This window comes from Nyctereutes procyonoides, unplaced genomic scaffold, assembly GCF_905146905.1.
Source record: "Nyctereutes procyonoides isolate TBG_1078 unplaced genomic scaffold, NYPRO_anot_genome, whole genome shotgun sequence".
Lineage (NCBI taxonomy): Eukaryota > Metazoa > Chordata > Mammalia > Carnivora > Canidae > Nyctereutes > Nyctereutes procyonoides.
This window is the reverse complement of record NW_026575041.1, coordinates 16,789,666-16,933,844: the sequence shown is the minus strand read 5'-3', so window position 1 is coordinate 16,933,844 and position 144,179 is coordinate 16,789,666. Positions and strand designations below refer to the sequence as shown.

Below are 144,179 nucleotides of genomic sequence, written 5' to 3'. Positions count from 1 at the left end.
AGTCTCCGTGTTAATCTCTGAAAAGGATTCTTTCTCAGAAAGCAAACGCAGCACAGCTGGGAAGGGAAGCTGCTTTGCCCTCTCCCACTCAAATCCTCCCCTTCCTGAACCTAGACAGTGTAGGCAGAGATCCAGAGCATCAGCTCCGGGTGGTGGGGGCAGACAGGGACAAACAAGGGCAGTTCCTGGAGGAGAAGCAGCAGCTGGAAGGTGAGCAGAGGGAGGTGCGTAAAACAAGATTGCCTTGCTTCTGGTTCCTGTTTGTTGTTCTTTCCCTGTCATTTTCCTGAAGGCTTTAGTCAAAGTTCCGGCCTCGTCTCTGCCCCCGCTTTGGAGGTGGGACCAGCTTCACCAAGCATATCCATTGGAACACGCACACGCTGCCCCGTGGTCACCTCGGTGGGGACAGTGGTCATCCAGAAAGCCTTCAAAGAAGTGGAACTGGAGAACCACCTTCTGCCCCTGGAGACGTGCCTCCAGAGCCCCCTGGCAGGTTCTGACTTTCATCTCTGTTACTGAAAGAGGCTTCCTGCTGCTCATGCAGAGGTCTGTGAATCCGGGCTGCACAGCAGTGTACCTCTGCTCTCCTAACACAGCTGCACACGTGTGTGTCCGTTACTTGTAAGATGCAACATAATGAAAGAAGTACATGAAATCATCGTAGCCCTTAATACAGACATAGTTTTTCTTAGTGATCTTGTCTATATCTGGTAATATTTTTGGTTACTTTTTTTCACTTTTGTGATCCATGGAAAGGAAATGTTCTTCACGAAATTAGCCAAAATATTGGGTTTGACTAGTAAGGTCGTTTTTATACATATAGGGAGAGGGATTGAGGTGAACAGAGGGGGTTGAGAGGAAGGTCCCCATGCTGTGAAATGAGTTGCACTTTGATATCCTTCTTGGCCAAATGCAGGATTAGCAAAACTTCTAGAGAATAGCTAATATTTTGAAATCTATTTCTCTAATACCTAATCACGGCAATGTCTGTATCCTTTCAAGTCTGAGAGTGTGTGATTGTACATGCACACATGAGCAGGGGAGAGAAGAAAGGCAGATATTTCCATCCCTCCCTCCCAAAAGCTTTGTAATTTTGAGGAGCTCTGTGTGTGGAGAGAAATATCAAGAAGAAAAGATCTGCTTTTTCCATCCTGAATGAGATCTAGGATTGATCCTTCCTTCCTTCCTTCCTTCCTTCCTTCCTTCCTTCCTTCCTTCCTTCCTTTTCTGTCCTTCGTTATTATGAAAAGCTAATTTAAAGTAAGGCCTGGGCTAAACAGAGGTGAATGTTGAAGAAAGGTTTCACTTAGTGGTTTTGGGATGAAAAGTATAGGTGGTTATTTCAACTGTTATCTCTCATGGTTTTGATTTATATCAATCAGTTGCTATGAAGGAGGCACTTCATCCCATTTTTTTTTCTGTTCCTTCTGCATTCTGAGAGGCTATTATTTCTTTCTGAGGAATAGTGGAGAAACACGCCCTACCTAGAACCTCTGACCCCAAAAGGTACTTAAAAGCCTATTTTCAGGAAAACTAGGGTGGTGCCTGGGGGTATGTGATTAGTGCCCCACCTCCCCACAAAATTAGGAATATTGTACTCATACTGCAGAAGCCCCATCTCCCAGAGAATGAAGAATGTTGGAAAGCTATGAGGAGCTCTCTGTCCTCTGTGTCAGTTGGGGTGCTTGCTCTCAATCCTAGAATCGAGACTAGTCTGGATTTATACCTCCCTCATCTAAGGGAGCTGTATTTGGGGACACCTGATAGGCTTTGGCACCATTAAATACATGGAAAGTTGATTTCTAGGTGTGTGCTTTGCTGGGTGTATGGTGAAAAAGAGGTCTCCAGGACTCATGAACTTATTTCTCATGCTTTACCATGCCTATAGAGTCCTCGGACAGCATCATTTATTCTCCCATTCTTTTGTGACTCCACTATGATTCTGAAGGGTTTCCTGATCTTTTGACTAAAGGCAGCTGAGACCCTCTGTGGCTCTGAGAAACTGTTACTAAAAGTTATAGAAAGGCTCAAGAGCATGAGGGACCAATCTATGGATTCATTCTGGGGATTGTGGAAGCCCACAGGTAGCATCATGCTCCACCCTACAAATTGAGAGCTAAAGGAAAGAAGATCAAACTGTGTAAAGCTCAACTTTCGATAGTGAATTCCTTAGTTGAGAACTTTGACCGTTCTCTGCTGTGACTTTTAGCTGGGTTGGGGAGCTACAGGGAGTGATACTTGAGATCTGTTCTGTTTGAGACATGACCATGGGGAGGGCGGTGGTGTCTTTGTGAGAAACAGATGAAATCTCGATCCTGAGTTATATCTAATGTGTCTATTTTCCTACATAATTTATTTCTTACCAATTTTAAGGGGTTTTTAATTTTTTTAAGATTATATTTATTTATTCATGACAGAGAGAGAGAGAGGCAGAGACACAGGCAGAGGGAGAAGCAGGCTCCATGCAGGGAGTCTGACATGGGACTCGATTCTGGGTCTCCAAGATCCCACCCCGGGCTGAAGGTGGCACTAAACCGCTGAGCCACTGGGACTGCCCAATTTTAAAGCTTTAAAAACCTTTTGATGCTTTCCTTGTCTCTTTCACTTATTACTATTGGTTTTTTCTTTGTTGTCATTTTGTTCACATACTTAACAACAGTAATAGTGAACACTTGTGCAGGGCCCCCTATCCAGTTTCCCTGGTGAGGTGTGTAGTACCTACATATATTATTGAAATATTCTTTAAGGAAGATTTGGCCTCTTCTCTCATATATATTTGCATATGTGCATGTATTCAATGACTTAATTTCTATCAGTATGAACTCATGTGTATTTATCTCATACTTTGGATTATAATCCTGTATTACATTATATATTTTCTTGCCAAAATTATTCCAGCCTTGGCCACTGGGGACTTTGCAGGTTGTTGGCTCCTTTATGCTTTTGGAATGCTTTCCACTTTTGTTTTTTCTTTGAGACATACCTTACCTGCTGACACTATGAGGAGTTGAAGCTTCCTTACGTATTTTCCTTCATCAAGCCTTAGAATCAGCCATTTCTCCAAATTGCTCTGGTCTCTTTTATTGGAGAATGATATTTAACCCAACCAAGATCTGGTCATATGTGTGTGTTGTTATTGGTATGTTACTGCTTCAAGCCTCTCAGCAAATAGAACTAGGAAGTATATGTCTATATATGAATCCATTTATATCTAGATGTATGTATAATATAATTTATCCATTTGCATATTTATTAAACTAAACATGAAATCATAGTATATTACAGAGTCTCACTGAAAAACCATGGTGGCTACTCCAGCCTTCTACCATCCTTTATTTGTTATTTATTCCCTGATGTGGAAGCTGGGCTTTTATTATCTAACTTTTGTTTATTTATGTGTTTAATCCTGACAAGTTTATAAAGTTCCTTTAAACATGGGCTAAATGGGTGATGGGTTTTAAGGAGGACACGTTTTGTAATCAACACTGGATGTTATAAGTGATGAATCACTAAATTCTATTCCTGAAACTAATATTACATGGTATATTAACTAACTAGAATTTTAAATAAAAACATCAACAACAAAAAGAAATGTTAATATATAGCCTTACGAGAAACAAATTTACAAACTAGAGTCAAGTGTTTATGTACAATTATTTTTTGTCTTCAGTTTACAATTCCCAATCAAAATATTGTTTTCCAAAACTACTTAGATTTACTTTCCCCCACTCCCTCAAAGAGGTTATGCCATTCATTTGTAATACAGTGATATCATTTTTTGACACTTGGCACTACATCCTGGGTTCCTCATATATCCTATTTGGTTTTGTTAACTTGTATATAACAGAGATCACTCTTGGTGATGTAGCATTCTATGACCTTGGAGAAATGCAGAAAAGCATGAATCCATTGCCCAGTCTTATCCAAAAGAGCAGAACAGTTCCATTGTTTTAAGATTTCCCCTGTGTGTTCCCCGTGCTGTCAACCAGTCCCTGCTTCTGTAACCCCAAGACACCAATATTCTATTTCTCATCCCTACAGTTTAGCTTTTTTGAGAATTTCATCTGAGTGGCATCATAAAATATGAATCCCTTTGGTTCTGGTTCCTTTCACTCAGCAAAATGCATTTGATATTTAGACATGATGTTATGTACATGAGTAGCTCATTCCTTGTTATGACTTAATAGCATTTTGTTTTATGATATACCACATATTGTTTATCCATTTACCTGCTGAAGGACATTTTATTTCCTTCCAGGCTTTTTGACTGTGAGTAAATCTTTGTAAACATCCACAAACTGGTTTTGTGTGTAAACATAAGTTTTTCGTTCCTTTGGGCAAATACCTATGAGTGAAATTAGCTATATGGTAAGTCTATGTTTAAGTTTATTTTAAAAAAGGAAAAGGAAAAGAAAAAAAATGCCAAATTGTCTTCCCAGATAAGTTGGGTACTGTTCATTCCCAGCAACACTAAATGAGAATTTCTGCTGTTCTGCGTCCTCAGCTCTTTAAAGAATTTCAAATACAAATTTTGAGGTTTTAAAGGTGAGATTTTTTATAAATTTCAAATACAAGTTTTTCATTGCAAATATGTAGGAATCAATATGACTTTTTAAAAAATATTTTATTTAAATTCCATTTGCCAACATATAGTATAACACCCAGTGCTGATCCCCATCAAGTACCCTCCTTAGTGACCATTACCCAGTTACCCCATCCCCCCACCTACCTCCCCATCAGCGACCCTTTGCTTGTTAATCAGAGTTAGGAGTCTCTCATGGTTTGTCTTCCTTTCTAATTTTTCCCCACTCAATTTCCCTGCTTTCCCATACAGTCCCTTTCACTATTTCAAGATGACTTTAATATATATATATATTATATATATATATAAAATATATATATTGACCTTTTAATATTGACCTTTTCCACTGGGACCTTGCTAAACTCACTTAATAGTTCCAGGATATTTTTAGTAAAGTCTTTGGAATTTTCTACACTCACAATCATGTCACCTGTGGAAACATACATTTTAACCTCTTCCCTCCCAATGTTTGTCTCTTTTTCCCCCCTCCCACAAGGTTTATTGAACATAACAAAACTCTATACAAAGTTATCTGGACCTGCTATTTCAAAACATGATCCTTTTCTATTTCTTTTTAGTGAGAGGAATGGGGAAGGGAAAAGGGAGAGGATAATCTTAAGCAGGGTCCATACCCAGCATGAGCCCAACATGGGCTGAGATCATGATCTGATCCGAAATTAAGAATTTTGAATGACCAACTCAGGCACCTCGTTTTCTCTTTCTATTCTGCTTATAATTATTCTGAGGGCTGAAAGAGGTAATTTAATTCTTGTCAGTTATTGCCTACACTTGGCATGCTTTCTATGATTTTAGCTGTTTTTATGATGTAATGTCATTAATTTTTTCATGAGTTATTGCTAAATATTAAGAATTACTGTCCATTCTTTTTCGAGGTGCTGTCATAAAGTAATTTATACTTGAGAATACATGCTAAGTAAGATCTTGATTATTCTCCCAGTGAAAGGAAATGAAACACAAATGATTTAAACATCAATTTAGCTGGTTATTTATCCTTCTCTAATATATTTGTATTGTATTTGTTCATCTTAATCTTTTTATTGTAATATACAATTAAGCAAAATAAAAAAAGGTGATGAACAGGATGATGCTAATAAAAAATAGTATTGCAGAATTGTAAGTTCATGTTACTTTTGCCAAAATACCTATCATACAACTCATCTGTCATAAGACCCCTGGGTGAGAATTATCCCACAGGGGCAGGTTCAGTCATTCTCAGACTTTTCCTAGATATCTGTCACTAACAAAGACATTGCCAGACTTTTAAATAAATGCTGATTCAAAGATATGAAACTCTGGTTGTATTTATAGTATGCCATACCTTCCAGTAGGTGAATTAAATACGACAATATTCAGCATTATGTATATGATTCTGGATAAAAAAATAAATGTAATAAACGTGCTTTTGTTGTAACAGTTTAATATACCATTCCATTCAAACTTTTAAGATTTGATTGACTTTAGAACCAATTTAAATGCAGACTGTCTTTTTTCTATAGCAAAAACTTTCACTGTCCAGGCCGGTAGATGCAAATTTAAGCTGTTTCTATAGGTTATATGCATTAAAATTACTGAAAATTCCCAGACACAGTATGGTTATCTATACTGATGTCGTTCTGTTTAGATAAGTATCTCCTTTGTGTCTCTGTTATAATTTTCTGAGCTTATAAATTTTAAAGGCAGGCTAATTCACATATTCATTAAACAATACTCCTCCTGAGTATTCCCATTTAATTTTGGTTACATATAGCACACTTTTTGACAGTGGTAGAGCATGTCCTTATTTGTTATCTTGTAACACCTATGCATTTACTCAAACAATCAAATGCTATTATATCCTAACCTGGAAGCTACCTACTTGAATAAATCTATACATAAGGCTGACATATACCTTCCTCTCCTGTAATAGATAAACCTGAGGAAAAGGACAATATTAGCTTGTGGACTTCACAAACACTATAAGGCCTTCTGAGTCCACACAATCAGGAGACCTCAACTTATCCAAAAGCTTTAAAAATCGTTCAACAAAGAAGAGAAATTTTAAAACTGAACCCTGGGGGAGAAACATTCCTGAGCAGATGGAGAGCAGAGGGAAGAGAATTCCACGTCTGTCAGTGAGAAGAAAACTGTCCTCTTGCTTTAGCTCATGCAGTTGAGTAAACTCACTCAGATATTCTTCACTTCCACCATCTTAGAAATCAAGTGAAAGGACAAGACACAGAATACAGATCATTGTTTCTAAGAGATTGTTTTTATTTAAAGAAAATGGAAACAAATGTAGACACAATTATCAAGTTTTTGAAAGAAGTCAATGTATTTGATAAAGGAAGAAGGGAAAGAAAATCAATAGGCATTTCCCCAAGCTACCTTGGGTAAGACGTTCCTGACATTTGCATTCAGGTTCAAACATATCCCTCATTATGAGGAAGCAGAGCATAGAAAAGGTCGGAGAGGACAAGAGAAGGAACAGGAGAGGAAACTGCAAATGAGAGAGCTACTAGCCACATGCACAAAGCTCACTACACCACGCTCATAATCCAGGAACACCCCTACTTGACCCAGAGGCCTTTGCACATACTGAGGGGACAGTGGGGAGGAGGTAAAGAGACTGCACTGATTGTCCTCTTTGATACAAAAGAGTAGAAAAATTCCTTCTGAGTCAAGCACCATGTCATTCGTCATTGTCCAAGAATCATCACAAAATCCAAGGACCCAGTTTTGACAGTTCCCCACATCCACTTCCCAGTAATGTTGACCACAAGTAAATGTCTGGGCTCCCCATGCCAGAAAATAGTTAGATCTTTTTGTATTAGTGACAGCATCAGGATGATTGGGACTGACGTGCAAATGTCTCAGATCTTCAAAGAGTGGGACGTGACGGGTGGTTACTTCATTTTCAAAAAAAATGGGCACTGCAGGAGGAAAGAAACACTCACGTTAGCATATGATGTGGATTCGTGATGGACATGGCCTTTATATAGTGTCTGGGTTTCTAGCTTATCCCTGGAAATGAGGGCCAGGGCAGTGAGGAAGCTCTAGAAATCTACTGTAGGTCAATGTCTACTGGACTGTCTTTAAAACCAGCAAATCTCTAAGCAGAAAAAAATGGAAGAAATATATGAAATTTCTTAATATATATCAAAAAGACAGATATGCTAAGCTCTGTTTTTTTTTCTCTGAAATATTTGCAGTTGAGAATACAATGTAGCCAGGCCATCTTCTCATAAAATAATAATAGCTCCTAATAACAATAACTCCTACGGAGTGATCACTTTGTCTCCTTTTTAACTATTCTTCACCAAAATACGACAAGGCAAAGTAAACTGAAAGAAAAATTCCTATTTTTCATAAATAGAAGGTTTGTCAGCTAGTGTAACTTTTGAAAGAAAAGAGATAAACCTAGTGAAATAAGTGATCAGCTGACTGTGGTGTTGTAAGTATTCACTTTATGTGTTTAATACTATTGACTCTATACGAAATACTCTTGGATTATGTGAATAAAGATTGTGCCATGTAAAGTGATTTGTCATGAAACATTGTAGAAAACAAAAGTTACAACTCATCATCTAACTACCAGCATAAACCACAAACCTAAACTTGGAATATACTGAGGGTGCATGAAGATTGTGCATGTTTCATACGACAGTTAACATGCTGTCCCGGCACCCTGCAGCCTCTCTAGTATCTTTCCTATTGCCTACTTCCAGGTAGCTTATTACAATCTATTCTATTGGGCTTTTCTTCAGATACTAATTGTTTTTCCACATGCATTATCTTTGTATCAAGGCAAAATAGGCTATTACCTTCCCAGATATGAAATCATAAACCCTGCTTTGGGGAAACATTACCCGCTAGGACACTACCTGAGTATAGAACCCTATACCACCAAAGGATGGTCTATTACCCAGAAATTGGCTGAGCCTCTCTATCAGCCCAGTGATGGGCCATGAGCTGAGCTGTGCGTCCACGGGTTGAGGCAGGCGCTGCTGTACTGCTTCGCTCCTGCAAACAAGAGCAGTTCATTATTGTTTCTGAGCTCAACGTTTTCAAGATAGGGATGGCATGTAATCGACATCCTAGGGAAGATGCTTCATTAAAATCCTCATGTTTGGGATCAGAGGTGACGAATGTAACTGCACAAATGAAGGAATGTAGCAAATATCCATTCATTTTCTAAAGAGCAAATGAAACCCAATTCTACTTCCTGACACTTCAACCCTAGCATACAATTTCAGGATCTGGTTCCATCAGCCAAGCATGGGATGATGCAAAATGTCCTGAAACTGAGGACATGGAGAGGACACTTTGATTTTTCATCCACACAAGTCACCTCTGAGATGCTCCGTGTTCACATATCGCAGCAAGGGGGTCAGGAGCTCAGCTTGGGCAGAGATTCTGCTTCGGAGGACCCAGCTTCAGGAAGTGCCACATCCAGCCTTTCCTGGTGAAGTTGGGAGTCTGCCGCCTGCTAACTGTGGGAGCCCCAAGCCCTAGATGGTCCTCCCCCATGCCTCTTCTCTTTCTCCCCCACTTTAGGCTTCTTGAAAATACTTATTTCTCCCACAGAAGACTAGCATGGCTTCGGGCCATATCTTTAATGTATTCTTACACTTACTTGCAAGAATTAAAATCAGGACTACCAGTTGTCTTCATGCCACTGGTGCACAGAACCCTGGCAACTGCATGGGTTTCCACAGACCCCTGTCCAACCCCACCTTACACAAAACAGCAAACCCTTTTCTTCTTTGTGAGATTGAGAAAAATAAATGTATTATGAAATAGGTTTTGTTATCATAATAAATTATGCTCCTATTTCAGCATCAACAGTCTGATCACTAATAAATCATTCTTAAATCTTTTATGTAGAGGCAAACTCACCTTTTTAATGCACTTTCAAAATGCTGTAAAGAGAAGAGGGAGAAAAGAAAGAGTCTTAGTATTCATGACAAGATTCAAGGTAGAGACTTCATTAACTTATTCCAAGGGTGAATAAGCCCGAATTCATGGAAACAGAAAGGGTAAATGAACTGTACAGATGCCCAAATTTCTCAGTTTGGCCAAGTCTTCAGACAAATCCATATGTCTTCAGCTAGCTTCTTGGTTGCTGTTGGTCAGTAATTGAATGTATATTACAACCTGAGGAGTGTTTTTAGCATGCTTTTGCACAGAATTTCACAGACTTTAGCCTGGTTAACAGCATCACTGTAACAGGGAAAACCCTTAGCACAGATTCAGAAAGCACCATTGCACAGTTGTGAGAGAGGGCAAAGAGATTATGGATATTATCTAGGCAGCATGGTGACTCTTCTTTCCTCAGTCCTTACCTGGAGCAGCTCCGTGTCTGGTTTTTGGCACATTTTCTTGAGGTCCTCATACATTCCTCTTAGCAGTTTCCCCTTGAGGTCCATGTTTTCCTCACTTTCTTTGAGTTGTTGAAAAATCTCTTTGCTTTCCTGTTCTATTCCCTCTAAATAACGTCTCTCTTCCTCATAAAGCAAGTGGCACACCTTCTGATACTCAGCACGGATCATGTCCCTCCGCAGACTCACATAACCCTGAAGGGAGAGGCTTAGTTAGATCACAGAGTGGGGCTGATTCTATCTCTGTCATATCATCTACTATTTGTCTCTGGCATTTAGCCAACTTGGTACATCCCTTGAAAACAGAAACTGGGACATCTTTCTGCCCCCACCCTTTTTCTACTCATTTGTACTTTTATTGCACAAGAGGTCAAAACCTTGACTTTGAACTCCTTCCCCAAACTCCTACATTTTCCTAATAATCGGCACTTGTGATATAATAATTGGCTTGAATAATATACTAAGAACCTTCATTACTAAATCCATTTAGTCTCTTCTATACCCAGATGCTTTAGATGTAGACTCACTCTTTGCTTTAAGAAAATAATAGCAAATATTGCTTCCTAGAACAAGAGAAGACCTTCCTAGATGTTTCCTTCCACATCCACAAACTGCATGCATGCAGACCAGAACCTGGTGTGTATGAGTGCAGCTCAACTCTTCCTGGCCAAGACGGTACACTCCCTTTCTTAGCTGACTCTCACACTATCCTCAGAGACAATAGTCAACATACAACTACCTTTTCCCATTAATTCCCCCTTCTCACTTTTTTAAACTTTATCTTTCCCTATTTTCCTCCCAACTGGTTAACATGCTTTATTCACCCACATGGTTTTGGCATTAAAACGAAACATACTCGGTTGACCTGATATCTTGGCTTTTGTGCTGTCATTTTTACCACCAACAAAATATATCTCTTGATCATAGGTAAACATTCACTAGACTCGTTTATGCAATTCTCAGGCTTTCATCAAGTGAGCGAATTTTAACCAAGGAGCTTCTTTACTGAATCCACATGACTTATTATACCTTTGTTTCTAAGTTTTCTCAGGATAATTCCTAGGAACTTAAAGGGCCACATTTCTCAGACTAACATTACCTTACCCCAAACCGTCTATACCACCACCATTTCTAACCTAGATGATGTTCCAATGCCAATCAACACCTGTCTCTTTCTTTTTAATCCCTTTAACATGCCACACTCACACAAATCACATTTTCTGACATTTCAGAAATGGAATCTTTCCACTTATCATTACTTATTGTCAGTTTGTTCCGGACCTTTCCTCTTAGGGCTCCTCAACTCTCTCCTACTTGCTTCCTTGAATTTCATTTTGAAGCCTTCCAATCAGTATTCTCTCTAGACTGCAATCTGAATGAACTTACCAAAAGAGAAATATGATAATATCTCTTCCTTGCTTAAACAACTTCAGAAGATTTTAATTATATCCAATTTGGTTCAACTTAGTATATATCAGATGAAGCTTCAGTAAAAGGACACCTAATTATCTTTGAGTCTTTGTGCTCCACTTAAATCCTTCTTATTACACTGGTCATATTAAATGTCAGTATTTTCAACGAGTTTTTGGTTCACCTTACATGATGTCCACCACTTAGCATGCTTACTTCAACTGTACTTCTAATATATAGTTCACACTTGATTTTTAGATCTGACTTCAAATGTCTGTACTTTCATTCATTTACCTTTATTGACTTCACAATGGAAAAACAAAGGCAGGTGTGGGAGAAATAATCAGTTTAGTTTGAGATGTGCTTAACTATTCTTCCTAAAATGCTATTTTCCCAAACAGCCTTGTGCCTTAATTTCTGACCTCCTACAGGTGTCTGTCCAAAATGTGCTCTTCCATAGAGTAAGTTTTTCTGATCACCATACTGAATGCTCAATTTTGTCAAATTACTTTCCTTATTTGCTTTCATATTGTATTTTTCTCAACAGCACTTATCATGATGATTGATACTCTAAATTTTATATTTTGACTGGTTAAGTACCCTTCCGAGTACCCCTTGTGCTCCTTGAGTCGGAGGTAATCTATTGCCTTTGTCTATTTTATATTGGCTTAGAAGAGTTACTGAGACAAAATAGGTACTGGATATTTCAAGGAAAATATATTGTAAGTTATCTGCTTCAGGATATTACCTTCAAATAATAAAAACAATTTTGTTATATCACCTTGTCATTCCCACAGCCCCATTTGGATTCCTTTATTAGTGGTGACAAGATACTTTGATACTGTTTGTTTGTATGTGTCCATCAGGAAATCTTGACTTCTTCTAAAATATTACTAAATTTTTGTTTCACCTCTCATTAGTGGTGTTCAATCCATATTTTTGAATCCACCAATGATAGATCCACATTTTCAGTCATTCTATTTAGGTCACATTTTAAGCCAGTGCTACATTACTAGTCATGTCTCTCAACATTTCATCTCTTATAATACACATGTGAACCAATATGAACTTTATAGGATCTCTACTTCAGGATTGCCCTACTTACTAGGCTTCAACTCTCACGTATTTGCCTGGTTGAAATCCTCATGAGTTTGCAATTTCAAATTGTCTAATCACTAAAATAATCAGATAGTATCCTCTGCACATTTAAAGATTTCTTCATTCTAAGAAACTCTATGTTTATCTAATCTATTAGCTATTGTTTACCTTGATTATAGTGAATTTTCTATACCTGTTGGATTGGTATGATCTTATCCAGGAATAACTTCCATGAGCTTGTTGTTTTGATTTTAGGAAGAAATCCTAACAAATGTACATACTTCCCTGATATACTTACCTAATTAGAACTGATTTGCTATTGGTTACTCATAGAAGACTATGAACATTATGAATTAGCTGAAGTATAATCAGTGAGTATTGGAAGCTGGTGCTGAAGAAAACAGAATCCTTTGCTTACCTCCCATGCTTTGACTTTGCTGGTCTCTCTTTTTTGATTTCTCTGATTTTCTTGTGTCTGTTCCCACAGAGATCTCATTTGTTTCAGGAGATTTTGCTACAAAAGAATCACGAATATGAACATTAGAAAAAATGTTATTGAAAATGTCATAACTTTACAGATGAAGAGGGCAGGGAATGCAAGATAAATGCATTTGCCATCTCTAGTAATCTAGATACTAGACAGGGCAAAGTGCCAGGGCATGTCATTGTTAAGCCCAGTGTCAAATTGGAGGACTTTTAAAACCACAAAGTAAACCTACAGTTGGAAAAGGGTGTCTCACCAGTAGGCAACTGGCCCTCAAACTTTATGTCACCAAACCAATTTTCATTAAATGGAAGCTAACTTTTTGTTGTCTTGTGGTCAGTTTTTGTCTCCTAGTAACCTATTATTTTAACCAAGAGCCAGCGTTTCTAAGTAGACTCCATTAGATTAGGTTTTTTGCAACTGTGGGTATAATGGACAACAACCATGCCTGAAACTAACAGATTAGTCCACCTTGGTCTTGCAAGGAATTGTCGCAGTTCCTACTGTAATCAACATCACCACCATCAACTTGAATTGTAAGACTTTAACCATGAAAATGTACGTGCTGTAGGGTGAAGAATATCCTTTTTGCAATAGCTTGACCAAGTGGCTGGCACTTAATCTTGGTTAATATCTCCTCTTTATGATGCACAATGAATACAAATTATCTTCACTTTCTTTTCTAATCTTTCACATAACAGATCTCCGAGGTTGAAACTTCTCTCAACCATTGCTTACCCGGTATCCCTCAGCAGTCCAACCGATGGAACAATGTTTATGGGCCACATGCTCCTTAGACTTACAACAGAGCAAACAGAGCAGGTCCTTTATAACCTCACAGAAGAAGTTCTTTGTTTTCATGTGTGTCTCACACATCTGTTCTGCAGAGCTCGGTAAGCAGTAAGGTCTTGCCCATCTGGCAAGGAACACTCGTGTCTTCAAAACAATGTTGGTTTTAAACTTCATTTGATGAGATGTTTCCCTGCACAAAGGGCAGTAAGGAGGATAAGGGGCTTCCTCCCAGAAGATACAAAGACAAGGCCTACAAAAGCTGTGCCCACAGCCTATTGTGACTGGGTCTATGAAATAATTCACACATATGGAGCAAAATAAGTCATCCTGGTTGATGTTGGAATCCATGACTCTGAGGAAAGAAAAATAGAGAAAATTAGTTTGTCAATGGTCTTGAAAAAAGTACATATTCAAAATCATTAAAAATACTGAGAGGTGTGAGCATCATTTTCTTCCTGTGTGTATGAATATCCTAGTATATACAGCAAGACATGCTATGTGTTTTCATATAACAGAAAGACATTGCTGAAGAACAGAGCCCTCAAGTTCCGCAGCAAGCATAGTGATTTGTTGAACATGGCCTTTCTATTACAGTTCCAGCTCCTTTTTTACAATTCCAATTTTGTTTACATTGTCTCTTATAAATGGACCTGAGAATGTAGTACAGATCCAATTGCCAGCCATGGAGTGTGGGTCATATTTCACCAAATGCAATCATCCTTATCCCTTTGCCAGTAATTGATTATAGGCTACTTGACCTTATCTAGCCAATGGGATTTGAAAGAAATACTATTAAAATTATTTTGTGAAATGTTTAGTGGGTCCTGAAAAGAAACATTGGGAAGAGTCAGCTGCTTAATACTCCTCTGGAATATTTGAAGAACATGTGTTGAATGTGATACATGGGACTTTCATTTTGTTACCACAATGTGCACTTGTCTAGAGACCAAAAAATAGACCCTGAGGATGACAGAGAAATGGAAGAGCTGGGTGTTTAACAATGTCACCATGGCATTAAATTAAGCAACTCTGGTACTGACCATCAATACACATAAGAGAAATTGAGAAAATATACAAATCCTTTTACAATTATAATTAAATATATTTTCTGGCAAGAATCATCAATGAATATGAAAGTCATTGCTAAAACAGACTCTTTGTTAATAAGCTCCTCACTTTATTTCCAATTAATATATTAAATTATACTTAAATTTTTAAAGAATACATTATTTTAGTTACTATGAGTTGTGACTACATGTTTTATTTAATTAGATGGTTGCTGTTATCTCTCCCATCTTTGAGAACTTGAATGGGAGAGGCTGCTTATTTGAAATGCATAGTTTATCTTGGATCCAAAGCAGACATGAAGTAAACAATTGCCTTCTGAACAGTTATAAAATCAGCATTAAGATAACTCTTTGAAAATTGGGTAACAATGAGGTGATGATGCCTACAGATATTTTATGAATAACAGTTTGTGAGAGGGGATTTATGTAGGTCTGTTTGATGAACACACCATTTTCAGTGACATGGACCATAAGGTCTTCTACTCAAACTTTCCCATCATGAGGAGATCCTTTAAGGGACAGGGGTAAAGATTAGATTATCCCTGTGTAGGGATGCCTGGGTGGCTCAGTGGTTGAGCATCTTCTTTCAGCTCAGGGTGTGATCCCAGAGTCTCGGGATCAAGTCCTGCATTAGGCTCCCTGTATGGAGCCTGCTTCTCCTCCCTCTGCGTATCTCTCTGCCTCTTTCTCCCTCTCTGTCTCTCGTGAATAAATAAATAAATAAATCTCTAAAAATATATGTAGAATGGGCTAGAACCTGGCCAAGAACTTACTTTGAATATAATAAGTTTTAGATTGAAAACATTAATGAAAATCATAATATGTAAATGATAATAGTAGGGACGCCTGGGTGGCTCAGTCACTTAAGCAACTGCCTTTAGCTCAGGTCATGATCTCAGGGTCCTGGGACGGAGCCCTACATCGAGACCCTAGGGGCTCAGTGGGGAGTCTGATTCTCCCTCTCCCTCTGCTGCCCCCCCTCCACTTGGGCTCTCTCACTCTCTCTCTCTGTCAAAAAAATAAATAAAATATCTTTTTAAAAACGATAATAGTAGAAGCTATACTATTTTCTAATTCTAAGTATGAACAGACTCCTCTTATCTATATTTCCTGTTTTAGTCTCATCAACAATGGTAGTGATATATGTTCTATTTTTACCAACACTTTATAATGAGGAAACTTAACATAGCGTGAATGAAATAAGTTACTTGTCTAAAAGTCACACGTTGAAAAAATGATTGATCCTGTGTACAAATACAGATCTTACTGACAAAAAAAAATGAAAGGAAAGAAAACAAAACAAAACCGCAAAACTAAAATTACTGTCCATGATTAACATTAAATCAAGCAACATGTACTGATCTCTGAACTGCACTGACACTAATCTATTATAAGATATCATGGTATAAAAAAGACCATATTCTGGTACTCAGTAGATCAGAGTTTGAAGGATGATATAAAATGAGGTGTTTTTCAAAGGTAATTGTTGTCATGAGAAATATATAAAATGCCACGAAAATGGCAAGTGAGAATAATCTGAAAATTAGTATATCATTTTAAAATTTCAAGGCAATTCAATTTATCTCCTCTGAACACTGAAACATTCAAAATTTAATGATTTAAAAGAGACTAGTAATATACTCATCATTCAAACAGACTCATTTCTAAAATTCCAGTTCTCTATGAAATGATATATACTTCAAGTCAAAACGGTTGTCAACAATAAACGACAACTGTGTTTTAATATATGTATTTTTCTTGGCTTATGATGGGGTTACATCTGAATAAATCCATTGTAGTTTGAAAATATCATAGGTTGAAATCACATTCAATACTACCCACCTACTGAACATCATAGCTTAGCCTAGCCTATCTTAAAAGTGCTCAGAACACTTAACTCCTACAATATGGCGAACTCCTCTAACCCAAAGTTCATTGTATAACAAAGTGTTGAATATCTCATGTAATGTATTGGGAATACTGTAATGAAGGTAAGAAACAAAAAGGTTGCATGGGTAGAGATGGTTGTAAGTGCATCAGTGGTAGACTGTCATGGTCAGTGACTGACTGGGAAGTGAGGCTGCTTCTCCTGCTGCCCAGCATCACCAGAGTGTCTTAGGACATATTGCTGGCCCAGGAAAAACCAAAACACACAATTTGAAGTTCAGTTCCTACTGAATGTGAATCCTTTCCTCATCACTGTAAAGTCAAAAATCACTACATCCCACCATCTTAAAGTGAGGACTATCCACAAATTGATTTCACTGCACTAAAAAGGGCCCTTATGTTCATGTTCCCTGGATGCAGAGAGCCTTCTCCTATCTAAACTTCCTCATATGGAAAAGTATCAGTTTTCCATATCTTTCCAGCTCCTAAACACTTGACACTCTACCTCTGAAAACTGAAATCCAGGTCTGAAATGGAAATCTGAAGAGACATTTTAAATATTCAACCTAACAAAGAGAGTTTCTAGAATAGTTGAGCATATTGAACAGAACTAGCATTCTATACAGACCCGTTATACAAACATGTACTTAAATATGTACATACAGTTGGCACAACACGAATAGCGTGGTAGGCACGGATAGATGAATTACTAACTATGGAAAACTAATACAATTAGCACATCTTTGCTGCATTGCCCACAGCACTGCATGCTATCTCGTGGCAAATGTTTTCTGCACCTCACGATTCTATATGAACATCAAAGTACACAAAAATGACAAAGGAAAAAGAAACAATCCTAGTAACTCATTTAATAAATACAAAGAGAAGAGATTGCATCTACCTACGGAGGTAAAATTTAAATTTAGAACTAATGAAATAATTCCCACTCAAATTCTTTGGGAGCAACCTAAACAGACAGACATATGGATTACATTTCCTATTTTCAAAAGAAAATAGCAGGAGTTGCTTTCATGAGTATGGAGTACTCATCTGTGGAAACTGTTAATGGAGTTTCCCGTTCTTTATCAGTAAGTGATTCTGTTGAAGTCAGTTCAAGGAGTAGGTACTCACCTTTCAACAGCAGCAAATTTCTAAAGTCTCCCCAGCCCAGCCAACTCCAAACACAAGGATTCTGGAGAGGAATGAACTTGGCTCTTTGCCTGATGCTTTATAGTCCCTGAAGACCACACCCATTTTCCCAAAGTGATTAAGTTATCAATCCTTGGGAAAGGTGTTGGGCACATGATTAGATTTTTGCAGAGTGGAAGACACACCCTGTTGTGGATGACTCATTGGAAGCCATCTTAAACCTACTTAACCAACCTGCCACATCCGGGCACTACTGAGATGCCATGCCTTGAGTTAACCTATGTGACCCATGGATCTGTTGTTTTTGAAATAAATGTAAAATGTAAACTTCTTATATGCTTTTTAAAAATCATATTATAATCCTAATTGCATCAACCGATTACTATGCACCAGGCTGAAAGCTCTCCACAGTTCATTTATCAGCCCAGTGTAGCCAAGCCCCTGCCTGATAATACCGCCTCGTGCTCTGGCAGAAGTATCCTACTGTTTCTATGGATCTTGTCCACCTCAACTGAACTAAAATTCTCTGAAATTTTATTACTTTTCAGTGAGCCCTCCACACAATTCTTCCCCTTTAGTTTTTCTGTTCTTTTCTTTTTGAACACATACAACACTTTTCTCCTTTGGTCTAAAGCTTAACACACAATAGCTTTTGCTGGTCTTTCTTTAAGACCCTGCTCCTTTTCTCATTACCCCGTATCCCCTCTCATACCCTCTCCTTTTATTCTTCAATACATACACATAATCGAAAGATTTGTGATATTTTGTGGATTTAGTGATCACATGGTTGATGTATACTGCATGGATAACTCCTAGAAAGCATTATAAACATTTTTTGTAAAATAAATATCATATTTTCTGTTAAGTTTAGGGCAACTATCTCTTAAAGTATTCCTCATTGTGGTGAGGCTAGCATCCTGCTCCATCTCTTCAAAAACATTTTCAAATTTAGTCAGCAATGGATCACGGTGCTTCACCCAAGGAAGTATCCTAGAGAGGAAAACTTAAAACACTGTTTCCAGTACGTCAAATGATTGCTCACCATAACTCTGCTATTCCAATGTAAAACCATGACTAAAAAACTGAACTACATTCCTCATATTCCAAAATTTTAATCTTTAATATTATCTTCTCTTGGAAATTTTAGATGGGAAAAAAACCCCAACTAGTTTACCCACGACACTGCTCCTTTCTCTTGTCTATTGCACATATAGCAATATAGTGAATGGTTTTTACTTAGATGTAAGTTATTTGAGGAAAATACATTAACTGTACAATCTTAGCAGCAGTATTAGCCAACATATCTCCAGGTCCACAGGGAGACGTCAAACTCTTTTTATTGCCACAGTTCTATGGCCTGTGAATGTGGAGGGAGGTTAACTTGGGAGAAATCTTGCTTTCAAGGTTTGCTTTTAAACAACATAATGTAGGGGACACTGGGATTCACAGAGGGTTAAGCTTCTGACACTTGGTTTCAACTCAGGTCATGATCTCAGGGTGTGAGATGCAGCCTCGCATCAGGCCCTGGGCTGAGCAGCATATGTCTCTCTCCATCTCCCTCTTCCCCTCCCCCCTGCACTCTGGTTCTCTCTCTCTCTCTCTCTCTCTCTTTATTTTTTTTAATATTTTTTTTATTCTCTCTTAAATAAGTAAATCTTTAAAATTAAAAAAACAAAAAATAGTGTAAAGAGGTACCAGAGAAGTTTTAAATCTGGCCAGGATTCCCTCTCTACTCCCCATCAGAACAATACCCTTCTGACTACTCTATCCCATAGTTTGTTTATTGTAAGGATCTTCCACAGGCTGAGCAGATCATCAACTACTCCCAGCCCTGTGTGAGTTGCACAGATTGTTTCATGGATTTTGTACACCTTTTCTTGATCAGGCATTTTCCTCATATGCCTTCGTGCTCTCTCCTCAACTACAGCCTCTAGCTGTGACACCCTCTACAGATGTGTCTCTCTCTCTCTCCCTCTCGCTCTCTCTTTCTCTCTGTTTGTGTAGCTCTACCCTCAACCAATACTCAGTCCTGGAACTCCAACACCCTTGAACTCCCTGACTCACAACTCTACTCAGGATTTCCTGACCCAGTGTTGTAGCCTAGCAATCTTCAGGCAGTAGCTGGTGCTACATTTGTTTCTTTTCTCCCAGCATTTACTATCTGGTGCTGCCTATTGTCTAAGGTCTGAAAGCTATAGCTTTCTATATCTATACCATTCTAATATCTTTTATTGGTTCTTAATTGGTATAGAATAAGTAGGCAAGGCCCCCACTACTTTCATTTGCTCAAAAAGAAGTCTGTAGGAAGGCTTATATACTAAAATTTCAATTTCATTAATGGATATTAAAGATTTATTTTTATGAAAAATTATGAAAATGTATCAAATTTTATTTAGTAATCTCTGCATTATGTCTCTTTCAATAGATTGATCCATTTCACCTAATCTCTTGAATTAGCACATATGTGCTTCTAAAATTATCTTCTTTTTATTAAAATATCTGTTGCTGTCTTCCTCTTTTGATATAGCTATTTAGTGTCCTCCCTCTCTCCTTTCTCTCTCCCTCCATGTATGCATTACTGTGTGTGTGTGTGCTCAGAGCAGTGAGTTTGAGAAAAATAACTCCCTTTGATTTTTATTGTGTATTTATTTTCCTGAGTGAATTATGTAAGCCAGACTTTGACAGTGGTGGTGGAGTGGGGCTACGGTTTTGGCTGTGTTACTGGAGACCAGCTTCTAGGCACATGTAGTGTTGTGAGCAGTGGGTCCCACTACAAAGTGTGTGTGTGTGTGTGTGTGTGTGCGTGTGTGTGTGTGTGTGTGTGTGTGATCAGTACCTTCAATATATCCTTTCATTAGGAAGTACTTGGTGGGAAGAGAAGCCCCTTATGGGTCATCACTGAACACCAGATCTACACAGGGGAGGAAGAAGCATAGAGTTGTGGCCTTTTTAGAGTAAAAGGGTCAAATGTCAGGCCTTTCAAGAAGAGACCAGGAAGCTCCAAGATCATCACACAAAGGTCCATCACTACCTTGTCTCATCTAGTGTCCTCACGTGTGAGATCCTCCCACGCAGGGACTGCTGAACCCTTGTGCAAAGTCAGCCTCCCTTTCCCTTGTCCAGAGCATGAGGAGCTTTCAAATCAGACCCGTCAGGAGGTACTGCCCAGTACCTTTGGGTAAGAGGTCTCTGATTCCTTTGAGTGCTTTCCAATCCTAAGGATTCCTGGGTGCTGTCCAATATGGGAGAATCCTGCTCTGTACCCCAAGTGCCTGGACCAGATCCCCTAATGTGAGTTCATTTTGGAAACAAGTGCAACCTATGCTTTCAAAACTGTCAAAGGGCCAGCCATCTTGTGTCTCCACTGTCACTGCCAGACACGTGGCAGGGTAGGGACACTGGATTTGACACAGAACCAAGCACAGCGCTTGGCTAAAATGGATGTCCTGGGCTTCAGAAAGAGAGCTTACATGGTCCTGTGTGATTAGAGGATGCAGAATTTAGAGCTGTTGAGGACAGAACAGGAGGAGAAATGCACTTTTAAAATATGTAATAGCAAGATATGGTGGAAACTGCAAGAGACTCCTTCTAGTCTTCCTGCTGTAGCTTCCAGAATTGTCTGAGAGCCACAGTTGAGTTGCCAAGAGCTCTGCACCTGTCCTGCACATCTACAGTGCCTTTGATGTCCTGGGGGCGGGGGTGGCTCCCTATAATGCAAGCACTGGCACAACAGGCATCCCTGGTCTACAGGCTCTGGCACTGTCACCCTCTGGTCTCCTACTCACACTGTTACCTTCAGGTGACCTTGGGGGAAGATTGGACCCAGCGTACCCAAACCTGCCTAGATACACCTCCATACCCCCCTCCTGCCCCAACAGTCTCCCATAACATTCCCCCCTCCTCCTGCCAGTTTCTCTTTGCACAGCCAGGAGAGTTGCCCTGTCTCATTACTGTAATTTAATATATTAGTATTTTCAATGCTCATCCGATGCCAGTGATTGTCATTTTAATTTTCTGTCTCTATGAGTGAGGTTGAGAATATCTTCCCATTTATTGCTTTCTTCCCTTTCTCTGAAGTAACAGTTTCAGATGATTTTCATAGTGGGAAGACCGTCTCTAGTTTTCTTCCAGGTGGAAGCCTTCTTTCACATCTTAGATACTCATCCTTTACTAGTTTTATCCCTCACTTCCATTAGGGTGTCTTTGAGAACAATATCCTTAAATTTTTTGCAGTTCAATTGATCAGTAGTTAACCTTATTTAAAATGTGTTTTTTCTTTCTTCACTAGGAAATCCATCTCTAACATAGAATCAAAGAGGTATTTTCCTATATTCACTTCTTTTAAAATGATGAATTTGCTTTTTCATCTTGAACATACCTGGAATTAATTTTTGTGAACTCTCACAGCATATTCACTGGCAAGTTTCTCTTTGGTAATCCAATGGCAATGCCTGCCCATTCAGTCAACAATCAGGTAATCCATATATCAAGTGAGTCTTAGGCCGTCTGGTTTCTGTGGATATTTTGTCCTTCCCTGTACCAATGCCCACCTCTTATTTGTTTGGGTCATGAGACCATAACCTCTGACACTGATACCTTAGAATGTCTATTGATGCCTTGATCCGAAAAAGAACACTGCTCTAATATTGCCAACATCCAAATTTGATATAAAATTCATATGTATGTAAAATTTATATGCATAAATATCCACTACATATTTGCATGTAAAACATTGCAATCTTCTCATCACCTACTTCCAGAATTTGAAGTACACCTAAAAACATCATACCTGGGACACCTGGGTGGCTCAGCAGTTGAGCATCTGCTTTTGACTCAGGGCGTGATCCCGGAGTCCTGGGATTGAGTCCTGCATAAGGCTTCCTGCATGGAGCCTGCTTCTCCTTCTGCCTATTTCTCTGCCTCTCTCTCTCTCTCTCTCTCTCTCTCTCTCTCTCTCTCTGTGTGTGTGTGTGTGTGTCTCTAATGAACAAATAAATAAAATATTTAAAAAATACCTAAAAATTTGATTGCAATATCTTTTCTGAAATATCTTCAAAAAAGTAAATTAAATTCGCTACTTTTTCAACTACCTACATTAGGGGGTTTTTTGTTTGTTTTTTACTATTACAAGGTCTGAATTTTCTGAGAAAAAGGAGGTTTTTTTTTCTCTCTAAGTAATCAAGAATTCAAGAAAAATGACTATCCAAATTTTATTTTTGAAGTTCTCAACACTGTTTCTAAGATATCAATTCCCACTCTTACACTTTTTTTCATTAAAGACTAATAAATACTACTGAATCAAATTGTGCCTATGACACTCTATCTCTCAGGTGAAGGAGAGTTATGTAGACTTTGTATCTGTAAACCAACTTAATTCAGCATTTCTCAAAGCTGAACATTCATCTGAATGACATGGGATAATTGATAAACCATGGATTTCAACCCCAACCCCCATGCAATATTTTTGTTTCTATAGGTCATGGGTTTGGGCCAAGAACTGGATTTGAAATAAGGCTCAGGTGATTATGATACTGGAGGAGCTGAATGAACTTTGAGAACCATGTGCATATTCTTCATTCCGTATGATCCTCAACATTTTCTCTCCCCATTGCTTTATCTGTGCCATTTTCAATAGCTGATAGAATTTCTGCTACTTGCTATTCTCAATTATTAATGAGGAATGTGTGGAACCATATATACTTCAAAACTATCATCCTTTCAGAAATGGAATTTGGGAAAGAGCGTAGATAATTTATTAAACTATAGCAAAGATTCTTGGGTGGCATACTGTAATCAAACCCTATTGCCAATAAGACAATCATCTCACCCTTCTATTAATTGATTCATGCATCAATTATTTGTTAAGGGCACATTCTCTCCTAGACACTCTGTTATCTGCTGGTGATATATCAGTGAACATTTTATCTCTTGCAATTTACACTATTGTAAAAGAAATGACCATATATTTGGAGTTCATGTAACGATAGGCCTAGCTTGGTCCTGAGGTCAGGGGAGATTTCCCTGGAAAACAGGATATGTAGGATACCCTAAATGAAAAGGTGGGAGAAGAAGGTTTCAGATTGACATGGGCATTGTAGATAACGAAGTCTGTCTGTGATGGGCAAACTCTGTGTTCCTACACTAGACCATTAAGTTTAAATCACACACTTGTGTATTTCTGTAACTCCAGCATACTCCAACCAGGCGAGCAACCATAGCACGTATTCTAGATAAATGGGCCACAAGAGATCATTTAATTTTAGAAGATGGAACAAAAGAAGATGGAACATACTGACTGACCCAGAGATTTCTTTACTGACAAACACTGAGAAAGTGGATAAGGGATTGTAACAATTACCCTCCTCGACACTCAGAAGAAACATATCCTTAGATTCCATCAGTGGGCCATTCTTCCTTATTTAAGAATCTTTACGGACTCCTAAAGATCACTCCCAAGAGTTACCCACATTGACTCCCAATACTGTTTTCTAGAGGTGGAGTCATCTTCACCTTGAGATCAACCAGTAACGTGTTTTGATCTTCTTCACACAGCAAAATAATCTTTCTGAATTCAAAGATGCATCTAGACAGTCATGTCTACATCTCAAAGTTATTACACTGTCAGTTTGATACTGTGATTGGTTATTTCTTTATTGAAGGAATTCTCCACTGTGGAAAGAAAAAGAATATTCCAGTCAAAATCAGTTTTAAAATTCCTGGCCAATTTCTGAGTTGACCTAATATATGAAATGATACAAACTATCTGTGACTTCAAAATTGAAAAAAGAAAGGATGCCTGGGTAGCTCGGCGGTTGAGCATCTGCCTTTGGCTCAGGGCATGATCCCAAGTCCGGAGATAGAGTCCTGTATCAGGCTTTCTGTGGGGAGCCTGCTTCTCCCTCTATCTCTCTGTATACCTCTCTCTCTCTGTGTGTCTCTCATGAATAAATAAATAAATAAAGATATTTTTTTAAAAAAGGACAAAATTGCAAAAAGGAAAATTCAAGGCTTTGTTCTTCTGAAATATTTCTTCTCTTAGCACAAAATATTAGTTTCTAAGTGCTTTTGCTTCCAAGAATGCCCAGACTCAAAGACTCCACTTTATAGCTAGAAGACAAATTATAAGAGCAATTCTTGAAGGAGCCAGAGGAAAATACTAAGCAATTTCCTGTGTTTGTCAAAGGTATAAATATGTGTCTATTACTAAAATGCACCCCCATGAATTTAAACAAAGACATTTTTCCCTTTGCATGTTCTTCTACAAATAAATCTAAATGATTGACAACAGAAGATTATTAATCTTGCTTGATGGTGAAGTTATAGGTTATTTTGATATATAAAAGTGCATCATGTTTTGGAATCGAGTAAACTGGGTCTGTTACTACTGAGATAGGTCTCAATTATTTTAAGATTTAATTATTTATCTTAGGGAGAGTGCTGGGGGAGTAGAGGTAGAAGGGGAGAGGGAGTCTCAAGCAGAATCTGAACTGAGCACAGAGCCCCACACAGGGATGGGTCTCATAACCCTGTGATCACTATCTGAGCAGAAGGCAAGAGTCAGATACTTTTTTTTATTTTTGTTTTTTATTTTTTTTAAAGAGTCAGATACTTAACCAACTTCACCACTCATGTGCCCCAAGAGAGGTCTTGATTTTGATTACCTGTATCCTTAACTTTAACATCCCCAAATTTTACTTGTAAATTTACATTTTTTACGTTGTAAAGGTGCTAATAAGTGCATCAACTCTAATGAAGTTGGTGTCAGTTTTGTTTAAAACCAGTTGATAGTTGGGAGAAATGGGTGGCTCAATCCATTAAGAGTCTGCCTTTGGCTCAGGTCATGATCCTAGATCCTGTGGTCAAGTCCCACTTGGGGTTCCCTGCTCAGTGGAGAGCCTGCTTCTCCCTCTCCTCTCTGCTCATGCTCTTCTCACTATCTCTGGTGCTATCTCTGTCTCTTTCCCTCAAATAGTAAAAATCATTGAAAAATAAAAAATAAATAAAATAAGTTGATATTAAAAAGAATAAAATGGATAATGAAGACTAAGTTATAGGACCAAAAATATAAGCTGCTATAGATGGCAGGCATGAATGTATATTTATATACACATTTAAGTTTTTTGTGCATGTTTTTGTCTTAATGTTTGGAGACTATGTCCCTTCATAAACAGTAGATCTTTGACATAAGGCAAGAATATTTTAAAAGAATGTATTCATTTCCCAAAAAGGAGTGAGTTTTTGCCATGTAGTTCAGCAGTTCATTCCAAAATCCTGTTCAAGAAAGATTTCTGCCATGTGCAAACTAGACATCTACATAAAAAGAGACTATCTCCTCTACTTTGAAAGTTAGTCCAGTAACTAGATGCCTCAGCCACAGAGGCAGAGAGTATAAGAATTCCATAATCTTAAGCATGTTGATAAAAATACTTTATTTTAATATGATTAAAGTTTTTGCAGGCAAGTTTGAAAGCAATTCTCATAACCAAATATATATCAGGCAACTAAAACCTAACCACCACAGTGGCTGGTCATACATATGATCCAATAGTGATCACCACATTAATTACCTTACTAGTTAAATCCATGCTCGCTTGTGATATGCATAGGTTCCAGTTGCTAAATATATTTCATTTTTTCTTTTTTGCATTTTACTTACAAAAGTAAGTAAAAATTTCTATAAGATAATTTTGTTGGTTGCCTAGCCAACAGGCATATGCCTTTCTGACCCACTTCTTGTACAAAACAACCTTAATTTTGTTGGGGTGTTAATTTCCTCCAAAAAGCTTGGACTTCAGGAGTTTGATTCAGTATGTGGCTGCATAGGTAAGTCATGATTGGTCTGAAGAATCAATTAGTAATGTGACTAGCCAGTGATTGCTTTAACAAAGGGCAGTTCACTAAGCATCTCTACTTTTATTATTTAAGTGCTAAAACCATCCCATTATGATTTCTTGTCCAAAATCACTCTGGTACTAAATGCTGGAGCCAGAACTCCCACCTTTCACTCAATTAAAATCAGCAAGCTCTCCAAGATACTACAAGAGGGAAAAAAATAACCTTTTGACTTCTAGGCAACTATCATAATTCAATCAACAAGCATTTTCTGGTAAGTTCACAGTTGCAGGAAGAATTTGTCCCCTTGGGGATATAATGGTTATAAAACAACATTCTGGGCAGCCTGGGTGGCTCAGTGGTTTAGCGCTGCCTTCAGCCCAAGGTATGATCCTGCTGACATGGGATCAAGTCCCATGTCAGGCTCCCTGCATGGAGCCTACTGCTCCCTCTGCCTGTGTCTCTGCCTCTCTCTCTCTCTTTCTCTCAAATAAATAAATAAATTCTTTTTTAAAAAAGATAATTTTTTATAAAAATTGTTAAAATGAAGACATTAATACCATGCTACAGATCTGTGCCTGTCCCTCATCCATGAAAATGGATGCCTTTATTGTAATATGTTGATTAAAATGCACAAAAACGTGCACACATAAGCCATAGTCATGAAACTAAATTACTCCTTTGATGTTCTGTATTTCAAACAGAATTCATCACTGAAATTAATTTCTGAATATATGAGAGTTAATGGGATTAAACTTATGTAAAATTGGACCAGATTTCAACAAGAATCCTCTCACATGACTATACTAAGCTTTTTAATTTACCCATCTATCTTTATTACAGACACACCTACATTTAAAAATAATCATTAAGGAAAGGAGAGTAGCAGTATGTTCTCAGCCCTTGGGAACTATTATCATCATTCTTCTCCGTGGTGAAAAGATTTAACGATCATGGAATAACAATCAGCACCAGAAAACATATGTTTTTGGAATTTTGTTTTATGAGAAACAACTCACTTCTAGACTAATGAAAGCACTGTCCATCTAATTTCCGCCTTTTCTGCATGGTTAACAGTGTCATTTTCTGCAAGCCCATTTACTATTGTTATCTCTAACTTTTTGTCAGGAAACTGAGGTTTCTGACATCATTCACCAATAATCAAATACAAGGACTTTTCCAAATCATTCAATGCATAACCTACTTAGAAAAAGCGAAATATTTCTTTTTGCATACTCACATCATGCCACTTGTAGAATAGAATGTAGTATATTCATACAAAAAAATAAGATATTCCTAACCAATTTTTACACAAAGTAAAAATTGTGACACACCTGGAAACTACTTTCTGAGTTCCTTTAGTCTATAGAAACAACCAAGAATGTGAAAAAAAAAAAACAGACAAAACCTCATCATCAAATTATTCCAAAAATATAGAGTAAACTAGATAACAAAGTAGCTTAAATCATGAAAAGGTGGAAGTAGGGGAGTTATCTTTAAGTTTGCCAAATGAAATGATTTCATAGAAATAACCTTGGTTTGCTGATACATAAATTTATGCCACTCTGTTTCCATTTGGAAAAGTAGCAGGAATTTCTCTAATGTAAACTGTGTGTTCACCAAAGATTTCAGAGCTATGATATCACTAGTGCTTGCTGTAGAAGTAATAAGAAAGAAGTCATAAGTACAATCTTGGCTGTGTCAATGTATACACATAAGTTAAACGATCCAAAACTAATCATATTTTGCATATTGTATTATAGATCTAAATGCTGAAGTAATTCATTAATTTAGGGTTTGTTAATAGTAGCCCATTGTTGGATATATCAGATAGTAAATTACTCATTGGAAAATTACTTACAAATAAGAGTTTTAAGTAGAAGTGGAGAGCAGATTTAAAAAAAAAATTGAGAAGCCTGATATTGTCAAAAATGTAGTCATCATTGCAATCATGCTATCCTGGTAGCCAATTTGATTTTGATCCAATTGCTTTCACCAAATCATCTGGGTTGTTTGCTTGTTTGTTTTATAGATGCCATCTCCCTTACAGAATTGTATAGAATCATTCACGGTTTCTTAAAGATTTTATTTGCTTGACAGGGAGAGAGAGAGAGCAGGGAAGAGGAGAGGGAGAGGAAGAAGCAGACTCCTAATGAGCAGGGAGCCCATCTTGGGCTAGATCCCAGAACCCTGAGATCATGACCTGAGCCTAAGGCAGAAGCTTAGTGACTGGGACACCCAGGCACCCCAATCATTCACATTTTGATCTCAAATGTCACCCTAAACTCTGAAGACTAAGGAGAAATTGAGCGGGATTGAATGGATATAGATGGCCATGCTGAAGATGAGAAAATATCAGATGGTACAGCACAGAAAAGCACTGAAATTAACACCAAAGGGAAGGACCTACATTCAAACGCCATATTGAAATATAGTCAGATGTGCAAGTGGGAATGGGAAAAGAATGTGGGGACCCAGAAACCCAGACAAAAATTTTCCATATGCATGTTGTTTATAAATAATGCCAAGGATGAATGAAAAGGTGATTTCATTAGATTGTCTCTGGAGAATGAGAAAGGGGTTATTCTAATCAAAGACAGAAAGGTACATCCTCCCCTGGTCCTGCCTACTCCATTAAACTAATCAGGGCAGAGCTTCAGGATCCCAGTATAAAGGCTTTGCAAGGCAAAATAGGTTGGTTTTGTCCAGAGAAAGCCTTTGAATTGGGTGGACTGTGGGAACTCAGAAAGCCTCAGCTGCCTTCTAGTACAGAGAGTCCAGAGCACACAGAACTGACCCAACTGGTTGGGTTTTCCTATAGGCATTGAGGAGACCAATTACACATTCACCAGGTGAGCATACACTTTTAAGTAAATAATTCTGACTTTTTTCTTAGCAAAATTAATTGTCAGCAGGCTTAAGACTTTCCCAAGCAGATGTATTATACTGAGGTACCAAAAATCGTGTAAGTTCCTCCAGTTTACTCTATTGAATTTTCATCTGTCCTTGTTTTGACATTTATAAACTTATATATTTATATCCTTTATATTATGTTCCTTGTGTATGAAAATTGGGATATCTAGAGGGAATGTAGTTTCATGTAGTTTTATATTTGGTTTGGCTCTAAAACTGAAGGAAAGCCTCGTGTGGTTTTGGCCAAAGGCACTGAGGCTTCAAGATGAGGATCAGTTACCCAGAGGGAATCATAAATGTCCTCATATTCTCACTTGATCTTTGACATTTGAAGAGAGAAGTAGTTTAGTTCATCAGAAGGCATTCGTCCCATTGCACTGGGTCCCAGTGACTCCAAACGAATCAGGAACTTACCACAGGCTCGGGTCTCACTCCTAAACAGACCACAGTGTGGCATAGACCTGGAGAAGCTCCCAGGCTTGTCTCACTATTTCCACCCTCAGCCGTGGACCTCTGACCTGCACTTGGAAGGTAGCCACAAGCAAGGCACTAGAGAGCAATGGGCCTTTCCCTTCCATTCATTTTGCGTTTATTTTCTTTTTTCATTCTCCTGCCCTAGAACTTCTTTTTTTTAAAAGATTTTATTTTATTGTTTGACAGAGACAGAGAGAGAGAGCACAAGCAGGGCAGTGGTGGGCAAAGGGGGAGGGAGAAACAGGCTTCCCACTGAGCCAGGACCCTGACTCAAGGCTGGATCCCAGGAACCAGGGATCATGACCTGAAGCAAAGGCACACGTGCACTCGACTGAGCCAAACATGCCCCCCACCTAGGACTTATATCTTAACTTGAGCCTCTTGAAACAGTGGCCACTTGTTGGTCTTGCTCAGTGCCAGGCTCTGGTGAGAAGGCAGGCTCGGGTTAGGAAGACAATTTTGAAAAACGCGAAGGGAGTATATGAAACGTAGACATGGGGGCATGCCTGGGTGGCTCAGTCAGTTCAGCGTCTCCCACTCTTCGTTTTAGCCCAGGTCATGATCTCAAGATCCTGAGCCCTACTCAGTGTCCGCACTCAGCAGGGAGTCGGCTTGAAAGAGTCTCTGCCTCTGCCCCTCCCCCACAGTCTCTCTCTCTCTCTCTCTCTCTCTCTCCTCTCAAGTAAATAAATAAGTCTTTAAAAATGTAAACATAAATTTCAACTCAGAAGTAGCCAATTATCTATTTGCATTGTTAAGGGTGGTTAAATTGTTCATGTGGGTTGTGATTTTCTCATTCATTTCTTTTCTTTCTCCTCAGAAACGTAGAGCTCCACACAACTTCCCGAAACAACTCATGTGCTGAGTCTGAAGAGTGAAGAAGTTTGAACTCCTGCTGAGGTGTCTCAACTGCTAGAACTGTAAGTGGCCAAAGGCCTAGAAATCCTAGAAATGCCACTGCCTGGAGGCCAAGATCACTGGTCCAACGCAGATACTGTGAAGTTGCTGGAACGCCTGGAGACTAACCTTCCGTCCAATGACAGCCACACATTCAAAACAACAACCCGGTCACAGATGGACTGGGGAAAAGTGGCTTTTAAAGATTATTCTGGAGAAATCGTGCAAACTCAAATGGTCACACATTTCTTACCACATGAGAAAATTTCGCACATTGACCCAGTTAGTCCTGGAAGCTAAGGAAGGTGTTGAAAGACCTGCAGAAGCACAAGCCCCAGGAAACACCCGGATTTGCCCAGGAAGCCCCTGAGCCTCACCTTGGCTTCCTCAAAGAGGCGCGGCCCCAGTAGCCCCAACAATACCCCAAGCTGAGGAGCCAGGAGCTGACCAAGCTCCTGTCTGAGAAATACAGGGAGCTCCCAGAGCAGATAAGGCTCAAATACGTTCAAGATTTTCAGAAGGAGAAAGGGGAGTTTGAGGACAAACTGGCTGGGTTCCGGGCAGACCACCCCGACCTATTCGAACTCTAAGGCATTGGCTGTAACCAAGAGGGGCCCAAACAGCGCGGGGAGGAAGTTTCCGAGGCATGTGCGGGACGTGAAGTCTCCGCCTGAAAACTCCTTTGCCCGGAGGGTGAAATTCCACGGGGAGCCAAGAAGCCCCCGTGAAGGGGTATGAGGAGCTCCACCGGGACTCCGGGACTCCGCCCGTGGTGGAGCAGGGAGCGCAAGATGTGCCCCCGCGGGAGCGCTCGGAGGACCCTGGCCCGCCCGCAGCGCGCCCCCGCCCAGAAGGAGCTTTAGGAGCAGCCGCGGAGGAGCTGCAGAACCAGTACAGGCTGATCCGGGTCGCTGGCTCCCGAGGCTGGCTGTCTCCTGAAGAACACGCTGCCGACAGAGACCGGCCCTGTGCTAGGCTGAAAACACGAGCACGAAGGGGGGCCCAGACCCCAAGATCCGAAGGACAGACCTGCAGCCCCTGTCAGCAGGGAGTCTGCAAGGGGGGCTTGGACGGGGCTCCAGGCTCCAGAGACAGAATCATCAGAGGCTACTGGGGGCAATTCTCATGGCTCACGGGCATCAGGGGAAAATGAAGAAGGAAGGAAGGAAGGCAGGAGGTCCTCGGACCCCAGCAGTGGGGATGCTGATGACTATGGTGAGTCTGAGCACAGCGGCCCCAGCTCATCTTCCCCAGGCCACTCCTCTGATTCAGACTCAGACTCCAGCTGACTTTGGTGGGACAGACACATTCCCGGCAAGAGTCCAGGGCATCCACGCCAAAGGCAGGGGCTCTTCTCCCTCACCCTATCCATTTCCTTCCCTTTTGTGCATATCGAACTCTTAGATCTCCGTGAGTCTTACTCATATCAAAAAGTGAAAAGAGTGAAGTGAAGATAGGAATATTCCTTAAAATAATTGTTTTTATTAAGGGGAGCATGTTGCTGGCTGTGATGGATATGGACACTCTATGTCCAGAGTATGGCAAAGAGCCCAAAACCCTTAATATCATCAATGCTTGTGACTTTTTTTTTTATTTTAGCGACCAATATAACTTCGTGATTTTGCTGCTCTAATTTTGCTCTTAAAACTTGGTTGACTAAGTGGAAAAATGTATTTTCTAAGAGTAGCCATGAGTTGATCATTGTCATTATATGACCAGTTTTCATTTTTCTGTTTTTTCTACTTTTGTAAATGGTTCATTTTTTCTGTGAATAAAATATTGAAAACAGAAAAGAACAATTTTTGTTTAATTTTTGAAAAACCTCATGATCATTTGAATGAATGCCGCCATAGAATCAAGAAATGATGATTTGGAGCGCTGCTGCTCCTGGTGGTGTCTGCATTTATTCCTGGCAGAAGCCTGAACTCCTTTCTGCTGCTCCAGGTACAAGTGAGTCTCGGCTTTAACTTCCAGTATAGATGGATAAATGGTTGAATGGATGGATACGTAGACAGCTAGAAGGATGATAGATGATAGATTAGACAGATAGATAGATAGATGATACATATATGTATGTACATATACACATAGATACATAGAAAGATACAAGCATAGAGGCGTACACCATTCTTCAGTTGGCCTTTCTGTGAATCCTTGTTTTGGCATCACATTGTTTTCATTATTTATTTTATTGGATGTTTGAAAATGTATTTAAGGCTAGTGTCTTCTGATTATACTCTTTTTTTCCTTGTGGATTCTTGGCTATTTCTATACTGTATTCTCATGAATATTTGTATCAAGTAGTTATATTGTTTTTATATGAAAACAAAGTCTTAGATAACTATATCTACCTTAGTGAATTATTATGAAGAGTTTTTTAGGTACATAAAATAGGTTTAGGTTTCGAAAATAAAGGCAATATTTTTCATTTTTACACCTTTAAATCCTTTCTCTTTCTGAATGTGTTGGGAATATCCAGAACAATGTTAAGCCATAGAGATATGTGCCTGTCTTGCTTCTATCTTTCAAGCTAATAGGATTTGCAATGATTACAATTATGCTGACTATATACATTTGAAATAAACTATAACCTAATCAGATAACGCCTATTTACTTTTATTATTGTTCTTTTTAATCCATAATGTCTGGCGCTGTTTAAAAAAGAATCACTTTTCTTCTGTATCAGGGTAATTTTTCTTTGGCTATATTAACACTGGTAACTGGGTTACTGAGTTAACGAATATTAAGCCCACATCATATTCTGGAAAGAAACCCACTTTTTAAAAAATACTTTATTTAAATTCAATTTAGTTAACATATACTGTATTATTAGTTAGCAGGGTTGAATTTAGTGATTCATCTGTTGCATATAACACCCAGTGCTCATCACTCAAGCGCCCTCCTTAATGCCCATTATTTCAATACCCTACCCCCACACACACACCTCCCTCCTAGCAACCCTGGGTTTGTTTCCTAGAGTTCAGTGTCTCTTACAGTTTGCTCCCTCTCTATTTTCATTTTATTTTAAAGAAACCCACTTTTTTGTTTTTAAGATTTTGTTTTATTTATTCATGAGAGACATAGAGAGAGAGAGAGAGAGGCAGAGACATAGCAGAGGGAGAAGCAGGCTCCATGTGGGGAGCCTGACATGGGACTCGACCTCGGGGCTCCAGGATCACGCCGTGGGCTGCAGGCGGCGCTAAACCGCTGCGCCACCGGGGCTGCCCAACCCACTTCATGATACTCTATAAAAGATGACCCCCCCCCAAAAAAAAAAAAAAACTAATAAAAAAGGTGTCTAAAGTTTAGGCATACTTTCAGCCTTTTTTTTTTTAAGATTTTATTTATTCACGAGAGACACTGAGAGAGAGAGAGAGAGAGAGAGACACGCAGAGACCAGCAGAGGGAGAAGCAGGCTCCATGCGGGGAGCCTGACATGGGACTCGATCCCGTTCTCCAGGATTATGCCCAGGGCTGGAGGCGGCGCTAAACCACTGAGCCACCTGGGCTGCCCTCTTTCAGCCTTTCTTATGAGATCTACACAAGTTTCTGGATATTTATTAACCTCGTTAACTTTTTTTCATGATTTAGAATGAATTCACTGTTTTTCCAGAGTAGTAATATCTGAGTGATGCCAGCAGGGTGAAGAAACAGGACTATTTTTTTAAATTTGAATTCAATTAATTAGCATATAATGTATTATTAGTTTCAGAAGTAGAGGTCAGTGCTCAATACATCATGTGCCCTCCTTAATGCCCATCATCCAGGTACCCCATCCCCTCATCACCCTCCCCTCCAGCAACCTTCAGTTTGTTTCCTATTATTAAGAGTCTCTTATGGTTTGTCTCCCTTTCTGATTTCATCTTGTTTTATTTTTCCGTTCCTTCCTCTATGCTTCTCTGTTTTGTTTCTTAAATTCCACATATGAGTAAATCATATGAAATTGTCTTTCTCTGACTTATTTTGCTTAGTATGATAACTTGTAGTCCCATCCATGTCATTGCAAATTTTAAGATTTCATTTTTTGATAGCTGAGTAATATTCCAGAAAATTGAGTAAGCAGGAAGTGCTACAGTAGGTGATATTTTGTGTTTAAGAAGAGGATATATTTCATAGGTTATTAAAAAATAACACATATTTTGATGCATCTATTCTCCAAGATCTTACAACCTAACAGAGTAAATAGAACATATGGCAAGCAGTAAATGAACAATATGAACATCAATGCTAAGAATTAGTAAAACACACAAGAAGTAGAGTTTAAAATGTGATTTTTTAAAAAAAAGATTTTGTTTATTTATTAGAGAGAGAGCAGGAGCAGGGGAGGAGGGAAGGACAGGAGTAGAGGGAGAGATGGAGCATGGGGGAGAGGGAGAAGCAGACCCCTGATGAGCAGGGAGCCTGATGTGGGGCTCAGTCCCAGGACCCTGGAACCATGACCTGAGCCAAAAGCAGACATTTCACTAACTGAGCCACCCAGGTGCCCCTAAAATACAATCTTAATAAAACTAGGGATATACAGTCAAACTAATACCTTTAAGAATTGCAGCAGATATTGATGCTCACTGACAGAAATGTTTAAAGTAGCGGCATGTAGTGATCTTTTGAATTGAAATTTGGTACTCCTCAGATGAGTTCTGAAAACAAGACTTGCTTTAGAAGACCACTGTTAACTCTGGGAAATGAACTAGGGGTGGTGGAGGGGGAGGAGGGCGGGGGGTGGGGGTGAATGGGTGATGGGCACTGAGGGGGACACTTGACGGGATGAGCACTGGGTGTCATTCTGTATGTTGGTAAACTGAACACCAATAAAAATTAATTTATTAAAAAAAAAAAGAAGACCACTGTTGACGCTAAGGCCATGTCTCTCAGAACTTGGCCAGTTCTTTCTGAAGTATAATAGCTTACTGTGCTTCACACTGATCTCCTGAAAAAAATCTTCAAAGGATAATAAAAAAAGAAAAAAAATGTAGTCTAAGAATGATCTATTTATATACTTTCCAATGACTAAAGTCTTTTTTTTTCCTAAAGTTACTACTCACCTTTCTTCAGAAAGCATTAAAACTATTCATTGGTTTTGATTCCATGAGAAGTCTGCTCCCATTGATTAGATTGAAGAAGCATCAAGCAATTCTTGAAAATATCACTAAACACCTTCTGAATTAATACCACTTTTGAATGTTTGTACAATGCATGCTTAAAGCAGTGTCGTTCAAATTGTGGTTCCTAGCCTAGCAACATCAGCACCAAACAGGGATATAATAGAAAGGCTAAATTCTGGAGCTTCATTTCAAAATTCCTGAATCAGAACCTTTGGAATGAGACCCAGGAATATCTGTTTAACAATTCCTTTAGAACAGATATTCCGACACTTGCTACAGTTTGAGGATCATTAACCTAAAGCTTGGCTTCTCCTTAGATTACACACACACACACACACACACACACACACACGCTCTTAATATACACACATACATTTATATAATGTCGCATCCAAAGGCCTCTGCTTTTCTCTGTTAATAATACTGAGAAAATAATCTCCTCTCAAACATGAGGATTTTATCATCTTGGAAATACTTTCTGACTGAGTCATTTTGATGGTAATTCTTTGGTGGAAAGTCTGTCTTATATTTCTTAGAAATATATTTTCCTTCTGTCACTACCTCTACTTCTTGGGGAAAAAATATATCTTCCTTTGTGCATTGGTCTTTTCCTTGTAGACTAAAGGTCCATTGTTAGCTAGGAAGACCACAGAGGCAAAATGCCTGACTCATCACATCAAGCCAAGTATTTATGCGGCATCAGTAGTGATACTGAACTTGATCGCTTAGTTAAGGTGCTCTTTGCCAGATTTCTTCCTGTTGTTACTAATTCTCCCCTTCCCTACTTTGTTCTTTACAATTAAGTTACTAAATCCAGACCAGACTTTCATAGGATTTCCAATAACTGAAATTATAAAAAATGCTTTAGTGAATATCACGTATTTCCTTGTGTTATTTAGTGTTTAATAAAAGTAGTTGAAAAGGAATTGAGAGTTACTTCACAGGATAGATACTAAATTGTCTACTAAAATAGCATACCAGTTTGTGGAAATTCTCTTTATTTTATACTGTAGTTAACCCTAAATATTATCAGCATTTTAATTACTTAAATTTAATACCTAAACATTTTATTTACCAAACTAATGGGAAAATGGAAATACCATAAGTGCCTAATAACGCATTCTCCTCCCATTACTTGTGTGGTATAGATTTACTTGGGATTCTTCATTTATGAATTCTCTCATCATATTTGCCTATTTTTTCTAATAGGTAATTAGTCTTTATCTATTGATTTGCATTATATTATTTTCTATGTACTTTTATTTGCCCGCTGTTTTACAAATATTTTTTCTTTGACTATGAAGGCTTGTATATTACAAAACATACAGAAAATTGAAAATTGTCGACATACTCATAAAAATAATTCCTGACAAGGAAGGAATTTTGGTAAAAGGGTTATGAGATCGAGCCCCGTGTCGAACTCTGCACTCAGAGGGGAGTCTGCTTGAAGATTCTTTCTCTCTGCCCCTCCTCCTCTCTCTTTTCTCTTTCAAATAAATAAATCTTTTTTATAAAAAAAATTTTCTTAGAGTCTGCTTGTAATTGTTTCTCTCTTTTCTAGAATTATAGGAATAAGACAACAAGCTCTGCCTGATATAGCAGGTCTGGGCATGAGTAGCAGCACCAACTCATCTGTTAATCGTAGAAGATGCAATTATAGTTGTAAAGAAAAAAGGCTAACTTCCAGTTATGGAATGAATAAGTCATGGAGATAAAAAGTACAGCACAGGGAATACAGCCAGTGATACCGTACAAAGGTCATATAGGTACTGATGGTAGCTACCCTTGTGGTAAGCACAGCCTAATGCAGGGAGTTTTTGAATCACTATGCTGCACATCTGAAACTAATATAACTTATGTGTTAACTACATTAAAAAAAGAGAGAGAGAAAAGGCTGCATCTCACTTTTTTTTTTAAAGATTTTATTTATTTATTCATGAGAGGCACAGGGAGCGAGAGAGGCAGAGACACAAGCAGAGGGAGAAGCAGGCTCCATGCAGGGAGCCTGACGTGAGACTCGATCCCAGGTCCCCAGGATCACTCTCTGGGCTAAAGGCGGCGCTAAACTGCTGGGCCACTGGGGCTGCTCTACATCTCACTTTTTAAGAAATCCTCCCAAATAAGATGTTTTGTTAGGATTCTCTTAAATCAGCAAAAACAATCTGATCTCCGTCCCAATCCTCTCTGGTGTTTGTCTAGAATGCAAGAACAAAATTACCTTTCTACAGGTCTCCTAAATCCAGCACAGAAATAAAGAAAATGGTAGTCAAGGCTATGTGTCTCAGCTTCATAAGATCATTTTCTTTCCACATTCTCTCTTCCATGTCAATTTTTACTTTTTGTTTTATGAAATAATAAAAATTCTAGCTATATAAAAATGTGGCCATGTAAAGAAATAAATATCTTATTTTTGCAGGTGAGAAACCAAGGAAGTCCCAGATTTTAAGTATAATAATTGTGATGTTTTGTAGTGGCTTCACCTTGATTTCATTTCAATTATAAGTTCTAGGTTATATTGATTCTAATATAAGTATTCAAACCTGAAAGGTGGAGGGAGTGAATGTGATAAATATCTCAGGAGTACCAAGTATAAGATACTTGTGATGTGGTGGCTGAGAAAATTTCCAAATAGAAACACAAACTCTCCCTGTCTTCAAAAATGATACGCAAATGCTGAATGTCTTTAAAGTAGCCAATTCTCAGCCCGGGTGGCTCAGCGGTTTAGCGCCGCCTTCAGCGCAGGGCCCGATCCTGGAGATCGGGGATCGAGTCTCACATCAGGCTCCCTGCTTCTCCCTCTGCCTCTGCCTCGCTCTCTCTCTCTCTCATGATAAATAAATAAAATATTTTTTAAAAATAAAAATAAAGTAGCCAATTCTGCCTGTATGTGCAAGGAAATCTAAGGTAAGTAAGAAGAATGCTAGCTATTAAAGTTTCTTTGAAAAGGAAGAAAACTTAAGATTACCAAACAGGATACATTTGCTGTTACTCAGTAAAACTAGCATTGATTAAAAAAAAAAAAAAAAAAAAAAAACTCAGGAACCACAGGGAAGAATAGAAGAGGAGGCTAGACTGAAACTCCAGCAGGTAACATTATACAATTTGAGATCACTTGGAAAGAGGCATCGAGTCAGAAAGCAGCTAGCAATAACGATTCTCTCTACTCATCAATGCAGTGCTACATGAAATACAGAAGAGAGAAAGCTAACTTAGAGAATCAGTGTGCTAGACTGAAAGAACAATGGAACATTTCTGATAACTATTTTCAAAATTTGGAGAATCACTTCTGTCTTAGTCATCCATTTAGGGGTGTAAAGATAAATAAGATGCTCCGGCCACATAGCTCTCAGTTAGCCAGGCTTAGAATAGATAAACGCTTGGCACTTTGACAATGGTGAAAAGCAGAGTATTCCTCTTGAACACTGAGACCTGGTCTAACCTTGAACAACACCCTCTTTTGTTGAGGCTCCCTGTTTTTCACTGATCACAACCTCTTGGGATTTCTTCTACTGTGCCAGTCATTTCATTTTTCTCTTTTGAAACAATGAAAATAAATCTCCTTTTTGCTCTGTATTCAGAATTCTCAGATATTTTTTGTAGCTTAATGTGCTGTATGGCTAATTGTGAATCAATAGGAAGGGAACAGAAATGCTGTAGAAAACACCAGCTCATTTCCTTAAAGTCAGATCACTTTGCCCCAGATATTTTTTGCAGCTTTCCTGCTGGATGGGACATGGCAACAAATTGGAATTTTACAGACACATAGATAATAGATAGTTGTTGAATGAGTATGTCAGTTTTCCTCTTGACCACCTCTCATATTTGGGCAGCCATGCAAGAGGAACACATCTGTGAACTCATTGAAATTTGAAGGTTCTTGTTAGATCAGATTACCCCATCCCCTAACTGGTCCTAAGTGAGGCTTTCACTTGCACTCCTGGTCTGTGGAGTCAGAAGAACTTCCTTAAAAAGCTCTTGTTTCAGCCCAGATGTGATGAGTGACTAGGGGTTAGAGAAATGATAATTTCAGATACTTGAATCTATTCAACTAGGTCAGACTTAAAGAGAAAACTAATAAGCACCACTTCTTTTGCTTACTAAACTGAGATGCATACCACTGCATTCCTTCTACTCCAATCTGGTTCAAATATGCAAATAAAACACATTGCTCACAATGCAGAGGAGCCTTGGAAACACTATGCTAAGTGAGAGAAACCAAATACAAAGAGTCACACATTCTGTGATTCAATTTGCATGAAGTATATATAATAGACAAAAATCCATAAAAACTCTAAAGAGAGTTGAGGGTTGAGGAAGAATGAGGGGGTGTGATCAGGGAGTAAATATTAATGGGTTCTTGTTTCTTTTGGAAGTGATGGAAATGTCCTGGGAGTAAATAGTTATGATAGTTGCACAATTCTTTAGACATTACCAAAAACCACTAAATTATGTACTTTAAAGGAATGACTTTAATGGTATGCAGATTTCATCTCACTAAAACTGTTAATAAAGAAGAAAAGGCATTGACTCTATTCCAGAAAATGCTCCAAAAAATATAAACAATTTTATTAAAAGGAAATTTAATACACAAATGTATACATTCAACATGGTTATGCCATTTTACAAACACGTAACAGTTCTGTCTCTTAAGTCACAGTGTGCTCCAAGATGGTATTCTCTTGTTACCTCCTGTGAAAAAGTTTCAGGACAGGAAGCCCCTCAGACATGGGAATTCATCAAATAAATGCTCATGGAACTTGATTTTTCAGGGGGCACCAAAGCAAAGGAAAGGCTTCAAAGGGAAAGAGAAGGGGGAAGGAGGGAAACTATATATGAGGGAACCTTTGGAAACATCATAGAAGCTCACAGTTCCATTGTCGTAATCCAGAAACACTCCAATCCGACCCAGAGGCCTTTTCACAAACTGGATTAGGGTTGGGGAGCTGGTGGAAAGACTATAATGATTGTCTGTCTTCAGAGAAAACAGAAGAAATGCTTCTTCAGGGTGAAAACCAGTATCAGCATCGCTGGTAGAGGAATCTTTACAGACTCCCAAGATCCAGCTTGGCGAGTATGTGAGGTCCACCTCCCAGTAATGCCTACCGCAGGTGAAGACCTGAGGTCCTGGGGCTGCACAGCTCTCAGTACCCTGGGGCTCTCCAGATATGTCTCGTTGGGCGACTCCAAGCAATGTACTTCCAGGATCCTTAGAAAAGCGCATGTACTGATTGGTGGCTTCCTGAATCAGAACGTTATCCACTGCGGAGGCAAAATTGAGGTCAGCAAATGGGATTTCCATGTCCTGAGGGCCAGGGGCTCCCTACCCGCCAACTACACCCTTCATTACCCCTCCTCCAGGGAAACACAAAACAGAATAAAGAGAGTTCAGACTCTGAACTGTCTATGAAGAACAAGAGTTGTTACTACCTATCTCCAGCACACAGAAACCCTTCAATCATACAGAAAAAGGAAAGCATCCGGACATATTGTGAACTGGGAAGCAGTCATTGAATGTCAATCTGGATAATTTATTTCAGGACACACCTAGGTTTTTTTCTTTTACTTTACTTTTTTCTTTATTTTAGAAAAACTCTTCTTGTGTTTTTTGTCTTTAATACTATTTAATAAATAGCACTTAGCTATTATGTGGGTCTTCCCTGGGATATAACTAGTACCTGTTACATTTTTCAAATGTCAAAAATTTGATAGAAATCCACATATGCAAAATTTAGAACTTCTGAAAAGAATGTTCTGGTTTTACATTATCTGTTCACACCCCGGATTCAGTGGAATCCCAGTATCAGTTCTCTGCTGTCTAGACTTGCTCTCTACTGTAGGCCTACTATGGTTGAGCCCTGTTCACATATCCCATGCCTTTTCAGTGGTTTTGAGATTGATCTAATAACATTAAAATTATTCTGCCAATGGCAATTTTGGTCTTTCTCCATCAAAACTTTCCGAGTTTATAAGTAATAACTGTTCTTTGAACAATGCATGATAAATGCACTCAAATATGAATCAATTTAACAACCACCAATGCCACACCCAAAACTTTCAAGAATAGAATAAACCAAATAAATATACAAATATTGTTTGCTACTCTGAGAACTAAATATTCTATCTCTTCCTAACCACATGACCAACCTGATTGCTTTTCTCTTGCCCTATTTATGTCAGGTGTAACTAAAAATATGTGTCATGCTTTGCATTTTTGGCAAAGTATAAGTTGGAAAATTTAGTCTTGGTCATTGTTTTTTTTTAAGATTTTATTTATTTATTTATTTATGACAGACACAGAAAGAGAGAGAGGCAGAGACAAAGGCAGAGGGAGAAGCAGGCTCCATGCAGGGAGCCTGACGTGGGACTCGATCCTGGGACTCCAGGATCACACCCTGGGCTGAAGGTGGCGCTAAACTGCTGGGCCACTGGGGCTGCCCTAGTCTTGGTCATTGTAATATGACTATTAAGAGAAAAGAGATAATAATTTTGGAAAGTTAATATTACCTTCATATCAGGAAAAAATATATATTTTTTTTTAGGAAAAAATAAAATTAAAAGGCAAGTAGGCTCATTTCCAAGAACCAAGGATATGGAGGCCTGATTGCCAAAGCACTGTCTCTTACCTCTGAAGTTGTTCAGTACATCTAGGATTCCCGTGATGCTCTGTGGAGTGAGCTCTGGGTTCACTGGCTGAGGCTTTTGTACCTCCACCAATTCAGTCCTGTATAGAATGACATCAGTTATATTTCCGAGCCAAAGGTCAATCACACAACCATTAAAAAATTTCAGTTTTTAATCAAGGAGTTTTCATCAGAATTCTCTCATTTTAGTTAATTGGGTATACATTATATTCTACACCCTTGGGGATATAAGAAATGTGACTGTTTTTCTAAATTTCAATTCTATTGAATTCCAACTTCCCCATTCTTCTCAGATATTATTCCATTTCTAAAATCACTGAGAATCATCCCTTCCCTTTGCTCCAACCTCAGGTAAAGCAAAGATCCTTGGGGTCTTACAGAGAGCAGCATGTTCAGCTCAAGCCTTTGGAATTGCAGTGTGCAAGTAGTCGCCAATGATATATTCAGGAAAGCCCACTGAATCATGCAGATTTACTCTTTTCTATCCAGCAAGAGATTCTAATTCCAGCCTGGCAGCCTGGTCCTGAGGGCCTGAACCCCCAGTGAGCACCAGGAAGCCATCCCCTCTGAGGCCTTGCCTATAATGAGATGTGCTGTTTCTACTGCTGGGAACAAAATCATGACCCTTTCCCCATTCTTAGGGAATCTCCCTCTTTCCTGTCTTTTTCACATCCAAGTCTCTAGGGTAGGGACCTCTTCTGTGACATCTTAGAAAGATTCCTTCAGCAAGATTTCTTGTGATGAGGCTGGAGAGGATGGGGGAGAGGGGAGTGGATGGAACAAACCCCAGAATATCATGTGGTTTTTAAGTATATTTGAATCCAGCCACCTAAGAAGAAAACTTCTGAGACCAAGGTCTTCGGGCTTCTTTTAAAACACATAGAAAGTAGGAGTGCCTGGGGTAGCATAGTTGGTTAAGTGTCTGACTCCTGATTTCCACTCAGGTCATGATCTCAGGGTCCCAGTTTCCAGCCCCAAGGCAGGCTCCATGCTCAGCAGGAAGTCTACTTAAGATTCTCTCTCCCTCTGCCCCATCCCCTGCTCGCTCTCTCTCTCTAAAATAAATAAATCTTTCTAAAAAACTACAACAACAAACAGAAAGTAGCCACAAAGAATGATGTTAAGAGGTCAAAACATGTACATCCACTTTATCAACAAAAGATTTCATCAGCAATCAGAATTTATTAGGGCAAACTCACCTTTGCAATACATTTCCCAAGTCCTGCAAGGAAAAAAAAAAAGTAACATTAATCATGAGGGTTTTGTTCTTTTGTATCTTCTCTAGTATTCTTGTTCGTTTAAATAATGTATTTTTCCCTTATTCTCCTCTAAAGAACAATCAGAAACTACCTTCATAATAGAACCTACACTAGAGCATGACAGGCTTCCTCAGGATGTATTAAGGAAGGAGGGAGGTTAGGGATGTGTAGTGATGCATTATGATTTAGGTTTTCACTTCACTCATTGCCCATCGTATTCCTAAGAAGAAATCTGACATTTATGATAACAATGAAAGCAAAACAGAGAACTTAGATATTTAAAAAAAAATTGTAGAGTACATTGAAATTGATTACCAAATTCTACAATTCTTGCTTAAGCAAAAGATAAAATCTCAGTATCTTCGGCAAGATACTTCTGGGGCGGAGGGCGGGGGTAGAACAGAGAGTGACAATGGATTAGGAAACATAAATGGAGGATCACTGCAACAAAGCTGACCTTCCTTTGCTTACAGGTTTTTTTCTGATTTTGGATAGTTTATCTGCGTGGTTAGTACTCCTGATTATACAGCGATAATTTTATCCTAGGTGTTACTAAAAGATGAGCAAAAAATCTCCCGAAGATTACCAGGATATGAGGAAATAAATGGTTGGAGAAACATAATGATGCAAGTCAATGAGCATTATCACTTAGCTGAGAGTAACGGTATATGTGGGCAACATTTCAATGTCATGGCAACATTGCCCAAAAAAGCATTCCTGCCTCTGAGGATGGACTCTCCCTTCTCACCTGGAGTAGCTCCATGTCAGGCTTGTGGCACATCTCAGTCAGCTCTCTGTACATCTCTTTCAGGCTCTCTTTCTGTTGGGTCATTCTGAATTCACTTTCCTTGAGTTGTCGGAAAATCTCCTTTGCTTCTTTCGCCACTGTCTCCAGATGGAGTTGTTCTTCCTCATGGAGAAATAGATGTATCTTCTGATATTCTGCTTTGATCATCACCTTCCTTAAGGCCACATAGTCCTGAAGAGATAGTGGATGTAAAGGGTTACATATCCTCACTCTCAACAGAGAGTACTGTTTCCTTAGTGTCATCAAGAAAGTGCTTGACAAACTTTGTGCCTCACATCTCCAAGTGTCTTGGATATTTGCTGGTCCTTTCTGACCACCCTGTCTCTATGTTCTTAGACTCCTTTCCTGTTTGAATCAAGCCCTCTAAGGAGTCCCAGTATCTGTCTCTCTGTGATGCTCTGTTAATTATTTCCTTTCTTCCTGGAACCTCTTTTTTTCTTTTGTTCTTTTGCCTGATTTTTCTAAAAATTTAAAAATATTTTTGTATATACCATATTTTATAGATTTTTAAGTAATTCTCTACCTTTCCTCTAGGTACTATCCTATTGCTCTCCTCTGTTTCACATCAAATGTATGATGATGTTTTCTTAAACCCAGTGTCTGAAAAGGTCCATCCAAACTTTCAAGGTTGGACCTATCATAGCCTAGTTAACTCATATGCTAGCATTCTTTGCACCAGCTTTTATTGGCCTGTATATTTGTGGTTATTGATATATCATTTGAAACTACTACTTTTTCCTGGAAAAAAAAAACATTATCTTTATTTTGTAACTTAAATTAAGCTAAAAGTCTCAACTAGCATTATATCAATCTGCATAAGAACAGAACATTTTCATTCTTACCTCAAATGACTCTATTTTGCTAACTTCTTGATTCAGATTGTTTTGCATTTCCTGAGTCATATTCCATAAAGAGCCCATTCTCTTCAGAAGTTTCTCCTGCAAGATAACCATGAGCTTTAACAACACAGAAAATGATATTATAGATCTCATTTCCTTACCTATGGGAAAAGGTAGTGGGTGAGAAAACTGTAATCTTGAGTTACCATGGAGTGGTCAGATTTCTTTCCATTAATCTAATTTGATTCCAACATTTGGGAAATCAGAGATGACAAACATAGTAGAGATTTGCGGGCACTCTGTAGATAATATAATCCATTTCCTGATAAATTAGTGCTCAGAATTTTATATAACCTGACTATGAAGGAATCAAGCTTGCATCAGAAGCCACTGTTCCTGGTACTAGCCACCTGCCCCACAATGGCATCACCTGCACATATTTGGACAATGTTTCTAAGGACATGCTTGAGGCTACTTGCTAGAGGCTCAACATAGCTAAGATTATAGCATCAAAATTGGTCAACAGCAGGGTGTCTGGGTGACTCAGTCGGTTAAGCTTCTGCCTTCAGCTCAGGTCGTGATCCCAGGAACTTGAGATCGAGCCCCATGTTGGGCTTTCTGCTCAGGGGAAGCCTGCTTTTCCCTTTTCTCCTCACTTATACTCTCTCTTTCTCAAATAAATAAAATATTTTAAAAATTGGTCAACAGCATTGAAAGGATGCATGTACATCTTGGTACTTCTATTGAAAAATCACCTCCTCTGCCATTTCCACTCACATCAACTTTCTTATCACTTTCTTCATCTTTTTCTCTGATTTAGAAGCCTAGAAGATTCCAAATTGCTTTAGAGGCTTCACTTACCCTGTATTCCTCAGCAGCCCACTGTACTGAACAGTGGCTATGAGTCACGTGTTCTGGTGATTCAGAGCAGGACACGCAGAGCAGGCGCTTGTCAGCCTCACAGAAGAGCCCCTTTGATTCTTTGTGCACCACACAAATCTGCTCCACGAAGCTGTTGACATGGTAAGCTCTGGCATGCCTGGCAAGGGAAGCCAGTTTCTTGAGTGTAATATTCGTTTTGAAATCTGACTTCTGTGAAATTCCCCTGCATTCAGGGCAATACGTTGGGGTTTGGGCTTCCTCCCAGCAGAGGCGCAGGCAGGGACTGCAAAAGCTGTGCCCACAGTCAATGGTGACAGGATCCAAGTAGTAGTTCATACAGATGGAGCAGATGAGTTCATTCTGAAAGGCTTGCAAGGTGTCCAAATCCATGTTTCTGTAAATTAAAAAAAAAAAAAAAAAAAAAAAAAAACAGAAGAAAAAGAGAAAGTCATTCTTCTGCCCCAATAAGGAAAAGAAAAAAGCCTATTTAGACTAAAGCTTGTCTGCTTGAACTCTATCTAATTACCTACCAATTTAACCCCAATACAAATGAGGCATGGTAAGTATAGAAGCTTAGGCTTATGCTGTGAAACAAATGAGAAAATGGGACAAGAACATCTTCACCATCCTTTTTGTTTCAAATAGACCATGCTCTCAATCAGAATTAAACTACATGGACAAACTTAAAGATTGGGGAGAGTCAAAGTTAGGATGATTTCAGAATTACATTTCTTAGCTCATCAGTCCAGAAGCACATACAGAATCTCAAGCTCTCCGTCTAGCTCCATAAGGCCACAACTTCAACACACACACACACACACACACACACACACACACACACGGACTTCATCTTTATGTTAATAGCCTCCATGCATCCTGTCTCCAAACTGACAAGTGCTCTCTTCTAAAGATAAAATTGATTAATTTAAGTTTGTTTAGCTTGATCAGTATTAACTTCACCTTTGACTTCTGAAACTATAATCAGTTGAATTTATGCTTCTAACTTTAATAACAAAACTCTTCCTTTCAGGAAATAAAGTATAAAAATTGTCTTTTGTCTCTAGTTCAGGAAATAATTTTTCCTAGAGTCAATTCAGATCATCGGAGCATCTTCATATCTTGAACTGGTGAATGTTCAAGCTACAGTACTAATTAGCAACAACTAATCTTTTTTTTTTTTTCAAACAAAAAAGAGAATAAGCACTGGGATTTCCTTACTGCACTAAATACAGTTAATGAAGTTAATGATGCAGTTAAATGAAGCATGATCAATTCATCTTTTTCATATTTCCCTGTGGTGACCAACGCCACTTCTTGGGAGTCCTTACCGGTTTGTTGGCTCTATTTTGAACACTTTTCAAATAGTTTGCAAACTGAAGGGGGAGGGATAGTAAATAGACTTTTACAACAAGAGTCTTCTAATTCATTCAGCACACTAAACTTAGGTTGATGGGTGTAGAGACTATTACATGCATACATTATGTTGAATATTTCAGGCACTTTATGGGTTTCATAACTGCATAAAAACTGCAGAAATCTCATGGTGCCAAGGTGATTCAGTCAGTTAAGCCTCCACAACTATTGATTTTGGCTCAAGTCATGGTCTCAGAATCTTGGGATCAAGCCCCCATCAAGCCACACACTCAGCATGGGGTTTGCTCATCCATCTCACTCTGCTTCTCCTCCTGCTTTCTCTCATTCTTTCTCTCTTTCAAATAACTAACTAACTAACTAAATAAATAAATAAATAAAATCTTTTTTAAAAATCTGCAGAAATGTCTAGGACCTAAAAAACTTTTTAGCAACACAAAAGGTAATAGAATAAAAAACAATCAACTCAATATAACAAATAGTATATTAAAAATGCTCTAATTACAGATATTTTAAATGTTGATGCCATTTTAAATAACTAGGAAAACTATTTCTTTGCTGGGACAAGACCCAAGCAAGACACAGCTAAATTGAAAGTATTTGTATAAGAGAAAGTAGGCATGAAAATATTCACTGTAAATTCCATACTCACTGGCCTGTGTGGAAGGTTTGGAAGGTTTGGAAGGTCTGTGGATCTCAGGGGTCAGTAGGGACTCTGCTCTCCAAAGCCTGGCAACTGCAAGTTCAGTCTATCCCAGGGAAGAAGTCCTCTCTGGATGAATGCGCTTTTTATATGATGAGGCTTGCCTAAGGTCACACCTACTTCTTGAGATTGGCTGTTGTCTTCAAAAAGGAGCGGAAGTGGCTGATTAGGTTAAGTGGGAAGGTATTAAAATGGCTACTTAGAGTTTATAGAGAACAACACGTGAGCGCTAATGTCCTCACAATCTGGACTTGCTTTGGGATATGATGGAAGAAGTTGACTTCACACAGGTCATTCAAAAAGACACTTTAACTGAAGCAATTACTTCATTAAGTGATTTTTTACTCAACAAGCTTTAAATTCACAATTTTTAAAATTTGTTTTCTTACTCTTTATTTATATTTTAAAATATTTTATTTATCTAAGAGAGACAGAGAGCAAGAGTCGGGGGAGTGGGAGGAGGGAGAGAGAGAAGCAGACTCCCTACTGAGCAGGGACCCCCCTCCTCCAATGAAGTGGGGCTTGATTCCAGGACCCAGGATCATGGCCTGAGCCTCAGGCAGATATTTAACCAATTGAACCACCCAGGTTCCCTGTTACTCTCCTTTTTAAATTTATAATTGCTAATTAAGCTCTAACTATTGTTTATCTGAGTATGTCAAGACAATAAACATTAAATGGAAAACCCCACATATCTATATTGTGCGACTTTCTCATAAAAAATAAAAAGCTCAGTTGGTTAAGTGTCTGACTCTCATATCAGCTCAGGTCATGATCTCAGGGTCATAGGATCAAGCCCTGCAGGGCTCCACACTAAGTACCGAGTTGGCTTGGGATTCCTTCTCTCTCTCTCTTCCTCTTCCCCCACTCATGCATGCACCCTTGTCTCTCTAAAATAAATAAAATCTTTAAAAAAATAAAATAAGAGATAAGAATGAAAAAGTGCATCTAGGCACTTAATTGGGTTTTAAATAATTGTATATATAACTCTGCTAGTTTTATATAGTTGTATATATACATTAGCTAGTTTTTCTTACTGTCAATATTTGATGACTTTTTTGAAATGACTGGTTCATGTAAAAATAAAATCTATTGGGGATCCTGGGTGGTTCAGCGGTTTAGCGCCTGCCTTCTGCCCAGGGTGTGATCCTGGAGTCCTGGGATTGGGTCCCACATCGGGCTTCCTGCATGGAGCCTGCTTCTCCCTCTGCCTCTCTCTCTCTCTCTCTCTCTCTCTCTCTCTCTCTCTCTCTTTCTCTCTCTCTCTGTGTGTGTGTGTCTCATGAATAAATAAATAAAATCTTAAAAAATAAAATAAAATCTATTTTGCAGATTCTTGTATCTTGGCAAATAATTTTAAACAAAATTCTTTATATATATGAGATATATCTCCATGTATGTACTTGTATTATATTATATGTGATAATACTTATCTACACAAAAATTATGTGCACAATTATCTTTAATGAAATGCGCACAGAAAATCATTTTTAATTGAAGTATAATTGACATATAACATTATATTAGTTTCAAAAAAACACATTATATTAGTTTCAAGTGTTACCATATAATTTGATGTTTATATATATTACAAAATGAATAGTTAACATCCAGCAACATACACAGTTACAAAATTTTTTCTCATAGTGAGAACTTTTTTGTTTCAAATTTTTATTTAAATTCTAATTGGTTAACATATAGTGTAATACTGGCTTCAGGAGAAGAATTTAGTGATTCATCACCTACATATAATGACCAGTGCTCATCACACATGCCTTCCTTAATCCCCATCACCATAACCTATCCCCTCCCCTATCTCCCTCCAGCAACCCTCAATTTGTTGTTCACAGTTAAGAATCTCTGGTGGTTTGCTTCCCTGTATCTCTTTTTTTTTCCTTCCCATATGTTCATCTGTTTTGTTTCTTAAATTCCACATGAGTGAGATCATATGATATTTGTCTTTCTCTGACAGACCTATTTTGCTTAACATAATACATTCTAGCTCCATCCACATTGTTGCAAATGGCAAGATTTCATTCTCTTTGATGACAGAGTAATATCCCATATATATTTATACAATATCTTCTTTATCCATTTCATGGTGAGAACTTTTTTAAAAAGATTTATTTATTTTTTTATTCATGGACAATACAGAAAAAGAGGCAGAGACATTGGCAGAGGGATAGGCAGGCTCCCTTTGGGGAGCCCACTCAGGACTCGATCCCAGGACCCTGGGATCACCACCTGAGCCAAAGACAGATGCTCAACCACTGAGCCACCCAGGTGCCCCTCATGACAAGAACTTTTAAGATCTCTTTTATCAACTTTCAAATTTGCAACACAGTATTATTAACTATAGTCACCATGCTGTACATGCTGTAGAAAATTATTTTTAACAGAACTGCCATACTACCTATATTTTGATACCTATCACAGTTCAACAAGTCATAACTGCTTATGTACAAGTTGTCTCACTAAATGACCTAATGCTTAGGGATTTAGGGTCTATTTTTATAAACATTTGAAAATAATCTAACCTTACTAGAAATTTAAAAAGTGAAAATCTAGATAAAAATCACCTTTTAAAAGTTATCAAGTTGAAAAATTAAAGATAAAAGCCATAAAAGCTAGATATCCTAGGAAGAGGTAAAATATTTGTCCTCTTCCTGAATGCATTGGGTTATAAATTAATAAAAGTTTCAGAAGCATCATTTGACCAGCAATTATGCTTCAAAATGTATTCTAAGGAAATTAAGTATTACTTAGTATATACTATTATATACCATTAGGGTATATGTTAGTAACATATAGATAGATAGATAGATAGATAGATAGATAGATAGATAGATAGATATAGATATGTATATGAGGACTTTTCCAGAAATTTTAATTCTGGGTAAATTGCCTCAAACATTTCTTAACAGGTTGCATGTCATCTACATAAGTATAGAGAGGAAGGAGATTCTAGTATTCTCATTTTTTCAGTAAAAATTAAATAGTTATGTGTACAGGATATCCCATATAATGCTGTTAAATGGTGCTCTTCCATATAGGGATTTGTCAACCATTTGCTTGCACCATCATTTCCAGAATTTGAGATTTCTTTATATAAAAGTCCTCTAAACTAGGCTCTGTGATCTCGTCCCTATCTCAAGTAATAAATATAGTAATGAAACAGTTGCTATTCTTCGTAAGTTTTACTGAGCACCATAGCAACTTCTCAATTCCCTTCCAGCAAATCTAATTTTCAAAAGTAAATTAGGCAAAACCCCTAGAATCTGGAGACTCTAAGTTAGTAGGAAAGGTGAAGACATATATAGAGAGAGAAATAAGAAAGTCCTAGCATCTCGAGTACGAGGGAAATCTGCTGTGCACAACTGGGGAATAAAACAAAGAGCAGCTCACTGAACCTGACATTCCTTCCCCCTCACCTTTCTGTGGGAAGAGCCCCCTGAAAAACATTGATTAAGAAGGCTTGAGTTCCCTGCTGTGGCCAATACTAAGCCTGCCAAAAAGTAGAATATATCTCCTACTTGCCATGGACTAATTCTTGAACATTTGCCAGATGTGGATTCACCAAGCTTTATGGGTTTAGCTTGATAAAAACCCAATAGGAACATAAATCTAAAAATAGATTGTTGAGAGCCAGTATCTTTTGGCTAAGGAAATGCTAATATCACAAATATCAGGCCCTTTGGAAATAAAAAACAGACCAAATAATAATTTCAAAAGAACATGAATAATTTATTATGTTTAGAGATTCCCACAAAGAATAGTTTGCACTGGGAAGGTTAAAAAGGACATTCAGCTCATTCACGTCACATGGCAGGGCCAGGATAGGGCGTGGATACTGTGAGAAGCCAAGGCCCAGGCAATAACACATCCATCTGGACTGTAACATGGATTGCAACGTGACTGGTGTCAGGCTCACCAGATTCTGGCACCTGAAATTCATGGGTGGTACAGCCCAACTTTGCTACTAACAAACACTAATAAATTCCAATGTTGACATCGGTGTGGTTGGTGGGAAGAGTTGGTGAGTCTTTTCACCAGAAGGTGATCAAGAAGTTATAAAACTGTGGTCAGTATTACATGGGCAATTAGAAATAGATGTGAACATTTATATGGGAAAAACAGCCTAAATTAGGCCAACCTGGTCATCTGCTTTTCAACCAATAGGGACAACTTTTGGCCGGAATATTTAGGACCAACCCAGCCTGTAAAGCCAGGTATCAGCTTGGCGTTAACAGTAATGCTGCATAGCAAGAACCCAAATGCAGCAGCTACGAGCATCGTTAGAACTGGATCTCAAATGAACATTTGAAAGTATTTTATAGCATAGGTTCCTTCAGAACATATTGTATTATAGTACATTTTCTGATACATCTGGGATGCAAGTACTGCTAACTAGGACTGCTAACTGATTTAAAAGTAAATTAGGTTGGTTTGGAGGTTGGTTAGGTTGGTTGAGCAGCCAACTCTTGGTTGCAACTCAGGTCATGATCTCAGGGTCTTGAGACTGAGCCCCGAGTTGGACTCCATGCGGAGCTTGGAGCCTGCTTGAGATTCTCTCCCTCTAGCCCTCCCCACGTCCCCCCTTGCTGTTTCTCTTTCTCTTAATAGATGTGTTACACTTTTACTAGAAGATTAGGTTATTGTAGCTGTAAACACAAATTCAGGCTATTCTGGTTGGATTTACATAATCACCTAATCCCTTAAGGAAACATCAACAAATCTACCTGATGGTGGAAGATACTTACATCAGTGTGTTTGATGTCATTTGATTTTACATTTTCAAGCCCACATAGGATGACTTCACATATGCTTTTCAGTGACGATTCTAAAGTCAAAATACGTTAACTACAATAGGACTCTTGCATGAATTTTTTTTTAAAAAGAAACTAGTTTTTAGAGCAATTTTAGGTTCACAGCAAAACTAAGGGGACAGTGTGGAGATTTTCCGTGTACTCTTTGCCCCTACACATGCACAATCTCCCCCATTATCAACATCTCTCAGCAGAATGGTGCATTTGTTACAATTGATGAACCTACATATGACATATCGTTGTCACCCAGAGTCCACAGTCCAACCCTTACCTATGGGTTCACTCAGTACTGTACATTCTGTGTGTTTGGGTCATTTATAATAAAATGACTCATCATTATAGCATCACACAGAGTAGTCTCCTTGCCCTAAACATCCTCTGTGCTCTACCAAAATTCTCTATGCTGATCATGAATGTTTTTTTTTTAAGTGGAGGATATTTTTCTGAAAAGGCAATTAAAAATAAATATTTTATGATATAAATTAAAAGCTGTGAGTTCTATTAGAAATCTGTCCTTTTGGGGTGCCTGGATGGCTCAGTCAGTTAAGCATCTGCCTTCTGTTCAGATCATGATCTCAGGGTCCTGGGATCCAGCATTGGATCAAGCCCTGTCAGCAGGCTCCCTGCTCAGTGAGGAGCTTGCTTTTCCCTCTCCTTCTGCTCCACCCCGTACTTATGCTCTCTCCACACTCTCTCTCTGCCAAATAAATAAATAAAATCTTAAAAAAAAAAAAAAAGAAATGTGTCCTTTAGCTTGAAGAGGTTTATAAGCATTTGGTACATATGTTTTCTTATAAAGAGCTACTTTTTGTTTGTGAGCTTTTTTAAAGTTAAAAGTTTTACAAACCAAAGAACAGTTTGAATGACTTTTAAGATAAATTTACCACTCAAGAGCAGAACTATCTATGGGGACTGAGTTATATAGGTATGAAACTGTAAAAAAAAGGCTATAAATCACTGGGTCAGTATTCCAAAGTACAAATTAGTTGTAGCGACTTAGATAAATTCCCAAATCACTGAGCAAAATGAATTTATAGATCAAGTTGGTATATAGTTGTTAGTAGGCTAATGAACTTCTCTGGAGCATTATCTACAACTCGCATTACTATGAAAAACAAGAAAGACTCAAAACATTCTTGAAGAAATAGGTCCATTGAGAAGTATGTGTACTGGTTTAGGGGCCCTTTCAACTCTGGTGCAATACATTATACAGATTAACTTTTTCTGTACTTCCTCGTCACGTTCTCTTAATTTATTCTTCTTGAGTAATCCTCTTGGCACTGCATTTCAGCTTACCATTTTGTCGCCCCGGTTCACTTCTCCTGAGCAACAGATTTATGTTTATCTTAAGGTCGTGGCTGACCTTCAAAAGAGGTAGAGGTGAAGACCCCTGCTGTTTAGGTATGCATACTCAGACTACTTTGTGCCTTGGTTTTATGTTCTAATCCTTATTCTTTTATTTTCTTTCTCCTAACCTGAGTATGCACATACAGCCCTCAGGGAGAAAAGTGGAGATTAGTTATTAATAATGAAATTATTGATTTCAAAGAGCCTATACGTTAAGTATGGTAACATTTTGTTATATTCATTGCAGATATTTTTCCAATATGGTGTTTCCATTTTGTTTACAGATCATTTGATTCCATCTCCCCCCCCCCCACTTTTTAAGTATAGTTGATCCTATCCATTTAGACATTAAAACATACACTCATTTCATTCTGATTTTATGGTTGTATTCCCCATATTTAATTGCTTATTTCATCTGATTTTATTTTGGCATTTGAATATATTCTGGGATGAATATAACTTGAACTGAATTTAAATTATTTGATTAAAATATAAATTTGTTTTGATTGAATACAAAGTGAATTTAAATTATTTGAAAATTTCACTATTTGGCATTGAATTTGATTTTTTTATTAAAATCCCCAACTTATGTATTGAAAGATTTGATTTACTCAAGTAAATGTAGTGGAGAGTGTATGAATTGAAATATGAGAAATCATAATAATAAGCCCTAATAATCAGATGAAATTCCATCTCTATTGGACTTTATAATCTTTTCAGTTTCCCAAAGCAATGTATGTTTTATAAATTTTCCTATCAATGAACATATAAGTCATTAAATCTGCGTGCCAATGTAGCCCATAGAGTAAGACAGAAATATAGAGTACTATCCCTGAGACTAGAAAAGTACCTTTAGGGGTGCCTGGGTGGCTCAGTTGGTTAAGTGTCTGCCTTCAGCTTGGGTCATGGTCCCAGAGTCCTGGGATACAGTCCTGGATCAAGCCCTACCAATGAGCTCCTTCCTCAGTGGGGAGTTTACTTCTCCTTCTCCCTCTGTCCCCCACCTTGTTCATACTGTCTCTCTTACTCTCTCTTCCTCTCAAATAAATAAAATATTTTTTAAAAAGTAACTTTAGTATACATATTGACTTATTTTTCTATTTATTATTCTAATTTGATATTTTTTTTGAGCTATAAAACCACTTACCCATACATCTTTCTCATCTAACTACATAGCAGACAGCCTGTAGCCATCCTTCCTGCCTTCGGTTGATATGGAACCCGTTATGGTTCTGAAGTTGTCCCAAGAGATTAATAAGAAACAAAGATTTTGAGGAAGTCCATGGAACTCAGTTCATCTTTAAAGTTCATGCATTGTCTTTCCAATTTCATAAAATAGCTAAATTTGGCCTTAGTATAATTATGAAATACTAGTGTTGAGCACATCACTGCCCAGACACTCCACTTGCCAAACACATGACCTCCCAGACACAGTTCCATACGCATGCTACTGGCTCTTCACAAATGAGTGGTTGCTGCGGACTCTGGATCCTAGGAGAGAGACGCTGGAGCCATAATAATGATCAAGACTTTTCACAAGTATTGGTAGAGGTTAAGATAAGGGAATGGGCAAACATCCCAGAAAGACTTTGCAGAAGCAATGAAATGTGAAAGATAAGAGGAAAGTCTTGTCATTTCTGAGGGTAAAGGCCTGCATGACACAGGTGTTATGAGAAAAAATTCAGGTTGCGATTTCTTGTTGGGTTAATACCCTTCCAATCCATCTATGGCTAGGCCAGACTGCTTCCATAAAATGTAAATCTTACCATATGTCTAAGCTGCTTGACTTTACTACCTGGCTTTTTATACAGGAAGAGTCACACTCCTTAGTGTCATCTTCCCAAACCTTACATGATCTGATGCTAAACATATAGATTGTCCTCCCACACATTCCTTGGATTCTGGTAACACTAAATTATTTGCATTTCTCTAATCTGCCAATTTTCTTCTTATTTCTGTTCTTTTGTATAACATGATTTCTTTGCATTAGGAATATAAGTGAATAAAACCACTTTGTAACAGTTTTGCTCAGGAAAATTGAAGATGTACACACTTTACAACCCAGACATTTCATTTTTAGGAAGATGCCATCAGAAAAGAGAATAACCTGAATATTTGCAGTGAGAGAGACATGTTGATAGGAGCAAAAGACAGAAAACACGCCAAACTCCCACCAGCAGAAAAAAGGAATAAATGCATTGTGTTGTGCCAGCTGTCCAATTCATTGCTTCTCTGCTCCAAATTTACTCTTCATTGCTGTGCTTTGTATATATATCTGGACTGTTTGAAAATTTCTTTGCCAAGAGGCATGATATTAAACTTTGTGAGTAGAAGGCATTGTAGACACATTGCAAGAAGGGGTTATCCTTCCTGGTTCATGCAGTGCTCCCATCCCGCAGTGCTCTCATCCTGCAGGGCTCTAATGCTGCAGTGTCCCCATCCTGTAGTGCTCTCATCCCACAGTGCCCCCATACCAGAGTGCTCCCCTCCTGCAGTGCAGGCTACTGTTAGAGCAGTTGGCTTCTTGCAGTTCATGGTAGTCAGAAGTCAGTGACCGAGAGATTCTTTGAACATGGCCCTTGGTTGGTGGGATGGCAGAGTGCCTCTGGCAAGGCAGTTTCCCCTAATCAGCTTCCCACAGTGGCCTAGAGTACAGGTCTCTGGGGAGTTTTGCAAGTTCTGCTAGCACAGCACTGCAGTGCCTTCTCTGTTGTTCTGTAAGTCCCATAGTGTGGGGGAAATTCTTCACTGGCTGCTGAAATTCTTCTCAGCCCTACGTATAGTGACTGCTCCTTGTATCTGCTATACTTCCATACTTACATGCTCTAGAGTTCTCTTTACCTTTTACTAGGCAGTATCTGATTATTGCAATGCTATTATAACTAATCATTCTTTATATTAACTTTCCCTGTTTATGCTGCTGTGTGGTTTCCCTGTCTTAACTGGACCCTGACCGATAAATGTTATATTCATGCAAGTGAATTGCTCAAAATCAGTGAACTCTAGTGAACCACAGCCATAATGACACATGGATGCACCTTCAAAGGTGAGCGAAAAAAAAATCAATTCTTAGAAAATATATACAGTGTGATTTTATTTATAAATAGTTAAAAACACACACAAAGCCAAAAACACATAAGGAATATAGCCATGTGTAGAATAACTATAAGAGAAAAGATTCACAAGAGATTCAAAAAAGTACCTCTGGCTGAAGATGGAGGCACAGTGGTCAGTGGTACATGGGGGATTTAAAGATACTGGTAATGTTCCTTTTCTTAATCTGGTTATTTGTGGGGGGCAGTTCTACAAATGTTCATTTCTTTATTCTTTTTTACTGTACATATGTTACATATACCTTTGATATAAATAGGGTATTTGCTGATCTAATAAAAGTAAAAATCCTTTATGGTACAGAGTGACTATATTTACCAGCAGTGTGATTAGACCAGAGTAGCTCAACTAGTACACTAAGATAGTGATCTCTTAGCCCTGGGTGGCCAGGATGGCTGACATGAGTGCTGAGTTAGACTTGATTCCCTATAATGTCACATAGGATTTTTAAGATAGTAGATGTTTGTCTTACTTTTAACTTAGTTCAAATTCAGAATAACCATCTATAATTATAGAATAAAAATTGTCCATCTTTCTTTTTTGATTCATAGGGAGAAGACAGAATGTGAAGATGTGTGTGTATAGCTTTATTTTTTAGTTTATTTTTTAGAATACAGCTTTCATGATTCTGAGTGACAGACCATCCCTATTTAATATGAATTCTCAGAAGAACCACCTTAGGCTACTTCCCTCAGAGTCCCGGCTGCAGCCTGCACAGTAAAGGCTGCAATTGAGATCTGTCTCTTCACTTCTCCCCAGGCCTTGGAAGGATCCACTTTGCTTTCAATATCAAACAGAGCATCGTAAATTCCTGGGAATGACTCCCCTGCATACTTGTTGTGGCTGCTTGGAGCATAGATGATGTGCCTGTTGATAAAAACAGTTCACTGTCCATGGGTTGTCCACATGATACATACAAGAGAAAAACAGGAGCACTCTGCATATCCTGGAGTGCATAATTCTAATTTTATGATTTGAATAAGCCACTTGTCAGCTAAACTTTCAAGTTTAATCACCTCCAAAGACCAATCTATGAATTATACATTAATCAATTATGTTTTGACTTAAGTGGTTCAGTGCAACAAAAATAACAATGGGAGCCCCAATCACTTGTATCTACTATGGATCATGTTTGCAATTAAATGATTTGCCTAGAATTTTTCTAATTCTTAAAAATGAACTCTACAGGGGAGCTTAGATGGCTGAACCGGTTAAGCCTCTGACTCGACTCTTAGCTTCAGCTCAGGTCATGATCTCAGGGTCTTGGGATCCAGTCTTGGTTCCATGCTCAGTGAGGAGTTTGCTTCTATTGCCTCTCTCTCCCTATCCTTCTGACCTTCCTCCCACTTGCCCGTGCTTGCCCACTCTCTCTCTCTAAAATAAATAAATATTAAAAAAAACCCAACTCTACAAAGTTGATACTAGCATTTCAAAAAGGAAGAAATTGAGATCTATGATATTAAGTGATCAGTCCTAAGCTACATTGCAAATAAGTACTGTCTTTTCACTATTCCTGAAATGTAGCACAGTTGTGATTATTAAAGTCCCATTTCTGATCTGCCAACCTACTATTATGATTTTCTCTTTAAAAAAGAAGACACACTAGCATGTTAGAATGCCTAGCATAAAGTATGAATAATTATTAAAAGCAACTTTGAAAGTGTAACATGGCCTAGGTGGTGATGTTTTATTGAAAGACCTAAGTCAATTCATGTCATAGCCCATAAAGAGAAGGATATGCTCCCAAGGAAAGAGATAAAGAAGGAAGGAAGCACAATCATGCTGCCATTGGGAAACCAGTCACCATGTTTGAATGATGTCCTTACTCCTAATTCTGATCCTTTGATAATCCATAGACAGAAAGATGGGGCCATTTCTTGCTAGTCACTGATCTAATTCGTCCTACAATTCTTAGTAAGATCAATCTAATGTTCATCACTGATATTTATCAAAAATATTTAGTTGTCAAAAATTAGAAAAAATGTGAATATTGAGTACATAAATACATATTTCATATATTTTAAATACATGTATTATGTCTTACGTGTATATATAAACACAAATATATTTAAAATGAGGGAGGAGCTAAAATTATATGAACCAAATATAAGCATGATTTTATGCTTTTATGATTTTTTAACTGAGGGAATCGGGTAATTTTTATTTTCTACTTGTGACTTTGGATCTTCTAAATTTCCTACAATGAACATATATTGTTTTATAATCAGGAGTAAAAAAAGACATTAAAAAGAAAATATGTAAAAATAATATATCATTTGCTACATATATTGAAATTTCCATTTACTTATAAGAAATCAGCTATTTTTCCACAGTGTTAAAAAAAAAGAAAAAAAAAGATATAATCAAGAGTCAAGAGTCATATTTGTATCCTTACCTATAGAAAGGCCGGTCTGGTAATCCTAAAGGATCAATAAATGCTCGTTCCAAAAACATCAGTTGATCATTCATAATTCTTACTAATATTGGGCTAAACAAGAAAACAAATACCGCTGTCACTACATGAGACTGTGTGCAGTATACAGCAAACTAAAAATTCACAACAAAGCTAAAGAAAACTAATATATCTTAAATCCCTCTGATATGCAAATTAAGAATAGTGTACATGGTTATTTTTTAAATCCTATAAAATACTCTTCTGCTGAGGCTTATAAAACCACATAAAGTTTTATGTGCCAGTTGAAAAAGACAGCAGTAATTTTTATTTACTTTGAAATAATAATAATTGACAAACCCAGGTATTTAAATACAGGCAAGATGTTTTCCATCTTAGGTATCCTAACAATCTACTCAAAGAAGTCATTTCAATATTGAATGGGATAGTCTATTAATGGTTAGTAGGATTCCTGGAAAATTATACATATTTACCAAATGATAGCCAATGTTTTATTATTATTAAAGATAAACTATCATGAATACAAGAAATGGTGTTTACTTTATCCTTTTAATAAGATTTGAATGCCTGCTTTTATCAATTATCAGATACCTCCTGCTTTCACAAAGTTCACATTCCAAAGAGGGGGAATATATTATTGTAATAAGAATGATTTTATATCATTGAACATTTATCATCTTGAATAATTCAACAATGAGTTATTTTTTAACAATGAGTTATTAAATTCAACAAATTGATTCTGTTATAACTTAACTAATGAGAACTGTTAAACAATAAGGAACAACAAATCGCTATATTTAATAATTCAATTATCTCTTAATTTTGTTATATTTTAGTCTATATTTAGCAACTGATTGACTGCTAGGTGCCAATTATTATACTAAGGATTATATAATTTTTAAAAAGATTTTATTTATTTATTTATTTATTTATTTATTTATTTATTTATTTAGAGGTAGCATATGCACTGGAGTCAGGGTAGAGGCAGACAGAGAGGAAGAGAGAGAATCTTAAGCAGACTCTGCGCAGAGCCCAACTCACTTGAGATCATGCCCTGAGCCAGAAATCAAATCAGACACTCAAGTGACTGAGCCGCCCAGACACTCCAAATGGTTATGTAACATTTTCTCTAATCTTCAGAGCAATCCTGCAAGTTGGGCAGGACAAGAACCCCACTCCATAGGTAAGATAGCTAAGACTCAGCAGTTAAACAACTTGCCCAGGTTCACAGCTGGAAACTTTTAGCATGAAATAGAAGCTCAATACTATTCTTTCAACTACACTATGTTGACAAAAGGAAAAAAAAATAACTAAAAGCCCTATAATTTGAATTTAAGCTATCTTCAACATTCATTTATTCAATATCAAGAACTCAAGTTTTGTGGGACAACTGGGTGGCTCAGCAGCTGAGCACCTGCCTTCAGCTCAGGGAGTGATCCCGCAGTCCTGGGATCAAGTCCCATATCAGACTCCCTGTGTGGAGCCTGATTCTTTCTCTGCCTTGTCTCTGCCTCTTTCTCTCTGTGTCTTTCATGAATAAATAAATAAAATCTTAAAAAAAAAAGAACTCAGGTTTTGTGATGAGTAGCAAGGTAAATAAACTCCATGTAGATTTTACCTGTGAGCAGTTCATATAAACTGACAGAAGAGACAGTTGCATAAAAGATAATTTCAGTAATTTCTGAACCAAATTCTTGACATATTACATCAACAAAATTCATGTGGACATACACATACACATCTCTCCATCTGTGGATTTCTGCTTTTGTGGTTACTAATGAAAAAACATAATGTTCCTTGTAGAAAGCACAGCTTAATTTGAAGTAGCCCTGGGAGGTAAATGCTCAGAACATCAGAGTTAAGTAAAGGGGATCTTTTTATTCCAGAAGCCTCCCTAGAGCAAGTGAAAGACAATGAAGTATTCACGTTGAATACTTGAAGGTACCAAGGAGACAACACTCTTTACCCTTTGAAAGATCTAGAGATTGATTCAACAGAAGTAGAAGCACAGAAATGTCTCTTCTTCAGATTTATTTTTTTTAAGATTTTTTTATTTATTCATTATAGACATAGAGAGAGAGAGAGGCAGAGACATAGGCAGAGGGAGAAGCAGGCTCCACGCAGGGAGCCCGATGCGGGACTTGATCCCAGGTCTCCAGGATCACAATCCGGGCCAAAGGCAGGCGCTAAACCTCTGAGCCACCCAGGGATCCCCTCTTCCTCAGATTTAAAAGTTTGAGTTGAGACATGCAGTTTACAATTAAACATCCAGTTTAATTTACTTTAGCCAGCATTTACTATTATCATTATTACTATTTACTATTATCATATGCAATGCATTGCTGCAGGTGTTTCAGAGTTTATAAATGGTGTAGAGATACAAACTATACTTCAGCTATTATTTAGAGAGGATAAGACAAATACAGAAATACTCAAGGAAGGAAAGGGAGAGAGAGTTTTAAGCAGGCTTCATGGAGTCTGATGTGGGGCTCAATCTCACAACACTGAGATCATGACCTGAGCCAAAATCAAGAGTCAGATGTTTAACCAACTGTGTCCCCAAGAGCCCCTTGAATTGTTTGGTATTATAATTTGTATCTTTCTATGAGAAGCTCTTTTTTTCTTTCCAAACTTGAAACTCTTTCCTGAGGAAAAAGTTCAAGAAATGTAAATACTATGACAAAGCCTAAGAACTCTGTAAATTACTCTTGAAACTTTACCAGTATGTATTTATACTTCCCAAAAGGGGTTTTGTTTTTTATTTTTATTTATTTAATATTTTCAAAAAGGTTTTTACAACAATACACAATGCTATCAGAAAAGTGTGAGAGCATCTGCTCCACTGCACCATCTGGCAGAATGTGTACAACCAAGTTTTACCAGTTTTTTTTAAATTTTTATTTATTTATGATAGTCACAGAGAGAGAGAGAGAGAGAGAGAGAGAGAGGCAGAGACACAGGCAGAGGAAGAAGCAGGCTCCATGCACCAGGAGCCCGACATGGGATTCGATCCCGGGTCTCCAGGATCGCGCCCTGGGCCAAAGGCAGGCACTAAACCGCTGCGCCACCCAGGGATCCCCCCCAAGTTTTAAATCATTACTAAGTTGATATGAAAATAGTATAATGTTATTTTTAAATTAGTGAATTTGAATATTTTTCATACCTATTTCTGTACAGATAGTGTCTTCTTTTTGAATTGTCTTGCCTATTGCCAACATTTTCAGCTTTGCTCTTCTGGATTTTCTTACCAATTTTCAAATATTATTTTTATGATGTTTATGTTACTCCTTTTCCATATTTGCTGGAAAAGAGGTTTCCTAGACTTCTATCTTTGCTTTTGATGATCAACAATCATATTAGTAATCATTTCAGTGTTCTCAAACTTGCCTGCTTTGTCATTTCCCTGTTGCTTCCAAACTGGGAATTTCACTTCTAAGAAATTTCAACTTTTAGCAATGAATTCTATACCCATTGCTTACATTGGATACAATTGCTTACATTGCATGCAATTTGAAGTGAGGTTCTAAACTCACTTTCTTATCAGTTGCTACAAGAGCTTATACAACATTATTGTTGAATATGTCTTTCTTCCTCCATTTATTATTATTATTTTAATTTATTTTTATATATCCTTCATTACAAATACACTTTTTTACACAAAAACATTCTTATATGACACTCATCAATTTTTGGACTGTCTGCTCTTATCTTTCTATGTATTTTTGCACCAGTCCCCATAAATTTGATATTTGTAATATAATAATAGTCTTAATATACAGTAGATGTTCACTCTTAAACTTCTATTTTAAAAAAAGTCCTTAATATCCTCACATTATTTTTCTCCCATCTTAAAATTTTATTCCAATTATGTTCACTTCTGTGATTTCACACAGAATTAATCCTAAGTGCTTAATATTTGAAGAAAAATGGCTTCTCAATGCTTGTTCTGGAGAAAGAATTTTACCAGGTGGAAGTGGAAATGAACTCTAGAGGTAATGACATTAGAAGAGGAAGAAAAGAAGGTGTGTTCTGGAAGTAGGAGAATTTGGTTGAGGTTGATGGAGAGACACTGAAAGAATACAAGACAAGGCTAGAAAAAGCTGGGGTCACTCAGCAGGGGACTTTCAATGCTAAGGTGGGAATTTTGTAACGAGGCAGCTGTAGTAAAGGAGGTGCTGGCATTTCTCAGCACACAGCTGCCACTCAGAATATACGAGGTGGTCTGGGAGAAATATGGTGGCCCTGAACAGGATGCCTGACAGTGGGGAGACAGAAAGGAGCAAAAGACTTTCCAAAGATATTTCAGCAATAAAGAAGTCAAGTAGTATCTCTTTTTCATTGTATCTGGGATAAGCATAACTTAAAAATATGGAACATACTTCTTTTTGTCCAAGTCTTCAAGTCTCTCATTGAACTTGGAAGCAATTTCCGTAAAATTCTTCACAGCAGAGAAAAGTGAATCTGAAATAGAAATTGGGGCCTAATGACGTTGTCCCATGGCTTATGCAAAGGAAACAATATAGGAAGTTGTTTGTTCTCTTCTGCATTTTACAAGGCATTTGTATTTTATATATTATAAGATGAGCATCAGTGAAATGAAAAATACATTTATAGATGTAAACCAAGTATCTGATCACAGGGACTGGCAATAAATAATAAGTGGATAAATGTAGGTCATTACATATTAGATATTGATTGAAACACACAGATAATGAAGTTTGAAAGAGGAAGTGTAGCATACCAAATGACACGCTGTATGTTTTCATTTCTTGTGGATGTTTCATTGAAATATTGTAGATTTTGTCAGCATACGTTCTTAAAACTACGGCATAATCTCGACAGTCAAATGGGAGCACAATGGAATTGGCTAGTTCAAATACCATCCCTCCTCGGACTTGGGCCACGGTGAGGTGATACTTAAAGGTTGGATCATAAAACTTTTCCACCAATTCATATGTTTCATAGACACTGTGATACAATGGATAACTCCTGAATTTGTTTGTTTCCTACAAAAAAAAACACAAAAAAACATACACACAAACATATATCTCTTATAAGACAGCTTATAATAAAATGCATCATACCATATTCACCGTAAATATTAGTAATAACTGTTTTGGTCAGTGATGAAATGAAGGGAAGTATTTAAGTACCTCAATAAGCCACTTACTAAGGGGTTAATATTATAATATTAAAACACACCCCTGGTGTGTAATTTAAAAATATGTGTATGTAACATAAATTATAGTGAAAAATTATCTGGAAAGACCTAACAGTCTTGCCTTCAAGGACACAGGAGATGTGAAAACGTTTCTGAAATGCAATATGATGTTGCATTTCAGTACAAATAATTTAAGAAGACAGAGAATTGTTAGGGGCCATGGTAAATGAGCATTACACAATATTATATAGGGTAATGCTGCAAATTGTCAGTGATCACCCATAAATGAATGATTCTCTGAAAAGCAGTGTGCAGAAGCATGAAGAATCTGCTTGAGGTGAGGGGTTTAGTAGTGGATTCAAAATCTTACCAAAGAGAAAGAATGCTCAGACTTAAGGAAGACACAAAGAACATACACAAATGACAAGAGGTGAGGACTTTTCAAACTTTGAGTTGCTGATTTATGCCTTCTGCCTGCTTCATTGAGTTGTTTATTTTTTTACTGACATAAAAGAACACTTTATATACCAGTGTATTAAAGAGGCTGAGATTCTAAAATGAGACACCTAAGTTTGAATCCGGGCTTTAGAACTTGTTACCAAATAACTTTGAGTGGTTATTAACCTATAGAGTATTAGCTTTTTTTTTTTACTGTAGTATTCTCATGACTAAAACATAGATAATATTAACTTCTACCCTCACTCCACCCTCATCTAATCCTGCCTAACTTCCAACCCTAATGGTAGATTAAAGATTTTCTGTGTAGGGAGAATAACTAGAGATTTTAGATCTAAAGACCTACAGATTTTCAGTTGCTGCCTCCACATGGAACAACTAGAAGAGGCATTCTAGATCACTCTTCTCTGAGGCTTCCCATTGGACAAATGCCAACCTTGCATACAAGGCTTCGGTCAGCTATTTATGGACTCACTCCTAAATAAGACAGGTTGCCAAAGATGATCAGGTATTTGATAACAGCCTTTGACTTGAAAGATACAGACCAAACACACAAACCAAAATAAAATCAACTCAAGAGTAAGGAGGTGGGATGCTTTGGTGGCTGAGTCAGCTAAGCATCTGCCTTTGGCTTGGGTCATCATCCCAGGGTCCTGGGATCCAGCCCTGCATTGAGCTCCCTGCTCAGTGTAGAGCCTGCTTCTCACTCTCCCTCTGCTGCTCCCCCTGCTTGAGCTCTCTGTCAAATAAATAAATAAAATCTTAAAAAAAAGAGTAAGGAGATACTGCATGGAATGGAGGGAAACTTAATAACAATAATAACTCAAAAAATGAATGACAGAGTTGAGAGAAATATTCCTGATAGAAAAAAAAACACAGAAACAAAAGATAAAAAAAAATACATCAGAAAATAAACCCAGATGTTAAACTACTAATTGTTCAAAAAAGATGAAAGAGGGAAGAAGTGATCAAAGGAAAAAGTATTCTCTCCAACTGTAAGACATGGGTTTCCAGACTAAAGGGCTCACTCTGTGCCCAGCCCACTGGAAGGAAAAATGGTTGTAACCAAGGCACACGTATACACCAAGGATCACATGGAAGATACTAAAACCTTCCATCAAAAAAAATCATGGTACTACTGGTGTGAAAACAGACATGTAGATCACTGAATGAAACAGAAAACAAATCCATATATACGTGGTCATTTAATCTATGACAAAGGTAGCAAGAATGACATAGTGGAGAAAAGACAGTCTATTCAATAAACAGTGCGGGGAAAACTGGACAGCTATATGCAAAAGAATGAAAGTGGACCACTTTCTTACCCCATACACAAAAAATAAATTAAAAATGGAAGAAAGACTTGAACTGAAGACCTGAAACATTAAGTCTTAGAAGAAAACATGGGCAGTAAGCTCTTTGACATGGTCTTAGTAACATTTTTTTGGACCAGTTTCCTCTACAAAGGCAGCAAAAGCTAAAATATACACACGGCACTACATCAAAATAAAAAGCTTCTAAGCAGCAAAGAAAACAATCAACAAAAGGAAAAGGCAACCTACTGACCAGAATATGTTTTCAAATTATCCTTTAAGGGTTTACTACCCAAAATAACTAAATAACTTGCACAACTCAGCAGCAAAAACACAAACAACTTGATTAAAAGCTGGGCAGAGAAAAAAAGTTGGGCAGAGGACCTGAATAAACATTTTTTACAAAGAAGACATAGATAGCAAACAGTTACATAAAAAATGTTCAACATCACTCATCATCAGAGAAAGCAAATGAAAATCACAATGAGATATTACCTCACACTTGTCAGATTGGCTATTTTCCAAAAGGCAAAATATAACAAATGTTGGTGATGTTGTGGAGAATAGAAACCCTCATGCATTGTTGGTGGAAATGCAAAATAGTGCAGCCACTGTCCTCAAAAGTTTAAAAATATAAATACCATACAATCCAACAGTTCCACTGCTAGGTATTTATCTGAAAACAACGGAAATACCTATTTAAAGAGATACATGCACCCCTATGTTCACTGCATCATTATTTACAATAGTCAATATATGGAAGCATCCTAAGTGTCCATCAATAGATGAATACATGCACAAACTCACACACACACACACACACATGCATACAAACACACACACAGAGAGCACACAGACGAATATTACTCAGCCATAAAAAAGAATGAAATCTTCCATTTGCAACATGGATGGACCTAGAAGGTATTATGCTAAGTGAAATAAGTCAGAAAAAGACGAATACCACTGATTCCTTATATGTGGAATCTAAAAATCAAAACAAATGAACACATAAAACATAAAACAGGAACAGACAGATGTAAAAAATAACTGCTGCTAGTTATCAGACGGGAGGGATTAGAGGGCAGGCAAAATAGGTGAAGGGGGTTAAGAGTACAAACTTTCAGTTATAAAATGACTAAGTCATAGAGATGTAATGTACAGCACAGAGAATATAGTCAATAATATTGTAATAACTTTGTATCTTGATAGATGGTAACTAGAAATTGTAGAGATCAGTTTGTGATTTAAAAAAATCCTGAGTCACTATGATGCATACCTGAAATCAACAAGATACTGAATATCAATTATACTTAAAAAAAAATCAGAGCCAAGGGAATCCTAAAGGCTGGAAGACACTGAATGATAAGTTCAAAATTATGAGGCTACAGACTCTCAACCAAAAGTTTTGTGCCCAGGCAAACAATCAAAGAATTGTGTGTTGTATAAATATATCTCAGACATGCAAGGGCTTTCCCTTTTGTATGGCCTGTCCAAGAAGCTCCCGAAGGATGTGGTCCAAAAACAGTAGAGTAAACAAGAAAGGGGAGGATACAAAATCCAGGGAAGACAAGATGCAAAACAGGTGAGAAATAAAGGTACTCTCAGACTTCTCAGTGCAAGAAAATTTCACAGGCAAGAGCTGTGCCACAGGAAAAGAGAACCACGAGAGGATCCAGAGGAGCAGGAGAAGAGCCCAAGGGGGAAAGAAATCTGCCATATCACCTGATATGTTGGTTTGCTTTGTTTTTGAAGATTTTATTTATTTATTTGACAGAAAGAGAAAGACAGCACAGGCAGGTGGAGCAGCAGGCAGAGAGAAGCAGACTCCCCACTGAGCAGGGAGCCCAATGCAAGGTTCAATTCCAGGACCCTGAGATCATGACCTGAATGGAAGGCAGACACTTAGCCGACTGAGCCACCCAGGCTCCCTATGTTTGAATATTACTAAAAAATTGTGGTGAACTAGTTATGGATACATGCAGGGAAAAAAAGATATTCTAATCAATAAGAATAATACAACTACATACTGAGAAAAAGCAATGAGGGAACATATTCAGGAGTTCGGAGAAAAAGTAATATAAAAGAGCTAAATGCCTATATTCCCTAATGACAAGTAAGTGGATAATACATCAAACTGAAAAACAAATAAATAGCAGCATGAACATATTATGTATAAGCATGCAGTGCAATATCAGAAGAAATCAATGAAAAAGCTGAAAACATTTTAATCTGTTGAACAGAATCAGAGGTGACAGGAGCATGCACGAGGAATAAGGGACCACTGTTTTTCATTATACACCTTTACAGAACTACATGACATTTTATGAACTGTTTTCCTATGTTACTTTGGTAAAAATAAAAACTATAAAATTGTCATTATCATCGGGAGTCATGAGAGTAGGGAAAAAATCATGACTTATATACGTGTTCATTCATCCTTGTGCCACATATCATAACTTTCCTGTTTAATGAGTGGAGACAGAATGAGATAAAAATCCAAATATTTGCTGGTCTGGATACTAATTAATTTGGAATAACAAGTAGGGAGGAGTCAAAGACAATTTCTACATTTCTAGTGTAAGTAAGTGGGTGAAAGCAATGCCATCTAATGAAACAGAAGATATATTTAAGGGAGCACGTGAAAGTTCAAGTCATAAGGCTCAGGACACCAGATGCAGGCACCAGCCCAAGTAGTAGTACCACCACCTCAACCACTTTTGCTTTAAATTCCTCAACTTCTTTAGTGCTTAAGTCACCTTTTTTTAATCCAGAATTATTATTTTTTAAAGATTTATTTATTTATTTATTTATTTATTTATTTATTCATTCATGAGAAACACAGAGAGAGAGAGAGATAGGCAGAGACACAGGCAGAGGGAGAAGCAGGCCCCATGCAAGGAGCCCGACATGGGACTCGATCCCGGGTCTCTAGGATCACACCCTGGGCTGCAGGCGGCGCTAAACCGCTGTGCCACTGGGGCTGCCCAAATCCAGAATTATTTGTATAGCTAAAATATATTCATAAGTAATCTTGAAAAACTTACTGACAGACTTACCCAATTTTTAGTGTATCGTGCTCTGCCTGAAGAAATGCCAAGTCTTTGGAAGAACACCTCAAAATCGTTACCAGATCCCAATTTGCTAATTCTTTTAGGGATAAAATACAAGAATATTTTAGTAGCTTCTTCAGTGAGTACAAATTAAATATTAATTAAACTCCATTCTTGCTCTTATAAATAAATTTTAGTTTATAAAAATCACCTTAGACTAGCAACAATAACTAGAAATAATGGAGAGGTCTATCAATTCTGACCACAGAGTATCTACTTCCATAAGACTGTTGTGGGTAGTAGTAACCATTGTTCTTTTCAGTTCCTAGACCCAATTCTAACATGTGGAAGGGGATGTGTGGTGTTTCCACATACCAGGGACAAGCAATTCTCTGGGACACCAGCTGGGTGTCCTCCAATTCAACTCAATTCTGAACCTGAAGACAGTAGCAGAGTCACAGGTGAAGGAAGGGCTTGGTCCCACAAGACTGTCCCTCCATGGATTTCAGAAGCCAATCACAAACCCAGGTTGTTATCTGTGGTTTTGACAAACAGGCTACAGATTGGAGATTCCCAAGTTCCTTTCCTTGGGTTTGATTAATTTGCTAGATCTGTTCCCAGAACCCAGAGAAACATTTTACTTACTAGATTGCCAGTTTATTATAAAAGGATATAACTCATAGCAGCCAGATGAAGGAGGTACAGAGAGCAAGGTGTGAGGAAAGGTTGCAGAGTTTTCCACACCCCACTCAGGTGTGCCACTCTGCTCTAAGCTCCACGTATCCATCAACATGGAAGCTCTCTGAACCCTGTCTTTCTAGGTTGGTATGGAGGCTTCATTACAAAGGCATGATTGATTAAATCATTGACCACTTCAGACTAATTCAACCTCTGCATATGTCCTACCCTTCTAGTTATATGGTTGGTTCTCTGGGCCCTCAGCCCCCCTCCTGAGGTGGGGTCCAAAGGTCACCCTGTTAATATAACAAGAGACATCCATGTCTCTTTCATCACTTAGAAAACTCTAAAGATTTTAGGAGGTTTCTGTGCCACAAAAGGGGCCAAAGATTGAATATATACTTCTTATTATAAATCATGATATCATACTTGCATAAGTTACTTTTTATAAAAAAGATTCATTAAGTTGGAAAATATTTCCCCTCACTAATTTAATCATATGTATTTGTTGTTCATGATAAAGTTAAAAGGAGCAGATATTTTTAGATAATTCAGATGTAAATCATACCTTAAGAATTTTTAATTATTCATACTCTTAATAGCCATAATCTCATCTATAATCAATCTGTATCTCTGAGATATTTATTCCTTGAACCTTGCTTATGAAGGACACGACCAATACTGAAATGAGTCTATATTTTTCTTAGAGTAACCAAAATATTTTTTAACTGTATGATATTCAGAAAAAAAAAGAAAATGTATCAAGTAGTGGACAGAAATGTGAGGGGAACTACTTGTCACCATTATAACTTTTGACTTCTGAACCACACGTATATATAATGCCCGCTCAAAAAAGAACCATTTTTTGATGGCCTACAAATTTAACTTCCAAACACATAGCAATACTTTGGAACCAAAGCATTGCCTTCCCTCTACCATTGAAAGAAAATACACTTTTATTTTCAACCCAATCCCATAGTATATATAGTAAAGAGTCTTGTTTGTTTACCTGGGCATGCCACTGAACTCTGGTGAAGGACTTTTTTCATTCCAACTCTCATAAAGAGATTTGCCTTCAAAGCCTTCATCGGGGCTTTGGAGCTGCACAAATTAAAAGGGGAAAAAAAGAGGATACTTATAAATCAGATATTTTAAAATTTAAATGTCCATTAACCAGGGAAAGAATAGCTAAACTATATTCAGCAAAACAGGTGATACAATTCACACATTAGCAGTCACTAAGAATTACAGTAATGAGTTTCTGATAATAAAGGAAAATGCTCATACAATTATATATAAGGGTGACTATTATAAAAAATACATTAATTGTATGGAAAAGAGGGCCATATTATTACCAAGCTGCCATAGTCAAACGAATGGTCATATTGTGAGATGTCTTTTTTCTATTTTTTTCTGTATTGATGCCAGCTTCTTTCAAAGAGACATATTTCCTGCCTCTTATAAAAAGGAAAATGAGAGGAAGCAAGATCATTAAGTGTGGTATTTCTTTTAATATTGCTTCTTGCCAGTAAGATTGCTAAAGTCATTGAATAATACATAATAAAAACAAATGCATTAATATTTTATTTAATTGAGTATTTATTGAATTGTGTTAAATACTAGGATTTAAATACATTTCTGGTTTTATAGATGAGAAAAGTAAGGGGAAAAAATATGACCTATTATTGAGTTCTAGACCTATTCTTGAAATCTAGCTCATTAGATGTTATGTTTAAAACATTTAGCAAACTAAAGTTTAATTAATGTTTATCACTATTCACAAGTTATTTATTATACATTATATGGTATCCAATGTTTTTATTTTAAATTTAATGAAAGTCCTATGTTCTATTTTTCAACAAATTTTTAAATTTTTATAGAAATTTAAAAAAAATTATAGAGTACTTATGTAGTTTAAAACTTTTTGTAAATGCCAGAGATACAAGAAGACACATTACAAACTCTGCTAAGGCAAACTCCAAGTAAAAATGTGGAATTCAATGTACTGGGGGCTGTACTACAGGTATATGCAAAGGTCTATGGGAATACAAATAAATTTGCATAAGCATGAGGAAAGAATCAGAAATTATGTTCATAGAAATTACATTATTAACATCCAAATTTGCAAAATATGAATAAATAAGCAACAAAATAATTTCAGTCAAGCTTATAGATTTACACAAAATTTTGATATAAGGGACAGTACTGCTTGCTCCATTTATCCTAAGAAATGCAAATTTAGAATAGTGTAGAAATATATTACTAAATTCTCAGTTTATCACTAAAATGTAAAATGCTATGAATCACTCTCCCCAAACAAACAAGACAGAATAAAACAAACCCCCAAAACTGTCAAGCATCACATAATTTCAAATCTGACCTAGAGCGCTGTGTTTTTGCAATTGCCCCTGGGTGCCACCAAACCATCCAGTAAACAAATAAAACTGCCAAGCTTCTTTAGCCTTTACCTTAAATTACATGAATGGTGAAAACTCTCTTAAATTCCCTGTTTCAGTTACTTAAATTTTTAGACATTTCATGGAAATTGTTAAGGCTGCAGGCAAATGATGCAGCTCTTCAGTAATGACATGAATAGATTTTTTTTTCAAATTAATTTTTTTCTATTCCTAGAGAAGAAACTAAATTATAAGATTACATTCATTGCTTTTGAAACCAAAGGTTGGTGATAACTGGTCTTACTGAAAATCCCTATCTGAAGGGAAATAATTGTGTTTTTCTTGGTAATTATACTTCAATTGGTAATTCTATCAAATAGGCAAGTCTTTTTTTTTTTCCCTTTCCAGTTCAAATCAGATAATTAGCAGTAACAACAAAAATCTGCCATGCAACTTCTTCATTATGATGAACATTAGGCCCAGGGGGCAGGACAAGAGAAGTAATGAGTTGCCTGTCAGTCCTGTAGGAATTCAGACACTATCTCTCCAGAAGGTTCAAGATTTTGTGCTGTTGTCAGAATTATTAAGAGACTTCAGTGGTCAGCCCATTTTAGTGGGGCTCAGTGGATTGCAGCTCAAGGCCGGAAGTCAGGAAGGGGGGTACATGGTCTCACCTAGTCTCTGCCCCAAATCAGTTTGACCCTGGAGTCAGCAGTTGGTGTTGTTACACAAACTCCTCAATCACTTAGAAACGAACTCTTCCTGCATCCTGGGCTAACCGGTATCATTATATGAAGGAGGATAAACCAGTTTTAAAATTAAGGAGTTAAACCACAGGACCAAGTCCTGGTTTGGCTACCGCACCAGTTGTGTGATTCAGGTGGCTAATGCTTTTTGATCTCAGTTTTCTTGATTTCCAGTGGGGATAGTAGATACAATGTTATCCCAAGGCTGCTCCAGTATAGTTGGGAGAAATGGGGTCATATGTGTAAACAGTTTATTAGATGTAATGTTCTCTGGCATTTATTAGATGGAATATTTGCCATATGATAAAAGGACAAGTTATAGAACAATGCATGCTTAACATGATAAAGGTACCTCAATAACGGTACTTCAGTGGTACTACATCATTTGTAGAACTCAAACTTTCTGTAATTATATGTGATTATTTTTACCTCCTTTGTTAGGTTGTATACCAAGCTGTACATCAGTGGGGTGCAATCGACTCTCAAAGTATAGTTTCCTAAAAGATAAAGAGGGAACGGCTTTTTATTTTATTTACTTTATTCTTTCATTAAAGATGAATGCTAACTGTATCCAGAAGGATCCATTTAAAACCCAAGTTCAGTCAAAGCTCTCCAACTCATTACTCAATAAAAGGCATATGCTCACCATGGTCCCCAGTTCCATGCAAGAAACAACCCATCACCACTCCAAATCTTCACCTCTCACTCTGCCCAAGCAGACTCTTCCTGCTCAGAAAAGTTTTCTGTTTTCTGCTCAGGGGCTTTGCACCTACAGTTCCCTCATCCTGGAACAGTAGTTCTGCATTATATCTGCATGACTTAAAACTCTTCTAGTCAAATGTCATGTATTCTGAGAGGTTTCCCCGAACACTCTACCTAGAAGAGCACCCAGTCTTCACTTTATCCTAGGCACTCTCTTTTGACCTTGGCTTATTTTTGTCATTGGTTATCTACCAAACATGTTAAATATTTGCTTTGTTTTCCATCCTCCCACCAGACTAGAAGTTCCATGGGAACAGGTGTTCTCTTTTATTTGCTGCCCTATCTCCAGGGCTTAGCACAGTCCTGACCATTAGCATTTACCCAATAAATATTTGTTGTAAAAATGCATTTGTGGGAGCAACTGGGTGGCTCAGTCTGTTAAGTCTCTGACTCTTGATTTTGGCTCAGTTCATGATCTCAGGGTCCTAAAATCAAGCCCCACACTGGGCTCCATGTTCAGTTTGGAGTTGGCATGAGATGCTCTCTTTCTCTCTCCCCCACTGCCCCTCTCCCTGCCTGTGTGCAAGCTCTCTCTCACATAAAATAAAATCTTTTTTAAAAACTCATTTACAAGGCAGATGCTGTCCAGCTATTCTGAATAGAGAGCAGAGATGGTATTCCCATTCGTCAGGAATTCTGTCTAATGAGTTTGAGAGTCATGTGAATGAGCCAGGAGAGGTGCCCTCAGGAAGTTGTAGGAGCACAGGGAGTGGAGGCTGCAACACAATAGGGACCTGGGGAAGGGCAAGTCAAGACAACTTCATCAAGGAATAGTTTGTACAAATGCCCAGAAATATAAAAGTACATTATGTACCCAAAGAATTGCCAGCAACTCTTATCTCAAAGTTTAAGATCCATGTCTGAGAACAGGAAAGTTGAGGCTTTAAAAATAAGGAAAATACCCCAGCAGAACTGTTCATGGAATTTGACAGGCTGGTTCTAAAATGCAACTGGAAGAATAAATATGCACAAATTTAGCCACTGCAGTTTTTAAAACAGATAAAGAGCTAGTAAGAGTACAAACCAGAGAGTCAGAGGGGTAGTCTGGCTGCATGTATTATGGGGTAATGCACATGTACCATGACCAAACAATGGTATTGTAGGTCTCCACTTGTATAGGAAAGGCAAGGCAGGCCAACACAAAAGATATTTACTGCAACAAATTGATGCAATATGACCATCAGCTGGAAATTCGAGACCTAAATTGCTCTGCTGAACACTGCAAAAGTTTTATTTTCAAGTGAAATAAATCTATATATATACTGACATGGAAAGTTTTCTGTAACATGCTGTTGAATGGAAAAGGGGAGATGCAGAACCACATAGCATGTAATATGTAATGAAAACCCGTATACGGTAGTGAGAGGCAACAGAATACTGTGGTTAGAAGGATAAAGTTGACCAGCTAGATTTGAGTCTCAGCTCAGTCCTTTGCTAGCTGTGTGACCTCGGGAAAGCTACTTAATCTCTCTGAGTTGGCAGTTTCCTCTTCTACACAAGGGAGATGATAAAATACCTCCTTCACAGGATTATTGTATTAAATAAATCTTTACATGTGAAGCATTTAAGATAGTGCCTTCAACACCACTGATTGTCTGTGTGAGCTAAATTCTTTATGTAAATGTCAGTGTGATGGAGACATTCCAAACCGAGAGCAGTAGTGCCTTTTTAGAGAAAGCGGAGTCTGAGAGTTACATTAGTGAAGGTTTTTGCTTGTTTTATAAATTTTGCCTTTAGCATGAGAAAGGCAATATACAACTTATTGTGTTATTTTAAAGATGAATATTTAACAAAATTTTAAATATAAAACAAAGTAAGGTAAGTGGTGTCCTAGCTATCGAATAACATAGGGTCAGGTGCTCTTGATCCTGAAAATGATGAAGAAACAAAGCAGCATTTTAAGGCAGGAAGTGACATAATCAGCAAATTCCAATGATTTAAAAGCATATATTAAAAGTCAAATCTTACAAACAACACTAGCAATAAAGACAACATTATTCTACTTTTGAAAAATACATGGTTAAGTATTTACTCTGTGTAGTAAAGGTGTTTCATCCTTTTATGTGTTTCTAAGTAAGGATAATAGTTCAAAGCTAGTAGTTTTGAACTTTTACTCTGTGCAAGACACAAGTTTGGGAGTTTGGCAAATATTAACTTCTTTTGCCCAAAAAGAGGTTTAGAGATACATGTGCTCTTGGTAACTCTACATAGAGGCGAGAAAACTGAGACACGGGAGGGAAGTAAGTGACAACCTGAGGTCACACAACTGGGAAGCGGCAATGCCATAGGAAGGACAGCCCCTTCACCATGAACGTAAGAAGAGGACGTAGGGCAGGATGGCTGAAACACACTGTGTGAGCTACCTTCAGGGACAATGTAACTGAGACGTGTGGACGAAGAAGAAATGTACACGCCAACATGCCTCCATCAAAATGCAAGGCCTCAATTATTGTGATACAGAAAGTTTATGAATATGCTAAGAGGAAGATTCTAAAAGTCCACCCTGTGTTCATGGACTCATTCATTTGCTGCATCTGTGCAACACCTGTTTCTTTAACAAGCCATTAGGAAGCCACCAGTTATGAAGATCCTGCTCCCGGCTGAAGAATACAGCCTAGTAACAGACATAGTGTGTGAAGCGAATAGTTGTTTAGTCGTGGTGGTGAGGAGTGCTGCAGACAGGGCTTCCCAAGAATAGTAACATTTCAGGGAAGGCTGTCAGGATAAGAATTAAACAGGTAGCATGTGTGTTGAACACCCATCTGAAGACCGAGAACAGCAGCTGCCCCGGCAGGGAATTGCACACGATTGAGAACAGAAAGACAAGTGGGTGCAGACAGTAGGACAAAGGACTGCTTGATCTTGGAAACATGATGTCCTTTCGTTCAAATCTCTGCTTATCAGAAGCAAATCCATTGTTAAAAGGGCAGTCTCAAGTGTCTATAACATTTCTCAAGTCTTTCCCAAACCTCCTACTATTCTCTCCTTTGAACTCCCAGACCATTCTGATTATAGCCTTTCACAGTCCTTGCATATTATTAGAATCCTAGGCTGATTTATCACTGGGACTGAGCCACAAACTCCTAAGTGCAAGACCCTGACCTCTAATTCCTTTTTTTTTTTTTTAAGATTTTATTTATTTATTTGACAGAGAGAGAGAGAACACATGTGGGAGAGGGCGGTTGAGGGAGAAGCAGGCTCCCTGCTAGCAGGGACCCTGGGATCATGACCTGAACTGAAGGCAAATGCTTAATCGACTGAGCCACCCAGATGCCCCCAACCTGATTCCTTTGAAATACTGGAAAGTACGCTGCATAGAGAAGTGCTCAGTAACTATTCATTGAATTTGGGAAAAAATTTTAAGGAAAAAAAACACATGGACATCAGTATTTTTTCCAAAATCAATATGCATATGATATGCATGGTGTGATGAAACCAGGATTATATTTAAACTATACTTTTTTGCTACCCCATTCTAAAACCATACAAATCTTTAGTTCTGTGATTCACTTATTCATTTAACTAGACATCTTTAGTTCTAGGATTTCCTTATCCATTTAACAGGTATTTACGATCCCTAGCACAGACAAGGTAATCTGCCAGACGAAGTAAATCCAAGACAGCTGCTTTCCCAAATTTGCACTCAGGCTCACAGCCACTGGAAGGCAAGGGCAGCAGCCAGACCCACAGTAGCTGACCCCCTAACCACATGTAATGGATTTGCCTTCCTTGCTAGTGCATTCTTTATGAATTAAGGGGCTGCTACTAACATGATCACATATTTTCCCATGAGACCGATATTATTTACCTTCTATAGAAGAATCAGCATTAATATAGGCCACACCGCGCTCTTGAAGGACTCTGGAATTCTCCTATAATAAAAAAAGAAAGAAAATCATAAACATATACCATAACCTTCCCCTAAAACAATGTACATCTACATTTGCTGTGTGCAGATTTCTGAATTAAGCTGACCACAAAATCGATATATAAGATTCTCAGAACAGAGCTTGTTTGAAAGAATTTCAATAAATATTATTCTATGAAATAATTATGACATTTTTAAGACTAAAATTTAAGATGACTCTGCCCATATTCTTAATACGGTAAATAGAAAAGGAATTGATTCCTTAGCCATGCCATGGTTTATCCTTTAAGAAATTCTCTTAGCAAACATGAATGACCTAAGAAAGAAACCCTTTTAGTGGAAATCTTCCTATGAATATCTCTCTCTTAAGTAGGCTCCAAGCCCAGTGAAGCCCAACATGGGGCTTGAACTCATGACTCCAAGATAAAGACCTGAAGCTGAGTTCAAGAGTGGGACATTTAACCAACTGAGCTACCCAGGTGCTCCCCCCACCCATGAGCATCTCTTTATTTAAGCAGAGAATCTTGCCTGATTCTCAGGGAATGAACAATTTCAAATTTATGGGTTAAAAATATGTGAAGCATGAAGTTCTTCTGTAGGATGGCACCACCTACTGGTCATGGCTGATCATTGCACTTTTTTTTTTTTTTTTTTTTTTTTTTAATTTATGATAGTCACAGAGAGAGAGAGAGAGGCAGAGACACAGGCAGAGGGAGAAGCAGGCTCCATGCACCGGGAGCCCGACGTGGGATTCGATCCCGGGTCTCCAGGATCGCGCCCTGGGCCAAAGGCAGGAGCTAAACCGCTGCGCCACCCAGGGATCCCTGCACAATTTTAAAATACAAAAAGTGTAGCCAGTTTTTTTTGAGCTATCAAATGGATTTTGAATCTCCAAAACATGTAATTTCCTAAGTGTCCTGACAGTAAGAAAGAAAGTGGAAAAAATCTACAACTCTCGGTGGTTAAAATAATTTGAAAGAGACAAATCTCAAAATATTTAGGCTCTTTCTGATGCCACCATAAATCTTTCCTATCTTCAGGAACATTACCTTACCGACCCACCCCACCACCACCCACCACCCACCAAAGAAAATTGAAGTTTACACAGCTTCTTATACTACCTGGAGTATACAATAGAAGCCAAGTAAGTTTTACAGCATGATTGGAAGTTAATGAGATAAACATTAACTTTGCATACATTTATAGCTAATGCTTCTGTTCCACAAAGCCAATATATGCAAGTTTAAATATATGCACTATAAATTTTAAATCCAGTATAGCTAACATATAGAGTTATATTAGTTTCAGGTGTATAATAGTGATTCAACAATTCTATACATTACCTAAATATTCATCATGAAAAGCGTACTCTTAATCCTCTTCACCTATTTCACTCATCCCTCACCCACCTGCCCTCTGGTGACCATTGTTTGTTCTCTATAGTTAACAGCCTATTTCTTGGTTTGTCTCTTTCTTCCCCCTTTGGTTGTTTCTTAAATTCTACATACAAGTGAAATTATATGGGTATTTGTCATTCTCTGACCGACTTATTTCGCTTAGCATTATACTCTCTAGATCTATCCACGTTGTTGCAAATGGCAAGATTATGGTTGAAATATATATATATTGAAATATACGTGTGTGTGTGTGTGTGTGTGTGTGTGTATGTCACATAGTCACATCTTTTTTATCCATTCATCTACTGATGGACACTCAGGCTGCTTCCATAATTTGGCTATTGTAAATAATGCTGCTATAAACATAGAGGTGCATATATCTTTTGGAATTAATGTTCTTCATATTCTTTCAGTAACTGCCCAGTAGTGCAATGACTGGATCATATAGTAATTCTATTTTTAATTTTTTGAGGAATTTTCATACTGCCTTCCACAGTGGCTGCAGCAGTTTGCATTCCCACCAATAGCAGAAAGGTTCCTTTTTTCCACATATCACCAACACTCTTGTTTTTTATTTTAGCCATTCTGACAGGTGTGAGGTGATACCTCATGTGGTTCTGATTTCCATTTCCCTGATGATGGGTGATGTTGAGCATTTTTTCATATGTCCGTTGGTCATCCATATACCTTCTTGGGGAAATGTCTGTCCATGTCTTCTGGTCATTTTTTTTTTAATTTTTATTTATTTATGATAGTCACACACAGAGAGAGGCAGAGACACAGGCAGAGGGAGAAGCAGGCTCCATGCACCGGGAGCCCGACGTGGGATTCGATCCCGGGTCTCCAGGATCGCGCCCTGGGCCAAAGGCAGGCGCTAAACCGCTGTGCCACCCAGAGATCCCATTTTTTAAACATTATTTTTTGTGTTGAGTTGTATCAATTCTTTATATATTTTGGATACTAACCCTTCATCAGATAAGTCATTTGCAAATATCTTCTCCCACTCAGTATGCTTTCAGTACTGTTCTTTGTTTCCTTTGTTGTTCAGAAGGTTTTTATTTTGATGTAATCTCAATATTTTTGCTTCTGTTTCCCTTGCCTCAGAAGGTATATCTAGAGAAATGCTGCTATGGCAAAGTCAGAGAAAGTACTGCCTATGCTCCTATGCTCTCTTTTAGGATTTTTATGGTTTCAGGTCTCACATTTAGGCCCTGATACTTGCAGCTTTGTTTTTCTTTTTAATTGCTTTGGCTATCTGGGGCCTTTTGAGGTCCCACACAAATTTTAGGATTGTTTGTTTTAGTTATATGAAAAATGCTGTTGATATTTGGGTAGGATTTGCATTAACTCTATAGATTGCTTTGGGTAGTATGGACATTTTAACAATATTTTCTCTCTGAATCCATGAGCATAGAATCTCTTTCCATTTGTTTGCATCATCTTCAATTTTTTTATTTAATCAATATTTTAAAGTTTCCAGAATACAAGTCTTTCATCTCTATGGTTAAGTTAATTCCTAGGATTTTGTTATCTGTGGAACAATTGTAAATGGGATTGTTTTGTTAATTTCTCTTTCTGCTCCTTCACTATTAGTGTACAGAAATGCAACAGATTTCTGCATACTGATTTTGTATCCCACAGCCTTACTGATTGTGTATCCCGCAACTTATAAATTCTAGTAGTTTTTGGTGGAATTTAGAGTTTCCTATATATGTAGTATCATGCCATCTGCAAATAGTGAAAGTTTTGCTTCTTCCTTACCAATCTGGATGCCTTTTATTCCTTTCTTTTGTCTGATTGCTGTGGCTAGGACTTCCAGTACTATGTTGAATAAAAGTGGTGAAAGTGGACATCCCTGTCTTGTCCTGACCGTAGGGGGAAAAGCTCTCAGATTTTCACTATAGCATATGATGTCAGCTGTGGATTTTCATATATGGCCTTTATTATGTGGAGGTATGTTCCCTCTAAACCTACTTTGTTGAAGGTTTTCATCATGAATGGACATAGTACTTTGTCAAAAGCTTTTTCTGCATCTATTGAAATGATTATATGGTTTTTAAGCTTTCTCTTGCTGATGTGATGTATCATATTGATTGGTTTGCAAATATTGAACCACACAAGGATTAAATCACACTTAATTGTAGTGAATGAATCTTTAAGGTATGTTGGATTCAGTTGAGGATTTTTGCATCTATGTTCATCAGAGATATTGGCTTGTAGTCCTCTTTTTGTGTCGTGTCTTTATCTGATCTTGGTATCAGGGTACTGTTGGTATCATGGGATGAATTTGGAAGCTTTCTTTCCTCTTCTTCTGTTTTTTTTAAATTAGTTTGAAAATAATATGTATTAATTCTTTAACTTTTTTATAGAACTCACCTGTGAAACCATCCAGTCCTGGACTTTTGTTTGTCAGGAACTTTTTGATTACTGGTTCAATTTCATTGCTGGTAACTGGTCTATTCAAATTTCCTGTTTCTTCCTGATTCAGTTTTGGTAAATTACATGTTTCTAAGAATGTATCCATTTCTTCTAGGTTGTCCAGTTTGTTGGCACATACAACTTTTCATTATAATCCTTTGTGTTTCTGTGGTGGTGTTATTTTTCTTTCATTTCTGATTTTATATAAGTCCTATTTTTATGAGTTTAGCTAAACTTTTATCAGCTTTATAAACTCTTTAGCTTTATAAAGCTAAAACTATCAATTTGTTATCTTTTCAAAGAAGCAGCTCCTGGTTTCATTGATCTGTTGTATTATTTTTCTATTTTGTATTTTGTTTATTTATGCTCTAATCTTTATTATTCCCTTCCTTCTACTAACTTGGGGTTTTGTTTGTTCTTCTTTTTTCTTGCTTCTTTAGATGTAAAGTTAGGTTGTTTATTTGAAATTTTTCTTGTTTCTTGAGATAGGCCTGTATTGCTATAGTCTTCCCTCTTAGGACTACTTTTGCTGCATCTCAAAGATTTCGGACCATATTGTTTTCATTTTCATTTGTCTCCATGTATTTTTCAATTTCTTCTTTCATTTCTTGGTTGACCCATTTATTGTTTAGTAGTTTAGTATTATGTTATTTAATCTGTGTATCTGTGGTCTTTCCATTTGTTTTTTTTTTTTTTTTTTTTTATGGTTGACTTTTAGTTTCCTAGTGTTGTGGTCAGTAAAGAAGCATGGTATGACTTCAATCTTTTTTAATTTGTTGAGGCTTATTTTGTGGCCTAATATATGATCTTTTCTGGAGAATGTTCCATGTACCCTTGAAAAGAATGTGTATTCTACTGCTTTAGGATGGAATGTTCTGAATATATCTATTAGATCCATCTAGTCCAAAGTGTCATTCAAAAGCACTATTTCCTTTTTGATCTTCTGTTTGGATAATATAGCCATTGATGTAAATGGGGTGTCAAAGTCTCCTACTAGTTATTGTATTTCTATCAGTTCCTTTATATTTGTTATTAACTGCTTTATATATCTGGGTGCTCCCATGTTGGTTTCATATATATTTAGAATCATTATATCTTCTTGTTGGATTATTTCTTTTATGATTATGCAGTGTCCTTCTTTGCCTCTTGTTACAGTCTTTGTTTTAAAGTTTGTTTTGTCCAATATAAGTATTGCTACACCAGGTTTCTTTTCATATCCATTTGCATAAGTGCTTCTTCATACCCTCACTTTCAGTCTGCATGGGTCTCTAAGTCTAAAATGAGTCTCTTGTAGGCAGCATGTAGATGGGTCTTGTTTTTTGGTCCACTCCATCACTGTCTTTTGATTGGAAGACTTAGTCCACTTACATTCCAAGCGATTATTAACAAATGTGTACTTATTGCCATTTTGTCACTTGTCTCATGGTTGTTTTTGTTGTTCCTCTGTTCTTTTCTTCCTTGGCTCTCTTCTTTCATGGTTAGTTGGCTTTCTCTAGTGACATACTTAGATTCCTTTCTCTTTATTTTTTGCATGTCTACTACTGGTTTCTGATTTGTGGTTACCATTTGATTTGTGTATCATGTCTTCTGTGTAGAGGTAAAATTACTTTTAAAGGGGCCTATCAAATATCCTGCAGTGTGACTCTCTTCCTCATTTTTACCACGATCTAATTTAGAGTCAGTCATAGAGGAAACATAAATGTGAAAGGTATACCTTACTATATAGGCTCAAGGGGGGTATTTTAATGTGTTTAGCTTTGGAGCTAATTTGGAAAGGGCAATAGAAACGTGTTATTTAATTTTCTGTTTGGTTTCTAGTGAAATTACTTATTTACTATCACACTCCCAGAAAGTGAAGATAAATTATTTTGACAATTGACATTAGACATTAAGTGGCTTCAAAAGTTCAAACAAAACAGTTCTCTAATACAAAGAGATTGTCATTTTTGAACAACGGGTGTTGTTTCAGATTTTGGAAAAAAAGTCTGAATATGTTCTCTCTGAAATCACTTGTTATTTTTACATCCTTGAGAATTAAGTCCTAACTGCCTTGTTATTATGAAAATTTATATTGTAGCAAATTATCAACTAACCTCTGCCCACTCAGTAGAACCAAGAAGCCCAAATTCTTCTGCATCCCAGCTTGCAAACAAAATTGTTCTTCTAGGTCTCCATCCTAAAATATATGTGTATACACATAAATGCTGGAAAAATGTATAATATATCTAAGACATTGTAAAAACTCAACAGAAAAACAACACTAAAACTTCACTGGTTGTTTAGGAAAGGTGAACTGTGGTGAGCATTTTTACTTATATAACTTCCTTTCATGAGATTTTAAAGCTGATCGGTCAATACAAAGGAGGACATTTGCACTGAAAAGGGGGAAAATGTAGACATAGCAAAAATTCTGTGAGGTCATAATATTCTAATTGGTGTATAATGATTGGATACACACAGGCACCCATCTGGGCTCGGCAGCTGTCCAGAGTGAAAGAAGAAAGTGCTAGATGTGGTCTGTGTTCTGAGAGCAGATAGGACTGAGAGAAAATTCCTTACAGCTCTTCCACGTTCTGGCATCGCACAATTGTTCAATGTCAGCTGGTTGTGTGATTTCACTCCATTCTCTGACAGAATTCATCAACAGCAGCTCAGTTAGCAGTACCAATATCTGTGGCTGCTACAATAATTCAGCATCACTCAACAAGGAGATGATATGGCTGTGAGTTATAAACACTGACCTTGGAGTTAAGGAAAAATCAAATTGCAATTCCCAGTTCTTTCACTTACTAGCAGTATGACCAAGAGGAAGTGATCTTTCCTTCATCTGTATGCCAGGAGTAGCAAAGTAAAGATGAAAATACTACTGATTTTTGGGAAGATTGCATGGAGTCATGTTTACAAATGCAGCACTTTGTACGTGCTCCAAAAACTTGTCATTATTTCAGTAAATAGCTCATTTGTGCTCAGTAAAAATGTTTATCCCTACAGCTGAGTCCAGTATTTTATTTTTGCCAAGTTTGTTCATGGTATTACTCAAACTTCCTATAAGCTGTTATTCCTGATCACTGCATTCTTTTGGCATGCTATCATTGTCACCGTGATGTTTTGTACTCATCAGAGGGAATCTTATTACAAAATCGTGACAGTTTTTGCACTAATATTAAACGCTAGCGAATTCGTGAGCTATGTAGACTCAAGCCTTCATAATTCTGTGTTCTTAAAATGTAAGAGAGCTGTGGGGAAAAAAGAATAGAGCCCCTTTACATTTTGCTTTAAAGAGAGACACAGTTTCATGGACTGGCAGCCAGAAATTTGAGTTTAAACCCTGGTTCTCTGACTCTGCCACACACTAGCTACACAACATATTAGCTACACAACTGTATTCTATAAACCTTGATTAGCTTATTTGTGAAATGAGAACAGAAATAGCTAAGTAAAGTTCTCCCTAGTTGCTAGGAGTTCAAAATAGATAACATATGGAAACAATGGTTCTCTGAGAAAACAACTACCATTCAAACTTAACATATTTTTGCCACTGTTTTTATTGTTGCTAAAAAAACATGGATCACATTTCCAGCCCCAAACCCTCATTTGCAGGTCAGTAAACAGAGTGGATTTTCCTCTTTCAATGTGTATTTATGTTTAAAAAGCAGCCATTTGAACTAAATTTTATCTTTGTTTTCATAGGAAGATTCTAAAATGATTGGAGCAATGGTGCTAGGAGTATAAACCTAAATCTTGGTAGAGCAAACCATGGCTGAGGGTGAGGGAATGCAAACGTCAAGCTTTTGAGAATCCTGCTAGCCAGCGAGACCAGTACTCTTCTGAGAAACCGTCCATCTCCTCACTTACGTGGTACACTTGACCTCATGAGGCAAGTGAGGCAAGAAGGGCCCAGGGAACCTCTGCTCACAGTTCCCTGATCAGGACACGTTAGCCTATGACATAATTTTGGCTTGTCCTCTCCTGTGAAGAAACCCATCTCCACCTTCTCTGTTGTTAAGAGTGACCCCTAACAAGCGAATTCCTTTATTTCAGATTATGATTTTATGAATATCAATAATGTAAACATTACTCTATAAATAATCAAAAATAAAGAAACAGTATAGTTAACTAACCCACTTGATAAGATAGCCACTAGTTATTGAAAGCTGTTCTATGCTAGTATGTATTACTAAGTAATTGATGCTACGAAGATGGTATACTTTGCACATACCCTCTCAGGTGACCCTGCACACAATCTTGTGAGAAGGTGGTAATTCTACACACTTTACAGAGGACTATAGCCTGAGATTCAGAGAGGTTAATATTTTTACTTTCTCTTTATATTACCTTCTTTTTTCAGTGTTCCAAAACTCCTCACAATTTCATGAACAACAGCTGCTCCGCTCTGAGGGTCAATACCACCAAACACCCATGAGTCACGGTGACCTCCAAGAATGACATATCTGTCTAGAAAGCATCATTGCAAAATTACTTGTCATTCCAGGTCAATAACAGAGCAAACTGCAAATGACTCAAGAGTATCTAAACACAGAGCACTCACGACTCAAAGAAAGATACCAAGGTTCCTGAAGATTTGTGTAAATATACTATTTTGTTCTGATACTGATGTATGAAGAAAACATGAATGTGATAAGCAAGGGTATACTTCAGTTTATGAAGTAATCATAAGTATGTAAGTACTGATAAGTATAGAAGGACAGAAATTATTCTATCCACCTCTTTATAATTCTCTGTTACTCCTCTCTTACCTACATATCACTTTGCTTCCAGTATTTTCAGAGTGGGAGAGCATAGTAGTCACATAGTAAGTTCTCCACTTCTACTCCTTCTAGTCAATTTTCAAGGTATTGCTCAACAGTTTCCCTGCTCTGTAACTCTTTAGTAGCTTCTATTGGGGACAGAATTGCTTCAAATATCCAGCTCTCAGAGCAATACTATTATATCTTGCAAAGCAGTTACCACACTTGAACATATGGCTTTTTGTCCATATCTCCATGTCTTCATTTTATCCCTCTATCCCTCATGACTAATACAGAGCCAGCAAAAAGAGGTACTTGGAAAGATTCAGTGAATTGCCTTTTATATGTTATTTCATACTCACTGAAAGTATACCAATATTCTTTGTTCCTGAGAGAAAGCAATGACTGCTTCTAAGAAAAATATGTGATTTAACCATATGCCTGTTGGTAACATTTATAACCATAATTTCTAAGGGATCAAAACATAATGAAGTAAGGCTATTTATAAAATGTATGAACCTGTAGGTCATCTGAAATTCTGTGGAAATCATGTGTCTATATATCTCATTAACTTCAATGTAAAGGAAAATTCTGTAAAGGATCCATTAATTCAAGGTTAACTTAATTTTCTTTTTCTTTCTTTTTTTTTTTTCTTTCTTTTTTTTTTTTTTTTTTAGAGAATGAGCACACATGAGTGGGGTTTGGAGGGCAGGGGCAGAGGGAGAGAGAAAATCTTAAGTTGACCCTGGAGCCCAACTTGGGGCTTGATCTCATGCCCCTGAGATCAAGACGTGAGCCGAAATAAGAGTGGGATGCTTAACTGACTGAGCCACCCAGGAACCCCAAGTTTACCTTAATTTTCTGAGTGCTTTCTTTTATATAGATGCTTGTAGCTATCATGAAGATATTTCCTCAAGCAAAATATGTGGTAAACAAATCCAGAAAGCTCAGAGAAAATACCTAAAAATGATCTCTCCCTGACCTTCCTCCCCCTTGATCCTTTCATTGAAGCATGCACAGCTCAACATTAACTAATCCTGGGCATCTAACCAACCCAGCCCTACATTTACTTTTCTTCACAACATTTATCACAATACAAAATCACCTCATATTCATGTATCTTGTGTTTATGTAAATTCCATCAAGTAAGAATTGCTGTGCTTCATTACCCTACATTCCCAGAGCTCAGAGCAGTACCTGGCTCAGAAGAACTGCTCAATCAATATTTGCTGAACAAATGATTAATTTACCTGGTTCTACTGCTCCTCGGAGAGTTCCAATCACATTGTATATTCTTGTCACTTTGTTGTTAGAATGGATGTGCATCTTGACTTTTCTAATGCAGAAATAGAGGACACATTCTGAAAACACTGGTTAACACTGCCACTCACAATTTTGTTTAACCTTAAGTTTCTAAATGTACACAATGCAAGAATTCCGTTGTCCAGCTGTGCAATACTAATGACGTAACTGTATTCCCCTCTAAAATCTATGGTTTTGTTTCCTGCTGGTACTAGATATATAGTACTTTTCCAGTTATCGCCTATAATTGTTTTTTCTTTTCTTTTTTTTTTTTTTTTTGAGAAAGTTTTTCTCCCCTGAAAGGAAGTTGCAATAAAAATAGTCTCTTAACTGTGTAGAAGAGTTTCCAGTGAAGCCAGGTCCGACATTGTAGGGCACTCGGAGACCTCCTTTCCAGCTGCTGTCTGGTGGTGCTGCCCCGCCCATTTTCCTATTGAACACAAAGTATTATTAGCTGGAGGAAAACTCTGGAGCTAACAGTTAAAAGGTCAATAAGCTTGCTTTCTTGAGTGCCAGCTTGTAACAGCTTCCATGAGTCAGGGAAATGCCATTTACCCCTTACTGCGACTCTTATGAGGTGGGAGCTACTATTACTCTCATTTCAAAGATACGAGGCATGAGGCTTAGAGAGATAGGTAACAGGCCTTAAGTTGTGCTGCTGGTATGAGGTATAGCTGAGGGTTAAATATTTGCTAAGAATCCAGACTTTGCGTTTCCAGCTTCTAACAGAAAGCCAGTTTAAAAGTTCTTTCCAGGGCACTCTCTGAGGAAGAGCTCTGATGTCAAAGCCTAGGATTTTCTATTTTGTCATTTCCCCACTGATCAATATATCCCCATATTGTCATCTATTACAAAGTGCTTTCACAGGTATCTATTAGGGAGCAAAGAAGAGCAAAGGAAAAGATTTCACTTCAATCAACAGGTCCTAAAAGTTTCATGTTTTTTTCTTTTGTAATTTAAAACGGTAAAAGGATTCAGGCAGACCAGCCAGTCTATGCCACTAACCCCAGTTACTTCTCAGCAGGTGACTGAGGAATATAATATGATACTGTTTATGGAACAAAGGGATTCTTGTGGTATACTACAACGTATCTGCCTTTACTCTGTTAAGAGCACTGATGGACTTTTTCGTGATTTGGGCACAGAAACCAAATGTACCCTTGCAAAATTGCAGCAAATAAAGGAATGTGGTTCAAGGGGAAATTAAGAGCATGGCAAGATCAACCTATCTTTTATGATCTGTCATCATAAACCCCCACGCACCCTAGGCTTTACAGTGGAGCACGCTCTGCACCTCCTCCTTTGTTCTGTGCCTACACACAACTGCTGTTCCCTGCCTGCCTATTTGAGGAAATGTGATTAGTTCTACTTGACCTAGAATCTACTGCACACATAATGTTAAAACAATTGATTAGGTTATCTTCGCATAGAAAACTAATTGTAAGTAATATTCTGTTTTAAAATGCTCTATCAGAGAGTAAATGCTTACTTTTTTTCCCTCTCTCACTAAGGAGCTTGGCTAACAATATTTTCAAGTAACATACTATATAAAATTTGTTTTAATAAAATTTCACATAAACTTATAATAAATTGATAATAAAATTTCACATAAAGAGCATCAAGTAACAGCAAGAGGCATTTTACATTGGTAGAAAGCATAATCAGTCAAAACAGCAAACTATTAAATATGCAAAAATATTGCAGAACACAAGTGAAGAAAAATATACCTATCCTTGACTATACATTAAATAATACTATAATGATATATTGTAGGTTAACAATGCTAATGGCTTTTGGTGTGAATGGGTAAAGACAGAAACCTTTTACTGTATACTCTTCTGAATTTTGAACTGTGTAAATGTATTTCCTTTTCAAAATAAAAATATGAAAAACAAAAGAAGGTAAATTCATCATGAATTAAAGTCAATTGTGTATTATAACATAAGGAAGGTAATAGTCCAGAGTCCCACAAAATAATAAAATAAAGAGATGAAATTATAGTGCCCCACAAGGAGAAGTAAGCAGATGACTGGAACAGAATATAATAGCTGTATGTAAGAATCTAATGTATCAATTTAGGAAATATCACACATCTATGGAGAATAGACATATTAGTCAAAAGATGTGGAGATAATAGAGATACAAACTTCTTTAGATACTTACTCGCTCTATAAATAAAACATAGATTCTAAGAAAATTAAAAAGTTGAATATTAAACTTTCAAATCACAAAAAATTCAGGAAATACAAGTAAATTTTGAAAATGTCTCTGAAAAGATTTGATAGTAGATGCTCAATAAATATGTATAAACATTATTGCATTTAAAATCTATGTCTTGGGGATCCCTGGGTGGCTCAGCAGTTTAGTGTCTGCCTTCAGCCCAGGGTGTGATCCTGGGGTCCCAGGATCGAGTCCCACATCAGGCTCCCTGCATGGAGCCTGCTTCTCCCTCTGCCTGTGTCTCTGCCTCTCTCTCGCTCTCTCTGTGTGTGTCTCTCATGAATAAATAAATAAAAATCTTTAAAAATAAATAAAATAAAATCTATATCTTTTTAGCAAATTTATTTTTATTGTTCCATTTGCAAAGATTTTTTTGTCTACAATGCTCAAGATAATGTGTTATACCCACTAAGGAACACAAATATGTATGTGACATGGTGGTTCTACCAAGGAGTTTAGTCAAAAGTTAATTAGAAGATACATATAAAGCCAACTATGATATAAAACAAAGTAAGACAAATGATAGAGCAAGTTCTAAGTAATATAGAAAAAAGAAAGCTAGATTTAGCTTGTGGGATCATGAACAACTTTCTAGAAGTTTTATTTGTTTGAATTTTAAGGGATGTGCTAAGATCTGGGCATGGAAGATGATATGACAAGCATTCCAGATACAAAGTATTTTATAAAGAGGTACAGATGCAGAAAAGTATAGAGCAAGTGTCAGGCATGGTGATTGTTTTGGCTGGGGTATAATATGATTAGGGTACCATGACAGAAGCTTGAGAAGGAAAAGACTGCTTCTGGAAAGATGGATATGTGCTTTACCCTATTCTTCCTGCTAAGTACAACTAAATTCTCTGGACCATATGGACATAGAAAACAAACATTAGGTTCTGAAGGGAGGAGAGAATAGAACAAAACTAGCTTGAGACCTCAGGATACAAAAAAAGACAGTGGTGAGTTCCCTCAGTTTCCTTTTTGGCTTATCTACCCCAGATTTGGAGCTAAAGAAGCTGGCAAGCCAGAAATGTCATGTGGTACATATGGAACACTCTGTCAATAACTGAATACATGTTCTTCTCAAATGCACATGGAACATTCAGTCAGAATAGACTATATATTAGGCTGCGAAATGAGTCTAAATAAATTTAAATGGCTGAGATCATGTAACCTTTTTATTAATTATATAATCTGTTTATTAATCCAACCACAAAAAAAAATTGGCAATCAGTAACAGATGGAATTGTGGAAATATGCAAATATATGTAAATCAGACAGCTGTCTCTTAAATACCCAACAGGTGAAAGAAAAAAATCACAAGACTAATTAGAAAATACTTGGTAATGAATGAAAATGAAGACATAACATATCAAAACTTAGGGGATGCAGCTAAAGCAGTGCTTAGAGAGAAATGTATAGCTGTAAACATCCATATTTAAGAAGTAGAAAGACATTAAATCAATAAACAAGTCTTCTACCTTAAAAAACTGAACAATAAAGGCAGACCAAACTTGTATCCAGCATAAGAAAGAAAATAATAAAGACTGTAACAAAAATAATTAAATACAGAATAGAGGAACAAATAGAAAAAATCCATGACACCAAAAGTTGATTCTTTGACCAGATTAACAAAATTGAAAAATAATAGTCTGACAGATGCTATTATTATTGTCATCATTGTTGGTGTTGCTATCATAATCCTAGTAGTTACCTAGGGAGGCAAATAAAAACCATATAATCACATTCCCTTCTGTATAGATAGGAATCCCTCTCCCCCCAAGTAAATGTGATTTTACTTTACTAAAACTCACATCTCATCAACTTTTTATTGAAATTCTCAGCATTCTTGGGCCATTATATGACTTACATCTCTCTTCATCTTCTCACGTATTTATTAAGAAACTTCCATTTTCGGATGCCTGAGTGGCTCAGTGGTTCAGCATCTGCCTTCGGCTCAGGGCCTGATCTCGGGTCCAGAGATCAAGTCCCACATCAGGCTTCCTGCAAAAAGCCTGCTTCTCCCTCTGCCTATGTCTCTGCCTCTTTCTGTGTGTCTCTCATGAATAAATAAATAAAATCTTAAAAAAAAAGAAACTTCCATTTTATGATGTATCCAACTTGTAGAACACCATCTTTTCTAATTAATACCTACTGCGAAATGGCTAATCGTTTGTGGGCATCTGGGAATTGACTGTCAAGGACTAGGAGCATGCTCCTCACTTAAGTGTGCCAATGTACAAAGGAAGTAAATCTGCGCAGTGAATTTCATAAACAAATTATATGTTCTTTGAAAAAAATTTATAAGACTAAATTCTAGTCGTATAGAATATTTCACAATATCTTAGAAAGTATGGAAGATGAAATAGAAGGGGCTCCCAGCTGGCTCAGTTGGTGGAGCATACAACTCTCCATCTCGGGTTTGTGAGTTTGAGCCCCATGGCAGTGTTGAAATTACAAAAAATAATTTTTTTTAAAGAAATCGAAGTTGTTTTCCTGCTTTTAACATATAAAGATCATCTCCTACTTCCAAGTAAATTGTGCTTCTAAAGTTCATTTTTAATTATGGTGTTTTCAATGCACAATGCACTTTTCCATAGAAGTTATGTTACTAATAGTGATTACATTTACAAGACAGCTTAAAGAAGCTGACTTAAATACATTAGAGGTAAACTGCATTTGTGATTTTTTTCCAATCATGTAATTCTAGCACCCATTTAGGACATAGCCGACGCTGACCTAGTTAATCAGAGCAGTCAAATGGTAGACATAATTAAATATACCTCAAGTCGATTCCATATGATCTTTCCTTCTTTCCCTCCATGCATTCCATTTCTACTTACAAAGATATTACAGGTTCATTTTTAAAGAAAACTTTTGCATAATTGAGATCACTCTCTCTCTCTAAAAACTTAATATCTATCTTTAGACATATCTGTATGTATCTAGATATATAGATAAATCTGCTATTTTCACTTAGTAGCATAAATGTGTTTCCATATCTCTAAACATTCTCATACAACATATATTTTAATGGCTCCATGCACTATCACAGCCAGTGATGTATTTGGCTACTTACCAATTATTGAAGATTTGTGTTATTTGTAGTTTTTCACTACTATAAATAATGTTACAATCACTTTATCTTTTAAATATCATGAATATTTAGACTTTATTTATAAAGATGCTTAAACATACACGTAGTCCATGACACCCTCAAAGGTTGTGCCTGGATCCTGAATTCTAACCCATGTGGTAATGCTAAGAGCCCAAAAATAAGAGACCAAGGTGCTATTCCTTAATCTGCCATTAAATGGGACAGATCCCTCCACTTCTCTGAATGTCAGCTTCCTAAACTGTAAAAGGAGGGCATTGAATTAGGTCATAAAAAGTCTTAAAAAATAAAAAAAATATATAAAAAGTCTTCTTATGGAGGGGGCACCTGGGTGGCTCAGTGGTTGAGCGTCTGCCTTCCACTCAGGTCATGATCCCACGTCCTGGGATCAAGTCCCACATTGGGCTCCCCATGGGGAGCCTGCTTCTCATTCTGCCTTTGTCTCTGCCTCTCTCTCTCTCTCTCTCTCTCTGTCTCTCATGAATAAATAAAGAAAATCTTAAAAAAAAAAGGCTTCTTATGGAGGCTGGAGTAAAATGATTAAGAATACTTTAAACTCAAATAAGAAAAGTTACTAACAAGCCAGACGCTTCCCTCACAATTCTACTGACAGAGAAGACATCCTCTCTCCTTTCCAAAGGAGACTGGACAAGAAGGGACATGCAGATGGGAGAATGCTGGGCAGGAGAGGGGGAGGGTTCAAATGTCAGGAAAGCAGAGGGGGAAGAGGAATAGAGGTGGAAATAAAATGGGATTGCTTTCACAGTGTATTATCTGAGGTTACCCAAGTCGTAACCAACATGAGGATTAGATGAGTAAGAGATTTCTTAGGGGAAAAGCCTGTGAGAGAAATAGTGAGGGTTTAGGGGGAGTGGGGAGGCAAGGATGATAAAGCCAACAGACTGCAATACAGGTCTCATGTAGGGTAAAGGAGAAAGGGAAGGAAGAAAAGGGTGGTGGGTGGTGGCATCGAGCTGGGCAAGCCTGCTGTGGTATCCTGAACCAAAGTCTCCCATGAGAGGAGCTCTGTGCCTTCCAGTAATGGGCCTATTTTAATGTTCCTGCTGCAACCAATCATTGGTTGGGAACACCTTTGGGAAGCATGGCCTTTACACAAACAGGGTGGTGGATTTCAAAGCACAGTAGCTCGAGCCACAGATCACTCATGCCCTGGGCAGTTGGAGAAGTGAAAGTCTCATTTTCATGACACACATTGGATACCACTATGTAATGCAAATTCCAGAACAGAACCACTATTCTTTAAAATGGTGATAAAATTGTAGGTTCTACCATCTAAGGGAATTTCAGCATTTCTGAATACTGACAAAATATTCAGATGTTGAATATTGCCAATAGTTGAAGACTGCCAGTAAAGGAAAATACTCAAACAGCCATCTGTTTGCTTCTTACAAACTTACTCCAGGAGTTTCTGTGCATCATCGTATCCAATTGGATGAACAGGAATACTCGGAAGACCAACAGCCTCTGTGACTTCACGTCTATAAGCATACTCTGAAAAAGAGGTGAATGTATGTTAGTAAAAATTTAGTCCCTTTCAAAAGTTTTTCTGTACATCACCTTAAACACATCCTTATACCTCACTGACTATAACCGTTAAAATAAAAAGTTTCAAATGTTAGTGAGAATGTGGGGCAACTGAAACTCTCCTACATTCCTTGCAAAAGTATAAAACTATTCAGTCACTTTGGATAATTCTTTCAAAAACTAAGGTTAAACAGAATTGTGCACTCAGACACAGCAATTACTTCCCTAAGTATTTCCTCAAGGAAGAGAAAAATATATGTCCACAAAAAGACGTGTACAAGTTGTTCATAGCAGCTGAATTTGGGCAGCCAAACACAGGACATAGTGCAAATGTCTGTCAACAAGAGCAGGAATAAACAATCTGGTGCAGCACATATTCTAAATTTGGAACAATACAGAGATTAGCCTGGACGTTGTGCAAAGATAACACACAAATTAATGCAGCATTCCATTTAAAAACAAACCAACAATCTGTAGTATATGCACAGAGTAGAATTCTACTTAGCAATAAAGAGGAACAAACTACTAGTACACACAATAATACCGATAAATCTCAAACCATTATACTGAATAAAAGCAGCAAAGTACAAAAGTATATACACTAGGGGTACCTGGGTTGTTCAGTTAAGCATCTGCCTTAGGCTCAGGTCATGATCTCAGGGTCCTGGGATGGAGCCCTGCACAGGCTGGCTCTGTGCTCCACAGAGTCTGCTTCTCCCCCTCTCTCTGCCCCCACCCCTGCTCATGCTCTAATAAATAAAAACTTAAAAAAAAAAAAGAATACACATTGATTCCATGTATATGAAGTTCAAAAGCAAATTAATGGTGAGAGATATCAGAATGGTTCATCAGAAAAAGGAGCAAAGGGAACTTTCTGGAGTCATGAAAATGTCCAGTATTATTTTGAGTGATACAGATATATGCAATTTAAAATTTTATTGAACTCAATTCTTAAGATCTGTCACTTTATTATATGTAAACTATTTCTTTTTTTTATACATTTTTTTTAATTTTTATTTATTTATGATAGTCACACAGAGAGCGAGAGAGAGAGAGAGAGAGAGAGAGAGAGAGAGGCAGAGACACAGGCAGAGGGAGAAGCAGGCTCCATGTACCGGGAGCCCGACGTGGGATTCGATCCCGGGTCTCCAGGATCGCGCCCTGGGCCAAAGGCAGGCGCCAAACCGCTGCGCCACCCAGGGATCCCTGTAAACTATTTCAAAATAAAAACATACTGTCATTTCTTCAGATTTAAAAAATATGAGTGATTTTTCCTTTTTTTTCTCCAAATTTTAAATTATTTAATAAGAACTTTAGGTGATTGCAAAAGCATTTTTTATGAGTAAAAAATCCCACATAATGATATGTGATGTGGAATTTATTTAAAAATTTTCCTAAGTGACAACAAAAAATGGAAGAAAAGAGATGAAACAAGATTGATAAAATGTTGGTAATTGTCTATTTTTTGTATGTCAGAACTATTCCATAATAAAAAGTAAAGCTAAAAGAAAAAGGAAAGGAAAAAAAGAATAGGACACAAAAGAGAATTCAATAAATGTAAGCCTCATAGGGATACCATTTTCCCCCCAAAATACTACGGTTTAAATTTAAGGATAATCAACAGAAATATCCCAGTTAAGTTCATTTTACGTTCATAATTTTAGCTTTGTAAAACTGAGATTAAGACAAGCTGTATTTTTTTTTAACTTGGGAATAAAGAAGTAAGTGAAGTTCAGGTATATTTATGTGATTTTATTGTAGGATAATATGAATTGTTTAAAAAATCTATGACAGTATACTATAGAGAGTGTACAAAAAGATTTATAAAGCCAAAATACATAAACTTTAAAGGAGTCTACGACTTGACAGAAAAACCAGATGAAGAATAAATAGGAATCTGCCACAGATACTTTGACGGCCTATTTTATACTAGTTATACACCTTAACTAGTTTTAAACCACAAAAATTCAGGAGTGCCTGCGTGGCTCAGTTGGTTAAGCATCTGCCTTTGGCTCAGGTTATAACCCAAGGGTCCTGGGATTGAGCCCCATATCAGGCTCCTTGCCCCTGTCCCTGCTCGTGCTATTTCTCGCTCTCTTTCAAATAAATAGATAAAAATCCTTAAAACATACATACAAACAACTCAACGATTAACAGATTTTTGTAAATGTTATCAAGTAGCTGAAAACATTCAAAATAAATGGGTTCCCTTTGTTAGTGATCAAACTATAGTTCTACAGGGGAACATTCGGCCTTACACAAGCATGTGCTTTGGGAGCCAGGCTGCCTAAAGAGAAATTCTAAGCCCTCATTTAGTGGTGTGGCGATCTGGGCAGATCATCTTCTTGTCTCCCTTGCCTCCTTTGTCAAGCAGAGAGGCAGTAATACTACAAAGCCAGTAGCTCTTAATACATGTAAGAGCGGTCATTCAGGAAACACCCCTAGAAAGCTATCACTATTGTGTTTATACAGCAAAGATGCAATAAGCATTTTTTGGACTTGGTATTTTATTTCTTTATTTTTCTCAAAAGATTTTATTTGTTTACGGTGGGGGGCAGGGAGAGGGGCAGAGGGAGATGGAGACAGAGAATCTCAATCAGACTCCGTGCTGAGCGCACAGCCAGATATAGGGCGTGATCTCACAGTCATGAGATCACGATATGAGCTGAAATCAAGAGTCAGACACATGACTGACTGAGCCACCCAGGCACCCCTGGACTCTATATTTTAAGTGTGCCATTTCGGGGGTTTATAAATTTCTTTCGTGCTATTCCTTATTGCTATTTCCAACTAGGAAATCCAAAATCTATAAAAACCATAGATTTGGAGGGAATTTACTTGGCATCAAAACCTGATCTAGGAACGCCTGATCAGACGCAGTTGAGCGTCTGCCTTCGACTCAGGGCGTGGTCCTGGAGTCCCGGGATTGAGTCCCACATCCGGCTTCTTGCATGGAACCTGCTTCTCCCTCTGTCTGTGTCTCTGCCTCTCTCTCTCTCAGTCTGTGTCTCTCATGAATAAATAAATAAAATCTTTAAAAACAAAAACAAAAACCTGATATAATGCAAACTCATTTGACAGAAAAATCTAACTTGAGCAGATATGTGGTTATTCATACTGTTTATCATTTATTATTTACCTCTGTTAGTACGATTATTCATAAATTTTATAGCAAAAATATTTACATACCTTCTTCCTGTATTATATCCCAGCCTCTAGGGTGTTAGGCAATATATGGTATATGCACCATGTTACTTTTTTTAATATTAATTTTTTAAAGGGATTTTATTTATTTGACAGAGAAGGAGAGAGAGAACAAGCAGGGGAAAGTCAGACAGAGGGAGAAGAAAAAGTAGCCTCCCCACGGAGCAGGAAGCCCAAAGTGGGGCTTGATCCCAGGACCTTGGGATCATGACCTGAGCGGAAAGCAGACACTTAACTGACTGAGCCACCAGCTGCCAGCATCATGTTACTATTAAATATCTGAATTCTAAAACCCATCAGGCACAAGGGTTCCAAATAAGAGATAAGGGACCTAATCCAATAATTTTCAGGGTTTGAAACTCTAACTTACTTCTTAGAGGCAAAGAGAATTTTAAAAAGATATACTTCATTTGGAAATCCCTTAATAAAATCACTTCAAAATGTTTTTAAGTTTCTTGTGATGATTAAGGCCTGACCACTTACCATTTGCTGGGTATCCAGGTGTGAGAGGGTCCCCTGCACCATTAAGATTTAAGATATTCCCACGCTGGACTCCGCCACCAGGAAGATTCCAACCATCTGGATAGGACTTCACCCCAGGAGCAAAGTAATCAGCAGGATCTGAATATAGAATGACTCCTTTGGCCCCTGCCAGCTGGGCGTTTTTAACCTGGAAAGCACAGTGTGTTTCTTATTTCAGATTGGTTGTTCCAGATTTGATAATATCAATTTTTTTTTGAAATTACACTTAAATGAATAGCCAAACTTTATTCCAATCTTTAATCATTAGACCTACAACAAAGGACATCTCACAGAGAACTGGCTTTCCTTTTTCCTACTTCAAATTCTAAAAATGGGTTTCTAGAAAAAAATAAAATAAAATAAAATAAAATAAAATAAAATAAAATAAAATAAAATAAAATAAAATGAGTTTCTGGGGATGGATCATCCCTCAGAGCCTGAGATTTGGAAAATGTCCATAATACTGATAGCAAGTACTTGCTGTTTCTTCCACTAGTCTCGAAGCACAAGAAGCAAGTAATTAAACTCCACAGGCCAGACTGAAATTTAAGTTCTCACAAAAGAGAAAAAAATTAACAGATCAAGTGATAGTAATTTTTAAAAACTGCTATGTATAATTTGGTTTCTCTGATTACCTATAATAACAATTCACATTAAAATTTAATTTAGTACATATTTTCAAAGACAATATTGAAAACAAAGATACTGATAGCAACAACAAATCCAATGAATGCTTCTATGTAGACTACACACATGATTTGTAAGTGTGGAGAAATCTGTTCTGTTCTCCCTGAATTTCTACATTCATCCAAACACCACTGGCCCAATTTAAAGCCCCTGTCTATACACTAGTAAATGTGTCCTTCCCATAACGTGGGCATGTCAAGGATAAGAGAGGATCATGGTTCTCAGAAAGTTTTATGGGTGTGTTTCTACACATGTAAAGATATGAAATGATTTTTTATATTTAGAAAAATGGAAAAAGAAATTATTTTTACCTTATTTCCTCTAAAAATCTTCCCATATCTCGCAATCACAATCTTCCCAGAGCAATTGATCTTCAGGTCCCTCTCTAGTTTAAAGAAGTCTTCAGTCTGTGCATAGTTAACATACACTAGATCACCCTGTTGAGATCAGGAATGATTTAGTATAAGTAATATGTAATACAAGGAGGTTTCTCTGCTGGAGGATTGTTTCACATCTTTGAATGAGGGAAGAGGCAAGAAGGTGCAAGAGGGTCAGAAAAACATGAGCTTCACAGAATAGATTCAAGGGAGAAATGAACTTGAATTCAGGCAATTGGCTGAGTTAGAGATGTTATGAATTTAATAGTAAGCTTTGTTTATATGCCTCTACTAGAGTGGCTCTAATGCCATGGAAGTGTTTTCTCCCAAAATTTATATGTATATACAGTGCGGCATACAGTTTGAAGGGGTCCAGGCACTCTAGGTTAAGAAACCCTTGACAAGAACTTTGTTCTCTTAGAAGTATTCACAAATGGGTCTCCATAACTACCAGGTAAGGAAGAAAGGTCAGGTAATATAATGGCTTTACGGCTCTGGTTTCATATTATTATTAGTATGACCATGTGCAAGTCTCATAACATCTCTGAGTCTCAGTACTCTCATTTGCAAATGACCTGATGGATTAGACCAGTGTTCTCCAGTTTTTTCTTACCGACTTCCTTAAATTAATTTTGAAAAGCAACATCCTCCTTCATATATTTACTTAATATCTAAAATTGCTTATCATACCCTTACGTTGCTACAACAAATGCAATTGCCAGCATATTATAAGTACAGATATTTTGAAAAGCAATTGTACATCACGTTTGTATGTATCCAAAGGAATACACACTCTATACTGATTTATTCTTCAACATCATCCATTTAAAAAATACAGGAAGACACTCTTCAGTCAGAATTGTATCATCCTTTTTCTCTTTGAGCTTCTATTTTGTCCACCTTTCCCCAGAGAATTGTACTCTAAAGTAAAATATATTTATCCTGGACATTGGGATGTGCTGCCCAGATTCGCCTTGAGTGAAGACATTCTCACTCCCGCTGCAAGGAAGGCTCTCTGCAGACAGCCTTGAGTTCCCAAGCCTCTTCAGGAATTGCTTCAGCTACAGACAACCACCCTGCTCAAAGTCATGCCCCTTTCTAGGATGACACACAGTCCATGATTGATGCATGTGGGAGTATAAAGCCTTCGACATTTTAGTCCAGCCCAAGACAGTTCTGAAGGGCTCTACTGACTCCAGAGCTGCCCTTCAGGTCAGCTGAGGCGGTCTCTAAACTGGCAGTGAGAGTCACTGTTCCCTCTGCTCAATCCAGCTGCCCTTCCCTCCTCTGACACAAACTACTGATCCCAAGAGAACATTTCTTAATTAACATCTAGCATGCTACATTCCATTTCAACTTCTGTCACCTAGAAACTGGGAATGCTTGGAAGTCTTTTCTTGATCACTGCCAAACTTACCTTGATTAAGAATATATATAAATTCACACACACACTCACACACATATATGTGTGTGTATATGTGTATGTGTATATGTATGTGTGTAAATATTTGTGTGTGTAAATATTTGTGTGTGTGTATATATATATGTGTATATATTTGTGCGTGTGTGTATATATATACACATATATAATTTTGAATGTTCTACGATGTCTTGTGACCGGATGTATGCACTAAGAAAATGTTTTAGGAGTAAGCTAATTATTAGTAGTATCAAACTGAGTCTGACAACGTTACAAATGTGTGTAAATAATGCCAAAGCATAAAATTTTACTTGAACTATATCTCTTAATGTTATCAGATATTAAAACATTAGGTCATTGCATGAATAAATTATAGCTAGAATGAGACACGACTCCACATTAGTTCTATTCACATTTCTTGCTTTTAGACATAATTTCTGAGAAACTGAGATGGGAACGAAAGAAGTTTTGTTATGGAATTTTCACTAAGTAACTTAATCTCCTTCCAAGTTACAACACCCAAATCACACACTGATCTATTATCCAAGTTAATTCTAATGATGTCAGCTAGACACTCAATTAGGCTCATCTGATTTTGTCTAATTGCAAACCATCTGACTTGCCAAATCACTTGTTGCCCAGCTGTTAGAATCTTTCACTATTGTCTCTTTTTCCAGAACTTCAGAGATTTTTATGACTCAGAGATATGCTTCCTATTGTTTTAGGATGGATGAGAGATGTCTTTCATTTGAGGATAATGATTATAAACAAGGAAGTGGGGACAAAGTACCAGCAGGACCTGACCATGGGCTAGTTCTCAATCCAATGTAACTGTAAACTGAGAAACTGGCAGAGGAAACTGATTTCTTTAAAATGATCTCATATCTCCCTTTGGAAACTCTTCACCCCTCCTAGTTTGAAGTCCCTATGCTGGACAACTTTTTGTATCCTATAATTTTATTTTATTTTTATTGTTTCCCTATGTAGCTAATTTCTCATAGCATGTTCACAACAAATTTATGACAGATACCAAAATAAAGTTGTTTCTAAGCTACTTCTGGGATTCTTTTGACAAACTTGTTGAAAATGTATCCTTATGGACTCCACAGTGTTCTACAAACTAGGGATTCAGCAAATCCCCGTCCTTGGAGGAACTTACATTCATGTGAAATGCAGGTAGATAAGATAATAATAAAAGCAATAACTACGTAAATTATACAGTATATTAAAAAGCGATAAGTGCTGTAGAAAATTTTTTCAAGGTTGAAGAGGCAAAGAGTAAATTAGTACATGGGTGCATGCAATTTTAAATGAAAAGAGGAAAAGTCTCCTGAGAAGGTGGCATTTGAATCTTTGCTTCAGTAAAGGGATTACTTTTTGCTCTTATATTTCTTCCTCAAGCAATAATACTTAGTTCTTCTATTTCTTCCTCAAGGAATCCAATATTAATGCAATATTAATGACAGCACTGTATGTCCAATTTATAATTGTCAGGCCTCTCTGGAGCTCACTATCATTCTGTGACTAGAGTTATTAACCAATCTGATTTCAGCAAATTTCGTTTTAGTATCAAATTTCAAATTTTAGTATCGAAATTTCAAATTTCGCTTGAAATTTATACCTAATTCAATATCACTAACTTTGGGATGACCACATCCTTAAATACATGTAAATTGTGGCTATATGTCGATAAAGCTGCAATCCTCACAAAACAAATTATGATGGAGAAAGGATTGGAGAAGACATTAGTTGAAACATGACAGTATACTTTGAAAATGAAAACAAGCGTGACTGATATTCCTCTGGTCACTTCACAAACACAAGTTGTCACTGTCACTTAGAAAAAAGCTTTGTGGGCAGCCCGGGTGGCTCAGTGGTTTAGCGCCACCTTCGGCCCAGGGCATGGTCCTGGAGACCTGGGATGGAGTCCCATGTCGGGTTCCCTGCATGGAGCCTGTTTCTCCCTCTGCCTGTGTCTCTGCACCGCCCTCCCCTCTCTGTGTGTGTGTGTCTCTCATGAATAAATAAATAAAATCTTTAAAAAAAAGAAGAAAAAGCTTTGTTCTCAGACAATGACCTTCTTGTAAAGTTTACACTGTACCATTGTTCTATGACTGGGAATAAATACAATCTTGCACTGCCAGCTTAGAATTTTCCATTTCTTGCAAGCTTCCATCTTCCTGCTCTTGTTAATTGAAACCAAACTGGGAGGCCAGGCCAGTGGCTCCCAAAGTATGGTTCTTAAAACCTCAGAATCCGTGTCACCTATGGTCTTGTTAGACATGAACTATCAAGACCTACCAAAACTCAAGGGAATGGGAACTAGAACTGGTGTTTTACATGTCTTATGGGTAATTGTGGTACACAATGAAATTTGAGAACCAGTAGATTAGATTTTTATAAGACCTTGTCAAATTGTTCATTTCAAATAGCCTAAAGCAGAGTCCAGTATTTCACACTCCAGAAAATTCAGATGTAGATCCAAAGCTTACTTAGAGTGAATTATCTTAAGCATACAGACAGACAGACATAACTTTAAAAAGAATTAATGTTGCACTGGCTGAGTAACAGGTGATCCAGGGAAGAACATCCACCAACAAACTCATCCAATATTCGACACAAACAAGAATCTTATGCAGAATCACAGGCTCTATTTTCCCATTAATCTAGAAGAGTTTAAGTGCACTTGAAAGAAATGAGTTAATAATCTCTATGACTCTTATGAGTAGAATAATTCTGTTAAGGTCCAAAAATTATTTGGGGATTTCAATTGATTATATATTAAAGCCACAAACTAATGTGGGTAAAATTTTCTCCATATAGCATTGTGTCTTCTCATCTAGAAATGTAATCTGTTTCTTTATACATAACATTTTCGCTGCTCAATAAATTTCACAGTGTTCTTCAACAACTTCACATTCATTGAAGACGTCTAAAGCATACTTTAAATTTTATGACTATTTTTTTAAAGATTTTATTTATTTATTCATGAGAGACACCAAGAAAGGCAGAGACACAAGCAGAGGGAGAAGCAGGCTCCCTGCAGGGAGCCTGATGTGGGACTCGATCCCAGAACCCCAGGTTCATGCCCTGAGGCAGACGCTTGACCACTAAGCCACCAGATGCCCCTTTTAGAACTATTGTAAATTATATTGTTTTGTTATATTTCATGTTATTATACACTATTTGCCCATATATACTTAAATCCAATCTGATAATATTAATGCTATTTTTAAATAATGATGTATTAGTATTTTTTGTATGTTTTGGTTTTTCAGATATATCACCATAAATAACAAAAAGGATTAATAAAGAAGACCCAAATACAAAAGCATAAGGAGAATAATTGGGCAATATTAAAATTAAAGATATCTTTTTAATAAAGGGGAGCTTGGAGCACCTGGGTGGTTCAGTCAGTTAACCATCTGCTTTAGGCTCAGGTTGTGACACCAGGATCCTGGGATCAAGCCCCACATCTGCCTTCCTGTCCTCTTCCTTTCCCTCTGCCTCTCCCCCTGTTTGTGTTATAAATAAATAAATAAATAAATAAATAAATAAATAAATAAATAAAGAGAAGCTTAGATAACATGAACAAATGGGTGAAAATTAGGAGAAGGTATCTGTAATATTTAAACAATATGAAATAAATAATTAAAACATTTAAGAAACCCTTAAATTTAGTAAGAAAAAGGCTAAAAATTCAACAGGAAAATGAGAAGATTATACTTAGACATTGCACAGAATAAACCCCGGAATGGCTAATAAATAAATGTTTAGAGATGAGCAACCTCACTTGTAACAACAAAAAGGAATATATGCATTGCTAGGGACATAAATACGTTGGGCAGGGGGAGAGGAATGAGATTGAGAATAAGGATGAGAGATGAAAGGAAGAGAAAATAAAGTAAGGATCATACATGGGCCCATGAAGGTAAGGAACCTTAATCTGCAAAATAAGTCTAAGTGACCACAGTACGCCTGAGATCTAAAATATACTATCTCAGGGCACCTGGGTGGCTCAGTCAGTTGAGCATCTGCTTTCAGCTCAGGTCATGATCCCAGGGTCCTGGGATAGAGCCCTGTGTTGGGTTTCCCAGTCAGTGGGAAGTCTGCTTCTCCCGCTCCCTCTGCCTGCTGCTCCTTCTGCTTATGTGCCCTCTCTCTCACATTCACTCTCTCTCGCTGTCAAATAAATACATAAAATCTTTAAAAAAAATAAAATAAACTATCTCATTTCCATTTTTATATGTCTCATTCCTATCCCATGTTATAATTATGAGATAGTTATGATTGCAAGCATTCTATTCATGTGCTAAATTTCAGAAAGAATTTTTCTAATATATCATTAAGATGTAAAACCATTCATCTGAAGTAAATTTCATACAACTAACAGAAGATACTCCTTCATTCTAAGTTTGTGAGTTTTTAAATTATAAATAAGTTAATAAATCCCATACATTTGAAAATAAAAATGGTATTTTTTCTCTTATTTATTAAAAATATGGCACTGCCTGATATTAAATCATCCTTATGTTGTTGCAATAAATCCTAATTGGTGAAGACAGATTTTAAGATACTCATTCTAAAAACACATTTTTTACTTTGAATGTTTCCAATAAGAGTCTTCTATTGAGGGGACAACTGGGTGGCTCAGCGGTTGGGCATCTGCCTTTAGCTCAGGGCATGATCCCAGGATCCAGGATCGAGTCCTATATCAGGCTCCTTGCAGGGGCCCTGCTTCTCCCTGTGCCTGTGTCTCTGCCTCTCTCTCTCTCTCTCTCTCTCTCTCTCTCTCTCTCTCTGTCTCTCATGAATATATAAAGAGACTTCTATTGAGTGATGCTTCAATATACCTATGGATTAACAACTTCTTGTAAATATATCCCAGGCACTTCAACCCAATACATCCAAAATTGAATTTACTTACTATCAAATATTATAATAGGAGAACAACTTTTAAAAAGATACTAATATATTATATCCAACTCTTTCAAATGTAGCTTTCTTATAAAAAACAAAGTACTGGGCAAGAATCTGGGGACTAACCACAGAATTTCAGATGATAATTATGCTTTATGATAACACTGCTTTATAGACTAGACCACACAAAATTTTCTAGAATGGATATTCATACTCTTCATTTGAAAATGGCGACAATACTCTGATGCAAATTCTTTGAAAACTAATCAGTGCTATGCAACAGTAATAATTAATGCAGCATTCTCATACAATGGAAATTATTTCTTTGGCAATAAAAAAACGAAATAAAAGTTAAAACGTGAATCTCACAGATTCTACACTTAGTGAAAGAAACTAGACAAATGATTACATGCTGTACAATTCTATCAATATGAATTTTTTTAATAGGCAAAACTAATCAATGGTAAAAAAAAAAAACTAAAAGGATTGCCCAGCAGGGGGCAAGAGGTGTGGTACCGACTGAGAAAGGGCACAAAGGTACTTTCTGAAGTGATAATATTCTGTGTGTTAAGAGATTTGGATCACACGGGTATATACATCTATCAGAAGTCAATAAATGTACATTTTGGATTTATGCATCTTATTGTAGTAAATTTTATCTTTAAAAACTGTTGATAAAACTAATAAATAGTCTTTTCCTCATTAAGAACTGTGTAAAAGGGGTAAATTTGGATTATATCAAAAATTTCATTATAACTGTTTAATTATTGCCTGAATGTATGAGGGGGTTCTGTTTGTGATTTTTATTTTATTGCATTGCACTTTTACCTCTGGCATTCCTTGCGGAGAGAAGGCATTAAAAGGTGGCACAACATCTGAAACATTTTCATATCCTGGAGGAGGTGGTTCAAATAACGATGAGTTGAAAATCTAGAAAAACAAAATATTATACTTAAAACTAAGTCAGGTAAAGTTTAATTACTACCATCAAACAAGGAAAAGTGTGCATTATCATTTTTGTCAGTAGAAGGTTTTGTGTTTTGTATTCTGAAAGTACATATCAAATATTCAGCACTGTGCTAGAAGCTTGTGATGATTTCATGAGAAGACTAAGCCCCAGACCCAGAGAGGATCTACAAAGCAGCAGGTTTTGATGTAGGATGAAAAAAAATCTTTTTTGTAGGACGAAAATTTTAACACCCAAATAAAAAGTAGTATTGTATTGTAATCTTAGTCTCTTTTAATACTGTTAATTATTTAGCAACAAATTAAACACTAAATTCACTTCCATAAAAAAAAAAATTACATTTTGGAGTGATCCATACCAAATAGTATCTAGATACCCAGAGCAACGTTCACCCTGAAAAGAACTAAAACTGCTGAACTAAATATAATTTTTTTAAATGTATCATCAAATCGGGGGGGGGGTAAGGAATACTCAAAAGTCAAAAGAATGACATGAAAACAGGGGCCGTGATCGTATAGTGGTTAGTACTCTGCGTTGTGAAAACAGGAAGACTGAGAAAACTGAGAGACTGCTCTAAAGTCTGCCTTTGCCTTAGTTGGACCCATTAGAGCCAAAGGAGAGGCACAGAAGTTTAAAGTCTAGACTGACCAGTTCAAATAATGGAGTCTAATAAGACCCCCTTGCATGAAGCTGGGTCTCTGAAGAACAACTCCTTCAGGATTAAGAATACTCTAGAGACAAACCCATTGGATGTCTATGTGAGGACCTGTAAAAGGAGAGAACAGAGGGGTGCCTGGGTAGTTGAGTGGACATCTGACTCTTGGTTTTAGCTCAGGTCCTGGCCTTGGGGTTGTGGGATTGGGCCCCACGTCAGGCTCCGCCCTCAGCATGGAGTCTGCTTGAGACTCTCCCTCTCTCTCTCTGCCCTCCCCTCCCTCACATGCAGGCATATGCACTCTGTCTTTCAAAAAGAAAAAAAGAAAGAAAAGAAAAGAAATCAAAAGAAAAGAAAAGAAAGAAAAATGAACAACACATTTTCTACCTAAAATTACCAGTTTGGAGCCAACAGATATTCACTTAAAACAAAGAATATCTCTAAAGGATATCATTCAACAAAACAAAACCTCTAAAGGAAGCTCTAAGTTGATTCAAGGGCTGCTAAGCAAGGTATCATGTGGAAAAAACAAATATACTGTAAAAAGCAAGTATTATTCAAATTGAAAAGAACAAGATTGAATTAGATTTATGGGCATAAATTGGTGGGGTATGACCAAAGTGAAAGTATTCTAAGATGTTTGTATTGCAGAAATCTTGATTGAATTATGACATTGTTAAGTAGGGATCAGATTTTTTAGTTTCTGAACTACTAAAAAATAAAACTAATAAGGCTAACCACTCCCTTCACCCCCGCCTCCCAAAAAAGGGAAGGGGGAGAAAGAGTGAGAAATCATCATGACAAAGAACATTCTGGAAAGTTACAGACTTTATCTTATTTTTTTCATGTGCAAGTCTGCATGATTTTAATCTTATGGGAAGTAGGGAGGTTTCTTTCTTTTTCTTATCCTTATGTTTGGAAAGCTTCTCTTTGTTTTTAGGCTGTTTTTTATTTTTTTTTTAATGAAGTAGAGGTACAATATGTGCTGGGGGCAGAAATAGAGCCCATACTTTAAAGTTTTGCCAAGTCATTTTGATCTTGGTAAATGTTCAAGTATAGCTTCTCTGCGAGCCCAGGAGTAGGGACACGAAAAGTTGAAAACTTCCTTTATTTTACTACAACCAGGAGTTGATTTTGTAGCTAATTATCTCTATTTCTTAAAAAAAAAAATGCTGTGTTTCAGATTCAGGAGTTATCTATCAACATTGCAACAATTCAACTGTTTTCATCCCTCTGTCCCACCTGCAAATGCACTATCACCCTTTGTACTATCACCATCTCCCAGTGTACTTTAATTATCATGACTATTCAGAGCTGAGCTCTGTGGTGAACTGTAAACTTTTACTCTCCAGCACAACATACACAAGTTCCTTCTTCCACAGGCAATTAATACCACTAGTGGTCTGTGGATTCTACCAGAAATATTTTAAATACATACAGACACAGTATCTTTGTTTATATAGAGATAACATGATGTAGATTGAACTCTATACTGCCTTTTTCTATGTCACAAAAGGTAAAAATAGAAATAGAAATTTGTAAACCAAAGTTATTGTAGTTATACTCTGAATACATAATTTGAGGTTATTTTGGTGAATTTTGGAAAGTTGAGCAATGCTCTCTGGTATATAGTCTACCTTTGATAAAGTCACCCAAAAAAAGTTGTTTCCTTGATCTTATAAATTTCTCCTACTTATTAAAATAACTCATAAACTTGCTCTAAAATCCACTTGTCCAGAGGCTGTAAAATTGAAAATTACCATAGGGGCAAATTGAGACCAACTTGAATGCTCCCTTGGCTGAAAGACTTGCTGATGCAGGGACTTTGTTTCTATATGGATTTCTATTGTACTTTACTACAGTTTCTTTTATAAACTTTCTCAATGATTCAGACAAGTTTTGCACCCTCTGTGGATCACAGAAAAATTATGGGCCATATGGAGTATGTGGGGAATTTTGGAAGGTGGTGGTTGACATGGTTTCATTTTAGGTTCTGTCTGCCTCAGAAAAGGAAAATATTTGATGCTCTAGTTAATATAATGTCAGCTGACGGTTACTCCTGGTCTCCCATCACTCTTTGTACCACTGCACTGGCCGGGACCATGTAAAATGTTGAAAAGTAGGGATATCCAAACTTGAAGGAAAGGTTTTTAATGTTTCCCCATTAATTTTGATACTTGCGGGACGCCTGGAGTGGCTCAGCGGTTGAGCATCTGCCTTTGTCTCAGGGCATGATCCTGGGGACCTGGGATCGAGTCCCACATTGGGTTCCCCACAGGGAGCCTGCTTCTCCTTCTGCCTGTCTCTGCCTCACTCTCTCTGTCTCTCATGAATAAATAAATAAAATCTTTAAAAAAATTTTTTTATACTTGCTGTGACCTTTATTAGGTGATGTTAATTAACTTCCTTTAAAAAAAAACAAAAAAACAAAAAACTTCCTTTCCAAGTTTACTAAGAGTTCTTGTCATGAAATTTATGTTTCATTTGTTCAACATTTTTTTTGGGGGGTGGGATATTTTTTGAGATAAATATGTAATTTTTCCTTTTCCTAATGATAATGATATTATCCATATATATTCACTACACATTTCACCTGTTTTTTTGCAATTTGCTTGTTGGGTTATAATTTCTAGATCATATCTTGCCTTAAAAAATGAGTTGAATTTTTAATATTCTCTGAAATAGTTTGTGTTATATTTAAATGATCTTACACTTTAATCTTTGAAACTTAAAGGAAAACCAGTTAGTCTTGGTGCTCTGTGTTGTGGGAGTTTTTGAAGTATCAATTTCTTTAATGTTATATAACTCTTTGGGTTTTTAAAAATGCATTCTTATGTCAATTTTCATGTTTTTTCCATCTTTTGATTTCATCCCAGCTATGAATTATTGGCATACCTCTTCCTAGTATTTTCCTATCTTTTTTGAATCTGTGCAGCATCTATAGATACGCCTCTTTTTTTCACTCCTTATATTATTTATTTATGCTTTTCCTGTATTTTTCCTTATTGATCTTTGTCCTTTACGGGACAGAAGGGGTCATGTGGGTGGATTACCTCATCAGTGCTGACCAGGTCATTCCAGACTGACTAGTTAAGGGTTACATTCTTGGGAGAGGCTGAAACTGCATAAGGTTAGGTATTAAGTCTTGGTTGCTGAAGTGGGGCTCAGTACAAGTAAATTCATTTTGGGCCTGTTGTATCTTTTCCTTTAACAGATAAAAACAAATTTAGAGTTGTTGGTAAATTGAAACAGTTAGATAGTGACCTTCTTTATCTTTTAATAAGGTTTTTGACTTTGCCCTAAAATTTACTTTATAAGATAAAATCACTTTTAAGTCAATATTTGCTTAGTATTTCTTTTTTAGTTTTGCTACTTTGAGCTAGTTGTGATGTTATGTTCAAGTCAATCTTTATAAAATAGTACATAGCTAATTTTACTCAGTCTGACATACTATGTTTTTAATCAGACAGTTTTTTCCATTAATTTTTTTCTAATTATTGATACACAGCATTTAAGTCACTTCCACTTTCCTATTACATGATTCTTTTCTCTTCCTTTACCCACCCCCCCCCCCATGCTCCTTTTTCTTTTGTGAAGATTGTGTATCCTGGGCAGCTGTCTTAACTTGGGCTCAAATAAAACTTTTTTCTTTTTCCTTGAAAATTTTTTAAAAGGTTTGTTCATTTTGTGTCAACAATTGAATAGTGCTTGCTTCAGGAAAGGCAGAAATAGGGAGGAAGCAAGGACTTTGGAGAAGTATGTGGCTCTAACGGTGTACTTCAGATGAAAACGAGAAGGAAAATGAACTAATACAGCTTTTAAAAAATGAGGAAGCTTTAGGCAGAGTGATACTGTGATTTACAGTAAACCTCTATTTATTTGACCTTTATTCCATTTCTGGCACTGAGCTTCTAAAACCTTCTAAAAGGAATTTTCTGATGAGAGCAACAAAGATGTCTATTGTTATGCTAACGAGGTAACTTTTTGACTCCACTTAAGGATGGGAGCTTGGAGAACCAACTTTGTGATTAGAGGCCTGGAACCAGTCTCTGGTTCCACAGCCAGCTTCCCACCCAGGAGGAAAGAAAGGCTAGAAGTTGAATCAATCACCAACAGCCAAGATTTAATCATCACAGCAACGGAATGAAGCTTCCATAAAAACCCAAAGGACAGGGTTTGGAGAGCTTCTGGGTTGGTGAACACATGGAGATGTGGGGAGACTGGCGCTCCTAGAGAGGCCATGGAAGCTCTCTGCTCTTTCCCACATCGCTTGCCTCATGCATCTCTTCATCTGGCTATTGCTTCCTATCATCTATCATCCTTTGTAATAAATCAGTAATCTAGGATGTAAAATGTTTTTTGTAAATGTTAATTAGCTCTAGCAAATTAATCAAACCTGAGGAGGGGATCATAGGAACCTTGGACTTCTGCCAGTCTGTCAGAAGTAGAATTAACAACCTGTCTCCTGAGTTGAAGGGGGTCATTGGAACCTCCAGTCTACAGCTGGTAGGTCAGAAACACAGGTTAACAACCTGGTCTTACAACTGGCATCTGAATGGGTTGGGGGGAGGACAGTCTTATGATACTTAACTCTTACCTATGGAATCTGCCAGTATCTCCAGGTAGATCGTGTCAGAATTGATCTGAATTGTAGGACACCCAACTGGTGTCTGAGAATTACTTGTTGTATGTCTGGGGGAAACATTCCCCATCTCAATAAAAATTGGTCTAGGAACCCAAAAGAGAGCTAACACCTTTCCAGAAAATCTCCAAAATGACATTTCTACATGATACCTTTTATTATGTGACAGGCCTGAAGAATTTAATAAATGCTTATAATGGCAAAACAAACAATGAAAGGGAATAATAAAAGCAAACTCACAGTCAAAACTGGGAGATGAAAGAATAAGGAAAAAAGAAGTGCATGTATGCTATTTTCCTCATTTGTATATAGATCATCCCCAAATTTGACAAACCAAGACAGAGGTTTAAGTACATGTACATATTCTTTAACATAATCAATATTTTATTTCATCATTAAATAATTTTCCAAAACATTCTTTTATAGACTGTTTAGTACTTAATTATATAGGCATGTCCCCATTTACTCAACAAATGTTATGGGACCATATATTGTATATAGATATTCCACATACTTTTTTTAAAAATAATTTTTAAATTTTGAGATAGTTTAATATTTTGATGAACTATTAACTACTTTAATTTAAAATAGTACTTAGTGTGGGAAGTTTCAAATCATATTAGGAAATTTAGCAAGGGATTACATCACTGACAGCAAAACATAACAGCATATTAGCCATTAAAAGACTGATACATTAGTCGACAGAAGGTTATCAACATATTAGAAAAAATTTTTAAATGTAAATATATTTAAATCACACATTTTCAGTTCACAGTATTTGAAGCTTATACACAATTGAGAAGGCCCAACTAACAAGAGGACTGAAGGAAAATACCCAGATTGAAAGGAGCTGTTTTAGGTAAGAAACAACTCTAAAACTAAGGTATGCGAAATAGGGTTAAACGTATAAGTTTTATTTTACTAGCCTTCCTATTGATTATATATAATGATAAGAAATATCTCAATGGGGTAATTGGGTGATGGGCATTAAGGAGGGCATGTGATATGATGAGCTTTGGGTGTTACATACAACTGACGAATTACTGAAAACTACGTCAGAAACTAAGTATGTACTATATGTGGGCTAATTGAATTTAAATTAAAAAAAATACCTCAATTACTTGTATTATCTTTTCTTCCTCAAGTACGGACCCTAACTTGCAAACAAGATTGTAAATTCTTTCGGTATCATCTATAGACATTCTCTCCAAACTCTCTTCCCTTTCAAATGCCCACAGTCAAATTCTGGGCACAGAGCTCAACACATGATCACCTGAGTCATATCAATAAGTACCAATAAAAACCTGCTGACTGGGCAGCCCGGATGGCTCAGCAGTTTAACGCCACCTTCAGCCCCCAGATACTGGAGTCCTGGGATCGAGTCCCCGTCGGGCTCCCTGAATGGAGCCTGCTTCTCCCTCTGCCTGTGTCTCTGCCTCTCTCTCTCTGTGTCTCTCATGAATGAATAAATAAAATCTTAAAAAAAAAAAAAAACCCTGCTGACTCACACTGCATAGAGGGGGTCTTGAGTTTTCTCACAGCCCCAAACTTACACAGTATCTTTTATAGTCTGAACCTATCAAAAATGTGTCTATTTTACTTGCTTCAAAGTACTAATATATTGTATTTTATTGCATGAAGTACTATAAGACAGAAAATGGAAATGTCATCAAGCATTAATTTCTCAGACTTTTTCCAACATCACACTAAATTCAAACATCATAAGAAAGGAGTAATAACACTGGTAATGAGATGTTAAAGATATCACTCACAAGTTTCAATGATACTGATTTCTATCAATAATTAGAGATGGTATAGGGCATTCTTTCATAAAAGGTATTTGAAAAGAATAGAGATGTAGGTAGTTTTTTATCTTTTATCTTTTTTTTTACCTCATTTCCGTCTTCATCAATTATTGAGATGTAGTTGGGATGAGTCTTATTTGGATAGGACAACAGGACATCATAATGGGCTAACTCTACAGAATCCAAGCCAAATTCCTTCCACTGGGATTGAATTTGCTTTGCAAGCTGGAAGTTTTGTTCTGTTCCTGCTAAATGTGGCAGCCGTGTAAAATTACTGGTGAACAAAAATTGAAAGTGGTTAGAAATTAATGTTTAGTCAGCTTTTATCCCAAATGAACAAACAAGTATGGCATATTGACATTTAAAAGTGCTTTGAAATGTGATACGATAAAAAAACAAAGTGGCACTATTATTGCATCAGATAGATTTTTCAAAGCATATTTTAAAGTTTTCATGGTCTAATTTGTACTCATTCAAGAGAAAAATTGGAAGAACTGATCTTTGTAGAGAATTGTTATGTGATCCTATGGATGTGTCCCCATATAGATGAGGAAAATATCATATTCTTTCCTTAAGACTCATGCATCTTAGAACTTTCAAAGAATTACTTGTTTATTTCACTGTCTAAAATATATTTAGAAGGTAAAAAATGTTTTCATACAAAATATCAAGCTGTAACATGCCAAGAATAACGGATAATTAAATTTATTTTTAAATACTTAGAGTTACGGCCAAGTGAGAAACCTTTTGATTAGCAACCTTATAAACTATCTTCATTAAGGAATAATCTAAACATATTTACAGAAGCTCAGACCGAAGCTCTTGTACTCCATTCATCATGCACAGTAATACACTTAAAAATCAATGATGATAATTAGCCTGACCAGAAATATCTCTAACAAATAAGCTGTGAGGGCAAAATTTTAGCTACCAAAAACATTTTCGCGAGTTTACTACCTTCTCATTTAATATGGCTGGATGTCTGTGCTTTTGTTTGTTTAAATTTATCTCTCTCCTGGAAATGTGTTGTTTCTCTGAAGTTTGGGCTTATTGATATTTTCATCTTAAACCACTTAAAGAAAAAAAAATTCACATGCATCATGTATCATAAAAAGACATTTATTTCTAGATCATGAACTTTGAGCTTCACAACTTCTGGTTCTGAATATGTAGGTTTTTCTAAAATCAACACATGTCTACCCTTATAGGGATTTTTAAAAAATCTATGACTATGATTCCACTTTCAAATGTTTGATGTTACTGTGTATCTTAATTTTTTTAAAAAGATTTTATTTATTCAAGAGAGAGAGCATGAGCAGAGGGAGCCTGATGTGGGGTTCCATCCCAGGACTCCAAGATCATGACCCAAGCGGAAGGCAGAGGCTTAACTAACTAAGCCACTCAGGCACCATGTGTATCTTAATTTTTGACTAAGAAGGTTAACTGCTAAAAAAATAACTCTCGATTTTTTAAAACTGGAGTTCTCATGATTTTTTTTGTAGTTCTATTAAAATAATTTAAATTGTGTGTATAAAGATAGTATCAAAATCCTTATTCAAAAAATGCTAAAGGACTTAACACTTAGAGGGTCCAAAAGTAGACTGCCCCAAGATGGGCCATTTTGGCAAGAACATTATTCTGAGATCAATGCAATCAAAGCCCCATGGGCTCAAAAGAAACTTGCAGCTTCCTTTACAACACAGAAGAATCTAAATTGGGGGGTCTTTCTCAAAATAAGGGTTATTAGCAGAGATCAATTTTATCTGAGTGGTTCATCTGTATGGCAGGTGATTATCTCATTACTAAACATCTGCTCTTCTTATCACCTGTGAAGTGCATTCCTTTCTTCTGAAGTCCCAAACCCCTGACCACTTCTACTTATTTCAGGATCACATATACCTCATTTTGCCTATCTTTGGAATTCCCACGTCCATATGGATTCCCCACACATACACTATTAAGTCTGATTTTCTCCTGTGAATCTCTCTTGTGTCAATTTAATTCTTAGGTCTGCTAGAAGAACCTTGAAAGGGATATAGGACATTCTTGTTCCCTTACAATGACTCACACAAAATTTCTAATGTATTTGCAAAATGTAGTAACAAAAATAACACAATTTATGAATAATAGTGAAGGGGAATATAAGGGAAGGGAGAAGAAATGTGTGGGAGATATCAGAAAGGGAGACAGAACATAAAGACTTCTAACTCTGGGAAATGAACTAGGGGTGGTGGAAGGGGAGGAGGGAGGGGGGTGGGGGTGAATGGGTGACGGGCACGGAGGGGGACACTTGACGGGATGAGCACTGGGTGTTATTCTGTATGTTGGTATGTTGGTAAATTGAACACCAATAAAAATTAATTTATTTAAAAAAATAAAAAAAAATAACACAATTTTAAGAGGCAGCTGTCTTTTATTTCTTCAATGTATACCTGCACAGAAAACAGAAAAAGAGCCAACATGTTGGTATTTTTTTTCCTATAGTACACAGATCACAAACCGTAACATAACTAAAGTGGATGCAGATTATGCATATTTCCTTTAAGTCTGTGATAACTCTGTCCCTACATGTGAGAAACAGGGCACCTGGCTGGCTCAGTTGGTAGAGCACAAGTCTCCTGATCTTGGGATCAGGAGTTGGAGTCCCGTGTTAGGGGGCAGAGTTTCTTAAAGGAAAAAATAATTTAAAAAAAGAAAAAGAAAAAGAACAGTTGTCAATAAGGAGTCCTGAACCTACTCTCCTCACCACCAAAAATGAAAGGAAAGAAAGGAGGGAAGGAGAGATAGAAGGAAGGATGGGAGGGAGTGAGGAAGAGGTGGCAGGAGGGATTGATTATTATCAGACCTGGCTATTAGAAGTCAAATTCCTTGTAACAATGTTGTCATTACTAACTAGGATACAAAATGTGCTACAATCAGGGCTGGAACCCACTCCTTTGGAGCAAAGCTGAGCCTAATAAGAGGATAAAAAAAATCCATTTCCAATAATAAATAAATAAACTGGCATAAAATCTTCTATTTGCCACTAATCTGTGTGATCTTGGCTAAAGCTTTAGTTTCTCATCTGTATATGGGGAGAATATTGCTACCTCACTACTTCCCAAAGATCTGTGGCTCAATTGGGTAACTGATTAAACTGCAGCTCTTACTTTTTCTTGTTTTAATCAAGTTAGAAGTGTGTTGCAAGTAATTCGTTGGTCCTACTAAAATCTCAAGTTTTCTTTAAAAATAATAATTTACAAATCATCCCAAATAGCCAACAACTTGTACTTAAAATCCTCCATCTGGTTAAGAAGTTCCACGTATCATTTCATTATCTCATTTTTAAAAAGAGCTGTTAGTATTCCTGGTTTAATACACTGTATCCAGTTTGCAAATGCTAGAACACTGCTCCTAGGAGCTAGATGCCTCGAAGGCAACTAGTGAAAGGCAGAAGTGATGCTCAGAGGCTTATCAGTGAAATTCTGAACCCAAAGGTCTAAAGAGTTTTCTTTTTTTTTTTTTTTTTTTTTTATTTATTATGACAGTCACAGAGAGAGAAGGAGAGAGAGGCAGAGACATAGGCAGATGGAAAGCAGCTCCATGCACGGAGCCCGATGTGATTCGATCCTGGGTCTCCAGATCGCGCCTGGGCCAAAGGCAGCCAAACGCTGCGCCACGAGGATCCCTAAAAGAGTTTCTAAAATAATCTTGTCTTTCAGAACCTGGAAGAGAAGGAATGTTTCTCTAAAGAGATGCAAAATGGTCAACAGAGCTAAGAATTCAACTAGGTGTTTACAAAACAGAAGCTTCCCAAGGGAAGCTGAATGAACAGCTTTGATCCTCAGCCACTATGGAGAGGCAGGCAGCTTGGAAGTAGGGAGGATCTTTAGGAGCCAAGCAAAGGGGGATAAAATGGAAGACTGGAGGCGTTACCGACCCCTGGTTTAAGGGTGTAATTTGATTGAAAACTCTCTGATGGCCAAATGGCAAATAGGAAATCTGGAGAGTCCAGGAGGTTTCGAGTAATTCCATGGTCGTTGGAAGGATGAGCTGGGGTTCTTTTACTCTCTATCTTTTGTGCTAACAGTGAAAATCCTTGAAAGGTTCTGAACAGTCAGAAAAGCTTGAAAGCTTGGTCGGGGTCATGGAGAATAAGCAAGAAACTGCCAGCTTCTATTTTATTCAGGATCCAGAAAGAGAAATGAGGGCATTCACTTTTCTTCTTTGCTGCTCAGTCCATGTTACAGGCTAGGAAAGGAAGAAGGAAGCAGGGACAGCAGCTCTGTCTAGGAGTGAACACTCTATCTTGCCAGACTTCCACTTTTATTGTACCTATTATATATAATTATAGTGAAATAAATCCAAGAGGTAGAGGAGGAATTTCCAAAAAATTTAAGCCACGCTCAGGGCGTGATCCCAGAGTCCGGAATCGAGTCCCACAACCGGAGCCTGCGTCTCCCTCTGCCTGTATCTCTGCCTCTCTCTCTCTCTCTCTCTCTCTCTCTCTCTCTCTGTGTGTGTGTGTGTGTCTCTCATGAGTAAATAAAAAATAAATAAAAATTTAAGCTTCAGGTTCTCTCACCTTAAATGGCCCTTCCAAATATTTGGAAGGTGCCCTAGCAGATTTTTATTTGTAGTTTTAATTCTATTGTAATTAAAATAGACATATGTGTTTTTATGATTAGATGTGTGCACATCTATACGTATAGGTGTGCTTATATACGTGTGTGTAAATATATATATATATACACATAAAACTATCTTTTATATAAATGTATAGCTTGTATTCACTAAGGAATCCTGCAGTCACTATCAGAAACATCAAGTATTTTGCTTTGAAAAACGAAGTATTCTAATCAGTTACATATAATCATTCTACACAAGTGTTTTATTTTTAGTTGCTATGCAAATACCCTTTAAATTTACTCATTTACATCTTTTGCTCTACACTACAGACAGCTATTTCAGGAAACTGGGAATAAGTTTTCAAACCATGACTTATAAACACTCTCAAACTCATCTTGGTCACAACAACAATATCATGGTCCCCATTTTATAGATGTGGAAATGAGAGCTCAGGAAGGTTAAGTACTCACTCTGAGTGATTTTACTCTCAATGGGTAAAGATGGAAGTTAAACTCAAGTATATCTGACTCCAAAGTCCAAGTTTATTCTTTTTTGACTAAAATATAATGTTGTCCTCTAAAATAGGAGTCAGTAAACTCTGTTCCACTGACCAGATCCAGCTCACTTCCTTGTTTTTGTACAGTCCACAAGCTGAAAATGGTTATTACATTTTAAATAGATAAAAAAGGAAGAGTATTTTGTGACATATATGACATTCAAATTTCAGTGCCCATAAATAAAGTTCTATTGAAACTGCCACTCTTATATGTTTATGTATTTTTTTTAAGATTTAATTTATTTATTCAAGAGAGACACACACAGAGAGGCAGAGACACAAGGCAGAGGGAGAAGCAGGCTCCATGCAGGGAGCCCAATGTGAGACTCGATCCCAGGACCCTGGTATCAGGCCCTGAGCCAAAGGCAGATGCTCAACTGCTAAGCCACCCAGGCGTCCCTGTTTATGTATTTTCTATGGCATCTTCTCTGATACAATAGCAGGGCTGAGTAGTTGTGACCCAGATCAGCTGGTCTACGAGGGGCTGGTCCTTTACAGACAAGGTTTGCTGACTCCTGCTCAAAACTGTCTCTAAATGATACAATTTAGCTTAAAGTATAATCCTGTCTAGATGAAATATGATACAAGGTCTTCAACAAATAAAACTAAAAAGCCAGTTCCTGTAAGTAAAATATTGAATAAAAACTTTCTAAACTTATTAACTTCCGGGGATCCCTGGGTGGCGCAGCGGTTTAGCGCCTGCCTTTGGCCCAGGGCGCGATCCTGGAGACCCAGGATCGAATCCCACATCAGGCTCCCGGTGCATGGAGCCTGCTTCTCCCTCTGCCTATGTCTCTGCCTCTCTCTCTCTCTCTCTATCATAAATAAATAAAAATTAAAAATAAAATAAAATAAACTTATTAACTTCCAACAAATTACTCATATAAACCATCAAGTATGTGCTTACTATAAAAACCTCTTGATGTTCTCAGCTTTCAATTCATCCAAAAATGCCTTCTTCATATCATGCTGTGGAACAATGTTAGTAGGTTCACTAGGGGATTTTATAAACCATCCTGTAAAAATATAAAATATAAAAATGAGACATGAGTTTATAGACAGGACCAATTTTTCCTATCTATCATGCGTGAAACGGGAATTATCAATGGCCTCTCGTATTAACTGAGATTTTCTTAAATTTAATTTCTCTTGCCCACTTCCACTGAAAAAAAAAATGTAATACTTTTCAAATATGGATCAGTCACAACATAGTTTTTTAATTCAATTTCAATGACAGGTGTTGCTGCTATTCTAAAAAAAATGTTTTTAAGAAAATGACCACTAAAATTAAATACATTTCAACAAATGGAGATAAACAAGATTTTTTAAAGTTTAAGGCAAAAAGATCTACCGATTTTCTCCTGAAAATTTCTATCCCCAGTGACTGCTCTTCTGCTGACTCAGAATGAGCATTTAGTAAATGTTTAGAATGAATTAATGATGAATCTATTTCAAGTACATAAATTACTTCAGAGTTGAAGAAAACTCAAGACTTGTAATTTGCTCTATTTCAGAAAACTAAAACAAATGTGTTGAACTTTAGAAAGCTACAAGGAAACTACAATTTACCCAATGGCTCTGTAGGATGTCCACTGCACACAGAGGCCACAGGGAATGGGTGGCCAAATCACGTAGAGCAATTAGCCCTTGTAGCTCTGCGTTTCAACCTGGGGCAAATGAGTCATCTTTACAGGGCTTATTTAGAGAAATGGTATGATCTGGGCATAAAATAATTACTGAGATCACCCATCTAGCTTTCACAGAACTTTCCAAGTATTAATCATATACATGCACATTTACATGCATATTGAAATAAATGGTTGGCAGCACATGGAAATCTATTTCTACCACTACCTAGGACAGAAGGACTTGGATCAGCCTGGAAGGAAGGAAATACACACTGAGGATGAAATGCTTGAATTGAGAGCTGAAAAATGAACAAAATGAAGTGGGAAAACCACGGGAGAGAGGAAAGTAGAGAATCCCAGGAAAAAAGTAACCTCATAAATCCTAATAAAGATCTTATCCGGTGTCATCTACTGGGCAGTGAATACAAGGATGAGGCTGAGGGCAAGAATATGAGAAGCATATTCTCTTTATGAGAAGCAGATTTTAATCCCGGCACCAGCCTTGCCAAGTCCAGTTCCCATTTTTACAACTGAGACAACTGAAACTCAACTTGAACTGTGTCCTTAATGAGCACTCACCTCACCTAAACCCCACAACCACCCTCGGTGATTACTAACATCCACGTGTTAGTTACAAGCAGAGAGAAGCTCAAAAGTCCATTAGTGACCCCAAAGATCACACAGCCAGCAAAAGCGCGCTAATTTAAGTCAGCATAGCTGGCCTCTGCCCTGGTCTTCTTAATCCCAGGAGAGGAATCCAGAATTCAGAGCAGAGGTGAACTATCTTACACTAGCCGCGTGCACCAAAGTCCAACTAAAAGCCTCTCCTCCTCCCCAAGCAGGAATAAAGCAAAGCGCCAACACCCCAACCCCGCGCTAGGAGCTCTAGGCGCTATTTCATTGCCCATTCCGAGTGCATTACAGATATTCTCCTCCTCATAAAGCCTGAGAAACTGAAGCCAGGGGAGACCGATAAATTGTTGAAAGCCACAAAGGCGTAGCAGAGTCCAGATTAAAATCTGAGAGTCTGAGCTTGTCTCTGCTGCCCCTGGGTTTTAGGAAGTTGGGTCAAGTCCGCGAGTCAGGACACGGAGGCACAGACGTGTTCAGAGCGGGGCAGTACGGCCCGTGTCCAAGTGCTCCTCTCATTGTGTGACCCTCAAGGACGAAAGAATGAGGAGGGAGAGGAGCCTCGGGGCCCCGGGGCCCGACGTCTACCGACCCTACACGTGAAGCGGCCCAGGCCGCGACCCAAGACCCCAACAGGGTCCTTCCCGGGACAGTCCCGGTCCCCCTGCCCCGCGCGCCCTAAACGTGGCAGCTTCTCGACGGGCTGGAGCGGGCGGCACCTGCTGAAGGCCAGTCTCGGGGTCCCCGCGTCCCGCTGCAGCCCCGGGTGACCGTCCCACAGCAGCCGGCCGGAGCCCGACTGCGCCCCCCGCGGCCCCCACTCCCGCAACCCAAACCCCCGCCCCCGGGGAGCAGGCATCCCGACGGCCCGCGAGTCCCAGCGACGCCCCGCGGCTGCTGGGGGGGGGGCGGCTGCGGGGGCCTGCGGGGGGGGCTGCAGGGGCCTGCGGGGGGGCGGGCCTGCGGGGGCCTGCGGGGGGAGCTGCGGGGGCCTGCGGGGGGGCTGCAAGGGGGGTGCGGGGGGGCGGCTGCGGGGGCCTGAGGGGGCTGCAGGGGGGTGCGGGGGGGCGGCTGCGGGGGCTAGGGGGGGCGCTGCGGGGGCCTGCGGGGGCTGCGGGGGCTGCGGGGGCCTGCGGGGGGGCTGCGGGGGGGCTGCGGGGGCCTGCGGGGGCCTGCGGGGCTGCAGGGGGGCCTGCGGGGGGCCTGCGGGGGCTGCGGGGGGGGCTGCGAGGGCCTGCGGGGGGGCCTGCGGGGGCCTGCGGGAGGGCTGCGGGGGGGGCTGCGGGGGCCTGCGGGGGCTGCGGGGGGGGCTGCGAGGGCCTGCGGGGGCTGCAGGGGGGGCTGCGGGGGGCTGCGGGGAGCGCCCCTACCGAAGAGGAAGCCGAGGACGAGGAGGCCGGCGGCCAGCACCGACGCCCCAAAGCACAGCCAGCGCGGGCGGCGCCAGGCGGCGAAGGTCGAGTCGCCCTCGCGAAGGGGGTTCCACATCGCTGCGCGGCCGGCGGGCTCCCCGGGACCTGCGCCTCGGCTGCGGCCCCGCGGCAACGGGGCAGCGGGACAGAGGGACGGAGGGACCGAGGCTCCCTCCCGCCGCGCCGGGCCAGTCAGCTCCCGCGGGCTGCAGCGCGCCGCCCGCCCGCCCGCCCCCCCCCCCCGGCCCGCCCCCTCCGCCCTGAAGTAGTTGGAGCGCCCTGGGGGCCAATCAGCCTCGGGAGCTCTTACAAAGTGCAGACGCCCGGAGCTCGCCTCCTGAGGCTGGCCGACTGTGACTTGTGTGCTCGCCTGTATGTCAGTAATTGAAATCTTTTTTTCCTTTCTTTAAGGTTTTATTCATTTATTCATGGGACCTAGGGAGGAGAGACACAGGCAGAGGGAGCAGCAGGCTCCCTGCGGGGAGCTCCATGAGGGACTTGATCCCAGGACCCCAGGATCACCCTCTGGGCCTAGGGCAGATGCTCAACCTCTGAGCCACCCAGGTGCCCTAAAATCTTTAATAGAAAGAAAATAAGAAAGAGAGCATGCTCTCATTTTCTATTTCTCATTTTGCCTGTGTGCATAGAAAAATATCCCAGTAGTATTAGTAGCAAAATGTTTACAGTATTTACCCCTGGAGGGTGATATGGTAAGGGAAAGGAAAGAAGGGTGTAAAGGATCTCCTTGAGCATCTTACTTCCCGTCCACTTCTTAGTAAGCAACTTTTATTGAGTAATAAAAATTAACAGAAAAGGCTGCATTTTACTAAAGATTACAAATGTGGTTTTTCTTAAAAAGTAAGAAGCTATTTTCTACTGAGTATTCGGCTTTTCTAAGATTTTTTCATACATATACATACCTGTAATTTTTAGAATTTGTTTTACTCAATAATGAAATTTTTCATATCAATACATAAATGATCTCCTTTATTTTTTATAGTAGCTTTATAATATAATTTTTCTTTTTCTACAGAGAGAGACAGAACAAAAGCAGGAGGGGCAGAGGGAGAATCCTAAGCAGGCTCCACAGCAGGAGCCCTACATAGGGCTAGATCTAATGACCCTGAGACCTGAACGGAAATCAAAAGTCCTCATCTCAACCAGCAGAGCCACCCAAGTGCCCCACATTATAATATTTTAAAGAACAATTTTTTTCTAAGCATACCAAAAATTACTATGTGTATCTGATTCATATAAGAATTTAATATATTGAATTAAAGCTCAAATCTGTTCTGAAAAGTAGCACCACAAATATCATCATGAATAAACATTTTAAAAAAGAAGTGGCCTTAAACAACTTGAAAAAGGAGAGGGCATTCTCCAGACAGATGAAGTAGAAAAGGCCTTTTTTATTCCATACACAGCAGAATAATCAGAGAACGTTAATGATTTTCGTTTGGTAAGAAGCAAGCTGAGGGGGATTTGTACAGAGCAAAGTGAAAACTTAATTGAGATTTGTTTGAAATATAAAAGTAAGAACTCCCAGAAGCTGATTGGGAATAAATATTGGCAAAGGTCACAGATACTCTTTTTTTAAGATTTATTTATTTATTCTAGAGAAAGAGAATGTGTGAGCAAGGCAGAGGGGTGGGGGCAGAGACAGAGGGAGAGAGAGAATTCTCAAGCAGACTCCCAACTGAGCACAGAGCCTGACCAGGGGGCTTGATCTCATGACCCTCGAGATCATTACCTGAGCCAAAATAAGAGTCAGACAAAATCAACTGAGTACCCCCTAGAGTCCCTAAAGGTCACAGTTGTCTCTCTGTGTGTGTGTGTGTGTGTTTTAAGATTTTAATTATTTATTCATGACAGACACAGAGAGAGAGAGGCAGAGACACAGGCAGAGGGAGAAGCAGGCTCCATGCAGGGAGCCAGATGTGAGACTTGATTCCAGGTCTCCAGGATCATACCCTGGGCTGAAGGTGGCGCCAAACCGCTGAGCCATCGGGGCTGCCCTAAAGGTCACAGCTTTGAAGGTCTATAATGGGAATTCTGAGAAAAAATATATTAAGACATAAACTGAAGGGAATTGAGTTAGCATATGGCTAAAGAAAGATCTTTGTCAAAGCTCTTGACAGAATAAGGGGAGAGGAAACTGAAGATTCACTTAAAATGCAATTTTATTCAGAAATGGGAGGAATATGGAATAGAGGGATAACTACATTGTTTATATCAAACTAGAAACTAAAAGCCAGAATCTCTGGGTTTTGTTGTTGTTGTTGCTGCTGTTGTTGTTTTGTTTTGTTTTCATTAGAATTCTTGGAATTGTGCACAATTGGTGGGAATGTAAAATGGTGCATCCACCATGAAAAACAGTATGGAGTTTCCTCAAAAAGTTAAAAATAGAACTACCATATAATCCAGCAGTCCCATGTCTAGGTATTTATTCAGAAGAATTTAAAGCAGGATCTCAAAGAGATATTAGCACTGCCATGTTTATTACAGCTCTATTCACAATAGCCAGGATGTGAAAACAACCTAAATGCCCACCAATCAATGAATGGGGTAAAAAAAATGTGATATATACATACAACTTGATATTATTCAGCTTCGAAAAGGAAGAGACCCCTGCAGTGTGCAACAACATCAGTGACCTTGAGGACATTCTGCTAAGTGAAATAGCCTGTCACAGAAGGGAAAATACTGCATGCTTCTGGGGATCCCTGGGTGGCTCAGAGGTTTAGCGCCTGCCTTCAGCCTAGGGTGTGATTCTGGAGTCCCAGGATGGAGTCCCATATCAGGCTCGCTGCACAGAGCCTGCTTCTCCCTCTGCCTGTATCTCTCTGCCTCTCTCTCTTTCTGTGTCTCCCATGAATAAATAAAATCTTTTTTTAAAAAAAAAGAAGAAAATACTGCATGCTTCCACTTATATATCTAAAATAGTCAAACTCAATGAAGCAAGGAAGAGAATAGTGGTTGCCAGGGATTTGCTAATCAAGGGCTATAAAATTTCAGTTGTGCAAGATGAAAAAGATCTGGAGATATGGTGCATAACATTGTATCTATAGACCACATTGTACAGAATAAATAACAATACCATTTTTCAGAAAACACCTAGAAATCTGATAGAAGAGGGCCAAGATATGGAAGCAACCCAAGTGTTCATCGATAGATGACCGGATAAAGAATAGGCGAGGACAGCCCCGGTGGCCCAGTGCTTTAGCGCCGCCTTCAGCCCTGGGTGTGATCCTGGAGACCGGGGATTGAGTCCCACGTCGGGCTCCCTGCCTGAAACCTGCTTCTCCCTCTGCCTGTGTCTCTGCCTCTCTCTCTCTCTCTCTGTCATGAATAAATAAATAAAATCTTGAAAAGAAGAAGAAGAAGAAGAAGAAGAAGAAGAAGAAGAAGAAGCAGCGGTATATGTATACAATGGAATACTACTCAACCATAAAAAGAATGAAATCTGCAATTTGCAACAACATGGATGGATCTACAGGGTATAATGCTAAGTTAAATGAGTCAGAGAAAAACAAATACTGTACAATCACACTCATATAAGGAATTTAAGGAACAAAAGAAATGAACACAGAAACAAATTTTAAAAACCCAGACTCTTAACTATAGAGAACAAACTGGTGGTTACCAGAGGGGAGGTGGGTAGGAGGAATGGTTGAAGTAGGTGAAGGAGATTAAGTGTACTGGGTGATGTATGGAAGTGCTGAATCAGATATTGTACACCTGAAACTAATATAACACTGTATGTTAATTACATTGGAATTTTAAAAAATAGGAACAAAATAGGAACAAAAATCAAAATACATAAATAATCTGTTAAAAGAGTAGATATTATGTTAAATGTTCTCACCACCATTTTAAAAACAAACTACATGGCAATACTAAAAACTAAAGGAGGTTGAAAGGCCCAAATTATAACCAAAACAACAAATTAATAAAGATCCAGCTTCCAAAATGCTGAATCTTGGATTCATTAAGTGTTTTCACCTAAAAAAAAAATACACAACAATAAATATTATTGAAAAGACACAAATATCCGCATATACAAATATGCCAAGTACATCTTCTCAAAATCATGGCTTTAAAATCATACATACTTGATTTGATTTTTTTTAAGATTGTTTATTTATTTAAGAGAGAGAGAGACAGAGAGAGAACACGAGCAGGGTTAGGGGCAGAGGGAGAAGTGGACTTCCCTCTGAGCAGGGAGCCTGATGTGGGGCTTGATCCCAGGACCCCTAGATCATGACCCGAGCTGAAGGCAGATGCTTAACCAACTGAGCTACCCAGGCACCCCCATACACACTTGATTTTAAATCTATCTCAATTACTCACATACACAATTATAGGTAAGTTGTTCAGTTCTCAAAATTACCAAGACTGTAGTCAATTCTCTCTCTGTCCACCCTCACCCTGCCTCAGCCTCTCTCTTCCTCCCTCTCTCCCCACTCCCACCCCACCTCTCTCTGCCATTGGAATGTCTAAACCTTGGGGCTGTATAGCTATGAGAGTAATCTAGACCAACAAAAGCATCTGTTCCAACCAAATAGAAAAAACATGACTAACGTACAGGTTTCTGTCAAGATCACAGTATTTAGATTTACAAAAGAAGGCATTTTAAATAACATAAGAATCAAGGAAAATTAGTTCCAGTGATATAATCACCTGTATGGGGCTGTAGAGTCTTACGAAAAAGAATTAGATAAAATCCAGATCCAAGCATGTAATTTTGAAATCCACGTGACCATTTAGTGGGTTGATATAGGGACTACAATAGGGCATACAAGCACAGATGTGAGTATCCCTGGTCAGTATCTCAGATAATTGTGCAAATCCCAAATATCTGAGAGAGTATCCTTGAAGACCCTTTGTGATAACACCAATGTTTCCTTTTGGAAAAAGCATGTTTTTACCTCCAGAATATTTAAATTTGTTTTTATTTTTTTATTTTTTTAAAAGATTTAATTTATTTATTCATGAGACACACACACAGAGAGAGAGAGAGAGAGAGAGAGAGAGAGGCAGAGATACAGACAGAGGGAAAAACAGGCTCCATGTAGGGAGCCTGACATGGGACTTGATCCCGGGTCTCCAGGATCAGGCCCTGGGCAGAAGGCAGCGCTAAACCACTGAGCCACCCGGTTTGCCCCAGAATATTTAGATTTAAACATAGAAATGTATGAGTAATTGGACTCATTAACTATAAGAAATTTAGGCATATTTAGGATTTCAAAAATGTAATATGTGATATTTGAGAGAATTTGGACTATTCAATTAGATTTTATTCTAAATTTAAGCTGTATAATCAAGTAATTGAGTTCACCTTTTGGATTTTAAATAGAAATTACTTAGTATATTTATATGCAGTTTTACTAGAATATGTAGAAGAGATTAAGATTCTCCATAATTATAAATTAAATTTATTAGACTTATAAAAATTACTTTCAAGTACTTGAAAATTTTTAAGTGATTGAAGTGCCTAAAAATTAATAGAATCCATTAAATGTATAAATGCTATTTAAAATGTTAACAGCATTTAATGTAGTGTGTAAAATAAGACTAAAATGAAAAAAATGTCCCATAGTTATTGTTAAAATTTATTAGATTTATAAATAGAATGAGATACATAAACTGAAATTAAAGCCAATAAGGAAGAACAAGGTTTTTTAAAATTTCTAACTCGAATCAACCAAATACTAATTATAAAAATCAAAGTCCAACTCTGAATATTTTTTTCCATATAAAACCTGCCCTCAAGGGATCCCTGGGTGGCGCAGCGGTTTAGCGCTTGCCTTTGGCCCAGGGTGCGATCCTGGAGACCCGGGATCGAATCCCACATCGGGCTCCCGGTGCATGGAGCCTGCTTCTCCCTCTGCCTGTGTCTCTGACTCTCTCTCTCTCTCTCTCTCTCTCTCTCTGTGTGTGTGTGTGTGTGTGACTGTCATAAATAAATAAAAATTTAAAAAAAAAAACCTGCCCTCAAGAACATTTTTAAAAAAAGTGTCACAGTGTCTATCTAGCAAAGTTAATTACTAGTTCCCCAATTAATATTTTCTCTTTTAGATTAGATGACACTCTCAAACTTACGGACATTCCTTAGTTTCCTTTGCCAGGTCCTCCTTTGCCAGTCCTTTAAATGTTTGAGTGTCTCACATGTCTGCCTTTGGCCCTGTGTTCTCATCTTTCTATGGTATCCCTTGAGGTGATTTCAAACTCTAAGTACCATTTATACTCTAGCAGAAACTGGCTAGAGGTTCACCAAACATTGGCCTGTTTCCTAGGCACATAGCTAGACTACAAGTTTTAGTATCTCTTAAAATTAGGTAGGCCACTTTACTGCATAAGGTCTACTAAAATACAGGAGAAAGTACTGTCTGTCACTGCCAAGCCTGGCCCATAAAAGCCTCAATACAATCTTCCACTCTCCCTCTTCACATCAATCTTTTGGCTGAATGCACACAATCTTAAGAGAGGAATCAAGGCCCTTGGGGATGGTATAACCTCAAGATGCAAAGAACATTGATTTCTAAATAATTTCTTAGAAGAGTGACCAGAAAAAAAATAAATAAATAAACCTGATGAAGCTTTTTGATTGGTATAAAAAAAAAAAGAGTGACCAGTAGTCAAGACTGTCCAATTAGACTTCAAAGAATTGAAAAATAAACTTCTATATTTTTTAACCCAATGGATTTCTTTGTTGCAATAACTGGTCACTGAATATTATTGATCTTGATGAAATCTGCCATTTTTTTTCATGTTTATTGCTAGCCTAGACTTCACCCTTGAGATACAGAATTAAATATCTAATTGCTTACTTGAGATCTCTACCTAGAAGTCTATTAGGCCATTCAAACTTCACATGATCAAGGAGAAGTTGGTCTATTACCCAGCTGTATTTAGCCAAGGTTCAACAGAGAAACAGAACCAATAGGATACATGTGAGTATATATAAGAGAAGGTTTATTTATAGGAATTAGCTCAGATGGCTATGGAGGCTGAAAAGTCCCTCAATCTACTGTCTACAAGCTGGAGAACCAGGAAAGCCTGTGGTATAATTCAGTCAAGTCCAAAGTCCTGAGAAGGGGTGTTGGGTGGGGAGGGATATCTCTGATTAAAGTCCCTAAGTCTGAAAGCCCATGAATCAGTTGCTCTGAATTCAGAGGGCAGGAAAAGATGTAAGTCTCACTTTAAGAAGAAAGAAAAAGTATTTACATTTTTCAAATCTTTTTGTTCTATTAGGCCCCCAATCACATTGGTGAGGAAAGATCGTTTTTACTCAGCCTACTGAATCAAACGCTAATCTCTTCAAGAGACACCCTCACAGACACACTCAGAAATAGTGTTTACCAGATAATTGGGTGTCCCTTAGCCCAGTCATGTTGAGGTAAAATCCATAACACCACATTCCAACACCACTCCCACCTCCTGCTAGCTTCCCTGTCTGCCCTCTCTGAATAACTGATGCCACTCTCCATTGCTGCAGAAGATGAAATCTCAAGTCATTCTTTACCTATTCACTTATGAAATATTTATTTAGTGTGTCCTATGTGCCAGGAACTATGCCAGGTACACCAGACAATAATAAATGAAGTAGACTTGATTCCTGTTATCTCTTTTACTCATACCCAACTACCTACCATCAATGTCTCCTAAAAATAAATACAATCATTTCAACCTTTTGTTTGAAAATCTTTGCCTTTACTTGTTTTCCCTCCTAAAAATAAAGTTTAAATTCTTCATCAAGATCTGTGTATTTTTCCAAAACCTTACTCAAATCCATTCTTGTAGTGGACATTGACCTTGAAAACCCCATGCCCCTAGACACAGTTAATTGAATGAAGAATAGACACTTGATTCAGCTTAGAGAAAAGTCTTTTTTGGTGAAGTGTTGAATTCAAGTTTGCCCAAATGGCTAGAAGTGTTACCTAGGTGGCCAGTCAGCATCTGCCTACCACACAGATATGATAACAGAGAAAGTAGGACTAACTAGAAAGTAGAAGGAAGCATGTATCCAGTAAGGAGCAGACATAGTGTCAGAAATGGAGTTTTCCCTAATTCCTGACCTTCAAGATCTTGGTTTCAGTGTTTCTGAAGAGCCAGTGCCATTCCTGCTGTGGGTTCTGTGAGACAATCTCGTGGCTTTATAATAACCCCCTGCTCCCTTACTTAGTTTCCTTTTTGCATAACCTAACTAGAATTGGTTTCTCCTCCTTATAATCCTGAATAATTAACCTCTTTCATCTCATTTCTCATTCAGCTCTAGTTCTGAATTCTCAGCTCTCATCACTTCAGAGGCAGCTAGAGAGCAGTGCTCAAGAGACTCAACAGGCACCTTTGTCTGTTTGCTCATAGCTCCTGGAGGCCATTGGGCAGTGGGGGAAAGGTCTCCTTTGTTTCCCTCTTATCACAACTAAACTATTAAACAATAAACTGAGGCATGCTAATATTTTAAGAGTATTTTTAAAAAATCTATTCAAATTGGACAGCATCGAACTGGAAGTGGTTAGGAATGTTCCACTGACAGGAGCTTGGTGAGAGGCTTTTTACAGAGAAAGGGCAAAAGGGAAGTAAGGAAATTACTGATTGACTATAGCTTAAAGTTCAATTGGCTGATTCTGAATGGTTGTCCTTAGCATTTTTAAAAAAGATTTTATTTATTTATTTGAAAGAGAGAGAAAGAGTTCACGAGTGCACACAGGACTGGGGGGAAGGGCAGAGGGAGAAGCAGACTCCCCATTGAGCAGGAAGCCTTGACGTGGGGCATGCCTGTCATGATCTCAGGACCCTTGGATCATGATCTGAGCAGAAGACAGACACTTAACAGACTGAGCCACCCAGGTGCCCCTGTCCTTAGGATTTTGATTTCTTAACCTTGAGGCTTAGATTTGAGTTTGCTTACAAAGGCTTCCCTAGCATTGGAACCACGTCATTCTAATGGCCTCCTATTTTAGTTAACTTAGCACTGCTCATTTATCAGTTTGGGATTTTGGATTCATCCAGGTCCAGGGGTTATATAGAAAAGGTCACTTGCCAAAGATATTCACTAATGTAAGTTGTTTACTTAGGTTTATAAGGACTTTTTGTTTTTGGAGTAGGAGTTTGTTAACCAACCATTTGAGGGCTTAGAATAGGTTGTGAGCTATTTCACACTTCCTAGGTTGGGGTACTTGATGCCCTTTTACACTACAATATTTTGTTGTTTTCTTCAGAAATGTATTTTCTATAATTGTGTACATTTCTAATATGTTCTCTACTTTGGTTAAGGAACCCCTAATGAATGTCTACCTTTTCTTCTGCCAAGAGTTGTGAACTTAAATTAAGATGTTTTTTGAGCTACTGGCTAATAATATGCAAATAAGCTCTTTGTGTGGTATAAGGTTACTGGCTAGAACATTTTTGTGGGAGAAAGTCATCTTTACACTTCAGAAGTGGCAGGAAATATATACTGATCTTCAAGATTGGCTTCTCGGCCTGTGATTCTGAAGTGATCATATGATGATATACAATAATGAATGCTTGATGATTCATTTCATTGTTTCTTGCCCTTTCTGGTGAGGAATTTGATCTGTTCTTCTGTTCCAGATCTTCCCCTTCATAGCAGGAAAGTAAAAGGAGAGCCGAGAATTATGGGATAAAGGTGAAAGAGACCTGAGAGTGAGGGTTTCAAGGTGATATTTTCCAGAAAGACTGAAAAATTAGGTCCACCAGTCAAAACACATTTGGATTAGAATTTCTTCCTCTATGTCTTTTTGTTCTAGTTTTAAAAAATTTACTTAAAAAAATTTTTTTGGTACAAATTAGATAGAAAAACTCTAGCTTTGTCCTAGCTGAACTGACAGGACAAGGAATGTTTCCAGATCTCAGATCTAAATACATAAAGAAACAGCCTATTCCTAAGGAGGCAAATCAATGGGGGAGGATCCTTTCTGGAAAGCCCAGCAATAGGAAACTTGATATGAAGTAGCAAACAGGAGTTTCCCTGCAAAATAAACATTTACCCCCTGGACAAGGACAAAGAGAGAGTTGTAAAGTAGTTTCAGATGCCAGAAGAAAAGGCATTTCTGCCCTGAATAGTCAAGATATCCTTTTGTAACTTAGCTTCTGCTTACAATGCTCATTCTCATCTCTCCTACATACTCCTCTTCCTGTTTCTTGGGAAGGCTGCTCAATTCCATCTGTGTTTCTACCTGGATACATGGAATTGTTTTCTTGTTATTAGCATATAGTACTCATTTATTATTACTTTTTTTTAAGTTTTACTTATTTATTCATGAGAGACACACAGAGAGAGGCAGAGAGAGAAGCAGGCTTCATGCAGGGAGCCTGATGTGGGACTTGATCCTGGGACTCTAGGATCACACCTTGAGCCAAAGGCAGATGCTTTAACTGCTGAGCCACCCAGACATTCCTTTAAGTCTCTTTTTTTCCCCCTTTGGAGAATTGAGGTCATAAACATTTCTTTACTCTTCCCATTTTCACTACTGACTTTACCTAAAGACAGAGTAAGTTATTGACAGACTCCTTTTCGGACTTCATCATCCCAGATAAATTCTGTTATTCGATTAAAACTCTGAACACAGGAGGAGCGTCTGGGTGGCTCAGTCAGTTGAGCATCTGACTCTTGGTTTCAGTTCAAGTCATGATCTCAGGGTCACCAGGTGGAGCCCTGCATCAAACCTCACTTTGGACTCTGCATTCAGCAGGGAGTCTGCTTTAAGATTCTCTCTACCCCTCTCCTCACTTTTGTGCTCACATGCACGTTCTCTCTCTCTCTCTTTCTAAAATAAATAAATAAATAAATAAATAAATAAATAAATAAATAAATAAACTTACTTTTATTTATTTTTTTTCAAACTTACTTTTAAAAAATATCTGCACACAGGAAAATAATTTTGATTAATAAGCAAATCAGATAGCTGTTTATGCTACCTCAATGGGTATTATGCTATTTCAATAGGCAGGACACCTTTATTATTACTATTATCATTATTATTATAGCTTATTGTGGGTTTTTACATTCTGGGAGTGGAATTTGTCAGCAAGAGTAAGATGAAGTTATCACAGCCCAAAATATGGAGGAGTTGTGTAACTCAAGACTTCAAAACACAGTGACGCCTGGGTGGTTCAGCGGTTGGGCGTTTGCCTTCAGCTCACAGCATGATCATGGAGTCCCAGGATCGAGTCCTGCATCAAGCTCCCTCCAGTGAGCCTGCTTCCCCCTCTGCCTGTGTCTCTGCCTCTCATTCTCTGTGTCTCTCATGAATAAATAAATAAAATCTTAAAAAAAAAAAGACTTCAAAAAGGAAAGATTTTTGAAAAGGCTAATTTAAAAAATTCCTTTCTTCTAAATAAAAGAATAAAAACTATGTACTTTTTTACACTATTAATTTAAATTTCATTATGGGCTATATAACACCAATGAAAAATGATGGGGTTCTATCAGAGCCAGGCATTGCACAGCTCTCATGGGGGTACTAATGGTACTCAATGTGGATTGTGCACCCTGAGGCACTGGTCAGGTATAAATATTTAATTCCAATTTAATAATCCCTTAACTTATACTGGCTATGATAGTCATCTTTATTCTAGTTTGGGGAATTCTTTGTTGCTTGACCTAAATTTTGCAACACACACACACACACAAAGAGAGAAAACAATTGCGTGTTATGTAAATAGTTTGAAGGAAAAGAAGGCAAACCATGTCTTTATAACAACAATTTTAGTGCACACAAATATGTGATAATTGTCAAGGAGGGAAGAAACAGCTGTGTATAAAGAAGAGGGAACAGTGATCACCCTTGGCCACGGGATGGTCTGGGAAGGCCTCTAAGGGAAGTCTTTTGAACTCAGTTTACAAAGAGCAGTTGATTTTGATAGAGGGTGGTGAAAGAGCCCATTTATACTTGTCAAGATGAGAATGAGCAAGAACCTTTGGGTAATTAGCAGTTGATTTGTCTGGACCATAGAGAAGTAGAATAAGTAAAATGACATAGCAATGATAGTTATTATTACTTTTTTAAGGCTTTTTTAAGTGCCAGGAACTGGAATCAAGATTTACATTTTCTTAATTATCTTCACATTTTCTGAGGTAGCCTATATCTGTCTCACTTTACAGATCAGGATTTTGAAGTCTGCTTTGAACCCATGTTACCACAGCATACCACACATCGCCCAGATTTACTCACTTATTCACCTGGACTTGTCAACTGTGGTTTGGAATGAAGATTCTATCTCCTCAAACTGTTTATTGCATGAAAAAGCCTGTCCCCCAAAACACAGAGTCAAAGATAGATTGTAGGCAGATTTTAGAACACTTTGCATTCTTAAAAATCTGTGAATTTCACTTTCAAGTAAAACAAAAGGAGAAACAGAACTTCTGTGAAATAGTGACATGACCAGAAAACACTGAAGCAGGAGGAAATTGGGGAAGCAGGATCCCTTCAGGACTCATAAAGGGAAGATCCACATCAGAATTACAGGTATGTTATTAGGATCACTCAGTGTTCGCAAGAAGCATCTGAGGTGCTTGTTAATAATTCCCACTTCCAGGCACTACCCTAGGGGATTGCTAATGTGAGGAGGCGTAAAACAATAATCTGTTCTCTCCTGGCCAAAGGATTAGGGAGGCAGCGGGAACCAAACTTCCTTCTTTGCCACAGTCTCCTGGCCCACAGGGACCAGAATTCATTCATCTTTTCATCCCCTTTCCCCTAGGAACTGAGATCTTGTTCATTATAAGCATGTGGATGAATTGAACTATCAGAGTGAAAGACTCTTGTCAAAGAAGAATCATTATGATTGTGTGAATTGAAAAAGAGAACAAATTTAAGAAAACACAATTCATACGCCTGGGAGCAAGAACACATGGGGTACAGGGATGTGACATGTGACCAGCAAAAAAGGTTAAAATGAAACCTCTAGCCAATTATATTTGAGTGATCCCCTGCTTAGGGTACATGATTAAGTTCCTAGCAGCTCTGATATTTGTTGGGTACTTTTCCTCTGCAGACTCTGAAAGCACTTTGAAGAGACTGTGTCACCATTAGTCGACAGTATAAAACACCACTTGATTAGACTCTCCCACTCTGGAAACATGCAGGCACTGTTCTTTCTGCTGAACTCCATAGAGAGGAAGCAGAGAATAGATTTTTCAATTGAAATAGCAGGAAGATACTTAGGAAAGCACAATATGGTTTTCTGAGTTGGAAATTGGCTGGAACACAAGGATACGAATGCCCATCTTCTTCTAAAAGATGCTGGATGCCAATAGATATGAATGAAACCTATGAAAATGGCAGGATCAGATAATGCTGGAGTCTTTATATAAGAAGTTCTCATTCATGGGGTGCCTGGATGGCTCAGTCAGTTAAGCATCCAACTCTTCATTTTGGGTCAGGTCATGATCTCAGGGGTGTGAGATCTAGCCCCACCTGCAGTGCAGAGTCTGCTTGAAATTATCTCTCCCTCTCTCTCTGCCCCTCTCCCCGCTTGTGTGTTCACAAGTGCATGCTCTAAGATGAATAAATATGTAAATAAAATATATTTTTAAAAAGTCCTCATTTAGGGATCCCTGGGTGGCGCAGCGGTTTAGCGCCTGCCTTTGGCCCAGGGCGCGATCCTGGAGACCCGGGATCGAATCCCATGTCGGGCTTCCGGTGCACGGAGCCTGCTTCTCCCTCTGCCTGTGTCTCTGCCTCTCTCTCTCTCTCTCTCTCTCTCTGTGTGTGTGTGTGTGTGACTGTCATAAATAAATAAAAATTAAAAAAAGTCCTCATTTATTGACCTGAATATAGTTGGCATTCTAATAAATATCTGTTGAAAGAATAATAACAAGAACAAACCTAGAGAATATATACTCTCAAGGGTTTGCTGGTTTGTTTCTCAGACCTCTTGTCACTGGACCTAGATGTAGAGAGGTCCTTTCTCCTAGTTGACGCTTTCGGATTATTTTTTTTCTCTGTCCTCCTTAAAAATCCCCCAGCACAATGCTCATATCATGAGATTATATTACTTATTCGTCCTTATTGCCGCAAGATTTTATCATGTGTGTATTAATGTCAGTCTTCATAACATGTCTGTTCTAAATCTTGGTAAATGTCCATGGATTAAAATTCCAAAATCCTGACCACTTTTTCAGAGAACTTCCACTCTTCTTCAGCCATCCAGATCCTTGGTTGTGCCCTAGAACAATCAGTAGTTAATTCTGTGCTGTCCCTCCCACACAGACTAATCGGTCCCATATGTCTGTGTATATTCTATCTTCCTCTGTATTACTATGGGTGAGCTGGCCATGATTCTATCTGGCAACATTTTTGCACTTAGTCTCATTCTCTTTTACTTAAGCAATTAGACTCTCTTCCTTAAGTAATATTTTTTTTCAGCTCAACCAGATCATTCCCATAAACACGCAAGCATGCTGTAATATCTTTTTAAAAATAACCTTCTTTAACATAACCTCCATCAGCTGACTTCTTTACTTCCTTATACATCAAAATTCCTTGAAAGAGAATTCTTGTATTCATTCTTGTGTCCCCTTTCTTCCCATTCTCACTTGAATCTACTCTCAAAGCAGCTGTCTCAAGATTACTCATGACTTCTGTAGCTGTTAAATGCAATAGTAAACTCTGCCTTTGCCCTAACTAAACTCTCAGCAACAGTGATGCCATAGATGAATCTCTCCTAGAAATATTTTCTTCTCTTGGCTTCTGGAAGCTACTCTCTCAGTTCTTCTAATCCCTTTTGCTGTTTCTTGCAGCTCCCTTTACTGATTCTTCTCATCTCTCCCCTGAGGTTCCTGGGATTCAGTCCTTACTTCCCTCCTCTTCTCAATCAACACTAATTCTCAAGGCTATATCACTCAATATTATGGTTTTAATTACTACCTGTATTTTGATGGTGCTCAAATGTTCTTCCTCTGAACTTGGAATTCTATTAAACTACTACTGAACGCCCTCATTTCTGCAGTTAATAGACATTTCCTGGATATCCAGCTCCTCCAAACCAGATCTTCCTGCACATTTAATGTCAACATCTCCTTCCAATTGCTTAAGCAACCTGGAGTCACTCCTCAGTGGATGTTTCTCTTTTTCTCATTATATTTGCTCCATCAATCAATTCTGCTAATTATATCTTCAAAATGTATAAACAATCTTGTTATTCATCTCCTACTGCTAATTCTTCTCCAGGTGGCTATCATCTGTCTCCTAGATAAATACGGTACTCTACTTTTGATCTCTCTAATTCAGCAGGTACCTCCCTCCTATGGTCTCTTCTGAACATGGCAGCTGGATCGGACTGAGTAAGGTCACCCCTGTAACCTAGACTCTACAATGGTTTTTCGACATCCTCTTTACAATGGCCAACAGGCCCTGTGTAATTTGCCCCATTTTTTTTTTCAGATGTAACTTCTACTCTTTCTAGGCCTTCATTCATGAGTTTCACTGTCCTCCTTGGTATTCTTCACACTCTACACATGTACCCAACACAGAGTTTTTACTCTTACAGTTCCCCCTCTCAGAGCTCACTTCTCAAATATCTACACTTCCCCTTCCACTGCTTCCTTCACATCTTTGCTAAAATGTCAATTTCTCGACGACGCTTTCCCTGACCACAATCTTTAAAATTACCCCCCGGTACTATCTATTCCCCATCTTTAATCAAATTTTTCTACTAATACTTATAACTATTTGACTACTATGTTTTTTTAATTAAATTTTTTTAAAGATTTATTTATTCATGAGAGACAGAGAGAGAGAGAGAGAGAGAGAGAGAGAGGCAGAGGGAGAAGCAGGCTCCACACAGGGAGCCTGACATGGGACTCCATCTCGGGTCTCTAGGATCAGGCCCTGGGCTGAAGGTGGTACTAAACCACTGAGCCACCCAAGCTGCCCTAAAAAGAATTTTTTAAAAGACTTTATTTATTTGAGAGAGAGAGAGCATGAAGGATTGAGAGGGCAGAGGGAGAGGGAGAAGCAGACTCCCCACCAAGGAGTTAGCCCAACATGAGGCTCAATCCCAGGACCCTGGGATCATGACCTGGGCCAAAGGCAGATAGATGCTTAATTGACTGACCCACCCAGGTGCTTCTTGACTACTGAGTTTTACTTATTTATTTTTGGCTGTCTTCCCCTCTAGAATATAAGTACAATGAGGGTCTGGATTTTATTCACTGTCTTGTCTCCAACACCATGAAGAATATCCAACACATTGTAGTCACTCAATAAGTAGCACTGGAATGCTTCAAAGTCAGACAACTCTGGGTTCTGTCCTCCAACTTCTTTACTCATCAGATACAGAAATAAAAATAGTGAAGATATTAGAAACATCTCTGCATTCTTGACCAGAAGTAATAGCATAGTCTTCTTCTCTATAAGGACCGAGTTGGTCAATACTGAAGAAATATAGAGTGACAGTCATACTCATGGAATGAAATTCAATTAAAAGTACATTTAAATATCAGATGCTTTGTTTTATATTTGAGAGAATGAATTGGGACCTTTTGCTTTCTAAGTCAAATGGACTCCCAACCCCTTTTTAAAATTAAGTTAAGAAGGTTTCATTTTCTCTGAAGATTTCATGATTTCCCAGTCACTCCTTCCTCAGCATATTTTATACATATCTTCATTTTAGCCTTTCTCACATTGTATTATAGTTCCCTGTAATGACTTTATTTCCCCAGCTAGGCAATGAGGCTCCTAAAGAAAGGGATGATAAATATCTATCTTTGCATTCCCAATCACTAGAGCTGTTTCTGTCACATAGCAGGTTCTCATAAATCTTTGTTGAATAGATTAGGTAATTTAGACTTAGATGGCACAAGACTGGCAATAATTCACTTATTACAAATAAGAAAATTACTAGGAAACAAAGCCTTGTTTGTAGACATATTAATGAGGAAGGGAACCATGAAAGATCATCTTCAAAAATTAGAACATATCTTCCAAATTTTAGATTTAATTACCCTAGGGAATGTTAACAAACAAAAGTACAAAGGTGCTTTATTTTTATTATTCCTATATTTTGTATTACCTTGATTTGGTCACCAGATGTCACTAGGAGACTGTGGTCCATGTCTCTCTTTCTGTAAGCAAGAAGGAAACAAAGACTTGACATTGAAATATGGAATAAATCTATTTCCTTATAAGAAGTCTTCTGAATGGTAAGCCTAGTAGCTATAGTATTTTATTTTTGGCCTGATTTTAATATAGCCCTAGTGTAGAAAGAAGAATACTGGACTGGGAATCAGAAATCTTGGGATTTACACCAAACTTTGACATTTTTTAGTTCTTTGACTAGCTGGTACGTTTCTTACATTTCTGGGCTCTGAAAGGTTTTCTCATCTGAAAATAAGGCTAGCAAAAGATGATTCCCATAAACCTCCCAGCTCCAGCTTCCAATGATTCTATTCTATCCTCTTCCCAACTCTTTAAGAGGGTAGCAAGGGACTCTTCACCTATAGTGGGGACCAGAAAAAGCAGCTCACATGAGAATTCTGGGTACCCTTATTACTCGCTCAGTTGTTTATTCTAAACACACCCCCCCGCCCCCCGCCATGGATTGTGACCTTGTGTGAAGCTGGAAAACCTTTATGTTATCTCTCACTTTCATACAAATTCCAGATGTTGGTTGACTTGTGCGAAATCCCTTTTCCAACGGGAGAATGATCCATTTTATTTTAAAAACATTACACAAAATTTGTTTAAGATGTCATGTAAATATGATATAGTTTTAGCAACAGTCATGTTTAGGGTTCACTTTTACTGGGCAATGAATTCTTTACTTTAGATATTTCTGAATAGTCTCCCTCTTTGTTACCAGTTCTCTGTACTGCCCACTCATCCACCTACCTAAAACACATAAGGCTTAATCTTTTATTCATGATGTTCCACGGCCTGCAATTATCAACCACTTCTAGAAGACTCAGACACTGTTGTATGAATGCCTCATTCATCTCTTTCATGCACATCTATGCATCAGTAAGATAGTTATGTTGCATATAGTTCATTTCATGGTGAGGGTTCTCACATTCTTAAACCATGTCTTTTTAATTCTTTTACTCAGAATTAAGCTATAAAGTATTTTTGAGAATAGTCTGAGTTAGATGGAGTCCTTAACACTTAGAGCCACCATTCTTGTACCCAAATTATATAGACCAAGTTCACAAATGTTTTTAGAAAATGTATTAATTCCTGGAACATATATATTGGTTATTTTCTAAGCATTCCACGCTGCTGGCATTCTAGAATTGAGACAACAAAAAACACGCAGCATAGTGTGGAGACAATGTGAATAGGTATCCTCACAGCACAGTGATGACAGCTACTGTGGGGTCTCATGCAGCATGCAGTGGGGCTCGAGGACAGCAAGCCTAGCCTGTCTGTGAGAACCAGGGAAAGCTGCACAAAGGATTTACAGATTTACCCTTGAGCTGACTTTCACAGAAAGTCGGGAGGTTTGGATAAGAGGCTGGAAGACTATTCCAGACACAGGGGGCAGCAGAGACAAAGAAACAGAGATACAAGACTGCGTATTAAACCGGAAAACTGCACACACATGGTGTGTTGTTTTGTTAGCAGGCAAGGGGGTGATTTACTGTAAGAAGAGATTGAATTAATAGTATCCACTGTTTTCTCGTTGAAATTTATAAAATGTTCTCTTGCCTCTCCCTTCCTCTTTAGGCATTTAGGTACTATTCAAGGGTCATTTCTAGCGTTTTATAGGGAACTGTTTTTCATGATTTTTGTTAACTTACAGAGAATCTACATTGTGTGTAGTCTGTGACACCTTGTTACTCTTTATATATAGTGTAGTTGTTCAATACATATATGGGCTAGGGCGGGGGGTGGGGGTGAATGGGTGACGGGCACTGAGGGGGGCACTTGACGGGATGAGCACTGGGTGTTATTCTGTATGTTGGCAAATTGAACACCAATAAAAAATAAATTTATTATTAAAAAATACATATATGGGCTAGACCATGAGTTCCCCCGGGGTCATACTTGTACTTAATAGTCACTTTGAATTACTATTATTTGGAGGATGGAAGGAAGGAAAGAAGAAAAGAATGGGGAGAGGAAAGAAAGTAGGAAGGAAGGAAAAAGCAAGGAGGGACAGGATGAATGTTGGCAGTGGGAAGTGGAATTAATATTTTTCAAGAGTATGTTAGATTCTGGAAATACATACATATAAGTCATTAGTAAAATAGCTGAGCAATTGGCATTGCATGGAGGCTTTAGAATATTTCCCATTGTTCAGGACATGCTCTTCTGAGCATGTGAAACAAGAGGAAGTCCCAGAGTAGACCATTTGCATGCATATTGACTATGTTTTAGGAGGTAGAAATTGGACGGAAGGAAACAGTCTTATAGAGAGCTCTACTTCAAAATGTTGGGCAGAGAATGAAATTCAGCATGCATGGATTATATAAAATAATATCACATTCTAGTATTAGATACTAAAAGAGACCCCTAAAATGCCAATAGTGTGGGTTCTTTCATCACCCTGCTTATTATTTTTAAGTCAAACTGCTTCTTGGTTCAAGGCAAACTCCTGTAATGGTAACTACCAGAGGCACAAAAACTGTCTAGGGGAAGGGGAGGACAGGCTGAAGTCAGGCAGAAATGGGTGTGGGTGCTGGCTCCACCATTTGGTAGCTCTGTGACCTTGAACACGGTGTTCCTACTTCTCCCACAAGCTTTAGTTTCCTTGCCTATGAAATGCAGAAAATAATGCTTCCTTCTCTCTGGAGTTTTGGGTTGATTAAACGAAATGGAATATTTAAAGAACTCAGCACAGTGCTTGACAGATAGTAAGTGCTTGGTAAATAATAGTTGTAATTATTATTGACAAGTGCAGAACTGTGAAAGCACGAAAGACTGGACTGTGGGTTAAAGAATATGAAGTATAGTTCTAGCTTCATTATTCACTTGTTTTGTGATCTGAGTCACATATATTTTTTGTTCCTCATCCATGGGTGTTCCTCATCTATACATCTCTACAGTTCTTTTACTTATGGTACCTCATCATCGTGCGAGACAGTGTATATAAATCACTGTACCACTTAAGGAATCATTCTTGTTACAGCCCTGGTTTTAAAAATACAGTGTTCCTGGCCTCCAAGATTGAGCACCTGTGCCTTGTTCTGCCTGACAGCCTAGGACTGATCTACTTGCAGAATTTTAGTGCTCTGGTTGCTAAAAACAGCATCACATGGCACTGTGCAAAGTACAGTGCCCATTTCATGGGTTGATGAAGGCACACATGCCAAAGTTGAGAGTCTAATTGGAAGCTTAATAGTCCTGTCTGGTGTCTTTACATTTCGAAAGAAAATCCTCTTAGGTTAGTGATACGGAGTTTGGTTATCATGATTATCATCAACTTTTAAGTCACACCTGCAATTATTTACTCAATTATTTTACCCACTATTCTTTGTATCCAGTATGATTTAGAGATACTGTTCTCTTTGGCTCTTAAATCTGCAATTAAGCAAGATGTACTAGCAATATTTTCCTTTATTAATGCCAAATCTCACTTGCAAATGTCAGCTTTCTTCTGAATCTTTTCCTTAAATCATACTTTAAAACTCTGGAGCTGTTTCCTCAGCTGTCAAGAATGGGTATTGATTTGGGTACCTCCATATTTTCCTGGAGCCCTAGCGATTTATGCAAGCTCCCATGGTGTTAGTAGGAGAAAGTT

The 144,179-nt window shown here is 37.9% G+C and overlaps 2 protein-coding genes across 2 annotated transcripts; both read right to left on the bottom strand.

Moving 5' to 3' along the window:
- Nucleotides 1–40,691: 40,691 nt before the first annotated feature.
- On the bottom strand, nucleotides 40,692–48,581 carry LOC129506751 (tripartite motif-containing protein 64C-like). The gene is made up of 7 exons (XM_055320726.1): nucleotides 48,518–48,581; nucleotides 46,474–46,888; nucleotides 45,616–45,711; nucleotides 44,714–44,944; nucleotides 43,906–43,928; nucleotides 42,689–42,786; nucleotides 40,692–41,324 (listed from the first exon to the last, which is right to left on the bottom strand). The coding sequence occupies exons 2-7, from the start codon at nucleotides 46,882–46,884 to the stop codon at nucleotides 40,831–40,833; spliced, it is 1,353 nt and encodes a 450-aa protein (XP_055176701.1). The 5' UTR covers nucleotides 46,885–46,888; nucleotides 48,518–48,581; the 3' UTR covers nucleotides 40,692–40,830.
- Nucleotides 48,582–57,816: 9,235 nt separating this feature from the next.
- Nucleotides 57,817–123,665, bottom strand: FOLH1 (folate hydrolase 1). The gene is made up of 19 exons (XM_055320837.1): nucleotides 123,429–123,665; nucleotides 120,708–120,816; nucleotides 114,724–114,910; nucleotides 107,396–107,497; nucleotides 100,162–100,287; nucleotides 99,125–99,311; nucleotides 95,311–95,404; nucleotides 88,892–88,990; nucleotides 88,509–88,594; nucleotides 86,846–86,965; nucleotides 84,604–84,686; nucleotides 78,636–78,699; nucleotides 74,495–74,562; nucleotides 71,933–72,024; nucleotides 70,252–70,342; nucleotides 65,007–65,271; nucleotides 64,645–64,726; nucleotides 60,248–60,340; nucleotides 57,817–58,719 (listed from the first exon to the last, which is right to left on the bottom strand). The coding sequence occupies exons 1-19, from the start codon at nucleotides 123,544–123,546 to the stop codon at nucleotides 58,530–58,532; spliced, it is 2,256 nt and encodes a 751-aa protein (XP_055176812.1). The 5' UTR covers nucleotides 123,547–123,665; the 3' UTR covers nucleotides 57,817–58,529.
- Nucleotides 123,666–144,179: the final 20,514 nt, after the last annotated feature.

Coding starts and splice junctions, on each gene's coding strand:
- FOLH1 (XM_055320837.1), bottom strand. CDS start 123,546: ATGTGGAACCCCCTTCGCGAGGGCGACTCGACCTTCGCCGCCTGGCGC. Junction 100,288..107,395: donor CTCCGCAAGGAATGCCAGAG/GTAAAAGTGCAA, acceptor TGATCTCAACAG/GGTGATCTAGTGTATGTTAA. Junction 84,687..86,845: donor TGGAACACTGAAAAAAGAAG/GTAATATAAAGA, acceptor CATATATTTTAG/GATGGAGACCTAGAAGAACA.
- LOC129506751 (XM_055320726.1), bottom strand. CDS start 46,884: ATGGATTTGGACACCTTGCAAGCCTTTCAGAATGAACTCATCTGCTCC. Junction 45,712..46,473: donor GGGCTGCTGAGGAATACAGG/GTAAGTGAAGCC, acceptor GTTATCTTGCAG/GAGAAACTTCTGAAGAGAAT. Junction 44,945..45,615: donor GCAAAATAGAGTCATTTGAG/GTAAGAATGAAA, acceptor CTATCTCTTCAG/GACTATGTGGCCTTAAGGAA.